This window comes from Panthera onca, chromosome F2 (genome assembly GCF_046562875.1).
Source record: "Panthera onca isolate mPanOnc1 chromosome F2, mPanOnc1 haplotype 2, whole genome shotgun sequence".
Lineage (NCBI taxonomy): Eukaryota > Metazoa > Chordata > Mammalia > Carnivora > Felidae > Panthera > Panthera onca.
Genome location: NC_138356.1, coordinates 8425315 through 8569493, shown reverse-complemented (window position 1 = coordinate 8569493; position 144179 = coordinate 8425315). Strand labels below are relative to the sequence as shown.

General features: G+C 41.6%; 2 protein-coding genes and 1 long non-coding RNA gene across 15 annotated transcripts; 1 reads left to right on the top strand and 2 right to left on the bottom strand.

Moving 5' to 3' along the window:
* Positions 1-3568: 3568 nt before the first annotated feature.
* Positions 3569-10419, bottom strand: LOC132664078 (uncharacterized). Of its 3 annotated transcripts, XR_013553393.2 has the most exons (6): positions 9569-10409; positions 8556-8606; positions 7364-7508; positions 5842-5990; positions 5311-5560; positions 3569-4635 (listed from the first exon to the last, which is right to left on the bottom strand). It is a non-coding gene; the product is annotated as an uncharacterized LOC132664078 (long non-coding RNA). The 3 variants fall into 3 exon arrangements; XR_009603422.3 differs by having other exon boundaries at positions 7364-8606; positions 9569-10419; XR_013553392.2 differs by lacking the exon at positions 5311-5560 and having other exon boundaries at positions 7364-8606; positions 9569-10418.
* A 26757-nt stretch (positions 10420-37176) lies between these two features.
* TGS1 (trimethylguanosine synthase 1) lies at positions 37177-80908 on the bottom strand. 3 transcript variants are annotated; one of them, XM_060610543.3, is made up of 13 exons: positions 80591-80903; positions 73096-73160; positions 70595-70755; positions 69206-70031; positions 66779-66896; positions 65225-65311; positions 62982-63156; positions 60515-60821; positions 58092-58244; positions 56334-56477; positions 52270-52486; positions 51240-51318; positions 37177-38784 (listed from the first exon to the last, which is right to left on the bottom strand). In XM_060610543.3, the coding sequence occupies exons 1-13, from the start codon at positions 80692-80694 to the stop codon at positions 38662-38664; spliced, it is 2559 nt and encodes an 852-aa protein (XP_060466526.3). In that variant the 5' UTR covers positions 80695-80903; the 3' UTR covers positions 37177-38661. The 3 variants fall into 3 exon arrangements, with proteins under 3 accessions (XP_060466526.3, XP_078297636.2, XP_060466527.3); XM_078441510.2 differs by having other exon boundaries at positions 38702-40086; positions 80591-80907; XM_060610544.3 differs by lacking the exon at positions 37177-38784 and adding an exon at positions 45173-50100 and having other exon boundaries at positions 80591-80908.
* A 196-nt stretch (positions 80909-81104) lies between these two features.
* TMEM68 (transmembrane protein 68) lies at positions 81105-142031 on the top strand. 9 transcript variants are annotated; one of them, XM_078441512.2, is made up of 9 exons: positions 81105-81206; positions 89868-89912; positions 91206-91408; positions 91500-91599; positions 101302-101469; positions 103780-103973; positions 108890-108950; positions 110614-110753; positions 122646-123989. In XM_078441512.2, exons 3-9 carry the CDS (start codon positions 91355-91357, stop codon positions 122760-122762), a joined length of 834 nt encoding a protein of 277 aa, XP_078297638.1. In that variant the 5' UTR covers positions 81105-81206; positions 89868-89912; positions 91206-91354; the 3' UTR covers positions 122763-123989. The 9 variants fall into 9 exon arrangements, 7 of the variants coding, with proteins under 7 accessions (XP_078297638.1, XP_060466533.1, XP_060466529.1 ...); XM_060610550.3 differs by lacking the exon at positions 122646-123989 and adding an exon at positions 140537-142026 and having other exon boundaries at positions 91206-91599; XM_060610546.3 differs by having other exon boundaries at positions 91206-91599.
* The last annotated feature ends 2148 nt before the right edge of the window (positions 142032-144179 follow it).

Here is a 144179-nt window from a genome sequence, read left to right as displayed (position 1 = left end):
GGCCTTGCTAACGTGAACAACGCTGAACCGGTTAAATGAACTAGCTGTAGGATTAATGATGGAGTGGACGTGAGAGCTGTAACCGTTATTGAGTCAGAGCACCAGGGAAGGTCAGGAAAGGGAATCCAGTAGCTGCCTTCCAATGGCCAGGAGTGTGCGGCAGGCTTCACGTGCTTTTGTTTTGTTTTGTTTTTTTTATATCATTTATCGTCAAATTGGCTAACCTACAGTATATACAGCGTGCTCTTGGTTTGGGGGGGTAGATTCCCATGATTCATCGCTTAAGTACAACACCCAGTGCTCATCCCAGCAAGTGCTCTCCTCGGTGCCCCTCACCCATGTTCCCCTCTCCCTCCTGCTTTTTTTTTTAAGTTTTTATTTATTTATTTTGACAAAGCGAGAGAACAGGAGGGGTAGAGGAGCAGAGAGAGAGAGAGGGAGAGAACGAGAATCCTAAGCAGGCTCCACACTGTGAGTGCAGAGCCCGACGACGTGAGGTTCGAACTCATGAACGGCGAGATCATGACCTGAGCTGAAATCAAGAGTCGGACGCCTTAACGGACTGAGCCCCCCGGGTGTCCCCACATGCGTATTTTTGTTTCATCTCATGATAAGAAAGTTGGGCGACAGAAAAGAGAAACCTTGTCTGATCTCAAACTAGTAACTTGATGGTTCCAGGATGGAACACAGGCTTTTTGACCTACCGTAATTATCTCGTTTTCATCGTGTGCTGAGCAGGACACTTGCTGGATGCTGCTTTATTTACTTCTCACAACAAGGATGTGCTGTTGCTGTTGTTAATCCCTAAGTTGCAGATGAGGAAAGTAAGGCTCGGAGAGGCTAGGTCACTTTCCCAGTATCACACAGCCAGTAACCGGCAGAAAGAATAATTATCAAAGTCGTGCATTACTTTTGTACGTGTATGTTAATATCTACAGTTAAATGTTTGATTAAGTTTAACTCATTGCGTGATCATCCTTGGGGTTAGACGGGTGATTATAACTTTTTGGTGTGAAATACAATGCTTCAGATATTTGAGGACGTTTGTGGAAACCAAATACGACTCAATCAATCAATGTTTATTAACTGTTATTCTCGCTAAAGAAACCACAAAGTTTGTTCTGTAAGTAAAACCTAAATAGTGATTCATCAACTTCTCAATTGTTCACCCTTTTGATACATATTAGCTGACTTTTTGTGCTATTCTGGTGATTATTTTCATTGGTGGCTCATCATCTGTTGTCTACCGGATCTGACGATCCTGTCACCATTCCGTCAGGAAGATTATGTAAAAACCAAAGTCGATGTGGGAACTCTGTATAAAATAGCATGTTGCTGAAACAAAATGAAGTGTCCTTTCCCTTTCAGAGAAGTCCCTTATTTCCCAATAAAACCAGACAACAATAGCACATGGCAAGAGTGGAAGTGAGGGTGGAAAAAGTACAAATGAGTAAAAAATCAATAGAGAAGGGATTTGTGCTCTAAAAGAAAAATCTGCCTTGCAGAGATGTTATCAAACATGATCGGCCTTCAATAGTGCCTTTACAATTCTCTCTTTCTTTTTTGTTTTTTCCTTTACAATTCTTTCTTTTTGTACACAGCTGCAGCTAGACTTATAACATGTTTTAGTATTTGGTTACAGTGTGATTGCCTTTGGGTCTCATGCAGGGCCAGAAGGAGGAGGAGGAGGAGGGGAAGGAGGAGAAGGAGGAGAAAGAGAAGGAGAAGGAGAAGGAGAAGGAGAAGAAGAAGAAGGGGAAAAGAAAAGAAAAGAAAAGAAAAGGAGAAAAACTTAGAAGCATTGGAAAAACTGCATGGTGCCTACAGGATGTCCTGTCACATTTATCTGGTTAGACAGATGCGTGACTCACTATAAAACTTGACACATCGGAAATGGTTTTATTGTGCCCAGTACTTCTCTCCTCGTAAATATTAACACATAGGTTGGAGGGTAACAAGGTATATTTGTCCTAATAGAAAAGTATCCACTCTAGTTGTTTTCAAGGCGAAAGAAATTGAATCTCAGACATGTAGATGGGGAGAGCCCAGAACGTGTAAGCAGCACCAGGCCAAGCCTTCTATCTGCACTCTCAAAAGCTCCAGAAGTTCTGCTCCCGTAAGTTGCTGGTAATAAATGGTCCGAGGCCGGTATCCCTGGATGGAATCTCTGTGTTTTACCATTGTTTTGCAAAGCTGGGATAGCACGCGCTCAACTAAAATACTTAAGTATTCTAAAATTGCAAAAATTCAGGGGCGCCACGGTGGCTCAGTCGGTTGAGCGACCGACTCCGGCTCAGGTCACGATCTCACAGCTCATGGGTTCGAGCCCCGCGTCGGGTTCCGTGCTGATAGCTCGGAGCCCAGAGCCTGCTTCGGATTCTGTGTCTCCCTCTCTCTCTCTGCCCCTCCCCTGCTCACACCCTCTCTCTCTCTCTCTCAAAATAAAAAAAAAAATTTTTTTAATTGCAAAAATTCACCGGTAATCGAATACAAGGTAGAACAAAGGCCATGTTTTCAATTCCATAATCTTTTAAAAAGCAAAACAAAATGAGGACACACAAAGGTGTCTTCTGAGTGTAGTTCTTGACACGGTCTTAGTTAGGTTGCCTCAAATGTCTCCTCAGCACGAAAACTTTTTGACTGGATGACCTGAAATGATCTTTCTCCTCTCCATATATATGTATTGCCAAATAACATCATTAAAAAAAAAATTAACGCAGAGAGAAAATTTCCCTTGGTCCCATTATTGGAAATACAAAAGGATAACACGTGACCCTAGCTTCTTCCGCTTTCATCCGTGTTCTGACAGTGGCCGGGCGCGTGTGCATGTGCGGGCAGGTCTGTGTGTCTACGGAGAGTGTGTGTTCAGGGGTGTGTGTGTGTGGGAACGGTATTGGCACGTGTGTAAGGGTGTGTGCACGCAGGGGAGCGTGTGCGTCAGGGTGGGTACACTGATGGGTGTTCAGGGTGTAATTATGTGTAAAGACATTTGTGTGCGTAGATGAGTGCGTGTGCTCAGGGCTGGGGGGGGGGGGCCGGGTAAGGGCACGTATGTAGGAGCATGATGTGAGGATGTTCGTGTGTGTTTGTGCAGGAATGCGGATATGCAGGCGTTCTGTGTACAGGGTGTTAGATGCACGTGTATAGCTTTGCATGCACACAGACATATGCGTGTGTGTGTGTGTGTGTGTGTGTGTGTGTGTGTGTGCATGTGAAGTGTCATGTCCGGGGAAGAAATTTTGAGACGTGGGTCAGCCACGAGGATCTGTGGGAAGTGTGGAAGAACAGAGGGGCTCGCTCCCACGACCCCGCGATCATGCCCCGAGCCGAAATCGAGAGTCAGACCCTCAACGGGCTGAGCCACCCAGGCGCGCCCCAAGCTCGGGAACCTCCGGACTCGCTAAACTTCGGGTCTTGGTGTTTTAAAATGAGCAGACTGCGACTTCAGTGGGGTCTCACCGAGCCCCAGCCTGTCGAGGATGTAGCGTAGCTTGGCTCGTGGGAAATTCTCCCCGGACGGTCTCAAAGGAGAAGGAGAAGAGGGAGAAGAGGAAGAAGAAATTTCAGGGAAATGCAAGGAATGCTTTATTTTGATACCGAAAGAGGAACTACTCTGCGTTTGACCTTTCAGACTCTTTTCTGCCGTGTCTAATTCAGAGCCCGGGGACGAGTGCCTTCGGACGGCGTGGAGGAGAGCTTAGTGGACAGCTCAGCTCTGAGCTGCTGGTGGAAGGGAAGAAGAACCAGGCCGGGGGTGGGGGGTGGGGGTCGAGTTCAGTGAACTTTCATGCACACGGGAAGGTGCTCGCCGGCCACCCTGGGGGAGTGTGTCCCCCAAGACCGCTTCTTACTGCGGTGGCCAGGGAGGCACGACTCCCCGGGATTTAGGGGGACGCAGAGCCGGGTCTGAAGACGGGATGCCCGTCCGGGGTGCACAATGGAATCAAAGGAAAAGCGTGATGCTCCGTGTAATCTGCCATCTTCATCTGAAGATACGGTTTATCTAAAGAAAACGGGTCGCATTTCCCCTAATTTTTGACTTCCGCTCTTCTGCACCAATTCCTTAACCCTATCACCAAGGCCCATCGCCAGAAATGATAAAGCTTGCCATCGATCGCTCTTTCTCTACTGCCCCTTTTCTCGCTTCTTCTCTCGGGCTGGCGGGTACCGTTGCGGGGGCTTTTGGCCACACTCTCTCGCTCTGATTCCCACAAGTATTCGGCACGAAGTTGTTTACTGTTGAGCGTTCTCCAGGCACTAGGCGCCCTGACGGGGGCAATTCTTCCATTTCACGGCACAGGAGAGGGCATGCCAGCAAGATCGTGAGTCTTGCCCCAAACAGCCCAGCTCTGCGGCCTGAGCCCAGGCACTGCACACTCCTCCTCGCCGAGCTGGTGCAGCGGAACCTGATGCAGAGAGAAGCTTTGTGCCAACCCCTCGTGGCAAAAAGAAACTACGGTCAAATCATACCCTTGTGTTACGTAGCGTAAAATGCACGCTCACGGATACTAGTTTGTAAAAAAAGTAAGATGGAAATAAGTAAAGGAGAAGTCTGTCTCCATTCGAAGCCAGTTTAGATGTTAAGAAAAAAAGGAAAAAAAGTGGACCTTTTGGCTTCATGTGGAACTGATGATCCTGTAAAACAAAGAGTGAAATTCGTCAGAAATCGAAATTTCTTGATATTGTTTTTGCTTAGCGTGAGGGTCAATCTTCAAAAATGTCTTTTTAACCAATTAAATTCTCAAAGGACATTTTTTAAAGGACATTACAAGTAAAGTTAAAATGAGAAACTGAGTGTAACTACAGATATTAGGGAGAAGAGAGTCCCCACGGGCTATCGAAAGGCCTAGAAGGGAAGGACGTCCTTCTTTGCCGTGAGCAGACTGGCTCATCCCAATTTAGACAGAGCCTGTCTACTGAAGAGGGGAACTATGCATTTTTTTTTGTTTGTTTCTTTTTAAAAGTCTTCATTACTGGGGCGTCTGGGTGGCTCCATTGGTTGAGTACCCAACTCTTGGTTTCAGCTCAGGTCATGATCCCAGGACCATGGGATTGAGCCCTGCCTCAGGCTTGGAGCCGCCTAAAATTTTCTCTCTGTCTTCCTCTGCCCCTCTTTCCTGCTCACTTGCTCTCTCTCTCTTAACATAAAAATAAAATAAAAATCTTCATTACTGTTTGTTGTGTTGATGCTTGAGTTCTCTAGATTTAGAACGTGTAGACCTTTGGCAAATAGCATGCTGATTTTTCTGGTAAATTAACTATTATAGGCTGAATTGTACCCCCCTCCCTCTCAGATTCAACCCTTAGTACCTCAGAGTGTGACTGTATTTGGAGATAGGGTCTTCAAAGACGTATTTAAGTGAAAACGAAGGCAGAGGTGTGGGCCCTCATCTGATGTGACAGGTGTCTTTTCAAGAAGAGGAGATCAGGACACAGACATGCACAGAGGGAAGTCCATGGGAGGACACAGGAGAAGGCGACCATCTTTTGGCCAAGGAGAGAGACCTTGGGAGAAACCAACCGTGCTGACACCTTGATCTCAGACTTCCAGCCTCTACAACTGTGAGAAAATAGATAGCTGCTGTAGAAACCACCCAGTCCGTGGCATTTTGTTATGGTAGCCCTAGCGTACTAATAAATCAACCAACCAAGGAACAACAACAACAACAAAAACCTTCTCAGGACCCCAAACCTATTGGCATCATCCACCCTATCCTATCCTTCTCCAAAGACAGAATCGTATGATAGAGAGATAGAGACAGAGAAATAAATGTGAACAAAACGTGTGTGTGTGTGTGTGTGTGTGTGCACAGATGTGTACATGTGCATACGGGTACATACCGATGCTTCCTCCTTCTGCTCCCCAAGAAGGCCCGGAGCGGCAACACCCCCATGGAAATGAACACATCCAGTGCCTGGGGCTTGACTTCTCAATACCATTATCCTCTCAAAAGATACAGGACTCCTGGGAGAAACGGTCAATTCTGGAGCTGGGGCAAGGAAAGCACAAGAAGAGGCTGGAAAGAATTGTAAAGGTACTATTGAAGGCCGATCATGTTTGATAACATCTCTGCAAGACAGATTTTTCTTTTAGAGCACAAATCCCTTCTCTATTGATTTTTTACTCATTTGTACTTTTTCCACCCTCACTAAGAAAGAAAGCAAGGAAGTACTTTAAAAAGTCCGAGGGCACGTCGGAAGGAAATTGAGGTCACTTTTTATTTTTTTTATTTAAAAAAAAATTCTTTTTAACGTTTATTTATTTTTGAGACAGGGAGAGACAGAGCATGAACGGGGGAGGGTCAGAGAGAGAGGGAGACACAGAATTGGAAGCAGGCTCCAGGCTCTGCGCGGTCAGCGCAGAGCCCGACGCGGGGCTCGAACTCCCGGACAGTGAGATCATGACCTGAGCCGAAGTCGGCCGCCCAACCGACTGAGCCACCCAGGTGCCCCTGAGGTCACTTTTTAAAAGCACACACTTGTTAGGGGCTCCTGGGTGGCTCAGTCGGTTAAGCGTCCGACTTTGGCTGAGGTTGATCTCACGGTTTGTGAGTTCAAGCCCCGAGTCAGGCTCTGTGCTGACAGCTCAGAGCCTGGAGCCTGCTTCCCTCTCTCTGCCCCTCCTCTGCTTACTCTCTCTCTCTCTCTCAAAAATAAACAAACATTAATAAAAATTTTTTTTAAAAAGCACACCCTTGTTAAATTTGGGTCAATCTGAATATAAAATAATGAGAGTAACAAATTATAATGGGTTCTAGGTAACAGATTGTAGCCTATTGAGTAACATAGAAAGGAAGAAGTTGTGATAATATGTAAATTGGACGTATGATGAGGAACAGGATATTTCTATAGTTTCAAAGTTTTTCCTCCACGAAAAGGTTATAAATTATAAAGGGAAAAAGGGTAACCGTCTAGTGGAAAAGCCTGGCAGACACAATTTCATCAAGTGACCAAAGTAAGGAAGCGAACTGATATCGTGACCCGAAGGCATACGCTGAGGACACAGCGTCTCTTCTGTGGCATTTCATCAAAGACTCAGCACTTGAGCCTAATCGTGCAAAGAAGCATCAGAGAGGCCCGATCGAGGGACTTCCTGCAAAATAACTGGCCTGTAATCTCAATAAGTGTTGAGGTCCTGAAGGTCAAGGAAAGGCCAAGGAGCTGTTCCGGCCCACATGATGCTAAAGAGGCCTGACGGCTACGCGTGATGTCTGATTCTTGTCTGGATCCTTTAGCTCTAGAGGACATTACTGGGATGACTGGCAAAACTGAAAAGGTGTCTGAAGACTGGATGGCAGTAACAGTATCAGTGTTAATTTCTAAAATTTAAGAGTTGTTTTGTAGTTATGTAGGAAGTACGCACGAAGTAGTCGCAGATGACCGTGGTTTAACAGGTTTTGTTATCATTTAGGTACGGGAACGAGAGACCGCCATTGAAGATCTATCTAGTTGGTTATAGTCTCCGGGCGCCGTGGCACCCCACACAGGCCCACAAGGGGAAGCAGTGTCTGTAAGGAAGCAGAGGGAGTGAAGGGAAAATGTAGACCAGAGCTTTTACTCTTGCTTCCATGGGAAGAACAGGCGAGGCAGGGCGAGCGGGCGTGGGATTGGCTGTTTTGAACTATCAGTAGGCTCTCGGGCAGAGAAGCTGTCCTTCTTGTCTGGTACCTGCTTTGGGGCGATCAGGTGTTTGGTGAAGATCATGGGTGCGGACTCTGGCTTGGTTGGTTTGCATTGAAAAGCATGCTCGATGCGGGTTGTTCGTTATCTTTAGGAACGGGCTACCCTGCTAGGGGCGGCCCCTCCAGGGGCAGCAAGACCCCAGCTGTCAGAGCATCAGAATACAGAAAATAAGAGACATGGTTATCAGAGTTGGGACGACAGATCGGCAACTTCGCATTAAGCGATGGAAGAAAAATGTCTTCATCTTGTACCTGCAACTTTCCTGTAAGTTTATGATGATTTTGAAATTAAAAAACAAAAGAGAATGATTTGCAGGCGTGTCTACCTTCACTGCACTGAACTTCTGGATGGCAAAAAGGGATGCCTTATATTTGCTTTGCATTCCCAAAGTGCCCAGAACGCTCCAGCACTTTGTGGGTGTGAAACAAGAGTCAACGTTTTAATGAGTGAAACAAAAAGGTCTTGCTGCTTTCCCTTTGTGTCGTTACCTTCTCTGATACTTCCCATTAAAGAATCTGTCCTCTTGGGGCCCCCGGGGTGGCTCAGCGGCTTGGGTATCTGACTCCCAATTTCCACTGGGTTTGGTTCATGGTCTCACGATTTCGTGAGTTCGAGTCCCGTGTGGGCTCTGTGCTGACAGCACAGAGCCTGCTTGACATTCTTCCTCTTTCTCTGCCCCTCTGCCACTCACACTCTGTCTCTCTCAAAATAAATAAACAAACTAAAAAAAAAAAAAAAAAAAGAATTTGTCCTCTCCATTTATGCGGAGGGCAGTTTGATGTTGCACATTGTGTGTTTTTCCGAAATCAAAGTCTGCTGCTTTTTCCAGATTCTCAAGCAAGTATGAGAAGTCCAGTGTGAAAGTCATGCACCTTAACTTTGTTACGCCCTCCTTCTTGTGCTGCTCGACAATTACTTAGACCCTAAAAAGGACAAAATCAGAGTTATTTTTACAGGTACTGACAACAGACTTCCATTATATTCCATACTGGACGAGTGGCCATATTTCCTCAAATGGGAGTTAGGGCTTGGCAAACAGAAAAATTTAAATTAGAACTTTCTGGAAAATCTGGTCATTGTATTTACATGAGATGGAGAAAAGTTTCCGGCATGAGTTACAGAACAGTGACTGTGGGGAGGGGAGTTGAGGGAAAGGGATGCTGTGATGTGCCAGGTTTGAGACTGAGAGAAGGTGACTGGGGGAGGGGCAGCCATCTTCCCTTTGCACTGACGTACCCTCTACTTGTCCTGAGGATGGCCATGGGCTCGGGGAGAATGGGGGGAAGGAGGAAGAGACCCTCCAAGATGCTGAGAAGGAAAAGGAAAGGAAGTCCTGTGGTTGTGGAGCCCCCTGATTGGGACCCCACTCCCTGGTCTATTATTGTTGAAAGATGGTGATGGGTTGGGACATATTAGTCAGAGGCCACCAGAGCTGATAGGGGACCATCGTGCCACCTCAAGAGACACTAGGGATTACAGAAACCAATGAACAGAGTGTCCTTGTATGTGGGGTGAGGGATATGAATAGACGATGTTCTCACTGTAGATACATTCGTGGGAGATAAAACCATAAAGAGATGTGCAGGAAGTCAAAGAGTTTGGGGGTGTGTGATTATTCAAAGGTGACACCAGATCGGGATTATTCAATAGGCAGACAATGTAGGTGCACAGAGCACTGGCAAAAGAGGGGCAGGGTCAAGAAGGATAGGAAAAAGGGGGGGTGAGAGGGAGGAAAGATACAAGGAACGGAGAGAAGAAAGAAGAAAGGAATGGAGGGAGAGAGGGAGAAAGGGAGAAATTACCCCAAATTTGACCATAGAGAAATCTAGAAAGAAGTGGTTTTGTTTCAGCATACATGTATTTTTGTATCGTATGGCTTACTTACCCATTGCTGTTGCTTTGCAAGACATATGAAGTGCACGCTGAACTTTCCGGGGCGAGGGACGTGTTGGAGACGAGAGCAGGTGAATGCCAGAGCCCTTCAGGGCCTGGCCAGTGATGGCCGAGGTCAGACGTCCCCCTGGTCTGGCCTGCCGAGGCCCAGTCTCTTTTTACGAAGACAACTCTGGCCTTTCAAGCATTGAAAACAAAACTTCACACTTGGGATAAAGGTTTGAGAAGATCTGCAGGCTTCGCTTTAAATTACAAGTTACTCGCTGCGTGTTGTAATTCTTGCCCCGTTAGCCTTGAACCAGCCTTCCCAGGGCACGTCTGCTCGCACACTGTTAACACGAGAGACACGCTTGTTCGGGAAAGGCCACAGTCCTCTGGTACCAAAAATAGACAGCAAAACAACACGTTTCCCAGTTTCCAAGACACGGGGACAACGGAGGCCTGGCAGAGGCCCAGCAGACGCCCCAGCGGCCCTCTGCCCCTTCCCTCGGAGTGTCCGTGATCCCTGGAGCTCGGAGCCCTTCCCTTGCGGTCAGCACGGGGGGTTCGGCGACCTCTGGCACGTCCACGGCCGTGCTCGAGTTCTGCCTCATTGGCTGCCTTCGCCACGTATGACCAACTGAGGCTTCCCCCCGGAACCTTAACAGATGGTCTGCTCTGTGTCGTGCTCCCGAAATAACACTTCTGGCCACTCGGAAAAGAGATGGCCAGTTATCAGGAGCCATCTGCAGTTGGGTGTTGCTGGCTATTTCCTCAGACGTCAGCCGCCAGGAACTGCCCCCAGACCGTGCTGCATTATCAGCGGCTGGTATAAATCTAGCATCCTACAGCCCTTTCCGATAACTCTACCGTTTCCATGAATCTATAGCTGTCTTTATACCGGGCCTCTAAATTTGAATGAAAAGTGAGAGCATTTAATCTGTTCATCAAATTTTTTGGCGTAAATAGAGCTGACCTCGGGAATGTTCTTGGGGTCCATCCAGTTCATTGTTCAGCCCCACGTAGATGTGTCCCCAGATTTTGTTATCTCTCTTTCATCCCTTAGCGGGTATATCGTAACCCCTAAAAGGCAGGGAACGTCTTATCCTACGGGTCAGTCATGGTAAGAGGATTATTCTTTATGGGCTTCGAAAGGACGTGTGTGAAGTCAGTGTTCTTCTTTTGTAGGCAGCAGAGGAATGTGAATTAGATAGAAATCTAGACAAGATTAAAACCAAGCTACCCGGCTGGTGGGGTCAGCACTTCCTTCCCGCAGCTCTATGGTGCTGGGCGGGCCACAGCCTCCATCTGGCAAAAAAAAAAGAAATAAAAATTAAAAAAATAAAGGTTATTCCATGAGATCTGTGAACCCTCCATGTAGATACGGCCAGATTCATAGACCATCTCAGGAAGGTGGGGCTCTTACCAGTTTCGCAATAAATGCTCATCCTGGATGTTGCATTTTCTTTGGGAAAGACCTGAGATGGATGAGGGGTTATGATGAGGGGGATCTATAATTCTCATGGTAGGGACTGAGATTATTGGATGGTGAAGCTGGCTGTAAGGGGCAGATACAATCCTCCTGGTTATCGGAGAGGGTCCTACCCCATCAGGATGGTCCGTTTGGTTGGCTGTGGATGAGGTGACTGTCCCAGACCGAAGACCAGAATCGAATGGGAGGAATATGGGAAGTGAGAGACACAGAGAACTTTTGTCCTGGACTGTTGTAAGGAACTAAGCAAGTCCCCTGGAGAAGGCTCCCCGCGAGGCAGGAGGTAAGGCCATTATTTGAGAAGCCACATCCTGTGGAAACAAAATAGTAGCCACAGGTATCAGTGTTCACGTTCTAATAGCCACCTTAAAGAAGGCAAAAAGAAGGTGGACTTCATTTTAACCATATATTTTATTTATCTCCCAACATCCAAAATCCTATCGTTAAACACGCAATTGATATAAAAAATACTAATATGTTTTGGATTCTTTTTTGGAACTGTTGGAAATCAGGTGTGTGTTTTCCACTTAGAGCTCTTACCGCCCACATGTCTAGTTGTCCTTGGTCGCGTGCACCCTGGACGGTGAGGCGCAACAGACTTGCAAAGAGCTGAGGCAGTGACTCCTGGGACCCTGAGCTTGTCCTCTGGGAGCGGAGGGTATATGATCACTACTATCTGAAACCCGTTTTTTGTTTGTTTGTTTGTTTGTTTGTTGGGACCATGACTGTAGTTATTCTCTATATGGCTCCTTCCTTGGTGGTCTCTCCCCTTTGCTTGATAAATGCCAGGCACGTGTTATCCTAAGTGGAATTCTGAAAACTCATGTGCTTGAGTCCCTGGTGGGAATACTTAGGATAACGTAAAGAGAAGTCAAGAGGAGTGGCTTTGGGCTGGGGACCACGGGTGAGGAGGGAATCCCAGAGAGAGACGTCCCGCTGTTCCTGTCCACTCGGACTTCTTCTGGCGTTTTCTGTAGCTGTGGCCAGGGTGGCGACAGACCCAGTGCCTTTCTAGGGCTCAGCTAAGTGGGGTCCGGAAATATATGAAGGTGGAGGGAAGAAAGAATGAAATAAACGGCGACGGATAGAAGATACAGGTACGACAACGTCAAGCTGTGGTTGGTAACTCGAAGGCTGTGGCAGCCGCAGGCTGGGACCGCCCTCCATGTGGCACCAATGAGACAGAGCGTGTCGGAAAAACTTTGGGAAGCAGAGAGAATAGATCGATAATGACAGTAGAAGATCCCCCTCCTGGGCCAGTGCAAGAAGGGGTAGCCCTTTTATCTACCGTTCAGCCTGAGTGGATCCGGGGTGACCTGGAAATTCAAACACAGGATTGTCATTACCAGTAATGGTACCAATCAGTTGGTGTTGGGCAAAACTTTTGACATTCTTCTGTAATCAAAAATAGCATCATAGGCAATTTGATGTATGAAAACAAAACAATGGGGGTGCCTGGGTGGCTCAGTCAGTTAAGCATCCGACTTCGGCTCAGGTCATGATCTCAGGGTCCATGAGTTCGAGCCCTGCGTGAAGTTCTGTGCTGACAGCTCAGAGCCCGGACCCTGCTTCAGGTTCTGTGTCTCCCTCTCTCTCTGCCCCCGCCCCGCTCACTCTCGCGCTCTCTCTCAAAAATAAATAAACATTGAAAAAACTTAAAAACCAAAACAAAACAATGACCAAATATAATCTGTTGAGAAAGAAAATCTTTCCCATCCGAACTTTATTGCAGCCCGGTATTTGAAAACACCTTGGGAACCGTGTGAACGGTCATTTAAAGTGCTCCCTGGGAGCGGGCATTAGGATTAGAGGGCTTCTTAGCAAACCAGCAATTTGGAGCTGAGGCTGCTTGCTGAGAAATTCCACTCCAGCAAAGAGTCCCCCCACCCCACCCCCTTGGGCTGCTGTTAGGTAAGGCGTGCATTCCTGAGAAGCCTGGGGTGGGGGGGCAGGGGGATGCAGGTTCCGATTCCCACGACTCCCATGATTCCCATGACATGCCCTGTCCTTTGCGAGAAAGTGCCCTGGCTGTGCCCAGTTCTCTCCCCTCCTGAGTTCACATTCCCGGGGAACAGCAGAGCCTTGTTGGGGGGGGGGGGGTCACAATGGGGAGTTTGCAGGGATACCGTGATACCCCATTGGAGTTTCCCTTTGAAATCCTTCTAAGGTCTGAGTCTGCAAATGAATCAGAGAGATCGCGTGGGGGTGGGGGGGCACAGAGAAGGCATTCAGAAGCCCACACTTGTCTTCGCTGGCCCCCACCCTCTCCCTGGACGCCTGAGTGGCAGTTGGAACCACTGTCTCTCCCCCCCGCCCCCACCACCACCCTGCCCTTAACTATCTCTCCACGGCTGCCCTGGATTCCTCTCCACTCAGCCTGACGCTGTGAGATTAACACAACAAACTGTGCCACTACCCCTTCCTTAAAGTACATTTCTGCATATTTCGGACATGTGTGCAGAGTTTACTGAACTGTCCAGACTTCCATGCCTCTCTGTGCAGAATATTCTGCGGGCAGATCATGGAGACAGACGCTGAACGGGAAGGCAGGGGGTGCCTTTTTTTTTTTTTTTACAACCCCCCTTCCCTTCTCCTTCTCACGTCACACGGATACCGTGCTCAGACCTCCTTCATTCCGCAGCCTTTCATGAGGCCGACTTGGTTGGAGGTGCTGTGCCTGTGGGCTCGCTCTACCTGGAGGGGAGCCAGCTCTTCAGCAAAATAAGGTCTCCCCGAGTTACAGGGTTCAAGGTGCATATTCGTGAAGGTAGAAATTAGGCCCCTGTGCTGCCCCGTTACAGATGCGCGCAGATGGCCGTGCGACATGCTTTTAGCGTGTGACTCTAGGTTAGGAAAACAAATGATGGGAGCGGAGTGGAGGCCTTTAGCTAGAAGCTGAAAAACAGTTTGGGACTTTTCTTTTTAGGAGGCTGGCAAGGCACTTAATATCAGACCCTGGAGACCGACGCTGGAAATCGGCAAGGCAACTTGACCGATAACCTCGATGGCTTCGTCCAGCAAAAAGGACAAGACTGCGGGAGGGGCGATGGACGTGATATTCTTTATGAGCACCTGGCCCTCCTGGAGCTGCCTGTCTGTTCAGCACTGCTTTTATTTTGCATCCCCCACGAACGGGGAGGGAGTGTGGCATTCGCTCCTCTCGGCGCCTTGGGCGGCTCTGAGGTCTGGCTCATTCCACGACCTGGGGCGGAGATCGATTTTTTTTTTTTTTAATTTTTTTAAACGTTCCTTTATTTTTGAGAGACAGAGCACGAGCGGGGGAGGGGCAGAGAGAGAGAGGGAGACACAGAATTCACAGTAGGTTCCAGGCTCTGAGCCGTCAGCACAGAGCCTGACGCGGGGCTCGAACCCATGAACCGCGAGATCACGACCTGAGCCCAAGTCGGACGCTCAACCGACGGAGCCACCCAGGCGCCCCGGAGAGATCTAGTTTTCATTCAGCTTCCCAAATAGTTCACTCATTTTTGGAGGAAAACCAACATCTCCTCTGTCAGTATATCCAGCCTTCCTTGATCCACGCGTTTGGCAACGATTAGCGGTCTGTTTACTGAGTTTGCGACTCAAGGGGGCAGGCAGGCTGGCATCCTCACGGGAGGGCTGGGCAGACCCAGAAGGGCCAGGGGCCTCGGGGCCCTGCGGCCTCCCCAGAGACAGAGCACCCTGAAATCCGGTGACACCTCCTGCCTGGAGTGACTTCTCAGGTCCGCAGAGAGCTCGACAGCTGTCAGCCAGCTGGTCACCCAGGAGGAAGCCCCGGGAATGGAGAAGTGAGAAGTTTCAGCATTGTAACTAAGGGCACGGCTCCTCTGACCGTGGCCGGAAAACCACGAATGGAAAAAGAAAAACTGCCCCGAGAAACATTTGAGGACCTGCAGTGAGTGCACAGTGCTGGGGCTTGATTTCCTCCCCCGAATTATAACAAGCGACCCGTCACTTTTCTTTGTCACTGCAGAGCCTCTCCCCTGCCCCTCGGAGGTTCCAGATCTGACAACGGGCCTGGTTGAGAAGGGCAAGACTTCCAGGTCGTCTCAAGTTCGGTTTCCAGGAGCGTCTCGGTGAGTTTAGTGACTGCGGTTTAGCCGAGGACAGGAGTGGGACCCCTCCCCTGTGTCCCCGAGCCCGGTCGCGTTTCCAGGCCGGCCCCTCTGGTTCTGTGTGACCTTCCGAGTTCTGTGACGGCTCTGAGCTCTCTTTCCTCCGTCTGCAAAGTCTAGCCAATGGTGGCACTCCTGTCCCAGGCCCTTGTGAAGACTATATGACATTAGGTCCAAGAAGATCATTTGGTAAAGCCTTAAGGCATTGTTTCAATCTTTGGTTAACAAGTAACCAACAGAATCTCTCACATAGAGATGTCAGTGTCTAACCCCAAACTAACTTTCCCCCTCTCTTTTCTCACTTCTTCTTTTTCATAGAATCGTTACACATTTTGTGATTAGATTAAGCCAGTAAACATCTAGTGAGTTCTACAAGGACACTGAGCTATACAGGTGTGGTTTGAAATGCTCCCAAGAACCTTACCATCTAGTGGGGACGAAACACACACACATATTAGAAGTTTTAAGTGGTACTCACGTCACATTACATAAAAATGTATAAAACATAAAGAATATTAAAATCGTATTAAAAACTCCCAAATGCACAATTAATTACTGTATTAGTTTGCTAGCTAGGGCTGTCATAGCCAAGTACTGCACACTGGGTGGCTTTTAGGGAACAGAAATTAATTTTCTCACGGGGCTGGAGGCTAGGAGTCCACGATCAAGGTCTTGGCAGTTTCTTCTGAGGCCTCTCTTCCCTGGCTTAGAGTTGGCCTTCTTCTCCCCGTGTCTTCACTTACTCTGTCATTTGTGCGTACCTGTGCCCTAATCTTTGCACAGAGGGACAGTAGTCATTTTGGATTAGGGCCCACCCTAATGACCCCATTTTTACTTAATTACCTCTTAAAAGACCCTATGTCCAAATGCGGTCAGTCTGAGGTGCTGAGGACTTGTAGTTCAATAGAAGACTTGTGGGGACATGGTTTGACTTTATAACAATAACCAAGTAAAGGGTGTAGACTAAGGATCCAGATGCTACCGGGGAAGTCTTGGTGAGTCACAAATGCACTTCCTACAGCGAGCCCAGATCCAAACATACAAATCCTTCTGTGCTTCTCTTGGTCATAGGCTGCCTGCAAATTAGTGCTACTTAAATGAATTGCCATCTTCTAGTTAAATAAATTCCGTAAAATTCCTAACATAGTGTTATCTCTATAGGATGTTGTCCCCCATATGCAAATCAAGGGAGCAAGTTCAAACAATCATTTGAATAAATGACTTTGCTTGTGAAAAGCAGTAACTAAGTTTATTGCAATTTAATTATTTTTCTCTCTCCCCTCACTCCCTCCCCTTATTCCTTTGGAATGGGGATGGTCCACACGCACGAAGACTTGAATATACGCAGGCCATAGTTGTGACGGAGGCAGGTAGTCAATACCGACGTGGGGCGGGAGATATTTTGGGGAAACTCGGTGGTGCAGAGTCGCTATATAGATGAGGTGGCCCTGAAACTGGGGACCTGAACGTACCTGTATATCAGTAGATTCAGTTTCATCGGATTGTCACATGGCTGCACAGAACCTCTTGGTTGAATTTTACATAGTATTTCTACAATAGTTCTACATAGTTCCGAATTGCGTTTTTCTACGTGTATGTACCACAATCTGTTTAAAAATTCAGGTCTTTTTTTTTTTTTTTTTTTTTTTTTAATCTATGTCTACACTGTTTTCAACTCTTTACTCAAAAGAGGACTGCAGGGAACATCTACATGATGAGTTTTATTTGCATTTAAATTCATACTCTTCTGTAGCCAGACTTTTTTTAGTATAGCAAAGTGTTATGCTCTCGGGACCTCTGTTTCTGCTGGTTAGTTATCAGGGTTCTACTCAGTGACTGAGGTGGGGTGGCTATTACACCCTTTTCTCCACACACACAGACACACACACACACACACACACACACACACACACACTCTTCACTGACGGGTTTCTTCCGTAGGGGGACCCACGGCAGAAGGAAGGAATGACCAAGTCAGAGGCAAATTCAACTCTGGAGTCTGGAGCCCTTGAGTAAGCCCCGGGAGACTGGTAAAGGAAAACCTTTGAAACTCTAGGTAGCATTGAATCCAGTCAACAATAAGGGCAGTCTTGCTATAGAAGTAAAAGAGAGAGTTAAGGGAATTATTTCAACAGCTGCTAAAATCTCGAATAATGTAGCCACATCCCCTAATTACATTTTCTACAGTATCCATTTCAGCTTAAAGCCTAGTCTAGAACAATTGTTTGGTTTTTTTTTTTTTCTTTTTGGATAGGTATGTCAGAGACAAGCACCGAATAGAGAGTGCATATTTGGCACCTGGTTTAGAGAATAAAGATTAAATACAATACTTTTCGACATGGTTTTCCCCTTTGTTTGAGTCAATTCCTAAATGTTAACAGATTAAACTCTGAAATTAATTTTTAGCTTCTAGCACTACTAGAAAATCAGAACCTCTCAGGTGAAAAGGTAAGTATTTCTGGTTATTGATTCCTTTATTTTTTTGTTAAGCTAAAATATAATGGGAACTTCCCAGCTAATAGTGGAGCTCTGTCCTTGGAGCACGAAAAGTTGTCATAAGCAACATGTAAACGAATGGGCCGTGTTCCAATAAAACTTTATTTATAGACAGTGAAATCTGAATTTCATTTCATTTTCACTTGCCATGAAATAAAATACTTTTCTCCTTAAAAAAAAAAACTCTTTATGAATGTAAAAACCATCCTTCTCTGACAAGCCTTACAAAAAAGGTGGGGGGCCAGATTCGGCCCGTGGACCACGGTTTGCCGAGCCCCGACCTAGAAGAACGGAGGAATTTCAAATATCCAACCACTGTCTTTTGATTAGTTACAGGAAGTTGAAGGAGGATTGGTTTCTGATAAGTAAGATAAGGTGTGCCAGCCAGGGAGTGAAGCTTTCTTGCTGTAAATATTTCTAGAGACTGGCGATAGCCCTAGCAAGTTCAGAACTGTTGTGTCCCTCCCAGGTTGTACTGTCTACTGCATGCTGGCTTTCAACAAGGGCCACAACATGTTTTGAATGAAAAAACACCTGCTTACGATGCTAACCAGACTCAAAGGCAGAAAGCGTAGCAAATGAAATCTTTCCATCCAAGCAGGCTTTTCCGGTAGTGAGACTAAAAAAGCAGCAGCACATACTGGTGAATCTGTTTTCACATTTGTAGTTGAGGGCATGACATGGTGACCCCACCTGGGAACGCGCTTCTACTCTGAGTGGCTATGCAGTAGAAGCTACCAGACCTCCCAAACAGGGAAGCTGTCTCCAGAATGTTTCCTGTAATGGACCCATAACTACCTTTAACCTTGAATCCCTCTTTTTGAAAATGGGATTTTAATCCCACGTTGAAGAGTTGCTTAGGAAGTAACAGAAATAATACCTTGTATTTTCTTAGTGCTTTCACAATCCTACAGCATCATTTTCATCAACATCCCATAAATAGTTCTATGTTTTGAGACCACATGGTTTCTGGAACAGTGATAAGTGTGCCAAACCCTACAACACCCATGAGAGACTCTCAAGCAAAGGAGCTTCAGCAAGACCCTGGGCTGTCCACACAGGAATGAATGACCCTAAGACCGTTGACCACTCGATTATACCATCTCTTCACTTATCCTCCTGATTATTTTGTGGACCGGGAATTGTTATTTCCATTTTGAGGAGCAAAGAGTCAGAGACACTGAATCACTTGCCCAAACTGGATCAAATCGCCATCTTATGACCTCAAGCCCAATACCTACGCTTCTTTACGATTAAAACAATACGATCAGGAAGGTGAGGGTTCAGGGTTTAAAAATGAGAAGACAAAAAACCCTAACATTCACGCTTCTAAGTTTACTCGTTTGCAAGAAGAAGAAGATTTAAATGTACAAACCTTAAGAAGGCAGTTTTTATGTAACAAAAAGAAAAGTCTCTCACTGGGGGGCTTGGATGGTTCAGTCGTTGAGCGTCTGACTCTTGATTTCGGCTCAGGTCATGATCCCAGGGTCGTGGGATCGAGCCCCACATCGGGCTCCGTGATGAGCGTGGAGCCCGCTTGAGATTATTTTTCTCTCTCTTTCTCTCCCTCTGTCCTCTCCCTCTCTCACTCTCTCTCTAAAAATTTTCTTACTAACATTCCGACAAACATTTTTGTTAAATTGAGCTATAACCGATGTACAACATGGTATCCGTTTTAGGTGTACAACATGATGATTTGATAGATGTACACATTGTGGTTACCATGAGCTGCATCACCACACGGATACAATCCTTTTTTCTTGTGATGAAACTTTTAAGATCTACTCTCTTAGCACCTTTTTACTTTAGTTATTTTGTTCTTTTTCAAAATTGAGAAATGATTAATATAACACATTACGTTAGTTTCAGGTGAACAACATGATGTTTGTAAAAATGGGGTTTTTTTCATGTTTATTTATTTTTGAGAGAGAGAAAGAGAGAGAGAGACAGAGTGTGAGCAGGGGAGGGTCAGAGACAGAGGGAGACACAGAACTGGAAGCGGGCTCCAGGCTCCGAGCTGTCGGCATAGAGCCCGACGCGGGGCTCGAACCCACAGACCGCTAGATCTTGACCTGAGCCGAAGTCAGACGCTCAACCGACTGAGCCACCCAGGCGCCCCCACGATTTGATATTTGTACATATTGTACAACCATCACCACGTTAAGTCTATTCACGTGTCACCACTGTTACAAACCTTTTTTCTTGTGATGAAAACCTTCAAGGTTTACTCACCGATTTTCAAATATGCAATATGCTATTGTTAATTATAGTCAACATGCTGTACATTAGTATATCTCTAGGACTTATTTATCTTACCACTGGAAGGTTGCACCTTTGACCACCTTCACCCATTTTGCCCACCCCCTGTCTCTGGCACAGTTTTCTGCATCTATGAGTTTATTTTTAGATCGCACACACAAATGAGCTCATACGGTTTTGTCTTTCTCTAATTTCACTTAGCATAATGCCTTCAAGGTATATCCATATTGGCAAAGATAGCAGGATGTCCTTCTATTTCGATCCCTTCTAGGATATATCTCACATTTGTCTGTTGATGGACGCTTTGATTGTTTGCATATCTTGGTTACTGTGAATAACACTGCAATGAACATGAGGGTGCAGATATCTTTTTGATATAGTGATCTAGTTTCCTTTTGATAAATACCCAGAAGTAGAATTGCTGGATCATATGTTAGTTCTATTCCAACATTTCTGAGCAACGTCCATATCATTTCCCAGAGTGGTTGCATCAATTGACGTTTCCACCAATGGTGCCCAAGTGTTCCCTTTACTCCAAATCCTCACCAACACTTGTTATTTCTGGACTCTTTGATAATATTCTAACAGGTGTGAGGTGATATCTCATTGTGGTTTTAATTTGCATTTCCCTGATGATTAGCGATGGTGACATAGTTTCATGTCCCTGCCGGCCATTGGACGTCTTTGGAATAATGTCTGTTCAGATTGTCTGCCCAGTTTTTAATTGGAGTTTTTGACTTGTAGGAGTTCTTTATATATTTGGATATTAACCACTTACCAGACATATGCTTTGCAAATATTTTCTCCCATTCTGCAGGCTGCTTTTCCATTTTGTTGGTTTCCCTTGCTGTGCAGAAGCTTTTTCGTTTGTTGTGGTCCCACTTATTTTTGATTTTGATCTGAGATCCAAAAAGTCATTGCCAAGACCTGTCAAGGAGCTTACCCCTATAAGTTTGCATCTGGTTTTATGTTTTCAGGCCTTATGTTTAAGTCTTTAATCCATTTTGAGTTGATTTTTGTGTCTGGTAGAAGAAAGTGGCCCAGTTTCATTTTTTTTTTTTTTTTTTTTTTGCATGTGGTTATCAAGTTTTCCCAATCAAGCTTTCCCATTGATTGAAAAGACTGCCCTTCTCCCATTACATATTTTTGGCTCCTTTGTCATAAGTTAATTGGCCACATATGTGTGGGTTTATTTCTGGGCTCTTACACGGTTCCATTAATCTAGGTATCTGTTTTTATGACAATACCATACAGTTTTGACTACTATGGCTTTGTAATATAGTTTGAAATCACCGACTCTGATGCCTCCAGCTTTGTTCTTCGTTTTCAAGATTTCTTTGGCTATCCAGGGTCTTTTGTGGTTCCATAAACATTTTAGGATTATTTGTTCTATTTCTGTGAAAAATTCCATTGAAATCTTGATAGAGATTGCAGCCAATCTGTACATTGTTTTGAAAAACATGGACATTTTAACAGTATTAATTCTTCCAATCCATGAGGATAGGTATCTTTCCATTTTTTGTGTGTCTTCATTTTCTTTCATCAAGGTCTTATAGTTGTCAGTGTACAGGTGTTTTACCTCCTTGCTTAATTTATTCCTAGGTATTTTATTCTTTTTGGTGCAATGATAAATAAAAGTGTTTTCTTGGTTTCTCTTTCTGATAGTTCGTTATTGGTGTATAGAAATCCAACTGTTTTTGCATATTGGTTTTTTATCTTGCAACTTTACTGAATTTATCAGTTCTAACAGGTTTTTGATAGAGTCTTTGGGGTTTTCTATATATGATACCATGATATCTGCAAATAGAGACAGTTTCATTTCTCCCTTTCTGACTCGGATGCTTCTTATTTCTTCTTCTTGTCTAATTGCTCTGCCTGGATTACCAGTACTATGTTGAATAAAAGTGTCAAGACTGGGTGTCCTTGTGTCCTTGATCTTACAGGAAAATCTTTCAGTTTTTCACTGTTGCATATGATGTTACCTGTGGACTTGTCATATATGGCCTTTATTATGTTGAGCTACGCTCCTTGTATATCTGGTTTGTTGAGAGGTTTTTTTTCATGACACCCATCTTTGATTCCTAATTTTTCCTTAAGAGCAATGACGAATACTAGTCTTTACTACAAGCCAGACACATAGAGCACTTTACAAAGTCATGTACATGAACTCATGTAATCTTCATGACCACTCTATGAAATAGGTGTCATTATTACCTCTGTTTTTCAGATGGAGAAACCAAGGCACAGAGAAAGAGGGTCCATTTCTAGACTCCTCTCTGTATCCTTATAGGTTTGGGGCATAGAGGGACCCCTGGTTTGGTAAGTCTCATTTGAGCAAAAGAGTACGAGAATTCTGGAGACGGAACCTGGGTTCAAATCCCAGCTACCTCATTTACTAGTTGTGTGAACTTGAACAAGTAACTTAGTCTTCCAGTACTTTAGTTTTTTGATCTGCAAAATGAGCAAAATACTATCTCATAGAGTTCTTTTTTGTTTGTTTTTTAGAAGATTTTTTTTTTTTAATTTTAGAGAGAGAGCCAAGGAGGGGCAGAGAGATAGAGAGGGGGGGAAGAGAATCTTAAGCAGGCTCTGTGCTCAACGCAAGCCCGAGGCAAAGCTCAATACCACAACCCTGAGATCATGACTTGAGCCAAAATCAAGAGTCAGACGCTTAACCGACTAAGCCACCCAGGCGCCCCTCTTGTGGAGTTCTTGTTCTGTATTAATGAGTTAATATACACCGAGGTTTTAGAGCAGTCTCTGCCCATGGTGAGCACTGCATTATTTCGTTGACCACAGAAGAGGTTGGCTCTGTGGAGCTGTTTCCCAGCCCTGATGATAACTTGTGCTGATGTCATCCATTTTCTCGAGTCTGCTCCCTGTAATGATGGAGGGCTGGGCTGTCAGATAGCTAATGAGGAAGTGAGGTAGATAAAGTTACATGAAAAATTATAATTATGTAAGTTACGGAATAAGTACTACATATTGATATATACACAATTATGTAATAAATATTACATATTGGTGTATACTATATATATATATTTTTTTCATTTCTTATTGTGGTAAAATATACATAAAACTTACCATTTAAAATGTGCAGTTCATTAAGTACATTCAAATTGTTGTGCAATCAACACCACTGTCCATCTCCAGAACGTTTTCATCATCTCCATCGTAAATACCGCACCCATTAAACAATAACTCTCCATTCCTCCCTTCCCCTAACCCCTACTGACCACCATTCTACTTCCTGTCTCTATGAATTTGACTGTTCAGGAGTGGAATCGTACAGTATTTTGTATTTCGATGGAGAGATCGAGCACCAAGAACTGTGTATATGAGTTAGACATGATCCATATGCTACACTTCCATTTGTTTCCTTTCTTCTTTTTCTTCCTCTTCTTCATTTTGAAAATAAACCATCTGGTGCGCCTGGGTGGCTCCGTGGGCTGAGCATCTGACTCTCGATTTTGGCTCAGGTCATGATCTCACAGTTGGTGAGTGTGAGCCCCGCACTGGGCTCCGTGCTAACAGTGCAAACCCTGCTTGGGATTTTCTCTCTTTCTCTCTGCCCCTCCCCCCCTTCTCGTGTGCATGCACACTCTCTCTGTCAAAAATAAATCAATAAACCAACATTTGTGGGGTGCCTCGGTGGCTCAGTCGGGTAAGGGTCCAACTCTTGGTTTCAACTCAGGTCATGATCTCACAGTTTCATGGGTTCAAGCCCCGTGTTGGGCTCTGTGACAGTGCAGAGCCTGCTAGGGACTCTCTCTGTCCCTCTCTCTCTGCCCCTTCGCCACTTGAGCTGTTTCTGTCTCTCTCAAATAAATAAATTAAAAAACCTTTCAAAATAAACATTTAAAAGAATAAAAATAAATAAAAATAAACCATCTTTCTTTGCTTTTTCATGTGGAGAGAAAGGTCTCCCAAACCTGGGGAGGAGGCACATAGACTTTAGGGCAGGAAATAGTGGCAGAGGAGAAGGACGAGCCTCATGAGAGAGGAAGAACAGGAAATCATTAAGACATAAAAAGTATCCCTATAAAAAGAGTAGTAACTTTCTTACTTTAGAGTCTGACCTTCCTGCTGATCGACGTGACTTACACCATGTGTCCACTTCTGATCCAATTGCTGTGACAGGACAGATGTGACTATACTGGTTTGCGTTGGCTACTCTCGGAACCACCCTTAGAGTAGAGGTTAGGGTCCAGGTACCCAAATCCTGTGGCAGGGAAATTCGGGATCCTTTAGGAATGACTGGTAGGTTGGTAACCATGAATAATATCCTCTGTGATAGTGCATGGCTTAGTAACACCAGATAACGTGGATTATACTTCATAAGGCAATTCAGGGAATATGAAGTCAGGGCTTAAATTAAGATACCCCAAGTTCAACTTACCCTTTTGGGATTCAAGTGCTGACTCGACAGCCTTGCTCCCTGACTATGATGTGACTCTGATAATTGAGTATTGGATCTGGTTTTAAAAGACTCGCATTATGGCTCCTGTTCTCAATAACAAATCTGCTCTTAGAACCGCGGTCTGGGCCCTGAGCTCTAGAGGCGCCGCATATCACCAACGCCAAAAGGCACACAGCGGACATCCACTGGTACTCTTGGCCTGGGCTCTGGAATGGTAGGTAGGGGCAGGCCATGGATTCATTGAAACTCTCTCTTGATCTCTGCTCATGAGCAAGACAGGGATGATCACAGCTGCCAAACATCATCCTGGGACGTCAGGAAGACCAGCCGAGATAGCCAGCTATTTGGAAGGACACGCTGATCTATGAAAGTATTACACACAGGTCAGATTTGCTACAACATACAGTTGTTGCTATATTCTCCGGAAGGATATGGAAAACGTATAAGGTTTTGTTTTCTTCCAAGTGCCTGAATATTTAGTTTGGATTCAGAGTTTTTGAATGATTTATGGCTCACTAACATGGGTGAGAGAGAAGCATTTTTAAAAACTTGTCGGGGGGTGCCTGAGTGGCTCAGTTGTTTAAGCATCCGACTTCAGTTCATGTCATGGTGTCCCAGTTCGTGAGTTCGAGCCCCACGTCGGGCTCTGTGCCAACACTTCAGAGCCTGGAGCCTGCTTCAGATTCTGTCTCCCTTGCTCTTTGTCCCTCCCCTGCTTGCACTCTGTCTCTCGCTCTCTCTCAAAAAGAAATAACCATCAAAAAATTAAAAAAAAAACCAACTCATCACACTGAGCCTTCCAAATTCAAAAACTAAAAAAATTTGAAAAAGGATTAAACTTAAAAAGTTTAATGTCAATTTTATAATCATTTAAAAAGCAGTAAATAATAGGAGTGCCTGGTTGGCTCAGTCAGTTAAGCGCCTGACTCGATTTCTGCTCAGATCATGATCTCACGGTTTTGTGGGTTCGGGCCCCACGTTGCATTTTGTGCTGACAGCGTGGAGCCTGCCTTGGATTCTCTCTCTCTCTCTCTCTCTCTCTCTCTCTCTCTGCCCCTCCCCCACTTGTGCTGTCTCTGTCTCTCTCAAAATAAATGAACTTGAAAAAAAAGCAGTAAATAATAAAATTTGATCTTTAAAACTCTCCTTTTATATACAACAGTAAAAAGTTGGGCAGAACTAGGCTAGAACGTAAACTCAAAATTGGCACTTTAATATCTGAAATATCTCTAATGTCTACTTAATAGACAAAATTGGCACATGGGGATGCAAAAATCTCTAATTATTTATTATTGTTTTCATCTATAGAACAGGAAAAGTGACTTTACCACTCAGAGTCTTGCTGGGTATGAGTTTTTCAGATATGGTGAAAATGTTTATGTAAAGACCTCCCTGGTCAAGATATTTGGGGCATATGTAGTATTTTGTAATGCTGGCTGGGAGGTGCCTTTCTCGTAGGCAGAAAGGAGAAGTCAATGGATTTGTGAGCATGAGTAGAGACAGGAAGTGTCCGTCAGTACTTGGGGCAGAAGTCAGAGATTCGAGAATTGTAGGTGCTCTTGATTTTGAAACTAACTGATCATGTGATTACGGGTCAATCTCAATTTCTATAAATGGAAAGATCAGATGATGCTACAAATCCTTGCCATATATCGAATGAAGTAATTTGTAAGAAGATCGATTTGCCATCTTCTTACGAAAGTAAAAGGACAGCGACAACCTAACTATTCCAGCTAAGGACACGGAAGGCTGTGAATTAATAAAGGGTTTTGGGGCAGCCTGGGTGGCTCAGCCACTTAAGCATCCAACTCTTGGTTTCGGTTCAGGTCATGATCTCATGGTTTTGTGGGTTTGGGCCCCGTGGAGGGCTCCACGCTGACAGTGCGGAGGCTGCTTGGGATTCTCTGTCTCCCTCGCTCTCTGCCCCTCCCCCACTCATGCTGTCTCTGTCTCTCTCCAAATAAATAAGTGAACTTAAAAAAAAATACAAAATAAATAAAGGGCTCTTTACATTTTAGCAGCGGTTCTCAGCTCAATGCTTCAACTCAAAGAAGTGGTCCAGACTCTGCCGAAGGACAGTGTGAGGGGTCTGCAGGTGCTCAGGGCAGATAGTCACAGGAACTCAGGGAAGGGACTGGTCCACACCGGGTGGCAAGAGGGGACTGGGAGGTGAGAGAGTGACAAAGTCTCTGAGCTCAGAGAGCTAGGCTGAATTGGTTTTAGTCAGATGACCACGCTGTGTTGGGGAAATGTCCTAGCTGAGGGAAGGGCTTTGCAGGAGCTGGAACTGAACAGTAGGGTCCGGGCTGGATGGTGAGATGAGTGCAGAGGGCGTGGTGTGACTGGGAGAGAAGCAGAAGTGGGCTGGGCTGGCGGCTAGGCCATGGGAAGGCGTTTGAGCATTATTATGGGGGCCACATGAGGGAGGGTTCAGGGATGATACTCAGGGTTTTCTTTTGGGCACAGAGAAGGATGGAATAGCCACTGAAGAGTTTCAAGTTGGGAGAGATACAATCAGATTTGGAATTTAGAGAGCTTTGCTTGCTGCAGAGTTAGAAGACAGATGGATGGGGGAACACCCTTGGAGTCAGAAACAACAGTTAGGAGGCCCCGGTAGAAATTGATGCTAGAGATGATGGTGGCCTAGACTAGGATACCATCAGTGAGAATCAGTAGGGAGGAGATGATTCACCGATTACGTAGAAATTTGAGATTCTTGCTTATAAGTTATGAATAAGAAATCAAAACTTTTCTGGTCAACCAAGTGGCTGTAGTAACCTTCATGGCTCGGTTACTGTGTTAGTATCTACTGCCATGTAATTCATTATCCCCAAACTCAGCAGGTTAAAACCATATACATATTTACCTTATAGTTTCCATGGGTCAGGAGTCCGAGTGTAGCTTAGCTGACTGTCCCTGATTCAAGGTGCCTCCTGAGAATGCATTGCAGGTGAGCCATTGGCTATGGCTGTGGTCTCATCTGAAGGCTCTGCTGGGAAGGGATGTGCTTCTAAGCTCACTCACGTACTTGGTGGCAGGCCTCAGGGGCTTGCCACAAGGGCCTCTCAACAGGGCAGCTGGTTTCTCTCAGGGTGAGAAAACTCCAAGAGTGAAAAACAGTGCCCAAATGGAAGCTACAGTCTTTTTGTAACCTAATCTTAGAATCAGATTCTTTCACTTCTGCCAAATTCTATTTGTTTGTCCCCTCCATACTAAAGGGGAGGGGACTTACACAAGGCAGGGATCACTGGGAGGCCATCTTAGAGGCTGCTTCCTAGTTAGCAACCGTACATTAAAGACATCTTTAGGTTGTCCATCGGTAAAGATTTTAGAAGTTACTACTGCAGGGTCACCTGGGTGGCTCATTCGGTTGAGCGCCCGACTCTTGATTTTGGCTCAGGTCATGATCTCACAGTTTGGGAGATTTGAGCCCCATGTTGGGCTCTGTGCTGACAGCATGGAAGGAGTCTGCTTGGGTTTCCGTCTCTCCCTTTCTCTCTCTCAAAATGGATAAATTTTTAAAACAGAAGGCGCTACAAAACTCCAAGGAGAAGTAATTATGAAGGTGCACGCCAGATTTTAATGTGTGTTACTAAGAAGCACTAATGATTATCTGATGACAGGGCAGAGATCTAACTCTCGTACCCTCCCTTGCAGCTTTTTATCTATCTTGCCTATGTCTCTTTACATGCTACACTGTTTGCCTGTTTTATTTTCACATGCCACGGTATAAAATCTCAAGACAGATGGTGCCTCAACATATAGTTATCTGGTAAAATGCAACTAGAAACCATTTCTCTCTAGAGAGAACCTTGGTACCAAATGGTGAGACTGTCACTAGAATCTGAGGAGAAAGTTTAAAATATTAAAAACTCTTTTGGTACAATTCAGTTTTGGGGAAGTGAGCCATGCCATTATCGCTTCAAACTGTGGTTTACGTTTTTCTCCAGGAGAAGGGCTGGGACCATTCCAGGGAACACTGTTTTTTCTAGCATGGGTATTAATTTTGTGGGCATAAATAAATTCATGCAGTGAGTCCATGTGGTGGGGCACAGAGACAAGAAGAAAGAGCCCATGTGTGCCGTGATCGCAAAGGGTAGAACTTGAAATACCTTTACAGCTCACTCTCAGTTCGCCAGAGTTTGTCCTGAGGTTAAGCCAGAACAGAGCAGGACAACCTAGATGCGTTGGCCCCTGCGAGGCTGAGCGGACAGGAATCCCAGGCTCCACTCTGACCAATGGAGAGGGGTAGCAAGACCTAAGATGGGGGCCTCAAAGTGCACTATTTGGTGTTGGAGAACATTGGAGAGATTCCTTTGAGCTATACACATTTTGAAAAAGCGGATTTATGTGTTTTCATGGTCTTAATAGTCACAATGTAAACAGCCAGTCTTCTTTAGGGAGTATTTGGGTTGTTTTCAAATTTTTCCCTATATGTCATGAATATCTTCATGTATATAATGAATATCTTCATGGATATAACGAATATCTTCATGGATATAACGAATATCTTCATAAATATAACGAATATCTTCATGGATATAACAAATATCTTCATAGATATAACGAGTATCTTCATGGATATAACGAGTATCTTCATGGATGTAATGAATATCTTCATGGATATATGCCTATTTTTCCCCTTGCTCAAGGATTTCCGCAGGGCAGGTCCTCAGGAGTCAGATAAATGACAGAGGGAGTATATCCAGACTGGACTGAGGGCTAAAGATGAAGAGGTCAGGATGGATCAAGACCATGTCTAGAGGCAACATGGAAACAAGTAGCCGTGAGGCCAGTCCAACCGTGTGGAAGGCCCAGGATGGGGAGCAGAATCCAGAGATAAGCTGGTAGGCCCCGGGGCCACAAGACAAGAAACTGCATATTTGGAATTAAAGGTACCTGTTGGAACTTAAATCCTCAAGTCATAGCCACAGGCTTGGGTTGGCAGCGAGTGTTCAAGGACTCTGGGCCATCTCAGATCCCATTCCGTTGCTTTTCCAAAAGGCAATAATGAACAGCTAGTGAATGAGTGAATTATTTATCGTAACAAGCTATCATTGAATGCTACTACTTTTAAATTGCTAACTGAAGAGATATAACCTGGTATTTAAGGATTGTTTCAACTGGTATTGTGAACTCCCAAAGTCTAGCAGTGCCTGGCATACTTATTTGTTTAATGAGTGATTAGGGAAAAGTATGTTTCTTGTGTCTGTATGCTATTTGCATTTCTTCATGGGAAATTAACATTTAGATGCATTTTTTTTCTATTTATTTACTAGAAATGTCATTTAAAGAAAATGAATTTGAATAAAGGGAGCACATGTCTTAAAGAAAGTAAAAACACTTCTCCCGTCCCTCGTTGTGGGGCAGGTTAAGAAGGGATTCCCCAGAATGGCAAATTCCCCAGAGTTCTTGTGGAGTCTGAGTTCTTCATCAATGCCCGGAGCGAGGCCGTCAGGCCTAAAAGAATTAAAGCGAATTCATCCAAGATCCATATCTAGTCTAGGCTCAGACACAAGTCACTGTAACAGTTACAACAAAAACCTTCAGCATATAGGTTTACTATTTGTAATCTCAGCTTATTATTGCCGATTATTTCAAGGGTTAAAAAAATCATGATTATACTTCATTTAATGATTAATTAGTCCTTAATTTAGGACTTCCTAAGCTTTTATTTGAAATACTGCAAAAGAATCTCACCTTTCCAGTTGGAAGGAGGAAGGCTTGTGCAGTATTTCATCCTGGGTTATAAAATGCAAATCTGGTAATTTTTTCCAGCTTCAATGACTATGTCTCCCTATCAGCTAAGGATGAAACCTGAATTCCTAAGCATCTGAGATTTCATTACAAGACACCAAAGCCTCAGAATGAAAGTGTTCTTTTTTATTCTCCAGAAATTTAGATCTGCACTATCTGAACGGAAGCCATCAGTGACCAGCCCCCTGTAGGTACCGAATACATGAAGTGTAGCTGGTACCAGTGAGATGTACTGTAAGTTTAAAATACTTACAGGGGCGCCTGGGTGGCTCGGTCGGTTAGGCGTCCGACTTCGGCTCAGGTCATGATCTCATGGTCTGTGAGTTCAAGCCCTGCGTCGGGCTCTGTGCTGACTGCTCAGAGCCTGGAGCCTGTTTCAGATTCTGTGTCTCCCTCTCTCTCTGCCCCTCCCCTGTTCACTCTCTGTCTCTGTCTCAAAAATAAACGTTAAAAAAAAAATTTTTGAAAAAAAAATACTTACAGTATTTTAACCAGGGGGTGCCTGTGTGGCTCATTCAGTTGAGCGACCAACTCTCGATTTTGGCTCAGGTCATGATCCCAGGGTGATGGGATCGAGCCTTTTGTGGGACTAGGTGCTGAGTGTGGAGTCTGCTTGAGATTCTCTCTCTCTCTCTGCCCCTCTCTCCTTCTCATGATCTCTCTCTCTCTAAATTAAAATAAAAAAAAAAACCACACTGGATACTGAAAACTTAGTAAGAGAAAGTAAAATATCTTATTAATATGGATTTATATCATTTACATGTTAAAACAATATTTTCAAAATTAGTTTCACCTGTTGTTTATTTCTACCTTTAAATGTGGCTACTAGAGAATGTAAAATTACGTTTGTTGCTTATATTTCTAAAAAAATTTTTTTTAATTTATTTTCGAAAGACAGAGAGAGAGAGAGAGAGAGAGAACTGGTGGGGGAGGGGAAGAGAGAGAGGGAGACACAGAATCCGAAGCAGGCTCCAGGCTCCGAACTGTCAGCCCAGAGCCCGACGCAGGGCTTGAACCCACAAACCGTGACATCATGACCTGAGCTGAAGCCGGACATTTAACCAACTGAGCCACCCAGGTACCCCTTCTCCTATTACGTTTCCATTGGACAGTGTTGATCTGGAGGATTCCCATTAATACTCTTCAGGATTTCCAAGAGGTGTCTTGCTTAATTACAGAATGCCTTCCCCATTCAAAGCTGGAGAAGTAAACCACTCTGCTCTTGCAGAAAGGAGAGTTTTATCCTACGAGGTCTCCAGGAACAGAATGTCTCCTAGGAAAAGTAAGGAATTGCCCACCGGGCTGACACTAACTTGCGTCTCTCATCCGAGCTCTATCTACCTCCTAAACCTGTCTCAGATCTGCCTCTGCCTTTGGTCCTCGGTGCCACACACACATCACTGATGTGGACGAGCGCCTCCTTCCACGCCTCTTGCTTCCCGGGCAGGCTAATTCCTGAGTCCGAGAGATCCCTCCAAGGGAAATCTTCAGCTGCGGTCCGTGGCCCCACAGGGACCAGGGGTGGAATTCAGGCAGTGTGTGAATGTGCGTGGCAAACAGAAAACGAAACAAGCTCGTAGCAGTACCTGTGCTCTGCCACCAACGGACATTTACACGGTTTCATGGAACATTCTAGTTGTTGTACCTTTCTTGAAACACCATTTACAGGGCTCACTACTTGGCAGCAGCTGGCAAACCCTCCAGTAGATTTTATTTAATGTGTTGATTTAAAAAAGCTAGCACTCGGGGCGCCCGGGTGGCTCAGTGGGTTAAGCGTCCGACTCCGGCTCAGGTCGTGATCTCGCGGTTTGTGAGTTCGAGCCCCGCGTCGGGCTCTGGGCTGGCAGCTCAGAGACTGGAGGCTGCTTCGGATTCTGTGTCTCCCTCTTTCTGCCCCTCCCCCGCTTGTTCTCTCTCTCTCTCTCTCTCTCTCTCTCTCTCTCTCAAAAATAATGAACACTAAAAAAAGAATTTAAAAAAGCCAGCACTGTGTTCAGGTTGCAGGCACAGGACTCTTCAGCTTCACCAGGAGTTTGACATTTACTGATGTCTAAGCAGATGGCATGCTTTTGCCTTTGTGCCTTCTAAATGCTGTTTCCTTTCTTGGAATGTCTTGTCCCAAGTTGTTAACCTGGAAAAATCCTACTCCTGTATCTCCTCCTGTGATAACTTACCATGATGTTCTAAGGGCAGCCTTTTCATGGTACACGGGACGCTGTGTCACGCTTCTTGGTTCCTTGAGGGGACGATGTGGGTCTTTATCTTCTTTACCATTCACCATCCATTCCACTGTTTCTCAAAGTGTGGTATCTAGCATTGTTTTAGGTAGTTAAATGGATGAACATCCTTTCTATTATTATATTAGTATACAAATACTAAAAGGGATAGTGAGTTTTCATTTTTGGCTGTATTTGAAATTGCTTTTCAAATACATTTTTTTTTTTTTTTTAACATTTATTTACTTTTGAGAGAGAGCGGGACAGAGCATGAGCGGGGGAGGGGAAGAGAGAGAGGCGGAGACACAGGCTCCAGGCTCCGAGCCGTCAGCATAGAGCCGGACGCGGGGCTCGAACTCACAGACCACGAGATCAGGACCTGAGCCGAAGTCAGACGCTTAACCGACTGAGCCACCCAGGCGCCCCTCAAATACATTTTAAGTTTTAAAAATTAGCTGAGTTAAAAAAAACTGCCGCTACACATTGACAACAGGTGTGGTGACATTATGAGGGTAACAGACAACCGCCTGAGGTCTGGGAAGCACTGGCCTGGCCGACGTCTTTCCTCTGCCTGGTTAGGCCATGATCTGGGGGTACATGAGGACTTGGGGAGCACTTCCTGTTGTCTCTTACACCCCTCTGCTACGGCCTCCAGAATTCATCGGGCAGCCTGAGATAATAACATTTGGAAAATGAGTGAGCTGTCCACAAAAAATGTTTTATGCTAGTTTTTCAATCATTTTATGACAGAAACCATTAAAAAAAAGTCAATGAAAGGAAATATAGGAAGTTAATGTACTAACTTTATATCAATAGACCAAAATCTAAGTGAAGATATTTTTCTTCTTTTTAAATTTTATTTAAATCTAAGTAGTTAACATATAGTGTTAAAATGGTTTCAGGAGTAGAATTTAGTGATTCATCACTTACATTAAAAACCCAGCACTCATCCCAACAAGTGCCCTCCTCAATGCCCATCACCCATTTTCCCCACCCCGCCAACCCTCCCCGCCACCCCCCACCAATTGGTTCTCTGTATTTAAGAGTCTCTTATGGTTTGCCTCCCTCTCTGTTTTCATCTTATTTTTCTTTCCCTTCCCCTATGCTTGTCTATTTTGTTCCTTAAATACCACAAATGTTGAAATCATTTGATATGTCTTTTCCTGACTTATTTCGCTTAGCATAATGCATTCTAGTTCCATCCGCATTGTTGCAAATGGCAAAATTTCATTCTTTTTGATCACTAGTATTCCATTGTAAATATACCACATCTTCTTTAATGAATGGATATTTCTGAAGAAATTATAAATTATTAAAAAAACTCACGAAAGTATTAAAAAATGGAAGAAAAATATGATTTTAAAAAATGAAAATATCTTGCTTAAAAAAGTATCAGGCTTAGTTTTCCCGGACTTCTAACCAAGGGTTCAATGAACCAATAATGCTAATGTTACTTAGCACACAGGAAAAAAAAAAAAAAAAAAAAAGGAAGCATTCCCAAAGCATTCTGCCAGCATAGTCTAATTCTGATACCAAAACCAGGCAAAATGCACAAAAACCAAATATAAACAAAGTAAACTTACTAAGTGAAATCCAGCAGTGAACTAAAACAATACATTATGATAAAGTAGGATTTAATGATACACGCCCATATTCTTGAATAATTTGACATTTTAAGAGTATTTTAGCACTTTATTAAATAAGAGCAAAAAAAAAAAACCCTCTAGGATACAGTAGTATCTTTAATTCTAAGGCAAGCTCTAACATTGAATAGAATGCTTCTAAGCTTTCACTGCAAAATAAAAAGCGAGGAGCAGGTGCCGTTATCATAACATTCCTGGCAATCCTAACCAATACAATAGGAAAAGAGTAAAGATTAAAAGGCACACATATTGGCAAAGAGAAACTCTTATGAGGGTGTCATGACTGCCGATTTAGAAAATCAAAGTGAATCAGTTGAAACGCTGCAACTGTTCCAAAGAGTTCAGTGAAGTGACTGGATGTAAGAAAGTAAGAGCGGTTACATGCAAACAATAGTGTAAGAACAAGAAATATCCTATTCAAAATCAAACCATAAGTGTGAAATACCAAGCAATAAACCTGGCAAAAGTACCAAGATTTATATGAGTATAAAGGCTTTACAGAAAGACACAGATCAGAAAGGGACATTTTAAGTCTTTGGATAGAAAGATTCAATGTTGTGACATCACTCTTTCTAAACTGAAAACTGTAAATCCTAATGGGGATTTAAAAACAGAACTGACAAGAGGCGCCTGGGTGGCTCGGTCGGTTGAGCGGCTGACTTCGGCTCAGGTCATGATCTCACGGTTTGTGAGTTTGAGCCCCGAGTCGGGCTCTGTGCTGACGGCTCGGACCCTGGAGCCTGCTTCGGACTCCGTGTCTCCCTCTCTCTCTGCCCCTCCTCCTCTCATGCTGTGTCTCTCTCTGTGTCAAAAATAAATAAACATTAAAAAAGAAATGAAAAAATTTTAAGTTCACCTAAAAAAGTAAAAATGCTCAGGAACAGCTGAGAAAAATTTGAAGGACTAATGATGAGGGATTTGCAATTATTAGCACATACAATGAGAACTACAGTAATCAAAAACGCGGCACAGGAATGGACAAGTGACCGATGGGACAAAAAGAATTCCAGACGTAGAATTACACACACACACACACACACACAGAGAACTCCAAATTAAAGGACAAAGGTTAGTTCATTTAATAGAAAATGGTGTAGTAACTAGCTAGTATTCATTTGGTGAAAAGATTAGATGCCTAACAGCACACGCACTTGCATAACAAATATATATGAAAAACTGTTCATCCCTCACTAGTTATCAGGACACGCAAATTAAAATAACTTTGACCAGTCTGGTAACAATAAGAATTGAAAACATGCGACGTTCTGGACAGTCGGGAAGAGTGGCCCTTTTCGTGCATAGTTGGTGAGAATACACATTTTTGAAGGGCAACCTAACATGACATACTAAATACAAAAATTAGCATGACTTTTAACCTAAGTTTCAGTTCTAGGACCCTACCCTACTTAGAAATCCACACTGCAGTAGCGTCTGTAATTGCAAAAGCGAGGAACAACCGAAATGTTCAGAGTAGGGTAATGGTTAAAGACCGTCTCAGATCTGTACTATGGGACTGTTTAAAAGTGACAGCACAGGGGCGCCTCGGTGGCTCAGTCGGTTAAGTGTTTGACTTCGGCTCAGGTCATGATCTCACGGTTCAGGAGTTCAAGCCCCGTGTTGGGCTCTGTGCTGACAGCTCAGAGCCTGGAGCCTGCTTTGGATTCTGTGTCTCCCTCTCTCTGTCCCTCCCCGCTCTCACTCTGTCTTTCTCTCAAAAATAAATACAAAAAAGAAAAAATGATAGCGCAAATGTTTACGTATTAAAATGGAGAAACTTGTACGGCTTATTAAACTCAAAATCAAATGTCAAAATATTATCCTATTATGTTCCATCCCACTGTGTGTGGACAGCTCTGGGAAATGTCTCGAACTACAACATACTAAGGTGCTGCCCACCATTGCCTTTGGGAAGGGGAATGGAAATGTGGGAGACGAGGTGCAGACAAAGCGCTCCAGGCAGGAGGCAAGGGTAGGGGGTGTCCCTTTTTGAGTTGTTCACTTTGTACTCAAATTGAAAATACATCCTTTTTTTTTTTTTTTATAAAAGCAACTTTGAAGAAGTCTTGTAATTTAACAAGAAGAAAAAGAGTTGGACTAGAACAAGGGCTGCTAGCCTCATTTCTGTTTTATCGGAAGCAACTCTAGAAGCTTTACTTTTATCTGTTTTCCATATTTGGCCTTTCGGTAAGATTTTATTCGAACACAGGAGCTGCACGATAAAGTTCTTTTGAACACTACCAATAGTCTACAAACGAGTCTATGTTATGTCTGCGTGTGATTAGTGGAGAGTATTTTAATCTCGGCTAGGCTTCCCGTTCTACTCGTATGTATGTTCAGGAAGATAAATTAGTTTTAATATTAACAATATACAAATAAGAAAACGTACTGTGGAAAAAAAGATACACATGAAAGGTTAAGGGACACAAACTAAAAAACACTTGGTGATTTCGGAAATCTGCTTTTACTCCTCTAACTCCTACCTCAGTGGCTGAGTACAGTCATGTTCTAGTTCTAGAGGCCCCGTGGTTATGACCAAGGGTGCCATTATTTAAAAAACGATGACAGACTTACGATACATACACTGATGTTCTGTGACGAGAAAGTAGAAAAACAAAGAATGTTGACAGATTTTGATGTTGCGAATCAATAAACAATTCATCCTTCATGACCGGCTCTATTGCCACAGGACAACTGGGAACACATTGTAAAGTTTCAAGAGACAAAAATTAGCATTGCTTCTCCATTCCCCGACAAAGTTGTTTTATTTAACAGTTATTCTCCCAGTACTTACTGGAAATTCCAGTTTATTTCAATTCCCCTAGCTCCATCCCAGCCAAAGCCATGTTTTGTCTAATGTTTAACATGTCCACATTATTAAAAGATAAAGGTCCCAGATCCCTGACAGAGTCCTACGGTCCTATCTTTTTACCTACTTGTTAAAATGACTAAACGCACTTTTTATTTATTTTTTAAATTTTTAAAAAATGTTTTATTTTTGAAAGAGACAGAGCGTGAGCAGGGGAGGGCAGAGAGAGAGGGAGACACAGAATCGGAAGCAGGCTCCAGGCACCGAGTGTGTCTGCACAGAGCCCAACGCGGGGCTCGAACCCATGAACCGTGAGATCATGACCAGAGCCGAAGCCGGATGCTCAACCAACTGAGCCACCCAGGCGCCCCCTAAATACACTTTTTAGATGAATAATTACGCAACACACATTCCTCCTTTCATTGCCATTTTAATAGAAAAAGAATATAAACCCCATTTTACAAAATATACTTATTATTTTTGCAATGGAAATTTAAAACACATTAATTTTATAAAATCAGAGAATGTTAAAAAGCAAATTCTAGACGGAGCAAAGACACAAACACAGTAAAATTCTAGAAAAAAAAAAAAAGCTTAGATCAATGTATGTATTTTCTGGGAATGGAAAAATGTCTTTTAAGAAAAATAAACCCAGAAGCAACAAAGAAAAAGACCGATAGGTCTGACTACATAAAAATTAAAAACTCATGTATGGCAAAAACAAAAACAAAATAGCTACAGAACAAGCAAAGGCCAATAACAAACTGGAAAAACATATCTGCAATACCTACTGAAGGCAAAGGGCTCTTTAATTTATGAAGAAGTCATGTATATTAATAAGAAAAAGATAACAATCCCTCCAAAACTGATAAAATATAGGAACAGTAAATTTAAAAGGGGAAAAACTATTAAGACCAAAATATATGAAAATATGCTCAAATCTCATTCATAATTAAGGAATACATACAAACAATAAGATACTATTTTTCTGACACATAAGATAACAAAACTAAAATGCTTGATGACGCCTGCAACAGTTGACAGTTGCAAAAAACTGAAAACCGTCCAGGTGTCCATCAACAGGGACCAGTTAAATTAATGCAACATGATGGAATATAGGATAGCCATGAAAAGGAATGAGGTAGAGCTCCATGTACGTAAGGATATGGGAAAGGTCTTCAAGATACAATAATGAAATGTACATAGTTTAAAAAAACATACGTTATGTAAAAAATGGAGGGGAGTACTGAACAGTGCATCAATGAGAGGGAAAAAAGTGTATTAAAGTATACTGCAATTCCTTTTCTGTCTTCCAAAGGAATTATAAAATACTGTTAGCTGTCGTTATCTTTAGATAAATGAATAATGGATAGGGGAAGGGGTAGGAGAGTTCTACTTTTCATTTTCTACCCTTCTGTACTGTTTATGTTTCTACCCTTAAAGGCTTAATATTATTTATCTCAGCAGGGGTCTAATGGGCAGACTACAGCTCATTCACTGTTTTTTTATATCGCTGTATTAGAAGAAACACGGTGATTGTTTCTTATACCCACTTACACACAAAGATGTTAAACCAAAACATGTGCGATTCAAAAATATATATAGACACACACACATACATATATACACACTGTCTGACATTAGGCACAGGGGAAAGCCTACCTTTTCCATTTCAGATACTGACTATCCTCATGTATACTGCACACAGTTAATATTACCCAAAGGTGTCCAAGTACCTCATTAATATTCATGAATCTACCGTAAGCTCCTGTGTCATACGGTGATGTAAGATCGTGGGTACAAGATATTAGTGAATGCAGAAAGAAATTCAAGGGTCTCATCTGAATAATGTTCTGACCACACATGATCCATTTGTCTGTCCTTATAGCACCTTCACAGTTACGATTCAGAGGCTGATCTTCGAATCAGGTCCCCAAAATAAGCAGTGATTGTCTTCAATTTATTATTAAGAAAGTTTTGTTCTATTTCCACTTGCCCTCCAGGCCCGGCTAAGGATGCCACCTAAAAAAAGGAATGGAAAAAAGTCACATATGACAGAAGCATGATTTCAAAATAAATCCTTCATTTAAATGCTTTATCAAATAATAAGACTCCGGCTTTTCAATTAAGTCTTTCAAATAACAAGGCATCTCAAATGTCCATCGTTACTTTCCAGGCAGGTATTAATGTAATATTTGGTGGCAGAAATACTTGTTTCAAACACATTTGATCATATGGGTAAGACCATGTGCTGTGTTTCTTGGGCAGAACCCAATCTCTCCAATGGCAGAAGCTAACGCCCTCAAGAGGGAGAGAAAATGAACGGACCCTTCCCAAGTATCAGGTTTATTTATTAAATAGAAACTTAAAAAAAGAACTCCCTTCCCTGACAGCTTTCGGTCCTGTTCACCTTACCTTCTTCGACTTGCCCTTTCACACATTCAACGATATTCATCGAGCACCTGCTCCCTAATGCTGGAATACACCAGACGGCAAGATAGAAATGATCCCAAGCTCCTGTCAGAGTTCTGGTCTCTGCTGTATGCTTTTTCCTTCTCTTGTGCTGTTATCCTGACCAGGACCACTTCCTCCACCTGTTGCTCTTGTGTATTTTTTTAAGTGTTTCTTTAATTTTGAGACAAAGCATGAGCAGGGGAGGGGCAGAGAGAGTGGGGGCCAGAGGATCCAAAGTATGCTCTGCACTGAGAGCAGTGAGCCTGATGAGGGGCTCAAACTCACGGTGAGATCGTGACTTGAGCTGAAGGTGTATGCTCCACTGACTGAGCCACCCAGGCGCCCCTCGTGTGTATATTTTTAAGACCCCCTACTTTCTGAGGTCTACGAGGAAACAGTGACCAACCTTTTTATTAGGAAGCTAAAAAAGCATCACCTCCTCTCTACCTCCACAGAGTTAACATCAAAAGGATGGTTCAAACTAGCAATGCTGTCCCCAAAGGTCTACAGATAAAATTTTGGTTCATTCCAACAACTTTTCATTCTCACGTCTATCAACTAGCAAATATATTACCTTCTAAACCCACGATTCCGTTACCAGAATCTTTATCAAGATAGCAGCGAGAACGATTAGGGGGAAGGGTATCGCAAGGGGAAAGTCCTGGGGGTCTGATAACTGAAGGCACTGATATTTGGGGATACCCAAAATATCAAGGGCAGGTTCCAACGAAAGGAGACCTGTAGTTTCCGTAATCCATTCTGTGATCCTAATCGGCAAAGCTGAGTATTTTGCAGGGCTGCAGCTGGTTTCGTTCGGCATGGAGGTTGAGAGAACTAACCTCAGCGGCATTACACGTGCTACACCAGCATCTGGCAGAAGGGAAGATTTTTTGTGCATCACCAATGAGTGTGTATTTTAAAGAAGCATTTCAACTTCCTCTTAGAAAAAAAGTTACAGCTACAGAAATAGGGAAGAAACCACAGGTCATTCTAAAAGAAGCTGTCCCACTAAAAAAGTTAATATCAACATCAATGCCCACCTGCAAAAAAACCAAACCAAACAAAAAAACAAACAGAACCCCCCCCCCCCCAAAAAAAAACAACAACAAAAATACCACACACCAAAGAGATGGCTGTGTTTTTATCAGTAGGAATAGCTGACAACTCAAGTCAAACACAGTATCTGTCATAATGATAAAAAGCACACGTGTATCCCACTATTCACTAATAAAGAGTACATTAAAGTAAAACTTTAGAAATTAAAAGTAGTCAACTAGTCTTTAAGTGGCAATTATAGGAATAATTGTTTCTTCTATTTTGGTATCTCTATGCCAGTCTGATTTTTCTTTATTCATTTCTTTTTTTTTTTTTTTTAAGTAGGCTCCACACCCAACAGGGGGCTTGAACTTACTTACAACCCTGAGACCAAGAGTCACACTCTCCACCGACTGAGCCAGCCAAGTGCCCCTGTCAGTCTGATTTTTCATAAGGGCAAAATGACAAATTTTGTCTTTAAACAATAAAAGGCATTCTCACTAGTATATCTAAAATATAATTATTTCATGGTAAGTTTTCCAGGAGTTAGACATAATTCAGGTGCAGTATTTCTCCTGTTCCTTTAAACCAGTGATTTGCTCAAGAGGAAGTGACAAATTGGCAAGCTGAAGTTTTCTCGAGGGAGGCGGGGGTTGGGGGTGGTGACTGGGGAGGAGAGAGGAGGACAAGGCAGGGGGAGAGGAGAGGGCAGGTTAAGAGAACTAGAGTTGAGACCACAGCAAAAGTCTACTAGGAGAGGTCTAGCAGAAAACCAAGAGCAAAGTCAGAGGCAGATCTGAATACCAGTTCCACCATCAATTTAGAAGGATCTGAAAAACAGCACTACCTATGTCCCTGAAAAGTGCGTTTTGTGAGCCATAAATAGAATTATATTAAAACAGATCTCTGAGGGGTTCCTGGGTGGTTTAGTCAGTTAGGTGTCTGACTTCGGCTCAGATCATGATCTGGAGGTTCGTGAGTTCGAGCCCCGCATTGGGCTTTCTGCTGTCAGCACAGAGCTCACTTCGGATCCTGTCCCCACCCCAGCACCCTCTCTGCCACTCCCCTGCCCGTGCTCTCTCTCAAAAATAAATAAACTTAAGAAAAACCCAACAAATCCCTGAGAAAGTGGGGTACTTTCTTTTCCCTTTCTCCCCACCTTTTAGAGGGTTGCCTGGACCTGAGTGCTCTGGATAGAAAAAAGAACGGAGATGCGCTCACCGCGTGAGAGTTTTCTCGGGTCTGTTGCAAAATGCTTAATGAATTATTTTATTCAAAAACTATTTACTGAATGCGTGGAGGTTTTTGTTCCAGGTAGTGGAGTGTAGCAAAAACACACACACAGAATCTCAACCTTCATGTAGGCTGGGAGAGGCAGATGACAGACAAAAAAACAAGCGTGCACTTTTCCTGATACTGAGGAAAAGGTGGGTCTATGTCAAAATATGAGAAAACTCGTATCTATTCAGTGTTTAGAAACTTAAAGTGTTACTTTCATATGTTCTAATTAAAACCAATTTCTAACTTTAGTGTTTTTGTACTTTTTCATGTTTTTAAAACCATATATATTTTATTTTTTTTAAACTTCTTTTAAATGTTTATTTAACTATTAGACACACTTAGACACACACACACACACACACACACACACACACACACACACACGCTGGGAAGGGGCAGAGAGAAAGGGAGAGAGAGAATTCCAAGCAGGCTCTGCACTGTCACCCCTCAGTTTGATGCAGGGGCTCAAATTCACACACCATGAGATCATGATCTGAGCCAAAAACAAGCGTGAGAGGCTTAACTGACTGAGCCACCCAGGCCCCCAACTATATAAAGGTTAGGATTCTGGAGCTGAAAAGACTATAAAGACTGTGTAGTTCAAACCAGTAATACTTTGTTTCAATCAAACTTAATGCCATTGATTTCCAGTTGTCTTTATTTTTCACTAGCAGGTTTAACTGAAAAAAGGCTATTTGATTCCTTCCTCTTTCTTAAAGTTTAATAAATTGAGAGAGAGAAAAGGAGGAAAGGAGAGAGGCAAGACAGGAACGGGAGAGTAAAGGGCAGGTAGGTAAATAGATAAAGGTTATTACCTCTGGATTACATAGTATGTTTCTGGCATATTACCCAAGGATACTAGACTTACCAAAAGAAATCCCAATTAGTTTGGACTGAACTAGAACTAAGGCTTGTAACCCTCATCAACTAGATGTTAAAATAGTTGTTCCTTGGGGACTGGGAAAGGAGAAACGGGTAAAGATCGTGGTAAAGGTGGTAACTTTAATAAAAACAAAAGATTTAAGAGTCAACTAAACATTCAAAAGTGCATTTCCTTCCTCCCTTCCTCTTTCTTTCTCTTTTTAAGTAAACTATGCCCAATGTGGGGCTTGAACTCACGACCTGGAGAGATCAAGAGTCTCATGCTCTACTGACTGAGTTGGTGAGGCACCCCTGCATTTGTTTTTCAAAAGCAAACTGATTTGAAGTAAATAGGTACGGCAGCTGAACAGATAAAAGAAAATAACCACTAAACTGGATCCTAATGGAAAAATATATAATCAATACTAAGGGCAGGGACTTTATTATAAGATGCACAAAAATCTGAGCACTGGAAATAAGTCTTTTTATTACACTGCAGAAGTGATTATATCTGCAATATGCAAAAACTTGCCTAGATGCAAATTACATCTGGTGAAAACGAGGAGTATTTTTTATGGGGCCTACAGATTTCCGCCATTTATTTGTTTATTTATTTGTATGTATGTATGTTTATTCATTTTTGAGAGACTGAGAAAGACAAGAGTGTGAGCAGGGGTGGGGCAGAGAGAGAGGGAGACACAGATTCCGAAGCAGGTTCCAGGCTCCGAGCTGTCAGCACAGAGGCCGATGTGGGGCTCGAACTCACGAACCGTGAGATCATGACCTGAGCCCCAAGTCGGACGCTTAACCGACTGAGCCACCCAGGCGCCCCCGCGTTTCTGCCAAGTAGCGACAGGAGCAGCAAGCCATCTGAAGTATTATTGGCCGTGACCGGAAACAAGTGCCTTATCTATGGTTCCTTTGCCCTTGTGTTTTGTGACAGCCAATTAATAACTGCACACAAATGAAAGTAAGCTGGATAAAATATTTCTGATGAACAGTTCTCTGGGAGATAAAAGGAAGTATTTTTTATCGGCAGAAAACCAGGGAATACTCACAACTGAAGTTGAGTTCCATTTATCTGCACATGATAAACAGGAAGGAGATTTCTATGCTGGAGTGAATGAATCTTAATTTTTTTTGCTAAAAGTTTTTCAGATAACTTAAAGATTACCTCAAGCTCTCACAACTATCATTTCTTGTTTTTTTTTTTCAAATATTTACTTGGTGATTAAAATAAATATGATTTTTAAAAGCCACCACTGTCAACAGGAGCACAGTGGCGACAGGTCAAAAAAAACTCTGCTGAGCACCAAAAGCTTTCCTACATTAGTTTCTCGGAAGAAGGCTACCAAAAATCAGTTCACTGAGCTTTGCTCCTTACCTGTTCTCAGAGCTGGATCCCAGAAACCAGAAGACCGCTCTTAAATCCAGCTAGTTACATACAGCACAACGGCCCAGAGAATCCAGAGGCCCCGGCTGCCTGCACAGGACTTGTCTGTAGCACCGTGTGGTATGCTTCTACTTTTTACCTACATCATTTACTGAAAAAATTTACCCAAAGGAGCAAAAGAAATGTAAGCTTCTGTCCAGGATCTTATCTGCCTTTCCAGATGCACTTATGGGGCCAGGTGCACGGCCCCTCTGGAGAATGAGAATATATGCAGCAGAAGAACGAACAACACTGCCCTTCTGGCCAGCAGCAAACTCCCCAGGGAAAAGCCAGCTACCGAAGCTGGTCGAACGTATCCTTAACCGCACTGTATGTACTAGGCAGTAGGTTTCACTAGGGATAGAAGTGGTCTAGACACCTGGTACCAGTTCCTAGAAGAGATAAGAGGATCCTCGTGGAGACAAAGCTCAGCAGCGAGTGCCTTTCAGTTTGCGGTGAAGTTCCAGCCCTCTTTTTTCTCACTAATCAGGAACGAAACAGAACTGACCCAGCCGAAGTTCTTGACAGCTCCCTTGCTTCTCTCGTACCAACTTCTGTTCACTGCTTCCAGTCTGAGGGTGGGCTAACTCACTGATAGCAGACGGACCTGTTCCTCTTGGTAGTGAACCCCTTGTCAGTGGGAGACGGCAAGGCCCTGCCACTGTGAGACAGAAGGAGCAGTCAAGTCACCGAACTCCTCCAGTCCGCGCATCGCCAACTTCAGGCTGGGAACCTGACTTGCCTGCTCTGGAGCCTCTGCGATAATCCAACGAAACGCGCAGGGAAGGCCTCGAGCTCTAAGGATGCCAACCAGCAAGAAACGTGTATTCAACAGGGACATAATTAGAAGCTGTTTGTGTGGTATACAAATGCAGGATGAGGGCACTTTTGAGCGCTCGGAGTCTTAGGGGCTGGCTACTTTCAGGTTCAACGGCTTTAGAGGTTACTATTCCTACACGTAGCAGATCCAGTCCAGTTCCTGGTCCTTCTTCTTTTTTTTTTTTTTTTTAACGTTTATTTATTTTTTTTGAGACAGAGAGAGACAGAGCGTGAACGGGGGAGGGTCAGAGAGAGAGGGAGACACAGAATCTGAAACAGGCTCCAGGCTCTGAGCAGTCAGCCCAGAGCCCGACGCGGGGCTCGAACTCACGGACCGTGAGATCGTGACCTGAGCCGAAGTCGGACGCTTAACCGACTGAGCCACCCAGGCGCCCCTCCTGGTCCTTCTTCTACTCTCTCCTGCTTCTGGTATCTACACCCAGACTACGGGCCCTCCACCTGTCGGGACGACTTCATCATACTGACCACGTGGATTCGGTTTTGGCTATACGACCGTGCTGCCATTATACCAGATTTCTACTACGGAAATTTCTTTTGGAAGAATCTGACACAAATTTCTTACCACAGAAACCGGCAAGGCCCTAATTTTTCATTTCTCATATAAACAGATACTATAACAGCTCGGAACTAATATCTGCAAAGAAATCGGTGGTAGATTTTCATTGCACTCAGCTAAAAACACTAAAAACGCCAATGAACTGAATTATATTTAAAATATTTAACATTATATTTAAAGTAATCTTTTTCCAAATAACATTACCTCAAGTTTCCATATTCAGCCTCACTGTTCTTCTATGTGGTTTTAGAAATGTCACCTGTAAGTCCTCCTTTCCTGCCTGCCCGCCCACCTGACACAAGAAGCTGCTGGAAGCGTGAGGACTGTTGTTAAGCAGGAGCTCTCCCCTTCCCGGACACCATGTACTGGCTCCTGCGGGAGCCTCAGGCACTCGGCCCACTGGGAAGAAGGGCTCTCCTGATTCAATCTCACAGCTTTTAGGCCTGGGGCTGCAACGTAAACAATCACAGGTTCAGTTTTACCTGTGGTACTAGGTCGGCTCACAAACCTGGTCCTGCTTCCTCGGGAAATAAAACAGTTGGGGACTGGCCTGCTTGTCATCACGGCGTGTGCGGGGGAGGTCACCGAAGGGCAGGGCACGTCTGCCGGCCCGGTGCCCGGACCGACACGAAACACGGCTGCCTCCCAGTTCATTTTTCAACACAATCCTCGGGGATGCTGCGCAACGCTGCCCTTTCTGTACCGGTACGCACAAACTATCAAGAAGAGTCCTTTAAAGAGAAGGCTAGACATTTCAGGAGACAAAGATAAGGAGGTGCTGTATCCCACCAGCCAGCAGCCGCCCCTCTCAGCACCCCAACGTCTGCCCAGCAGACGGCTTCCTCCACGTTGGAGCTGCCGCCCAAAGGGACTTCATACCGACCTTCCGCTCTGCTCAGACATCTCGATCCGTGTTGTGTACGTGCACTTTTTAAAACAGAAGTTTCCCGTATTTGGAATGTCTGGTGGAACCAAAGCTAGTATTGGCTGAACTCTGATTGTCAAAGGAAGATTATCATCCAGTAGATAAATACATACATCCTGGGCCCTCCGAACTGAATCTAATCAGTTCCAAAGTTTCAATTGTGACTTCCCTCCAAAGAGCCTGTCGCAAAAAGACTTTCTAAATTATTCAGTTCTTGAGTTGGACAGTGAGAGTGTGCATAACAAGGGAATACGTGTCCTGGAATAACACCCACACAGAAAAGGGGAGTAAGAGACTGAGGTAATAGGGGACCTAGAAAAATGTGTTACTAGACACAGAAAACAACCAGCCTCGTCTCCCATGTGGAAAGACTACAGGACAAGCTGTATCTGTGCTGAGTCCATTCTCACTTTAGTTACCCTAAATACAAACACCATGAGTACAAATCTCCCTGCATGGGAAATGAACTGTTCTTAATAGACATTTCTGTGGGAAAAATGCGGCCTGAGTTTCAAACAGCCAACTCATGAACTTGGGGAACCCAGCCCATGTGGAAGTTCAGGTTGCCGTGACATTCTAAATGTTCCTTAGCAAAAAAGTGGACTTCTCTGTAATGCCGCTTTCTCTCATTCTTGCAGAACTGTCTTGTCTCCCATTGTAAAAATACTATATATGGATAGATTTTTTTCATTTTAAGAAGTTGACTCCCTACTGTAATTTGATCCAAATTTAATACCAAACAATATAATAACACTTGAAATCTCATTTCCTTTTTGACTTTTATTATTTTTTAGTGTCGTTACTCCCTCTACAGGTAGAAAATGTGAATGAACTAATTCTGGCAGGTTTCTGAACTAAACCAAAAACACAAGTTAAAGAGAAAAAAATTAACTTCCTCCTTGGGAAAAATGTTAACTAGAAAAAACATACTCACTGTAACTTTTGCAATAAATAGTGAGTTTCCTATTGTCATTCAAGTACCCCAAGAAGCCCATCAAATATTTAATAGAAGGATCACATAACCACTTATGAGACTAGCAATATGGAGCATAATATTTATGTGAGCAAATAAGAATTATGGAATCGACAGGCTCAACTTTACTTGGGAGCACAGGATGCAGATGAGAGTCACGTGAGTAGGAGATACAGTTTAATATGAGATTTGATATAAAAAATGCATGAAGCAAGGGGACAGTGCTTTTTCTTGTAACGGTACAGCACACAGTGTTTGGGAGGTCTAATATTCAAACACTGTGGCTCATAAACAGATGACAGGTGACAAGATCTAATTTCACCTCCTTTAACCCACAGAGTAAGAGCTCCGGCTCGTTCAGATCATTTACCCTTCTGTTATCCCAGAGAATCTCAACTCCGACAGCATACTACAATCATTTGGGGACTCTTCAACTGGTAGTTTTAAAAAGCTACTTGCTAAAATCATAAACCTCTCAGAAGAAAACACAGGCAAGAGTTTCACGACATTAGATTTGGTAACAATTTCTTGACTATGACACCAAAAGCACCGGCAATACACAAGAAAAAGAGCCAAACTGAACTTCATCAAAATTACAAACTTTGTACAGCAAAGAACACTATCAAGACAGTAAAAAAGGCAACCCACAGGATGGGGAAAAATACGGGCAAAGTATATACTGAGAGGGGATTAATACCCAGAAGATACACACGTGAACAGATGGTCCTCAACATCAAGAGTCATTGGGGAAGTGCAAATCAAAACTCCAAGGAGATACCATTTCCTACCCATTAGGGCGGCTATTATCATAACAAAACAACAACCAACAGAAAAAACAAGTGCTGGTGAGAATGTGGAGACACTGAACTCCTGATGAATTGCTGGTAGGAATGTAAACTGGTTCAGCTGCCAGGGAGTAATTGTAGGGTGGGTCTTCAAAAAACTAAACAGAATTACTCTAGGATCCGGCAAGTTTGCTTCTGGGTATATACCCGAAAGAACTCAAAGCAGGAAAAGATACAGGGCCCCCACAGCAGCATTATTCACATCGGCCAAAAGGTGAAAGTAGCTCAAAATGTCCACTGATGAATGGACAAACGGTATGTGGTATGTCCACACAATGGAATACCGTTCGGCCTTAAGAAGGAAGGAAGTTCTGGCACATGCTGAAACGTGGATGACTTCAGGACATTATACTCCGTGAAACAGGCTAGATACCAAAGGACAAATACCGTATGACTCCACTTATTTGGGGTACCTAGATCAGTCAAATTCACGGACACAGAGAGGAGAATGGTGGTTGCCAGGGGCAGGCGGTGAGTCAGTGTTTCACAGTACAGAGTTGCAGTTTGGGAAGATGTAAAAGTTCTGAGGCGGACGGCGGGATGGTTGCACGACAGTGCGAATGTCTGACGTTTACAGATGGTTTATGGTAAGTTTTGTTGTGTGCATCTTACCACAATAAAAAACAAAAGCCACTCAGGCGACTCCAATTAGCAGCCGGAGCTGAGAGCCAGTGTTGCAAAGACCAAGGAAGTACGTCATGATCGCGAGAGTGTGCCCAACTGACACGAGAGTATGTCTGTTCAGAGTGTATGTTTCTGATGAGAGGACGAGAAAAACAGGTGATCGGGGAGGTGTGTTTATAAATTAAGTTCTATCATTTCACAAATACAGGAGCTTCTATTCTGTCCTCTAGGGAAAACATATCCTCTCTCCATACTGGTCCTCTTCAAGGTGTTAGGAGCATGTACCTTCTCCTCACAACAACTTTGCGATAAGTCACAGACGCAGGACGTTATCGAAGGTTTATGGGCTGGAGGTACCGTGTTAAACGCGGAACCCCCAGACTCGTCTACGCCTCGGAACCGTCGCCGGACAGCTGGTGAGCGGCAGGGCCGAGACTAAACCCGGTCCGTTTGATTTGCTCCCTCTCTCTGAGCCCATTAACTGAACGCTACCCACACATTCCCACTGCTGTGTCTTTGGCGCTCTGGCCACCTTCTGCTCTACTCCTACCATCGAAGCTTCTTGGACTCCGAAGTCCAGTTTACGTCCTACATCATCGGAGCGTTTCCTGAAGTCCTCCAACCAGAGAGCCAGCGCGTTCAATCTCCACCTTTCTCGTGAGAAGGTTGCACTGTCGTTATTTACGTCCCCGTGGCGAAAGCCCTGGGACGGTGCTGGGCTAGGAGGCCTGTTGGCTACCGCAAGCCAGCACTGGATGAAGACACTACAAAGGGAGGCCGTCAAACGAACGACACCTCCGGAGACCCGGGATGGTCTGAACGTGCGTGCGCAGGACGGAGGGCAGCGCCTCTGGCCTGAGGCGGGAGGCACGGGCCTGTGGGAAGCCGGCACAGGAAGAAGGGGAACAAGAACTCGCAAGTTCCGCTCCGGCTGCTCCCTCGGCCAATTGCCTCGTATTGGGTATACGCTGCCTCACTTCCAGAAACCGGGAACTCTGGTCGACGTTCAGTCGTTAGGGAAGTCTGAAAAGAAATCCCGCGTGACGAGCTGAGAGGAACAGGTGGCCACGAGTCCCCGACAGCCACCGTCTCACTCCTCCCTCTCCACACCCGCGAGCTGATGAATGACACTCGGGGATGAAAGAGCCCGTGAATCCGCTTCGGCCCAGCTCCTCCCCAAGAGCGAGGAGCTGCGTCCTGACGTGGTGTTTGGTGACAATGAATTGCGGTCTCGTGGTTCCCGGGCTGGCAACCCCATAGCTCACCTGACACTCTCGTCCCCTGAGGTTATCACCGGGGCTAACGTAGCGGTGAGCAGCGCTTGGCTGCCCGGGCTCCACCTCAGAATGACCTGGCAGCTTTACGAACCTGGTTAGATCAGTTTCTGAGGTGGGGCTTACATAGCCACAGTTTTTCTAAGGGTCCCCAGTGACCCTAGGGTACAGCCAGAGTCGACGCTAGTTTCTAGCCTGGCCTGTCTCCTCCACGTTACTTGAGAACAGTCAATGCACGCTAAGACATTTGAGGACCGCCAGTATTTCATGGAAGAGAAACAAAATGGATTCTAAATTATATGAAATGCAGAAAGGACAGACCAGATTAAGAATTTAAACTTATAATGACAGTAAGAGATATTATTACAGTATGAAAGAAAACAAAAACAGTACAGAAATTTTAAGTATAAAGAACACGATACTTGAACTAAAAAAACACAAGGAATACACTCTCAGGAATGAACTAGCTGGAAGCCCAGATCTCCCAGAAGAAAAAGGAAGAGAAAAAGCGCCAGAAAATAGAATTATAAAAGACTAACACACGCGTAAGTGATGTCCCAGGAAAAAAAACCAAGGTGGTGTGAAATTTAATTGAATAGGTAATGGGAGATAATTTCTCCAGAATCAGATGATAAGGCTGAGCACGACAGGGTCAGCTCTCAGAGTATTAAATAGGAGAGAAAGGAAAACTCCAGACCTAGTTATACTAGTAAAATCAAAACATGAAAGACAAAAGATTTTCAACAGAACGCTCACCACACAGTAAATACGTAGTAAGTGTTTATAAAAAGCAAATCAACAAAAACATGAAATAAAGCCACCATCAAATCCTCACAAGGCAGCTGTACCAAATCCAATTCTACCAGAGAAAAAATAACATTACTAAAATAAGTGTTTATGGTAAGAATGGAATGAGGACATTTAACTGTTAGTCTAGCTTCCCACACTCCAAGACTATGGTTAAAACTGCTTCTGGCCAAATTAAGGTTTCATCTGTCTATGTATTTCTATGTAGGGTCCTCTTCTGAGGAATACCTAAAAACTCGATTCTCAAGGTAGGCTTCAGTAAAGACAGATCTTGCCTAGTCTCGGTATGCACATTTGAAACACAACACACCCGGTCATCCTTCCAGAACATATTAAAAGCCCCGAGTATTCTATTTATGTATAGGTACGCCAGGAGCTGTGGAGACGAAGCGCATTAAACAGGCAAGGATTTAACTACCAAACACCTCCAGTTTTCTACTATTAGCAAAAAAGCCAGAGACTTCTCATAAATGTGTTCTCAAAGAAATGCCTTGTATCTTTTTTTCTGCCCGTTTTTCCTAATAGTTATGCCACAGGCTCAGGGAAGTTCTGCAGTAGTGGCTTACTTACCTGGTCAATATCAGCATTTCTTGGAAGGAAATAAACAATATTATTAGTGATCTTCTGGGAACGCCTGAAAATTTCAAAGGTGGACAGCAGTTAAGGAATGGTAACAAAAAGAGCAGTTCATTTCTGAGCAGAGATATGTTCTTGCATCATATCCCAAATATATTTTGATAGGTAACAATAAGACACACATTTAGATCCTCTAATGGAACCTAAAAGAGAATTAAGTAGGAGATTTTATAATTCAGATGGGTCAAAGATTAGCAGTTAAAACTGTTCATTTGATTATCCTTGTGGAAGGCAGCCAGGAGTCAGAAATACACTGTCTTTCTACCATTTCCTAATTACTGTGAGAGTAGAAAGAAGAGGAAAGCACAATACCATCTCTTTCCAGTAAAGAATAAAAGACAAGTAAATCTGGTCATTGTGGTTTACATCCTAAATTCTAATTAGCAGTTTAGAAACACGCTTCCTGTTAGAGTCAAAGAGGTGATTCCTCTGGGGAGGAGAGATAAAGAAAGGGACAAATAATAAATGTTACCATGAAAGAAAAATTTGCTTCGGTGTCTTGGAAAAGTGAGAGGAAACACTGGAAGAGACAAAGAGAATCAGCTCAAGCCAGTGTAAGTTGAAGAAAAGTTAAAGGATGGTCACCCAGACTCGTAAGGACCGGTCTTGAGGAATCTCCCAATGTCCAGGACCATAATTTCAAGCAATTAATACTTCCTACTTCTTGTTTTATAATGATATAATTGGACAGTAACCAAAGGAAATATAACTTCAAATTTGCCATTACTCTTGGCAATCAACCAGCACTTAATGTTTACATACTGGCTTTTTATGCAAAATAAACCGGAACCTATCAGGTGCTACTAGTGAGTATCCCCCGCCTTCACTAACCTCTCTCTCCCTGAAACACACACACACACACACACACACACACACACACACACACACACACACACTCATTCATATGCACGCCCTTCTCTCTACAACCACTGCTTGAGTAAACTGCCAGCCTTGCAAAGGATATCCATCTGGAGACATCATGGTCCTAATGTCAAAGGTCTCTGCAGTAGCGTAGTCTGGTCCTCCCCAAGGGGGGCTAAGAAACACAACATCAGCCTTTAAGTGAGAAGCCAGCAGGAGGAAATCTCCACAGATGAACTCTATCTTGTCTGCTATTCCATAAACTTCTGCATTATTGCGAGCAAGATCAATCTTAACAGGATCAATATCAATGGCAATCACTGAAAGTGGGAAAAGAAGAGATGAGTTAAATGACACCGACTGTTACATAGAACAGTTCATCTTCTGAGCAGTCTCCTTTCTTCTCTTTACAAGAACTTTTTTTAAAGACTAAGGGAGTTTTTGGTTCATATACTGGGGATAAAAACTTAATTAAAAAATTTAACCTAAAGTAGAAAGATTCACTTGTGTAGTACCAAGAAAATGGGACTAAATGGCCTGGCTTTCAAAGCTGTGTCACTCAGCCAGCTTTTCCAAAGCAAGTAGTGACAGTAGTCACACAGTATCTACTGAGAGGTAACGTGTTCAGCACTGTGACCTGAACGGCCTGAGCAGCAAACACTTGGAAAGGTCGCTGACTGCATGTCAAGCCTGTAACCACACTAGGATTTCAGAAAAGACCCATTTCCTAAAATGAGACACAGCCTCCAAAGACAAATTTGACAACTTCTACAGAAGAGCAAATTGAAACACATTTGACAAACCTATAGAGCCAACTTATGAACAAGAAATGTAAAAACATCTGCTGATAATGTTTAATGAGACATCTTAGGGGGGAGGGAACTGACAACGTTATGTTTTCACCGAGAGGGCTTTCATTTAATTTACTGCAATTTCATAATTAGCAATGCAAACATAAGTTGATTTGAGCTCACTCATGATGTCTTACAGCAAATAACTCAAGTGCACCTGTACGTGCACCAGTGTGCTCGTGGCAATATTTTATATTTGGAAGGTCTAAGTGGAACCCTAATGCATACACCATGGTTGTCATGGAAACACAGTTGTTTTCTATAAAATGCTGGTTTCAAAATTTGTTAACACTTTTGAGAAATAATGCACTGAATAATCACTTGAACAATGTATACGAGCTCCAATTACATGCTGAAAATTATGCATTTACAATGCTATTTTTCTGTTCTAAATAAGCTAACGTTCATAACAAAAAAGATGAAAATGTCCTTTTTAGCTGTTCAATCTGCTCCACTTGTAGTATAGAGACAGATGGAAAGATATGCCGACAACATCAAAAACTCAATGGGGAAAAATGATTTTCAACATCAAATATACTCAGTCAATTCTCGCGTTTTCATCTACATTCTCCTAGAGGCGGTTTTATTTTTAGGCTTAACAGAATGTAAGCACTCAATCCATTATGTACATGAAATGCCGACAAACGTTGGATGATATTATATAGAACTGCACTGTCCAATAATGGTAGCCACCAGCCATATGTGGCTATTACCTTTAAATTGATTAAAATGAAATAAAGAATTCAGATCCTCAGTCACCCTGCCACATTTTAAATGCTCAATAGCCACATGTGGCTAGTGGCTATCACACCTAGACAATGCAGATACAGAACATTGCCATCATCACAGAAAATTCTATTGAATAGCAAGGATACTGAAGTAGATAGAGAGGGAAAAAATCTTTAACGGCAAAATGTAAAACCTTGTGGATTCTCTAACACTCAGGTGAGTAGATGCATAGACCACAACCATCTGGGTGGAAGGAAGCAATGGCACAAAGGGATCATGTCAATCATACACAACGCTATTTTCTCATATGTGTATGGGCACATACACGTATGTGTGTGGATTCATATATATTCAGCTGAAGAATGATTATGTGCATATGTGTATATATATATCAACACACATAGAGATATGTAAGCACACAATCAATTATACTTCAAATGTTTTGAATCCCCTAGCATGGAGCAGTACCTATAACTAACATTAGAGCATCTGCGAGCTGTTGCTGCTTGTTTGGGAAACAGGTCACAGGACACCACTATGCTGAACAGGCTTGAGGGGTCCTAGGCTTTCCATTCCAGATGCTGCAAAGACAGAAGCCAGGTCACGACAGTACCAGAGAGGCATGGTATTCGCTCTCTGCTTCCCTTTCCTCCCAGAAGCTGGCTACCTGTAAGCGTGAGTGATTAAAAGACCCTAAGGCACCTTGATGAAAGCTGGATCTGGGAGAACATGCCAGAAATAGACTTCCTTTAGCGTGGGACCCACATTAGACATTTTCCTTTACCAAATGTGTACTAAGCTGCAGAAAGCCTTGGCTACGGACCTATATTCAAAGAAATACAAATCTACAATATGGACAGTTTCCATAGTATTTGAAAAAATATCCAGATCTATTTGCTGCTTTATCGGAGAGCGGATATTTTATTTTTTTAAACGTTTATTTATTTTTGAGAGAGAGAGAGAGAGAGAGAGAGAGAGAGAGACAGAGCATGAACGGGGGAGGGGCAGAGAGAGAGGGAGACACAGAATCGGAAGCAGGCTCCAGGCTCTGAGCCATCAGCCCAGAGCCCAACGCGGGGCTCAAACTCACGGACCGTGAGATCATGACCTGAACTGAAGTCAGACGCTTAACCGACTGAGCCACCCTGGCGCCCAGGAGGGCAGATATTTTAATTGTCATGTTATAATGCAATGTCAAAATGAAGACCAAGTTGACAACTTGAGACCAAGTTGACAATGATTTTGAAACATCATTTTCATGCAATATACACTGATTTGAGCTCACAGGAAGGGTTTATCTGGCAAGTGCAGAGAAGAAATTGCAGAGTAAATAATGAATTCAAGGAAAACAAGAAAATAATTCCTATTCCAGTAACTCTGAAAACAACTTTCATTCAGGCTATTGGGAGACCATATAAGGTGGGCAATGCCCTGCCCTGGAGCATGATTAAATAAGGGTCACAGTTCATCAGCATGGGTCTTAAAATCAATGTTAAGTTTTCCTTCATGATTTTTAGCTTCTATATTAGGCTTCCAGAATCATGCTTTCCTAGTCAACATTAAGAACTTCATATAAATTAATGAGACTTAACCTTAATTTACTGAGATGGAAACTACATGTATCATAGAAAGATGTCGGGGAAAAAAAAGCATCTTCAGAGTATGACTCAACAATTTATGTCTTTGATACTACGCTTTCAAAAGAATTTAGAAAGAACAGGGATATCAGGAAAAAACCTTGGCTTCACGACTCAGCTATGCCAATTTGGGCAGATTGTTCAATTTTATAAAGCTTTCTTTTCCCTGGGAAACAGCACACGTACTACCTACTTGACAAAGTTCTTGGCAGATATACAGTAATAGACATTTTCTTTTCCGGGATTCCAAAGTCAAACATGAGGAGGACCTAACACTTGAAAGATTTTTAGAGTCTTATGATGTTAAAGCTGAAAGGTACTACAGACGTTATCTCAATTTAAGGTCTCCTTTAAACTGAGGTTAAATGATGTCCAAAGTCACAGAGGAGGAAAAGCAGGTACTCCCTGTCCACTCTTCTTCTAAAGAATGCCTTCCCATTTCAGAATTGTTGGTTTTCTATAATGTTATTAATCTTGGCTTCACCAAGCTGTGTCTGTGTAATCCTGGGCAAATTATTTCATCTCTTTATTTTTCTGTTTATCTGTGAAACACAGATAGTAAAAGACACACCTCACAAGACTGCTGACTAATAAATGTATACATATTAAGCACTTATACTAGTACGTGATACAGGGTGTATGGCTTGATATATGCTGTTATTATTATTATTATTATTATGTATTTTTAAAAAATGTTCATTTACTTATTCTGTGCTGTTAGCACAGAGCCCAATGCGGGGCTCGATTTCATTGTGAGATCCTGACCTGAGCCGAACTAAAGAGTCACATGCTTAACTGACTGAGCCACCCAGGCGCCCTGCTATTATGATTTTGGATATTTGGGGTTATGTTACTAATTATATACAACATAGATAGGCTAAAGCAAAATGAAACTTTTTAACTCAAACAAATGGAAAATAAATCGCTTTCTTCCATTGCCGGCTAATTACCTCTCTTTCCTGTTAAGGCAAACTGAATGGTATTTCCTCCGACTCCACAAAATGCATCTACTACAATGTCACACTTGAAGGACTGGCTGACCCGGCCAGCAATGTGTTCAGCAATCTTCTCAGGGGTCACTGAAAACCAGCCCTCTGCAGAGGAAGAGCATCCCGATGAAGATGGTTCAATTTCAAGAAGCCAACCCGAGCACAAACATCACAGCAAACGTTACTATATATGCTATACCCGAACAAGATCTAGTTTCTCTTTTCAAGAACTTATAAATTGCTTCGTTTTTTTACAGAAAGTTCAGTAGAGCTTGTTATAAAAAGCAGTACTATTCCCATTCCCGATTTGCACAGAAGCAACCGTCTCAATTCTTGCCTGTTGCTTTTATAATGTACTTCTAATAACTGAATGCAACTTTCATTTTTCTGTTTGAAGTATTAATGACTATTAAGGAAAATGGAAAGTTGGCTCTATTCAACTGGCCAACTCCCCAAACCCCACTGAGTTTCCGGATTACTTTATTTCTAACAGGGAACTATTGAGCCGGATTTGTACTCGACACTTTGGAAAAATGTGTACATTTCAAAAGGGTCAGGAAAAGCAAGAAGCTGACAGCAAAAGGATGCAAAGCTGTAGGAATAGACCCCTCTTCATTTTCAGAAACGGGGTCCTATGCCCACTCCAGAAGAAAGAGGATACTGACTTCCTTTCCCAATAGAAAAAATTAACATTTTTTTTCAGAAATTTATTTCTCTGGAACAAAATCATGCACCAATTTTCCTGTTCTCTTTCCTTACCAAAACTTTAAATGGCTCCTCATTGTTGGAAGAATACAAATATAAATTCCTTTTATAGAATTAGAAAGCTTTTTTATCCAGCCTTATTTCTCCAAACTCCTATGTACTTTCTTCGATACATAACAAACACAACATTTTGTAAATTATTAGAAGAGGTTCACAGAACCCAAAATTCTAACCACAGATCAAGCCTCCTGATTTTGACAGTCAATAAAGACCAATGTTTAGGGAGCCCCGATATGAAAATAAGCATCAATTTGCAGAAATGAATGAAGGAAGGTGTTCCAGACATAGCAGGAACACTCACAGAAGAACTCCGCTTCCAGAGTTAATTCATTAAATTACACCTTCTGCACTAGGTATTTCTTCATCAGATGTTCTGCTTAATAGTCTATTGACTCTTTTTGCTATCCATCCTAAAATGCCACAAATCCAGATTAAACCTGAATGTGAAGTTTTAAAAATACATATATACTCAAACTAAGAGACACTGTAGAAAATAATTGGCCGCTTTTCTTTGGAAAATGTCAGAGTCAAGAAAGACAAAAAAGGCTGAGGGACTATTCCAGATGAAAGGAAAAGAAAACAACATGAAAACTAAATGCAAGACGTGGTCCTCAACTGGAAGAAAAAACGCCATAAAGGACATGATTAGGGTAACAGATGAAACTGCAGTCTGGACTGCAGAATAGAATAGTGCAGCAAGGTTAAATTTGTAATTTTATCACCATTACATAAAGTATCTTTGTTCTTAGAAAACACACATACAAGTATTAAGGGGTAGGAGCGATTGGATCAGAAACACACACACACAGAATGATAAAGCAAACGTGGCAAAATGTTACCAAGCAGTCAGATACGGGTAAAGGGCATTATGAAATTTTTACTATTCCTGCCATGTTTCTGTAACTTTGAAATTATTTCAAAATAGTGTCAAAAAAAACCCCACATATACTTTACCTCTGTCCAATTTAATCCCATCATCAAAACGGGAGAAGAGCCTGTATCTCTGGGCCCAGTACTTTGCCAGCTCAGGAACAGCAGCTATCTCGGGAGGCAGGCCAATTACCTTTTTGTTCCTGTTTTTCTTTGTCTTCTTCTTTTTACTTTCAGCTAAAATAAAAGAATATAAAAAATACAGATGCTCACTATGAAAAAAAGGAAATCGTAGATGAATTTATCTAAAAGTATAGCCACATTCAGTATTTACAATTTGGGAATGCACTCGAGAACATGCGTGCCACGGCACCCCTGGAGAAGCAGGAGGGCCTGATGCACATAGCACTGACTTTACATGACAGCTTCTATTTTGCTGTTTATAACCTGCCTGGGCTTGGTAAAGAAACCCAGGCTCACTAAGATCCAACTTTTAATTCCTCAAAAGGAATGAATGAATAGTATTTTATCTACTTACTTCTCAAGATTGTTAGGGGATGCGTACAGATACTACATAGGTATAAAAGTTATTACTTCTGTTAGATAAGGTACTACTTTAGTCGGTCAATTATAGAAATCCAAACATTGTTCTTCCCTTCTTTAAAATAAAACCTCCCAAGGACTGACTGAGTCCTAACTTGGTCAATCCTCTGAACACAGACATGACCTGAAGATCCTATGACCTAAAGGAAATTAAAATAGGTCATGGCTTTAATGTTAACAGAAAAGGATCTCATTCATTCAAAGATGGACTTTTTCTTTTTCTTCTTTTTTTTAAATGTTTTATTTATTTTTGAGAGAGCAAGAGACAGAGTGTGAGCAGGGGAGGAGAGGGAGACGCAGAATCTTAAGCAGGCTCCAGGCTCTGAGCTGTCAGCACAGAACACGATTGTGAGATCATGACCTGAGCCAAAGTGAGATGCTTAACTGACCGGGCCACCCAGGTGCCCGGCGACGGACTTTTGTCTTAAACAATTCTTATTAATTTGGTTATCTTGTCTCAGTTCTGAGATCAGAAATAGCAACTTAGAAAGAGCATTATCACAGCTAGACATAATGAGAAGAACTGATGATGACAAATAAAACTACTGCTTCAATGATTCTCAAGGACAGAACTATGTCTTAATACGTCATCCGGTCATTGCAAACAGCACAAGGTGTCATCAACGCTGACATTTTGAATGAACAATTCCTTATTGTGCAAGATCATCCTATACACGACAGAAGGTTAACCCCCAGGTCATTCTAACAGCCAACACCTTCCAAATGCCCCTGAGGTGGGTGGTAGGGGCCCAGGTGAGAACTACCAGCACTGTGACATGAGGTAATTAGGGAAGGAGGGAAGTGGTAGGGGGGAAATGGGACTGGGGGACCAGACAACCTGGTACTGAGTCCTAGCTATGCCACCTACTAGCTGTGTGATCTCAGGCAAATTCTTAATTCCATCTACCTCACTGGGCTATTTTATAGATTAAATGAAAATAAGGCACATGAAATCTGCAAGTACCATATGAACATCAGTTGTACATGACAATAAAATTTAAACTACTTTAGTATGCTTTTTAGAAAGGCAAAGGAGTATGTGATACAAAGAATACAGCTCTCTACACACATACACACACACACACAAATCAAGATTCAAATGAGGTATTTTCCTCAATATTAAAAAAAAAATTTATTTTAATCCTTATTTAGTTTTGAGAGAGAGAGAGAAAGAGCATGAGCAGGGGAGGGGCAGAGAGAGAGGGAGACAGAATCTGAAGCAGGCTCCCGGCTCTGAGCTGTCAGCATGGAGCCCGATGCTGGGCTCGAACTCACGAACCGCGAGATCACGAACTGAGCCGAAGTTGGACGCTTAACCGACTGAGCCAGCCAGGCGCCCCAAAATAAAAAAGAATTATTAAAAGGAACACCAGAGCAATACCAAATTTCAAGAGGGATAAAAGGGACTGCCAGTCACTTTTAGCCCAGGGAGCAGAGGGTAGTGGCAGAGACCAATCTTGGTGGAACAGAGACACTCAGTTTTCCCACATGCGCGCCCTTGTATCTCATGACGCTTGCTCAGCCAAGAGTGTAGTCTTCTGGTGCCAAACCATAGCCACTAGCACATTTACACTTACTGTGCACCCTCTCTACTTGAAAATGAGTGGCGGTGAGAGGCGCCTGGGTGGCTCAGTTAGTTGTCTGACTCTTGATTTCGGCTCAGGTCGTGATCCTAGGGTTGTGGGATCGAGCCCCACATTCTCTCTCTGCCCCTCCCCGTGTGTGCACACGTGCTCTACCCCCACCTCAAAATAAAATAAAATAAAATAAAATAAAATGAAATAAAATAAAATAAAATAAAATAAAGTAAAATAGCGGTGCATCCTTAGGTATAGACGGTTAACAAGTGACAGCTAGGGAAGCACATTATCCAAATTCATCAGTAAGTTGAAGCACAGTCTTACTTTCAGTGTTGACCTGTACAGAATCTGGTGTAATCTGAGTAACACAATCTTCCTGATGTGTAATAGCTGTTACTGTGCTGTCTCCTTCATTTTTTTCTGTTTCCAGTTCACCAGCTAAAGACACAGCGTGACGCTTTCCAGGTTCTTGATTGCTCGTCTCAAGTGGGTCATCGCCTTTTTTAACAGACATTTCTTGCTCCTCTGAATCACTGCTTGTGCACGTGTCTTGCACGTTGTCATGAGAAACTGACTCCTGTGATGCTTCCTCATCCATTGGTTCATTCACCCATTTTAGAAATTTTTCTACCTGAAATTGTCAGTCATCACAAGCACGAATTAATTCTAAATTGCACAGAATAGTCCCACCTGCTTTGACCATTTGGACTTCACTGAGAAGCTGAGTCATAATTATTAGCTCCAATAAGTACACTGTATCATACAAGCTAATTATGCAAAAAGTAATTCTGAGCTAACAGCACAATTTTCTTATCTGGACATACCATGACCTTATTAAAGATTTCTTGAGAAGGAAGAAAATATCAGCTTAAACACAAGGTGGTGACTTTCCTGTAATCAATTAGCACTAAGAGGATAAAGGTGAACTGTTCCAGTAGCTTTCCATAGAGGCTTCTGACAATATAACCATACTATGTGATATTGCCATTACACACGTACCTACTTATTATTGTCATTAATGTTATCTTTTCTAATCATACAGGCCTTTCTTCAATGGCTGAGGCTATAGTCTATGTTAAATTGTACTCAGCATCCAAGATAAACTCTAAAAAGATTTAGTGCCCATCTGAAGAAAAAGAACAATGCAAACTGCCCTTTAACGGAGTGAAGCCTGTAAAAGGATTCCTAAAAACTACGTTTCTTAGAAATGTTAATAAGGTCAGGTAACTTCCTTGCAAACTTCTGTAACGAGAATATTCTTTTAAACAAAAACTTTTTTAAGCTTATTTATTTATTTTGAGAGGGGGAGGGGCGGGGGGGTTGGAGAGAGAGAATCCCAAGCAGGTTCTGCACTGTCAGTGCAAAGCCCAATGTAGGGCTCAAACCCACAAACCATGAGATTATGTCCTAAGCTGAAATGAAGAGTCAGATGCTTAACCCACTGAGCCACCCAGATGCCCCTACAAGAATATTCTTCATAACAAGAGTTCATGACCCTCCTAAGAGTTAGGAAATTGGAAGATGAGCACAGACAAACCCAGAATCTTCAAGGGGACTGTGCCTATGTATCAGACAGATAACTAAGGACACAACAGCCATATTTCTTTTTTTCCTTGTCAATACATAGCAGGTATGTTTCTGCTTTGTCTACAGATGGATGTATAGGGGCAATCACATCCAACAAATAAAAAGTTCTATAGGACTGACTGACCTGAAGTGGGAAATGTGTTCCAGACATAACCAGGGCCACTAAAATATTAAAATATCACTAGCAACCAACCAATCTAAAATGAAAAGGAAAACATGAAGGCAGCAACATAAGTCTGTTGCATGTTTTGGAAGAATGCTGAAGCTAGGAAGGATAATGTACCTTAAGGGTAAAACAAAGTCATTACAGGATCTGAGATTTTGTTCTGTTGTCCAAAGGAGTTGCTGGAGAAGTGACTAATACAATGATACAAAGGTTTCACTCATGAGAAGGTGTCCTCCCTGCCTACCACCCCCCAACGGAAAAGTATCACTTATCAAACCAAGCAAAAACTATTCTAATTACTTTTGTTTTTCAGGTGCTGGCACAGCAGGTATAGCAGAGTCCAAGAGAGGGGACACGAATATTCTAGTGAACACTCCAGTTAACAGTGTAAATCACTAAATTTGCATGAGACCATTAGGATGAACTGGTTAGTGCAATGTTTAAATTGTTTGTTTTTTTTTAACATTTTTAAATTTATTTTTGATAGAGGGAGAGACAGAGCACAAGCGGGGGAGGAGCAGAGAGAGAGGGAGACACAGAATCCGAAGCAGGCTCCAGGCTCCGAGCTGTCAGCCCAGAGCCCGATGTGGGGCTCGAACTCACAAACCGCAAGATCATGACCTGAGCCGAAGTCGGACGCTTAACCAACTGAGCCACCCAGGCGCCCCTTAGTGCAATGTTTAATTGATCGCCTCTGGATGATCTCGTAATTAAGACTTACAATAAAAGCTGTACTAGAAATTGACTTCCAGGATCCTACTTAGCCTGAAGCAGATGAGAAAGTCTCACTGTTACTACATATACAAGGCAATTTTATCTATCTTCCCAGATACTTTATAGCTTTCAAAACATAACATTACTACCAACTTATTCTTTTTCAAATTTAGTTCACATGCTATATGCCTTTAGGAAGCAAGGGGAAGAGAATTTTAGGCACCTTTATATCTGCTAGAAGCAGGATTTCCATTTGAATACCATTTGAGTCAAGCTCACAAAATGAGATTCTTTCTGTAAATATAGAACAAAATTTATACAGACCTTAGTCAAAGCTTTGCTTTTCTTGAAAAATGTTTTATCTGACTCTTCAGTAAAGAAGATGTGTTTGTTTTTCATATTTATTTGTCTTCTCATGTCCAGGAACTTTGACTTATACTTCACATTCTTCTGCAAGTATCTGACCCGCCGATGACTGAAATTTGAAATTCCACCGTATCTGTGACCAAACCAAAGGAAGATGACTCAAACCTTAAGTTCTGTGAGTTTGTTTTCTTATATGAAAAGAGAATAAAACGGACAATTTTCACTATTTTTTGATTAGCAGCCACCATTTTAATTTCTTTTCTAAATTATAAAAACTATGAAATAAAGTTCAAATGCATAGGAGTTGTATGTTAATTTTAAGTAAATCTGAAACATCAGTTGGGAGTATCAACATACCTTATATATAGCAGAAAGCAGGTATTACATAGTAAAGTGTAATAAAGAAATCGCAGAAACATGTAACCCCGTTGCACATCAGGGAAATATAATCTTTTCTCACGGTGAGATGATACCAAAGCTCTTTCATACATACATACCTGGACTTCAATTATTTTAAAAGTGATCACTGACTTCTTAACCTAAATTAATCTGAGCTTACCCAAGAAGCAAACCCATATTAACAAAATAACTAGAAAATATCTGCTGATCTAACCATCTGAATTTTTCTAGTCTTAAAAGATAAAGATCTGCTACAAAGACTTCTATGACTATATCAAGCCTTATTTAAGTACTTCTCCCACAGACTATAAGAAACTTAAAGTGTAATATACAATTTAGCACTTACAAACTCCTGAAGTTTAGTGTTAAATATCAGGTGTTATCTTCTAGCCATATTATAAACTTTATAAAAAAGTCCATTTTATCCTTTTCTTCTTCTTCTTTTTAAAGAGTGGGAGCACACAAGCAGAAGAGGGGCAGAGCAAAAGACAGAATCTTAAGCAAGCTCCATGCCCAGCGTGAAGCCCAACGCAATCTCATGACCAGGAGATCGTGACCCGAGCCAAAATCAAGAGTCGGACACTTAACCAATTGAGCCACTCAGGTCCCCCTTATCCTTTTCTTCTAAGTAGAACTGGGAATCCTAAACAGAAGAATAGTTAAGTTAAATCCCAGGTCACAGAATAAATCTCCAGGGATGTATCCTAGCAAGAGCCACTCAAGTAATTTCTCAATAAAATTACATGTGGGTAGAAATAAATTCTGTCAGGAATTTAAACATGGCACTATCAAGAAGACATTTTATATTACTCATCTTTATGATCTTTAGCCTTAAATAATTATACCAACGGCAACTGCCTTCAAGTACCGTAAGGGAGAGATAATTGATAATTAAAAAAATATTTATAGTATCATGAGCATGTAATCCTTAACCGATTTGGATTCAATTTATAAGTCAACTTTGAGATCTATGTCCTTTCCTTGCTGACTTCATAACATGTAGGTATCAGCTAAAACTGCACAACTAACAAAGAAAGTCTCAACCCTTAGAAACATCAAAGACCTTAATCTTGGTTTAAATCACTGGTGCATGTTGACATAAATGGTAGGTCTTTAATGTGCCTTAAATACTCAGTTTGGTCTTCATGGTATGTGCAATAAGCCCTTCACTTTTCTTATATTTAATGCCTGGGCATTTAATACCAGAGAAAACTTACACCTTCTGTATATAAATGTTCATAGCAGTTTATTTGTAATGGCAAAATACCATACATAGTCCAAATGTCCTTTAATAGATGAATGGTTAAAGAAACTATGGTACATCCATACAATGGAATACTACTCAGCGGTATGAAGAAATGAACTATTGGTACACACAATAACTTGGGAAGAACCTCAAAGGAACATGCCTAAATCTTAGGAACAACCCAGAAGTACATACAGGGTAATCAATTAAACACACAAGGATTAGATAATTGTGTGAGCACTGATAAGTCAGGGTTGCTTAGAAGTCTCAAAACCTTGCCCTGTATCCTCTCCCTAGGAAATGGTATGATCCCAACCAAGTCACTGCTTTATCTATGAAATTGTAATAACGATATTGGATTGTATGACGTGCAACTGAGTAAACGATGTATGTGAATATAGCAAATGTGTGGTGATCTCTCCACAAGAGAGGTTGGTGTTTTAACTATACTATCTTAAATGCTATCAAATCTATAACTATCATTAGCTATCAGAGAACTTTAAGACAGCTGAAGTGTTACAATTTTGGGAAAACAACAGTATTTATACATAATTACTTTTGTCCTGAGCCATGCTTGAATCCCAGAAGGGAACCATTGTCATCAAAGTCTGAATCTGGGTTTTCATCGATGTCCAGCTCGTGGCTAAACAAACAAAAGGTAAAACAGTGATAAACCATTATATCTACAGGCCACCAGTTAATGAAAATATCAAAAGGTACACAGAGTCAATCTACACACACTTTCTAATCACAACAGTCAACCACAGCTCCAGCTCACAAATCCACGAAGACAGGAAAGAGTACTTTAATCAGATTTTCCAAATAAGATAACGTACCCAGCAGTATTTGGAACACAGCAAAAAGCACTCAGATCCTAAACTTTGTCAAGTAACTCTCTCTACTCTTGAACATGGCACGAATACAGATCTCTCCATTTGCCTTTGGAAAAACACCTGTAAAAACTACAGCCTTCAACTAAGCTCCTAGAATGTTACCTTTAGAAGTTTTCCTCAAAAACAAAGAAAACATTTGAGAAGTATTAATCCAACCAAAAAATTTAAAAAAAATATGAAGAATAAGGTTGTGATACAAGTGTGTTATCAAGTAACCCATGATCACTGATCTAATGGGGATACCTCCCAGTGACCCCTATGACGTACGTGACAGTACTAAGAGAAAATGGTGAGAAATAATTCTTACAAATTAAATTAAGCTCACTGAACATTTATGGTGGACCTACTACGTTCCAGAAATGTAAGAACACACAGAGTCTCTGCTTCTGGGCACTTAAGGAGGAATTAACAAGCACTGCAAACCATGTAGAAGGAACACAATGGAAGCATGCTTTTATGAAAGTACTAGGTTACTGGGCCCCCAAAGTTTGCATATTATTTTTTCTAGAAGCTGTATGTAACATAAAAGTCATATGTGGAACACTTCACATCCTGTCACAGAAATAAAATGTGTTTAGCTACCATCTAAGTTCTGCAACATCCGTCCTTTCCTTGTATCTTACAGAATTAGCATTTGACTGTATCCAACCTATGTTACTTGTCGCTTTAATTTTACATATCAATAGTATACTAGAAGAGCACTGCCTCCAGAAGAGTTGGTCTGGGCATCAGCCTTGGAACTGCCATTGTTTTGCTATGTAACTCTGGGCAAAAGCACTTACCCTCATTTTGTCTTAATATTCTCACGTACAGACTAAGAGCATTAGATACTTGAGGTCTTTTAGCATAAAATTCTGTGATACCATATACTTAGATTTTTGAAGAAAAAATCAGAACGTCCTTGAGAGAAACCATATCTACGGATACATTAAAAGCTGTCACCTACTGACACTACCATCAGATATATTACATGCTAGTTCTAGTCTTCCTAACGATCTCATTAAAAAAAGCATTGGTTCCATTTTATAGACAAGAAACTGTGGGATCTGACTGCTGGGATCTGACCGTGTTCCAAGGCTAGTACGTCTCATCTTTTCTCCTTTTCTCCAGGACTAACAGTAAGTACTGTAATACAACAAATGCTTTATAGCCACCCCCTCATGGACACAAGCGCTTCTGCTACCCCACTGTGGAGAGGGAGGTAATGTGTTACTTGCCTCCTCTTGAGTTTGCTTGGCTTACGTTCAGGTGGATCTTCTTCACTCTCGTCTCCATCAATACTGTTGGAGTGTGGTCTTTCTCTGATTGCGTTTGCTTCGGAAGAGTCCTGTGAATCTAAAGAGGCAGAGATGTTGCAGTGGAGTTCTCTCCTTGGTTTGACAATTCCTCTGCCTTTTGCAAAGGCGATCAAATACTTTACTGCCTTTCTTGCAATGAACTGTATGTGCATGTCAGGCACAGCGCCAGATCGAATCGACCTATTTTGTGTATCCACATGCAGAGTCTGAGCGTAAAATTGTAGCTATGCCTATCTATTAAAGTTTCTGTGATCTAACTACTTAGAAAGCAAATGAAAACTTTTTCCTCATAACTGTTCAAATCTACATAAATTAATCCACAGTTACTTTTGTGAAAGCTTTCTAATCACACACACTAACAGCTATCACATTTGACTGAATTTTAACTTACATGACTCTGAATACAGTGTTTTCAGAAAAATGATTTCTCCTTATTAAGAAGCAAATACATTGGTCTCTAATATAGCCCTTAAATTGACAACGGAAGTAACAGAAAGGTAAGCACCATCATTTAAAAAGAATGCTTTTAAACCTGTGGCTGCTCTGACTGAGGCACCTGTCTTTGTTCTGTATTTCTTCAGACTGGCACAAAGTGAGTAGGGGGAACTAGAAATGGAGAGTTGTCTGTAGTGTAGACAATGGGATACTCTGATTGTGTAGGCACAGACTATTTCAGGAGAATACGCAACCACAAACAATAGAAAACATATATGCTTACATAGAAAACATGCAACATATACCTTGTGTTGTGATCTCAAGGGAGGATCCAAAACAAATTAAAACCTCGAATTCTCAGATTGATCCTGATGGCACTCACCCCAGGACTAATTAAAGAAATGGCCAATTACACACATAATTAAGGGAAAAGGTGACAAAAATGGCCAATCTATGCATGCAAACTAGGAAATAGACCACAGAAGGCAGAGACTATGAGGTTTACTATGTTTGACAAAGGGAACAAACAGGAAGGGAGGATGGTCAAAGAAGTAACATGAAGTAGTAAGACAGTGGCCAATACATGGGCCAATATACAGATTTCTAGTTTTATGGTCAAAATCAGCACAGAAAGTAATCGAGAGAGCAGAGAGGAGTGTCAAAAGACTAACATAATCACATTAAAAAAAGGAGGAAAATAACACCAAAATAGAAAAGAATGATAATACTGAGGTAAGCTCCATTGGGAGAGCACAGAGAAAAAAGAGATAAAAAAGTAGGTAGGGTCCTTCAGGAACTCTCTCTAAAGGGAACTCTCAGCTAGATGAAAATCAGCAATCCAAGGAACAAAGCAAACCCAATTGTTAAATAAAAGGCCAAAACCTTTTGCTTCATATAGGAATGAGGCCGAGAAGAAAGTCCTCCATTACAAACCAGACTTGTCTGGCACCAAACATCAAGGATGCCAAACATAAAAATTTCTTCCCCTCTCATTTTCCTGGTGCCATCAGTTAGAATCCTTTTCCCTAGCAAGAGCATTCTTAATAACCACCTCTGACTTAACATACCTCTCACTGGCTTTCTTTCATCCTTTCTTTAGTTCTTTAGACATCAATTTGCATGACAGGTTTTGTTTTGTTATGTTTTCAATCACTTAGGCTGGAGTCAACTAAGTTCCTTATCCTGGACATTTAACGAGGATCCTGAGGTCAACTCTTCTAGATAAAAATTAATATCATGCCCTGTTGAGATTCCCTACAGAGCAAGACTTCATTGGTTCCAAAATAAATTTCCAGATATAACTTAGAGTACGATTTGCCTGATATCCATTGTGTACTCTGAACCATTCTCTAATATGCCTCCTATACATACATTTGCTTCACAGAAACTTGGAAGTTCCATGTCTATTCTAAATTTCTCAAGGGAGTTCCAAGGTGTTTTTTGTTTGTTTCGTTTCTGTGTTTTATTCATTTTTGAGAGCAAGAGAGACAGAGCACAAGTGGGGGAGGGAGAGGGAGACAGAGAGGGAGACACAGTATCCGAGACAGGCTCCAGGCTCTGAGCTGTCAGCACAGAGCCCTATGCGGGGCTCAAACTCACAGACTGTAAGATCATGACCTGAGCTGAAGTCGGACGCTTAACCGACCGAGGCCACCCAGGTGCCCCGAGGGAGTTTCAAGTTTTAATTGGCCACCAAGGTACAAGTGGAAAAAATGGTACTTTTGAGAACCCTTTGCAAACATTTTTCTGATTTATATGAAAGGGAAATAAACAACTTGTGATATATGGAGTAAATCATTTTACACTATAAAACGTAGTTGGCACTGTGTAAGTCTTGCATAAAGGATTAGTGTTATTTTGCTCAGTAGGTTCATTTTCCTGTTCAGTAGGATACATCTTGGCCAGTCTTACCCTGAGCTGGTTGGTTTGCGCTTCTGTTCCCAGACACGTTGCTGTCCTTGGCTCCTCCGTGACATGGTTCACTTTGGCCGGTGGCAGGGCATTCTCTGCTGCTGCCGACTTCACTTAGCAACTGACGTGCATCGTAACTTACTGAAGAATCTAACCGGCTCTGTTCCACTTCCTCTGAATTCAGACTTAAGTTACTAACTCCATCAAGTATTTCATTATGCTCTTTATCACCTGAACTAGAGCTTTCACTATCAATGGTAATAGATGAAGATGGAAAAGACGTTAAGTCTGCTTTTATGCAATTTTCATCTTTCTCGTCGTCAACTTCTATTTTAGGCCCACAAGCATCTGTATCACAGGTTTCTGGGGCATCAAAAGTCCAACCCTGAGCTTCCCAATACTGAAATTGTTCCAAATAATACCAATAGAGTTGACTATAATGTTGTTCCCATTCCTCCTTTGTATCAGGAATGTTCCAAGGTTCAGAACACAGTGTCTGACCTGGATGTTTCTCTTGCCAGCTTTGCCATAAGAGCCCTCCGCCATATTCATTCCAATACTTTTCCCACTTCTCCGTAATTTCTAGCTTTGGGCATAATGTATTTTCAACAGGAAGATTTTCAGTTTCAATGTCCTTTTTGGTTTGAAGTTCACATGTTTTGGTGTTCTCATACCGTTCAACTGAAGACGGATCATCTGAAGCCAAAATGTCATCTTCTTCATATTCTTGTCTCCAAGATTCTCTCATAATTTCATGTAAGTACTTCTTTTGCTGTTTTTTCTTTTTCTTTTTGACTTTAACTTTATTTCTAGTATTCATAGACACCTACATAAGATAAATAACTTGAATATCAAATGCACCTCATAAAGTATAAGAGAAAGTAGAATCCAAGTCTCTTTTACCATGAAATTAAATAATAGATCCTCAAACCCTCATCCTGGGCTTTAGTTACACACACAGATTAATTTTACTCTCTATGTTTACAGGAGGAGGAAAAAATCAAACATAGACATATATCAAAACTTGCAGTTTTGGTTAATTTATAAATATGTACGTTTAAAAAGAAGTGGGGTGCTCTAATGGATGAATGTGTTAGATTTGGGATAAAATAATTCCATGTGGTATTTTATGAAGAAAATGAAGAAACAAATAAAAGTAACTTACACTTTTGTAAAAATTCTTTTTTTAAAAAAAATATTTATTTACTTATTTAAAACACAAGTGGGAGAGGGGCAGAGAAAGAGACACAGAGGATCCCAAGAAGGCTCCACACCACTAGCACAGAGTCTGATGTAGGGCTTGAACTCACAAACTACAATATCATGACCTGAGCTGAAATCAAGAGTCAGACGCTTAACCGACTGAGGCACCCAGGCGCCCCTACTTACCTCAAAAGTCTTATGTGCAGATACACCACCAAACTGGAGTGGTAGTCCCATACTTCTCATGAGTTCAGCCTCAGAATCAAGTTCACTTTCATCTAAGCCTAAGCCTTTGCTGTCATGTAATTCTGCCGTGCCACCTTCCTCCTCTTCTGTTGCTTGGTCTCCTACAGACAGCATTTGTTAGCTTCATTTTAGAGAGAATGTAGATGTAAGTTTTATCATCCTCATTTCAAAGAGGAACCTGAGATCCAGAATCATGCAAGTGTTACCATTTTTAAGGAGTTAAAAAGACTAGTAAAAAACGGCCAACTGAGAATCAAGAGACAACTTCTAGTCTGGCTCTGCCTGCTACCAGCTGCCCATTCAAGTTACACGTACTGAGTACCTCGTCTGTGCTGGGCACAGAGCCCTCTGCACCGTGCAGAGTACTGAGGATACGAGGGGGGACATGGTGGAGTAATCACAGGGAAAACACGTTTTCGCCACAGGCAGTATTACTCAACTAGATCAGTGAAGTTAAAATGATGATTTGTGGAGTTACTTTAGGAGCTAGTAATAAGAGAGGTGAAAGGCATGTCTTTAGTCGCCTCGAGGGTACTTTATTTTTTATTTTTTATTTATTTATTTTTTTTGAGGGTACTTTAATCGCAACTGGGATTTATATTCTGTGACTCTGGGAGAGATGATTGAATGAAAGGGTTCTGCTATTGAAAGTCTGAAATCTACTGAGCTGGAAGATTCTTTCAAACTCCTGATTCTAGGTCTTACCAAAAAACCTGTTGTATTGTAACAAAGTAAGTTTTGCTTTATACTAATATGGTTAGATAAAAAAAGTGTATCACACCATTAACGGGACAAATGCCATTCAAATGCTCCATTAGCCATTTGAAATGTGAGATAAATGTCACTTTACACATTAGCATACTCAATTAGGGCTGAGCTGCACTCCAGCTAAATGACTGTAGGCAACAGAACGGTGAGTCTTACAAAGCAAAAATGGAGACTATAAAGAAATCTTTTGTGCACAAATCCTACTAAAACAAAGAGGGAAAAAAACATCTCTGCCTAAGTAATAAGGGGGATTCCACTTACCATTCCACTCAATGAACTTATGAAAGTCCAAGAGAGAGCAAATAGGAAAAACAAATGTGCTAAGTTTTATGTTCCTTTCATAGTATGTGTTTTATTCATTGATTGATTGATTGATTTATGAAAAAGAGAGAGAGAGAGAGAGATAGCATGCACACACAAGTAAGTGAGAGGAGTAGAGGGAGAGGAGAGAATCCCTAGCAGGCTCCACGACGACACGGGGCTCAATCTCACAACCATGAGATCATGAGCCACCCAGGTGCCCCATGGTATGTATATTTTACGTTTAGCAGGAGCTTGGGGTGTGAAGAAACCTTATTTGTACATTACATTGAAACACAAACCAAACGCTTTGTCCAGCAATCAACTGAAGAAACACTGACTCGTTCCATTATTGTGAGAGTTAAAGGACTTTTAAGGGTAACACGACACACTTTACTTGTGCTGACTTTAGCCTAGAACTCATGCTAGTTTTGCCCGTATCTAGAGAAACAAAAAAGATCTGTGTGGAAAGAACAAACGCGGTCTCAAAGGGAAGTCTGAGACAGAGCAAGATGGTTTTCGGAAACTAGATAAGGCTCAAAGTATACAACAAATTCTATTTGTTATTTGGGAAAGTGAACCCAGATGATGGGCTCCTCACTTCAGTCAGAAGACTATGGTCTTATCCTGACTTATCCTGACGCTTATCCTGAATACCTTATTTATACGATTGGTAAAGTATATAAACAAGGAGGTCATTAGACTGAGGCGGCTCTAAGGCCTTTGTCGTCAATGGAAGCAAACCAAAAACCTAAGCCAGAATCCAAGCGCTCAGATCGAAGAAAATAAAACTTAAGAACAACCAATCACAAATAGCCCGTAGGCTTCCCCAAACGAGCCCACTGCTTAAGCCATAGCCAATCAAGTAATTTCCTTGCTTTGCTTCTACACCGTCTCTATAAAAACCCCTCCTCTAACTCCTGTCGTGGAGTGGTGCTCCTATCCAGGGAGCCGGCACTGCCTGACTTGGAGAGGTGTCTGCTCGAATAAACTCTTGAAAATTTTAATACGCCTCTGTTTATCTTCCAACACAATAAAATTTTGCTGGGGGGAAAAATATGCTCTCTGCTTTTCAAAGCTGCAAATTTCAGGCTGCTCTTATCTAATGGCAACAACTCAGGAAGGAACGTTACATAGAGCAAAAGAGGCCACCTCAAGTCCATAGAGGAGCTAGCAGGAAAAGAAAAGATGTGCTTTGAAAAGGATTCTAGAACCATGTCATAATAAAAAATAAGGACTATAATTACTGGTTGTCATTTATAATATTTTATGCAACAAATCAACATGGTATTATAACAAATTATATTTAAAACCAATACAGTATTATAGTTACTTTGAGTGAAAAGAGACCATATGGTTTTATACTGTATTACCTGCATTGTCACCATTGCCTTTGACATAGTAGCCTTTTAATCCCAAATTGCACAATTTTCGATCTCTGCAAAGCAAATTAAACAGTCAAAAACGAAATAAATTATAAATCTGGGAAAAAAATTCAAGGCAGCATAGATTTAAAATGTTAAGGAACAGAAAAGCAATCTGCTAATATATCTTCCTCATCTGTAATACAGAGGAAAGAACACATATCTCACGAGGTTATTACGAGGATAGTCCATCTAAGACAGGGAATATATACCACATAGGAATCATTTATAATTACAACTACTAATTAGTATAATTAAAGGGTAGTTCTGGCATTGTGGGAAGAATTGATCTCATAATACATAAACAAGAAAGTGTTCTCTAAACTTGCTGTAAGAAGTGAGCATAAAAGTGGAAAGATCTAGGGGCGCTGGGTGGCTCAGTCTGTTAAGAGTCCAACTTCGGCTCAGGTCAGGATTTCATGGTTCGTGGGTGTGATCCCCACATCGGGTTCTGTGCTGCTAGCTTAGAGCCTGGAGACTGTTTAGGATTCTTGTGTGTCTCTCTCTCTGCCCTCCCCCCGCTCATGCTTGGTCTCTTGCTGTCTCTCAAAAATAAACATGTAAAAAAAAGGTGGAAAGATTTACCTTACACACACATAAATCCACATGTAGACCCTACTCCATTTGCAAATCAGCCAAGTTATCATTGCTTAGTAGACAAGATAGTCACAGTCCAAGCAAAGGTTGTTTTGGGGACTAACATACAATGAAGTTCTTATTTAGATATTTTATCAAACTGACACAGAAATCAAAACAAAACATTCAGTCTCAACAATTTTTAATTGAATAATTATTTAAGTAAGCTCGGTGCCTAATGTGGGGCTCAAACTCATGACCCCAAGACCAAGAGTTGCATGCTCCCCCGGCTGAGCCAGCCAATACCCTAGTCTCGACAATTTTTAACAACAGTGAATGATTCAACTTTTCTTTACATACCTACTTCAAGAGTTGTTTTCTATCTGCTAAGATCAGAGATTACTTAACACAAATAAACTTGACAGGACACTTTGAAAAAGGAGAAAATTGTGCCATTTTCTTCCTACCATTAAATTGAGCTGTAACAAACTCCATCAGAACTGCCAGAATAAAGCCATCTGCAAGTAATACCTGATACTATTTTTCCAGTGTAACCACAATGAATTCAACCAAATAAAATTTTTGTATACTTGATATATTTCACTATCCTCCTGTTTATTTTTTAATACTTTATAAAAGATAAAGTGATGACTCACAGTAGGACAGCAAACATGCCAGGGGATGCAGTGCAAATGTGCTCTGGCACAATGCCCACTGGCCCCCAAGAACACTGGACAATGGAGAGGGCTCTGGGGGTGGGGGAGAGCAGCAGCTACACAGAGGGCATCAACGGCGTGCCTGTCAGCACCCGAGGATACGGGGCACTAGGTGCCAGATGGAGGAAAAGGCTAGTAAGATTGCAAGATTGGTTACAGTGAGCAAATAAGTAAATGTACTGAGGATAACGATAGCCAAGATATTCCTACACACCTACATGTATTTATGTATGTATGTAAAATGCAGATACACCCTGCCTAATTCTATCTGCTGAGAGAGCATAGGGGAAATGAAAACCCAAGAGCAGGGAACACAACGAGCACCCAAGTCTTGGTTTCTGAACACTCCACTCCGCTAAAAGGAACCAAGGTACCTTCAGAAATGGCAGTTCCAGGTTGAAGCATGGACTATAAAAGATTATGCTTGGGTCACCTTCTGTGCCAGAAGGTTAGGAGGAGGTCTAACAATGCCAGGGACACATCAAAATGATATACAAGCCACCTCAGGAGGCCCCCACCAGCTAAAGCTGAGACAATATGAACATCAAAATAAATGACAGTAATAAAATATAACTTACCAATAAACGAACAATCCAGAGTTCACGTTAATGTAAATAAAGGAGTAAACAAATATGTGGAGAGAAGGGAAAGTGCTCCATACAGAATGCCAACTTATAAAAGTAGAACGATACAGGCAGAGAATCACTCTTTGGCAATCTTCAAGAGGTAGCAGATTCAGGCAACAACAGGGTATTGGTATAGCACTGGAGTACTTTCCTACAACATACTAATTAATGCAAAGGGAATCACTGTGACTTTATAGTGAAGAAAACTGGGAGACTCCAATGATTGGGCAATGGAGGTTAACGTCACCAGTGGTGGACTGGATCTCCAGAAAGTCATTGCTGAAGCGATGCAGGGCCAACCACAGGATCACTTCTGTGGCATTCCTGCCAAGAAGGCACGGCCCCATCTCTGTTCCTGTTGAAATGTCAGAGAGACCCAGGTTAAGTAAGGTCAGCCCACAGAAGGAAAAGGTAAGGTCTGCACTTCTTAAAATGTTGAGGCCACGAAAGGGAGGAAAAGGGTGAAGAATTTTTCCAAAGGAGATTGACAAGTCAAAAGTAAACATAAGAGGAACTATGTGGAATTCTGGATCAGAAAGAAAAGACAAACACTGCTGGGAAGGCTGGGGGAAATGTGAACCCTCGACAGTGGTTATGAAGGAGAATATACTTGTTTTAGGGAAACGCACAATGGAGTATTTAGGAAAGATGGGGAATCAAGTCGGCAGCTTGCTCTCAAATGGTTCAGAAAAGATGGTGTATGTGGGGCCTGGCCACGTGTCTCTGTGTCTGCAGAGGGAGAGATGGAACAAAGGCAGCTAACTATTAAGACCTGGTGAATCTGCGTAGAGGGGAATATGGTTCACGGACCCATTTTTTAAGTTTGAAATTATTTTAAAATGATTTACTATGTGGCCAACTAATCTTTGACAAACAAGGAAAGAATATCCAATGGAAAAAACAGTCTCTTCAGCAAATGGTGCTGGGAAAACTGGACGGCGACATGCAGAAGAATGAACCTGGACCACTTTCTTACACCAGACACAAAAATAAAACTTAAAATGGATGAAAGACCTGAACGTAAGACAGGCGGAAGCCAGCAAAATCCTAGAGGAGAAAACAGGCAGCAACCTCTTTGACCTCAGCTGCAGCAACTTCTTATTTGACATGTCTCCAGAGGCAAGGGAAACAAAAGAAAAATAAACTATTGGGACCTCATCAAGATACAAAGCTTCTGCACAGTGAAGGAAACCATCAGCAAAACTAAAAGGCAACCAACGGAATGGGAGAAGATATTTGCAAATGAAATATCACAAAAAGGGTTACTATCCAAAATCTATAAAGAACTTATCAAAATCAACACCCAAAAAACAATCCAGTGAAGAAATGGGCAAAACAGACACTTTTCCAAAGAAGACATCCAGGTGGCTAACAGACACATGAAAAAAATGCTCCACATCACTCATCATCAGGCAACTATCAATCAAAATGAGATACCACTTCACACCTGTCAGACTGGCTAAAATTAACAACTCGGGCAACAACAGATGTTGGTGAGGATGCGGAGAAAGAGGATCTCTCTTGCACTGCTGGTGGGAATGCAAACTGGCGCAGCCGCTCTGGAAAACAGTATGGAGATTCCTCAAAATATTAAAAACAGAACTACCCTGTGACCCAGCAATTGCACTACTAGGTATTTACCCGAAGGATATCCAAAGGAGTGCTATTTCGAAGGGACACATGCACCCCAATGTGTACAGCAGCACTAGTGACAATAACCAAAGTATGGAAAGAGCCCAAATGTCCATCGACGGATGAATGGATAAAGATGTGGTATATATGCACAATGGAATATTACTCGGCGATCAAAAAGAATGAAATCTTGCCATCTGCAACAACGTGGATGGAACCAGAGTGTATTATGCTAAGCGAAATAAGTCAAAGACTAATATCATGTGGCTTCAGTCACATGTGGACTTTAAACAGATGAACATAAGGGAAGCAAAAATAATATAAAAACAGAGAAGAAGACAAACCATAAGAGACTCTTAAATAGAACAAACTGAGGGATGCTGGAGGGGTGTTGGGTAGGGGGCGCTAAATGGAGGAGGGGCATTAAGGAGGACACTTGTGGGGATGAGCACTGGGTGTTATATATAAGTGATGAATCACTAAATTCTATTCTTGAAATCATCATTACACTATATATTAAATACCTTGGATTTAAATTAATAATAATAAAGTTTAAAAACAAGAAAAGCATAAACTTTCTAAGAATGAGTAGCATCAGATATATATAATAGGTAAATCTTAAAGAAAAAAATGATTTAAAAGAATTAAGTAATTCCTTTAAAAGAATTAAATAATTAATGTCTGTTGTTTTCATAACAAAAATCTACTACTCCATCATTTCAGCATTTTACTACATTCTACTCTAGACTATGTACATATTAACACAAAATTTTTACATAATTGTAATTATAGTGTAGATATTTTATATTCAGACATTTATTAACGTAAGCTATTTTTTCATGTTACTACTGAGCCATCATGATGATTATTTTTAAGAGCGCCATTACATGTAATTATGTCTTCTTCATATATATGGTGTATGAAAACCTGAATGTGCAGATGAAACAGATTACTTTAGAGCTCATAAAACAGTATGTTAATTTTTTTTAACGTTTATTTTATTATTTTTGAGAGAGACAAAGCATGAGCAGGGAGGGGCAGAGAGAGACACACACACACACACACAGATTCCTGAGCAGGCTCCAGGCTCTGAGCTGTCAGCACAGAGCCCAATGTGGGGCTCAAACTCACCAACTGCGAGATCATGACCTGAGCCAAAGTCAGACACTCAACTGACTGTGCCACCCAGGTGCCCTGACAGTATGTTAATATAATGTCCTCAGAAAATAAAAATTAGTTACAATATGAGGTTCTATTTTCTGCCTTCTAGGAGAGGTGTACAATAACCTTTAGTTTAGTTTAGTATGAGAGTCAACTCAATACTAAGAAGGTATTAGGCACCTATGCTAATGCTCGTTTTGTTTCTGCTCCAAAGTATGGTACTCTATTTTTCAGTTTAATAATCTATTCTAGAATTTTGCTAACAGTCAATCTATTTTAAGATGGTGAAACAGACCTTTTCTCTACCTGGAAAGTCAGAGTTACACTATTAAGCCTCTGAACTGCCAGCATGTCTCCAAGTCCCCAGGACTTCTCCTGGAAATAATTTCAAGGTATTTCCAAGTTGTTTTTGTTCTAAGGGGTTATAATTTGAGCATTAAGTGATCTAAAGGAAAAAGCCATTCTTTTCTCTTTACCTATTTTGAACTCAGAATGCGGCTTCTAAAAGCAACGTAGAGCTTCTAAGTTTTAATATGTATGAAATTATATGAAGTTTAAAAAATGAACATTTTGGTTCAAAAAGACTAAATTCAAAGTAATCGGTGATTTATATGGTAATTAAATTGTGTTTTATTCATTTATTTTTATTTTGAGAGAGAAAGAGAGAGAGTTCGTGTATACCAGGGGGAAGAAGTGTGTGTGTGTTGGGGGGTGGGGGTGGAGGGAAGGGAGAGAGAGAGAAAATATTAAGCAGTTTTCATGCTCCATGCCAGCCCATCGCCAGCCCATCGGGTTCCATCCCATGACCATGAGATCATGACTTGAGTTGAAATCGAGTTGGAAGCTCAACAGACTTGAGCCACCCAGGAGCCCCCTAAATTGTGTTCTAAATAAAGTTGCTTTAATTGAAATCTAGTAGCATATTGTTTTGTACGGGTATGGCATGACAGTTTTTCCTCAAATTTTTACATTTTTTTTAAAAACCTCTCTTTAATGTTTATTATTTATTTTTGAGACAGACAGAACACGAGCGGGGGAGGGGCAGAGAGAGAGGGAGACAGAGTCCAAAGCAGGCTCCAGGCTCTGAGCTGTCAGCACAGAGCCCGATGCGGGGCTTGAACTCACAAACTGTGAGATCACGACCTGAGCTGAAGTCGGGACCCTTAACTGACTGAGTCACGCTTAACTGACTGAGCTACCCAGGTGCCCCATCAACTTCGTGCATTTTATAACTCACATTCCCTTTCTTTCTTTCCTTTTTTTTTTTGTGGAAAGAAGGCTTCATGAAGATAGCCCCGAGACTCATCTGGCTGCAGGCTAAGAAGTAGGTATATAGACTTGGCTTTTCTTCTACTTTTTACAGAGTTCTGCTTGTCGCTCCCTCTCTCACTCAAACATACCCCAGTTTACTTCCACTCTCTAGACCTCTTTTCTTTAAAAAAAATTTTTTTTAACGTTTATTTATTTTTGAGACAGAGAGAGACAGAGCATGAACGGGGGAGGGGCAGAGAGAGAGGGAGACACAGAATCGGAAGCAGGCTCCAGGCTCCGAGCCATCAGCCCAGAGCCCGACGCGGGGCTCGAACTCGCGGACCGCGAGATCATGACCTGAGCTGAAGTCGGACGCTTAACCGACTGAGCCACCCAGGCGCCCCTCTCTAGACCTCTTTTCAAAAGCGACTTTTCTCAAAGAAATCTCTGTGATCTTTGGAGAAAGGTTAGGTTTTTGCTATGACAGCCCCCTGTACTCCTCTCCTATAGCACCTACGACTGTAATTCGCTAAATAATTATCTAACAGTTGTCTTACTATGGTGTAGCGACAGGCTGTGTCTTATACCCCAGGGCCTACCAGGGTACCTAATACAAAGAACCACAGAAAGCATTTGCACATGCATGCACGTATGCAAAGATGGCAATCTTTTAACAGTTAAACATCATGTTTAACTTCTTTTTGGATCAATTTTCCGATTACTCCACACAAACACAGTAACTGTAAGCATTTATTCAAACTTCAATTCCCCCACATTAAACTACATTAAAAGTACAGCACATGAAATTTACTTCCACAGGCTGAATCTAACAATAAGCCTGCGAAATCACTGGAAATCATTGTGAAAACATACCTGTTTTAGGGACGGAAAAAAGAAGCGTCTAACTCACACACCCGATATGCGAACAGTCATCCCTATAATCCGATTCCTTAGTTCCTTGTTTCCCACCCACTGGTTATCTTCCTTCCACGGAGGGCAATTTTTACCCCAAATATTTCCCAAAAATACAGCTGAAAACTGATGGAATTATAGTTAAATCTTTTATCTCGGGTAACTGGAAGCTCTTTGCGCATATGCACTTGAATAAATCTCAAGGTTTTCAAAAAATGTTAACCAACAAAAGGTACTCATCTTAAAGTCTTCACCTTGAGCTGTCACACCCCTGAAGGGGCGTTGACATTTCGCTTCCCCCGATTTTTAAACGTCCCCTCGGTTTATAAAAACGAAATCAATCAGCTGCCGCATCTTTTCACAGCAGCCGACAAAGTCGATTTCCCCCTTCCCTTAACGGTAATAGGCGACCTTCCGTGAACTCTGAGGACTTTTCTTTCCTGAAACCACCTTGCCCACGGGTCTTCGACTTGAGCCACGGCTTCGGGGATCAATCACACGTGGCTTGCGAGGCCTACATTTCTGGGCAAGAACCGGGCTAGAAATGAAGAGGGACGCGTTTTTACTTACTCCACAAATGCCCTGGAGCACAGGCAAAGGATCTTACAATCCTCCTCCAGGTCTTCAACGAAGAGAAACATTTCGGCCACGCGGCTCCACTTGTCGCAGCACATTTTCCCACTTCGGAGCAGGAAGCCCTGCGACCAGCGGCACGGGACCGGCCTTCCCGGCCTCTGCTTGGTTCCCGGACACCGAAAAGAGGTCTCGCCGGCGCGCCCGGTGGGGGGGGGGGGGGCGGGGGAACGTCAGGAGTTTACAAACTGGCCCGGGGGTGCTCGAGCCCGCAGCGAGCGGAGGGGCCGCCACCGGAAACGGCTCCTGGCGGCCCCGGAAGGGGCGGGGCGGCAGGCGGTGCTCGGCTCAACGCGGTCCGGGCTGCCGCGGGTGTTTGTCTTTTTCTTCACAGGTTGCTCGTGGGGCAGAACGCTGGCCGCTGAAATTTCTCCGCTTCCCTGGGTCGCTGAGCCACCGAAGGGCTCCCGCCGCTGCTCGAGGGTGAGGGCGAGCCGCCTCCGCCCCTCCCGCCAGAGGCGCGTCGGTCCTCCTCTTGTCCTCCGTTTCCGGCGCGCGGCTCCGCATCAGTCTCGCGGGGCTCTGAGCCGCCAGGACCGCGAGTCTCGTCTCGGTGAGGCAGTGCCGGAGTCCCCGGCGGTTCCCGCAGTACTCGGTGTAAGCTCGGGCACCGGAGTGGCGGGGAGGGGTGGCCCTGTCTGGGTCACAACGAGCCCTTTCACTCCGCCGCGCATCACTCCCCCCCCCCCCCCCAACCCCCGCGCTTAAAAACCTCGTTTCATCTCAACTTAGGCGGCGGGGCGAGGTGTCAGAACCTCACTACAGGCCTCTGGGGCTTGCCCGGCGACCTCTGGTTCCGGGATCCGAATCGAGCCTTCTGGGGGGATCACGGGCGTGTACGGGAGAGGCCGCAGGAATAAGTTGTTAAGAAGGCTTCCGGACGAGTCAGGCTTGGAATCCTGGTTTGATGCCCCTTTGCTGCCTCTGTGATCCGGACAAGCGAAGTAACCCTTCTGAGCCTCTTTGTGATCATCTGTAAAATAGGAACGGTGAATAGTAGTACCTAGTAGTACCTGCCGCCTCGGGCGGCTGGAAGGACTAAACGAAACTGTGTATCCGGTCGCTCGTGTGCTATTAATAGTTTGAGTGGGTACCTACTTTGTGCGCGCAGGCACTGCGTTGGTCCCTGGGGTTGGCAGCCTGTGGAACAGATTTCTGCCCTCAGGCTGCCGATGCGTAAGAAAAATGCGTGTGCACATAACCAGGACGCCGAAAACTGGAACACCACTGCTAGATTTGAAAAAGGAAGTTAGTATTTGGTGTGGTATTCGTTGAGACTGCCCAGGCAGCTTCCTTAAAGAAGCAAGTTCAGACTTGGGGGTGGTTGGAGCGTTTCAGGACTTGGTTGTGCTGTTAATGCTGAAATGGCATTGTTACTTCTTTAGCCTGTGTTAAAGCTGAGATAAAATCCGGATGTTTAACACAGTCCTTAATGTTTTGGTCGCATTTACTATTGGATAGAAATAGAAGATTAATTTTCGAATGAAATGTTTATTTCCACCTGGTGTCCGAGATAGGCTCATAAGAGTGCTGCCCAGTTACAGATACACCCGTATAGATGTGCAACATTTGGGGGGTGAGGATAGGTTAAGGAAAAAAAAGGTAGAACAGTAATTATCAGAATGCAAGATTCTAGCTAAAAGTTGAAGGACATGGGGTTTAAAAAACAAAAAAAAAAATCCCAAACCTTGGAAGGTAGTTCATATCAGAAGTTAGAGTTTGAAACTTGAAATCTAAAAGGTAATTGTTTTTATTTATTTTTAAATTTTTTAAATTTTCTTTAAATTTGTTTTTGAGACAGAGTATGAGCAGGGGAGGGTCAGAGAGAGAGGGAGACACAGAATCCGAAGCAGGCTCCAGGGTCTGAGCTGTCAGCACAGAGCCCGATGCGGGGCTCAAACTCATGGACTGTGAGATCATGACCTGAGCTGAAGTCGGACGCCTAACCGACTGAGCCACCCAGGCGCCCCTGGTTTTTACTTTTTTAATGTTTATTTTTGAGAGAGGGAGAGAGAAGAGAGCTCGCACGCGAGTGAGCTTGGGGAGGGGTTAGAGAGAGGGAGACAGAATCAAAGCAGGCTCCAGGCCTCTGGCTCTCAGCACAGAGCCTGATGCTGGGCTTGAACCTACAAACCGTGAGATCATGACCTGAGCTGAAGTCGGACACTTAAACCGACTGAGCCACCCAGGCGCCCCTAAAAGATATTGTTTTAAAGATAAAATTACTAGGTTTGCCAGATGTTTTAATGGAGATATTAGATACACTTCAGTTTTATTGATGGTTTGAAGTAGAATGCTTATTCGCTAGAACTGAGTCCTATCCCCCTGTTAAACAATTATTTAAAATGCAGAAAGGAAAAGGAAAATTAATTTTATTTCAGCGAGTATTTAGTTTAATTGGCATTTTCAATGTATCCTTAATGTGGCTTATATACTGAAAGTAAAAAATTGATCTGCTGCCATCCATGGTGCTAAAAGTACTGATAATGGATGTTTAAAAAATAGATCTATTTCTGGGTGCCTAGGTGGCTCAGTCAGTTAAGCGTCCGACTTCTGCTCAGGTCATGATCTCACACCTCATGAGTTCGAGCCCTGTGTTGGGTTCTGTGCTGACAGCTCAGAGCCTAGAGCCTGCTTCAGATTCTGTGTCTCCCTCTCTGTCTGTCCCTTCCCTTCTCATGCTCTGTCTCTCTCTCTCTGTCAAAAATAAAATAAAAATGTTAAAAATTTTTTTTTCTTTTTACTTTCTATAACTTACTTATTTTTTATAATTTACATCCAAGTTAGCACATGGTGCAACAATGATTTCAGGAGTAGATTCCTTAATGCCCCTTACCCATTTAGCCCTTCCCCCTCCCACAATCCCTCCAGCAACCCTGTTTGTTCTTTGTATTTAAGAATCTCTTATGTTTTGTCCCCCTCATTGTTTTTATATTATTTTTGCTTTCCTTGCTTTATGTTCATCTGTTTCGGATCTTAAAGTCCTCCTATAAGTGAAGTCATATATTTGTCTTTCTCTGACTAATTTCGCTCAGCATAATACCCTCTAGTTCCATCCACGTAGTTGCAAATGGCAAGATTTCTTCTTTTTGATCACTGAGTAATAAATACTCCATTGTATATATAGACCACATCTTCTTTATCCATTCATCCATCAGTGGACATTTGGGCTCTTTCCACACTTTGGCTATTGTTGATAGTGCTACTATAAGCATTGGGGTACATGTGCCCCTTCGAAACAGCATACCTGTATCCCTTGGATGAATACTTAGTAGTGGAATTGCTGGGTCGTAGGGTAGTTCTAGTTTTAACTTTTTGAGGAACCTCCATGCTGTTTTCCAGAGTGGCTGTACCAGTTTGCTTTCCCCCCCAAATTTTTTTAAACAGATTTATTAACTTAAGTTTTTACAGAAAACAAGAAATCCTCTGTTCTGATTTATTAGTTTTTGAAATGTTCTTATTTTAAAGTGTGTAAAGTCAATTACAATAAATGTTCTTCACTATCAATGTCAACATTACGATATTTTTTTAATATGTGATGCGAGGACTGTGTTTGATTGTAGATTTTTTTTTTTTTTTGGTTGGAGTAACCTGTTATTTTGGTAATTAAAATACTGTATCTCCCCCCAAACCACTTTTAACCATTATAGTTTTTAATTGGATCAAAACAAAGTGGTAAGGAGTCCAATTTAGCCCGTGGTAAATTGGAGGGGGACAAGGGCCAGGCAGAAGTAGTGTGAAGACAGAAATTGCAATCTTAATATTTTCAGCTTTCTGTTAGAGAGAGAGGGACAGAGATATTACAGAGAATGTAGTGAAAACCAGAGTAGGAAGTAGGAACTGGATTTTAATTTTGGTCCTTGGTTCTTCACTGAATTAATTTAGTAACTTTGGGCAAGTGAACTTGGCTTTCTCTTTTTAACTGGTTTCTGCAAAATTAAGAGGTTGCATTCTTTGACTTCTAAAGCCAATTTTCATATTATTGAAAGTAAGTATTTATCCACTCAAAGGCTTGTTATTCAGACTCCTCTGGTAGTTCTTTAGTGGCAGGTTTTAGGGCACTGTCTTGGTCCACATTTTTTGTCACGGATTTGAAGGAACACAGGTAAGGTCTATATTTAGCTGGTATTTGTTAGGTGCCTACTATGTGCCAGACATATTATTGTAAGTGCTTTACATATGTTTTCTCATATGGGTTTTTTAAATTTTTTTTAACATTTATTTATTTTTGAGAGAGAGAGAGAGAGCGAGAGCGAGCACAAGTGGGGGAGGGGCAGAGAGAGAAGGGGACACAGAATCCGAAGCAGGTTCCAGGCTCTGAGCTGTCAGCACAGGGCCCGAAGGCAGGGCTTGAACTCACAAACTGTGAGATCATGATCTGAGCTGAAGTCGGACGCTCAACTGACTGAGCCGCCCAGGCGCCCCATTCTCATATGATTTTTTAATATTTATTTATTTTTGAAGGAGGGAGAGATAGAGCGTGAGCAGGAGAGGGGCAGAGAGAGAGAGAGATACAGAATCCAAAACAGGTTCTGGGCTCCAAGCTGTCAGCACAGAGCCCGACATGGGGCTCGAACCCACGAGCTGTGAGATCATGACCTGAGCTGAAGTGGGACGCTTAACCAACTGAACCACACAGGCACCCTGATTTTCTCATATGATTTTGTTTACTGATGTATCTTCAAGTGTTTAGAATAGTGTGGAGCACGAACTACTTGCTTAGTAAGTATATGTTGAGTAAATGAATTAATAACCCAATGGCATAGTCTTCTCTGGGCCATCCCCTGTCTTAGACGCTGTATTTATCCCCTGTGGTCTAGTCAAGGACCGGTCCCAACATTATTCCTCTCCTGCATCATCTCTTTCTTACTCTCCCATTGACCCATTACCATTGGTATTAAAGCTTGCTGTTTTCTTTCATCTTAAAACAACAAACTTGACCCACATTCCCCTCTAGATACTCACCCTATTTTTCTGTTCCTTTTTGTGTCAGCATTTCTCTGCAGAGTTGTCCATATTTGCTGTTTCCAATTTGTTGCCCTTTTTTTTTTTTCATGAATTTACTCCACCTGACTTTCATCCTCACTGTATCAAAATATTTCTTAATTATCAGGGTTTGTCAATGTCTCTGTGTTGTAAAACGCAGTGATCAATGATTATTTCTTAGGCCTCTCAGTATCATTTGAAACAGCTGAATACTCTTTCCTTACTTTGACACACAGGGTGCCATTCCTGGAAGGAGAGTGTTGGTAACTCATGGTTTTCCCAACTTCTAAAATGTTGAGGGCTGCAAGGCTCAGTCCTGGGGACTCCTTTTCATTCTAGATTCCCCCCCCCCCCCCCAGGAGGAATATATGTCTGTATTCCTCTAGTCCTGATCTTCCTGCTGACCTGTATGTCCAGCTGCCTGTTAAAGGTCTTCACTTGGATGTCTACTAGAATCTTAACATGTTCTAAATTGAATTTCTGATGTCGAGACCACTCTCAAACCTGTTCTTCCTGTAACTCCGTCTTTTCTCAAGCTAGCTAATAACAGTGGTGATCATAGCAATATTAGGTCTGCCTAGGTCACACAGGAAGTGACAGAGTCTCCTGGAATACAAGCCCACATTGCCAAAACTGCAGTCCTCCCAGACTTCTCTCTTTCACTCACATTCTACAGACGTTCATCAGCAATTCCAGTGGCTTTATCTTTACGATAGATCCAGAAACTGATGGTCTCTTACAGACAGACCTTCACTCTGTTAGCCTTGTCTGAGCCATTTTCAGCATTTCACTTACTGCCTTAACTTCTCTTTTGCTCCCTATGCAGTGTATTCTCAACACAGTGGTCACTTAAAGCTGCAGTCAGGCTGTCTGTCTCTTCTGGTGCCCTCTCCAGCTCACTTAAGATGAAAGCTGGCCTAGAGAGTTCCACAGTGCTACCTCTCTGCCCATTTCTGACCCCTCTCCCTTCACTCTTCTCAGCCTGCTACCCTGCTGCTCCTCACCTTACCAAGTACACACCCTCTGCGTCTGCTTTTATTTTAGCCAGGAATTCTCCAAATTCCCACATCATTTGCTTCCTCACTTCCTCAGGTCTCCGCTCAAATGTACCTTTCAGGAGTCCTTCTTGGGCTATGATATTAAAACATCGCAACCCCCTCCTACCCTCTTGCCTGCTGTAGAGCTCCATATTCCGATTACCCCGCTGTAGATTTTTCTCCATAGCGTCATGACCTAGCGTCATCTAACGTAGTGTATCTATTACCATATCCCAGTTTTACAGATTTTAGCAAGTTGAGGCACAGGTGGGTTACTGTACCTGTTGCTCTCAATATCAAACTGGAGTCCGTCACAGGGAGTGACCGGAGTGGTGAGAGGTTATGACGCTAGGGTCTGAGGAGTGGTTGAAAGAACTGAGATTTTTTTTTTTTTATGTTTATTTATTTTTGAGAGAGAGCACGCGCAAGGGGGCCAAGGGGTGCAGAGAGACTGGGAGACAGAGACTCCCCAGCAGGCTGTGCACTGATGGCTCAGGGCCTTGATGCGGGGCTCCTTCTTAAGAACTGTGAGGTCATGACCTGAGCCCAAATCAAGAGTTGGACGCTTAAGCAACTGAGCCACCCAGGCGCCCCAAAAGAATTCAGGATTCTGACTAGAAAACGGGATTTCACAGCTTATCATAGCTGTGCCGTGTCTCACAGAAGAAGTTCTATGGTGTAGAACTAGGTCCGGCAGGGAAAAGTTACAGTCAGGTAAGTATATGGACGATCTTTTGTGGATTGATGGATGGTTTTGAAGATGGAATTGGACAACTTTTGAGTTTCCGGTTCTGAAAGGGCTTAAATCAAAATCGAGGATGACCATTTTGGAGGAGGCCCTTTCCTGCAGCACGGGGGCACAGTTCAGGGACTGTGCATGAAGATGTCCACATAAATTCTGTCCCTGGATGTGCGCCTGTGTGCTGTCCCTCTTCGTTGTATGTGTTTGTTAAGTATGTGTGATAACTGAAAATGTAATTGAGCATAAGAGGTATAGTTCTATTACCAATTTTGAGCGGGGGAGGTACTAAAGAAGGTTTTAAAATCACAAGATTTTATGATCCTGTTAAAATCGGAAATGAGACTAGTTTAGAGGGGGCAATTGTATTAAGCAGTAAGGGTCGGATCAAAATGATTGGTTTTTAGGCCTAGGAGAAGCTCCTTTTAACATATTTGAGAAGCCATCATAAACTTTAACTTATGAACATTTTTTAAAAGCTCTTTTTGTGGAGGTGTAATTCACCATAACGTGGACCATTTTGAAATGTACAACTTGATGGTTTTTGGCATATTCACAAGGTTGTACGGCCATTACTACTATCTAATTCCGGAACCTTTTCATTCTTCCCAAAAGACACTTCCATTTCCATTAGCAGTCACTTCTCATTGCCCTCTCCTCCAGCCCCTGGAAGCCACTTGCCTCTCTGTCTCTACTGATTAGCTTCTTCTGGGAATCTCATATAAATGGAATCATGTAAAAGGCGGCCTTTCGTGTCTGACTTTTTTTTACCTCGTATGTTTTTAAGGTTCATTCCTGTTGTAACATGAGCCAGTACCTCTTTCCTTTGTATGACTGAATGATATTCTATTGTTTGGGTGTAGTACATTTCGTTTATCCATTCATTAGTTGATGGGCATTTGTATTGTTTCCACTTTTTGGTCCTTAGGAGTAATTCTGCTATCAGCATTCATATACGAATTTTTGTGTGAATGTGTGTTTTCAGTTTTCTGGGATACGTACCTAGCAGTAGAATTGTTGGGTCATAAGGTAACTCTATGTGTAGCTTTTTGAGGAATCGCCAAACTGATTTATTTCCACACTGGCTGCATCGTTTTTATTCCCACCGACAACATATGAAGGTACTAATTTCTCCACATCGTCATCAACACTTACTTTCCATTTTCGTAGTTCTAGCCATGTTACTGGGGGAAAGCTCTAATTTTAAAAAGTAGTAAGTTTTGCTATGTTTATATTGCCTTCTAAATGACCACATCCTGATACATTATACGGGTTCAAGTCTTCAGATGGGTTGATGAGAATATGATGTAATTGAAGCCCACGTCGCTGTATGGTAACAAATGGCAGCTACATTTGTGGTGAGCCCAGCAAAACATTCAGAGTTTTTGAATCACTGTGTTGAACACCTGAAACTAACATAACATCGTGTGTCCAATATATTTCAGTGAAAAAAATAAAGCCCAGCTTGTGGGCTTAGCATGTGCCGTGTTTAGCTTCTCTTATCATCGCAGGCCCACATTTCTCACAATCAGTGCCATTGGTGACAAGGAAATTAGACTAAATCCTCCACCCCTGGAAGACCAAGTTAGGTCGCAGGGCCTGCCAATAAGTCAGGGAGCAAGATAATCTTGGCATAAAGACAACGAACGTATAACTGCTGTTGTGTATCTGTCTCTACCTCTTCCTCCACCCCTTTCTTTACTATGTCTTCTTGTCTCATCTACAAAGGGTTTGAGATGATTTTTGTAAAGACTATGTCGTATGCAGTGATGACAAAATGTCTCTAAGAATAGAATCAGAACCTAAGACAACAGGAATGAAAGAAGGAAATCTTGTGTAGAGAACATGATCATAAGAGCTAATGTAATTATATATTGAAAATCATATTTGACCATCAACTTATTATTTGGCAAAGTTACTAAAAAGAGACATGTTCAGTTATACATTTTGCTTTCATACTTTTTCTCCAAAGAAGCAAAAATTTTGTATAGCTCTGAATTTTTTTTAGTGCTTATTTGTTTTTGAGAGAGATAGAGAGACACGGTGTGAAGTAGGGGAGGGACAGAGAGAGAAGGAGACACAGAATCAGAAACAGGCTCCAGGCTCTGAGCTGTCAGCACAGAGCCCAACGTGGAGCTCAAACTCCCAAACCGTGAGATTGTGACCAGAGCCTAAGTCCGGTGCTTAACCTACTGAGCCATCCAGGCACTCCTAGCTCTGAATTTTAAAAGAAAGTCTTAGGTGGGGCTTTATATACTGGAAATAAGTGTATAGCGTTGTCCTCACTAAAGCATTGGTCACGAGAATGATTTAACTGTGATACACTAGTGTGGGGTTATAATATTTGTCACACATATGTGAATGTCTTTTGCTATTTTATGGAAATTCTAACTCTAGATATTAATGATTATATTTTTTAAGCATATTTTTCTTTGTATACTGTGTTTTCCAGAACATATACACTGAAGATTGGGACAAGATATTTGCCTAATTTCTGGTAAGTGACTGGTTTAGAGATAAGTGGCATAAAATAATTGTATGGCTATAGGTTCAGTCATTGAAGCCTTAAGAGAAATTTTAGTGACTACAAGATAAAAATGACACTGATAAATTTTTATTATTGCATAATGTCAAAAGAACAGAGAAATTTTTTGTAAACCTGCTTGTAAAGGACAGTACACACAAATGTATGTCATCATTTCCTAAAGAATTGGGTTACTTTTATTGACTCAAATATTGATGCTTTCTTTTGTGAAGAGCAGTTATGTCAACATAGCCCAATTTAAGATACAAACATTCAGTGTGATCCACTTAAGATGTAAGTGAAATTGTTAAGATCAATCCGAAATCTCATTCTTCATCAGGTTTATTTTCCTTCTCAATTATAGCTTGTGAGTTATTTCAAAAGCTAAACCTGACATGCTTCATGAGCATGCAAATGAAACCTTATAATTTTCACGTTTAAATCTGCAACAAAGTTAACCATGAACAATGTACTCCTTTTTGGTATTAAGAAATGATTCTGTAGGGGCACCTGGGTGACTCAGTTGGTTAAGCATCTGACTTCATCTCAGGTCATGATCTCACGGTTTGTAAGTTGGAGCCCCATGTGGGGCTCTGTGCTGACTGACAGCTCAGAGCCAGGATCCTGTCTGGGATTCTGTGTCTCCCTCTTTCTCTGCCACTCCCCTGGGGGCGGTCTCTTTCTTTCTCTCTCTCTCTTTCAAAAATAAACAAACATTAAAAAAAAAAAAAATGAAATAAGAGGCGCTTGGGTGGCTCAGTTTTTTAAGCATCCGACTTCAGCTCAGGTCATGATCTCACGGTTCATGGGTTTGAGCCCCATGTCAGGTTCTGTGCTAACAGCTCAGAGCCTAGAGCCTGCTTTGGATTCTTTGTCTCCCTGTCTCTCTGTCCCTCCCCTGCTTGCTCTCTGTTTCTCTCTCAAAATAAATTAACATTAAAAAATTAAAAAAAAAAAGGGGGGGTGCCTGGGTGGCTCAGTTGGTTGAGCGTCCGACTTTGGCTCAGGTCATGATCTCGTGGTCTGTGAGTTCGAGCCCCGTGTCGGGCTCTGTGCTGATAGCTCGGAGCCTGGAGCCTGTGTCTCCCTCTCCCTCTCCCTCTCCCTCTGCCCCTCCCCTGCTCATGCTCTGTCTCTCTCTCTCTTTCTGCCAAAAATAAACATTAAAAGAAAAATGTAAAAAAATGATTATAGTATTTATGTAGACTGAAACATTTAACTTTTCAGTTGTGAAGAGAATAACATTGGATTATTTTTCCCTTCTAGTGGCAAAATTAAAGACCTACCATGACAATGAAGAAAGAGACTGAATTTGTCATTTTCACCTAAAGAAAGATGATAGACAGAAATCAAACCTGCGGTATAGGACAGGATTCTGTGCCCTATATGACTTGTCTGATTCACATCCTCGAAGGATGGTTTGGTGTGGAGCAGTTGGAGGACTATTTGAATTTTGCAAACTATCTCTTGTGGGTTTTTACACCACTAATACTTTTAATACTTCCTTACTTTACTATCTTTCTTCTCTATCTTACTATTATTTTCTTACACATTTATAAGAGGAAGAATGTATTAAAAGAAGCCTACTCTCATAATTTATGGGACGGTGCAAGGAAGACGGTGGCGACTCTCTGGGACGGACACGCAGCAGTTTGGCACGGTAAGCAAGAGTCCCCTGCTGTCTGTGTTGCCGTTCACGTGTGTGGCACTGAAACTGTCTCACCGTTCGTGATACTGAAAAGTACAAGGGATATTTCCCTAGTTCCTTTCATCTGTCTGCATGCATTGTGCGTTTACATGTCTTTTTTTAAATGATTGTGTTTTTTTTGTTTTTTTGTTTTTTTTAATTTTAGTGTTTGTTTATTTTTGAGACAGAGAGGCAGAGTGCGAGCAGGGGAGGGTCAGAGAGAGGGAGACACAGAATCTGGAACCGGCTCCAGACTGAGCGGTCAGCACAGAGCCTGACGCGGGGCTCGAACCCATGAGCTGTGAGATCATGACCTGAGCTGAAGTCGGAGGCCCAACCGACTGAGCCACCCAGGAGCCCCTAAATGATTGTTTTCAAACACGTTACTTTTTCTTAAAGAACCATACAACAGTGTAGATAACGTAAAATATAAAAGTGCATATGTGAGACATCTAAGAGTAAGAAACTAATTAAAACGGTTTAGAAACCTATTTTGAAAATAGGTTTAATTATTTAAATGCTTTAATTATTTAGTGTTTAATTCCATCTTGTTCAAAGTAAGTTTGCACTTTCCTAGTCAAATTAGATTTTTTTTTGAAAAAGAATTATTAACTAATAATGTTAAATATAATTTGTATACCAAAATTTATCCATTTTATGTTTGCTTCATTTCAGAGGTTATTATGTCTCTTGAAGAAATGAGATAGCAATAAGTTTCTCTCCAGGATATTCATTCTTTTCTTCATCATTTGAGAGATTGTGATGTTTTACATTGAATGATTGGTGGTTCTTTGGCCGTCATGAGAATTGCCCTCCTGTGGCCTGTTATCAAGGACTTGGTGTTTTTCTCTACCAATTTTTATCTTATTCATCATTTTTGCTTAAGGACTATACAAAAATTCAGTAGGTGTTTAACAAAGATGTGCTTTCTATTTCATGTTAAGCATCAAAATCGTTTCACGGAAATACACAGAAGGAAGCACAGATTTTGAAATAGGTACTGGAGGAAATATATATCATGGAAGTATAAGGCTGCTGTTAGCACAGATTACCAGTAACACGCTTATTAGGCCATTGTGTCATCATTTTGATATGACCTACGTTCTTATAAGTCTTTTGAGCATTTAGTATGCCATACACTGTTGAATGTTTGATATACATTAATAATTTTAAAAGTTAGAATAGATAGAGTCTACATATTATCTCCATTTTGCGGTTTTCCTGTGAGGAAATTGAGGAGCAGGGAGGTTGTTATTTGCCCAAGACACGCTAGGAAGCTAGGAAGACGAGCCAGGGTACAATCTCTGATATCAGGCTCTAAAGCCTGTCCTCTTGGGATCTGTGCTCTGTGGAAAGTTTGTCCCAGGTTGGGGATTCAAGGTCACACGTCATGGTGAATACCTGAATAGCAGGTTTGCAACCAGGAGCCATATACCTTTGATGTACTGAATTCGGAATATTTACTCGTGAATACTAGTGCTCCTGCCGGTCGTTACAACTCTCATACACTCTAATGGTGGTTTTACATGAGACAAGATGATACTTCCGCTTTCCACGTGTGCCCGTCTGCAGAGACTGCGTCGGTGTCGGCCGCTGTCGCTTGTCTTTAAAACAGGCACACAGAACTTCTTTGGCATTGTTGACAATACTTACTGGGAATATGTATCCCCCTCTTACGTATACGCCCCCCCATTTCAGGATAATATATAGCGTGAGGAATTTGAATTTATTCATATTTCAGGAGACATGATTTAATTTAGGTAACTTTAAGCACTAAGCTCATTTTGTAATAGAATATATACTTCTGGGGTGTTTTTATTTTTCTGAGGTACTTTTAAAGATACATTTATGGCTCAGAGGAAGTAAAAGGCATAGTTCTTAGCCTCTTTTAATGTCTTTTTATGGTAACTTGGCACTGTATTTTATTAGGATAAGTGATACTCTTTTAAAAGTGAGTTTTCCTTATTCAATCATTAAAAACAAGGAAATTCTGCCATTTACAACAATATGGATGGACCTTGAAGACATTATGCTAAGTGGAATAAGTCAGACAGAGAAATATAAATACTGTGTTTATGGCACCAAGAATTGATAATTGATTTTCTCTATGCCCTTACCAGCACTTGTTATTTATTGTTTTTTTTGATAATCGCTATTGTAACAGATGTGAAGTGATACCTCAGTGTGAATACCCTGATGGTTAGTGATACTGAACATTTTTCAGGTACCTGTTGGCCACCTCTATATCTGGGAAAATGTCTATTTAGATCCTTTCTCTGTCCATTTTTTATGGTTGTCCATTTCTCCTCTTTTTTTTTTTTTTTGCTATTTTTGAGTTGTATGACTTCGTGGGTTGCATATTAATTGCTTATCAGATATATGGTTTTTGCAAATATCTTCTCCTATTCAGCAGGTTGCCTTTTCATTTTGTTGATGGTTTCTTTTGCTGTACAGAAGCTTTTAGTTTGATACAGCCCCACTTGTATATTTTTCTTTTTGTTGCCTTTGATTTTGGAATCTGGTTTAAAAAATCATTGCCAAGTCTGGTATCAGGGAGCTTACTTCCTAGGCAGTCTTCTAGGAATTCTGTGGTTTCAGGTCTTAACCTTCAAATCTTTAATCCATTTTGAATTAATTTTTGTACGTGGAAGATAGTACATTCTTTTCTTTATCAGTTTTATTCTTTTGAACGTGACCGTCCAGTTTCCCCAAACACTGTTTATTGAAGAGACTTCTTTCCCCATTGCATATTCTTGGCTCTTTTGTCAAAAATTGACCGTATATGTGTAGGTTCATTTCTGGGCTCTCTATTCTGTTCTACTGATCTGTGTGTCTGTTTTTATTTCAATATCATGCTGTTTTGATAACTATGACTGTTTAGTTTTTCAACAGTTTTTCAAACTGTTGCGTAGTTTGAAATCTGGGAACATGATGCCTCCAGCTTTGTTCTTTCTCATGATTGCATTGGCTCTTTGGGATCTTTTGTGGTTTCATACAATTGATTTAGGATTATTTGTTCTATTTCTGTGGAAAATGCCATTGAAATTTTGACAGGGATTACATTGAATCTGTAGACTGCTTTGGCAGGTATGGGCATTTTAACAATATTAATTCTTCTAATCCCTGAGTATGGGATATCATTCCATTTGTGTTTCAAGTTTCTTTCATTAATATCCTATAGTCTTCAGGGTATAGGTCTTTTTACCTCCTTGGTTAAATTTATTGATAGATATTTTATTCTTTTCCATGCAATTATAAATGAATTTGTGTTCTTATTTTCTCTTGTTGTTAGTGTACAGAAACACTAATTTCTGTAGATTTCTGTATATTGATTTTGATCCTGCAACTTTACTGAATTTATTAGTTCTAACAGTTTTTTGATGGAGTCTTTTTTAATTTAATTTTACTATTTGTTATTATTTTTTAATTTAAATCCAAATTAGTTAATATATAGTGTAATAATTCAGGAATAGGATTTAGTGATTAATCACTTAGGTATAACTCCCAGTGCTCATCCCAGCGAGTGTCCTCCTTAATGCCCCTTGCCTGTTTAGCCCACCCTTCCCACCCCCCACTCATCACCCCACCAGGAACCCTCAGTTTGTTCTCTGTATTTAAGAGTCTCTTATGGTTTGTCTTCCTCTCTGTTTTTATATTATTTTTGCTTCCCTTCCCTTCTGTTCACTTGTTTTGTGTCTTAAAACCCACGTATGAGTGAAGTCATAGACTTTCTCTGACTGACTTATTTCACTTAGCATAATACACTCTAGTTCCATCCACATTGTTGCATGTAGCAAGATTTCATCCTTTTTGATCGCTGAAAAATATTCCATTGCATGGTTTTGTGTGTGTGTGTGTGTGTGTGTGTGTGTATATATCTTTCATTGTGTGTGTCTATGTGTATATATATATGTTTCTTATGTATGTATATATATATATACATACAGACACACACAATGAAAGATATATATATCTTCATATATATGAATATATATGTATTCATATATACACATATAGACACACACAACTATCCATTCATCAGCCTATGGACGTTTGGGCTCTTTCTGTACTTTGGCTATTGTTGATAGTGTTGCTATAAACATTGGGGTGCATGTGCCCCTTCGAATCAGCACTCCTGTATCCTTTGGATGAATACCTCTGTATCCTTGGATAAATACCTAGTAGTGCAGTTGCTGGGTTGTAGGGTAGTTCTATTTTTAATTTTTTGAGGAACCTCTTTACTGTTTTCCAGAGTGGCTTCACCAGTTTGCATTCCCACCAGCAGAGCAGAAGCGTTCCTCTTTCTCTGCTTTTTGGTGGGGTCTTTAGGGTTTTTTGTATGTAATATGTCATCTGTAAATAGTGACAGTTTTATTCCTCCCTTTCCATTTTGGATGCCTTTTACTTCCTTTTTTTTTTTTTTTTTTTTTTAATTTTTTTTTTTTTCAACGTTTTTTATTTATTTTTGGGACAGAGAGAGACAGAGCATGAACGGGGGAGGGGCAGAGAGAGAGGGAGACACAGAATCGGAAACAGGCTCCAGGCTCCGAGCCATCAGCCCAGAGCCTGACGCGGGGCTCGAACTCACGGACCGCGAGATCGTGACCTGGCTGAAGTCGGACGCTTAACCGACTGCGCCACCCAGGCGCCCCGCCTTTTACTTCTTTTTCTTGCCTAATTGCTCTGGCTAGGACTTCCAGTACTATGTTGAATACAGGTGGTGAGAGTGGGCATCCTTGTCATGTTTCTGATCTTAGAGGAAAAACTTTCAGCTTTTTATCATTGAATGTGATGTTAGCTGTGAGCTTGTCCAAATGGCCTTTGTTATGTGGAGATACATTGCCTGTATACTCACTTTGTTGAGAGTTTTTATCTTAAATGGATATTGGACTTTGTCAGATGCTTTTTCTGCATCCATTGAGATGATCATATGATTTTTATTCTTCATTTTGTTACTGTTGTGTATCACGTTGATTGATTTGCAAATGTTGAACCATTTCTATATCCGTATAATAAATTCTACTTGATTGTGGTGTATGATCCTTTTAATCCATTGCTGAATTTGGTTTGCTAATGTTTTGTTGAGGGTTTTTACATCTGTGTTCATCAAGGGTATTGATCAGCCTATAATTTTCTTTTTTTAAAAAATGTTTATTTATTTTGAAAGAGCGTGCGAGCAGGGGAGGGGCAGAGAGAGAGAATCCCAAGCAGGCTGCACACTGTCAGGGCAGAGCCCAACGCGGGGCTTGAACCCATGAACCATAAGATCATGACCTGAGCCGAATCAAGGGTCAGATGCCTAACTGACAGAGTCATCCAGGCACCCCTATAATTTTTTTTCTTGTGATGCTCTTGTCTGGTTTTGGAATTAGGGTAAAACTGGCCTCATAAAATGAGTTTGGGAGAGTTCTCTCCTCTATTTCTTGGAAGAATTTGAGGATTGGTATCAGTTCCTCTTTGAATGTTTGGTAGGATTTACCAGTGAAGCCGTCTTCTGGACTTTTGTTTGTTGGGAGGTTTTTGATTACTGCTTCAGTCTCCTTACTTGTAATTGGTCTGTTCAGATTTTCTATTTCTTCATGATTCAGTCTTGGAAGGTTGTATGTTTCTCAGAATTTATTCACTTCATGTAGGTTGTCCAGTTTCTTGGCATGTATTGTTCTTAGGAATCTCTTACCCTTTGTCTTTCTGTGGTATCAGTAGTAAGGTCCCCTCTTTGATTTCTGATTTCGTTTTTTGAGTGCTGTCTTTTTCTTGGTGAGTCTAGCTAAAGGCTTGTCAATTTTGTTTATCTGTTCAAAGAAACTGCTCTTGGTTTCATTGATATTTTATATTGTCTTTTTATTTTCTCTCTAATCTTTGGCATTCCCTTCCTTTTACTACCTTTGTTCTTTTTATAGTTTCTTGAGGTGTAGTTACGTTGTTTATCTGAGATTTTTCTTGTTTTCTTGAGATAGGCATTTATCATTATGAACTTCCCTCTTAGAACTGCTTTTGCTGTATCCCGCAAGTTTCATTATGGTTTATTTCCATTTTCGTCTATCTCAAGGTATTTTTAAATCTCTCTCTCTTTTTTCTAATGTTTATTTTTTTTTGAGAGAGACAGAGTGTGAGTGGGGGAGGGCCAGAGAGAGAGGGAGTCACAGAATCGGAAGCAGGCTCCAGGCTGTGAGCTGTCAGCACGGAGCCTGATGCGGGGCTCGAACCACGAGCCGTGAGAACATGACCAGAGCCAAAGTCAGATGCTTAACCGACTGAGCCTACCCAGGCGCCCCGAATCTCTTTTGCTTTCTTTTGCTTTCTTCATTTCTTCATTGTTCAGTGGACTTTTTCTTTTTGCTGGGACCAGCTGAGGCTGAGGTCAGTAATGACACCTGACAGCAGTGAGATGGGAAGGAGGAACAGATCTTATGACTAGAACCATGATCACATTTCATCGGCTCCTCAGAGTGTTAAGTTCCAAGTCTTGTGATAAACTATGCAGGGTATTTTCCTTTGAAGCATTGGTGGAGCTTACTGAAATCTGTTGTATCCCCCACCTCCGCCAAGAGGACAGGGTTGCCATGAGAGATGTGCTGGTGGTTGGTAGCAGTCTAAAGGGCAGTAGACGGGTTCATGTCTTTAGCGTCGGAGGAGAAAACAAGTATACTCAGGAAGCCAACCTTGAACGGAAGCACGTTAGAAGGAAGCCTCCAGAGATCGTCCCCCTCCCCATTTCCACCAGCCTTTCATCCTGTCATTTACTCGCTCCTCCTTACAGTGACTTTGTGGGGTTTATAGTGTGGCAGGAAGGAAAGACGAGAGGTGGCGCGGGTCTTTAATTTCACTTGTACTGCAGGAGATTTCTGCAGTCTCTGCAACATATCAAAAAATGTGTTTGTGAATGAAATCAAAGTTTGCAACGTGGTTAAGTTACCCGTTTGTATGTAACAGTTTAAACGGATGTTTTATTTTGCACTGAATCAAGAGTTTAAGAGTTTTCTTACTTTTATCAATGAATTATTTTCGTATATGTGCTGCCGAAGCAAGCGCTCAATGAATTGTTTTATGACTCACTGTTAAATTTTACTCTAGATTGTGTTATCTCAGGGAAGCTATAACTTAATTGACGTCTCCTACCTTGGCCCTCTTCACTACTCCCCTTGATCTGCTCATTACCCCTTTTACAACCTGCTTGTAACAAGATGAATCTCCTCCTCTAGAACTACTCTGTATTAAGCTTACACAGAAGGGTCCAGACTGTGTTTTAAAAGCCAGTGGATTCAAGAAAGTGTACTTGATGTTTTAGAGATGTGTAACTCCTTGGGTAGCCTTGATTAACAACCAAAGATAGTCTTAAGTTTTAATATGTCTGTTAGATTGGAACCCAAAGATTCTTTTTTATCTTATAAATTTTATGATTCTAAGATCTTACATGGTTTTTCCATAGAGAGCAATAATGATTGTTGCTTTTATTCATAGACTTTTTAAAAATTAATACTCCAAGTATTATACAAAGAACTTATTTTCCTAAATCATTTGACTAGAAGTGCCTACGTTACCCTCTCTTTAATGCTTTTAGTGCATATTTCCTACAAACAAGGAAGTTCTTCTATTTAACATTAATAAAACCATTCAAATCAGGAAATTAACATGGAAATATTACTGATCTTTAGATCTCATTCAAATATTTTGCTTTCCATTTGATTCATTGTTTTTTGTAACTTCATTCTATCTGCTGAAATTTCTAATCTGATTGTGTATGTGTTCCTTTTTCCACTAAATCCTTTAACATATTAACCATGGTTAATTTAAACTTACCATCCGATGATTTAAACTTTTGGGTCTGGTTCTCTTGATTAAACAATCTCTTGACAGTGGATTTTTTTTCTTGCTGCTTTGTATGTTTTGTAATTTCTTTTTTTATTGAATTCTGGGCATTGCTTGTAAAAGAAAGTAGAAAATGAGGTAAATAGTATTTATAACTGAAAATTGACCTTTTTCTGTCAGGCCGTTAGTGAGTGGGGTGGTGTTTATTCAGCCTACCCTATAGGTGGACTGGAGTTGTGTTTTGTTGTAGCTGTAGGTACTTTCCGTTCAGCACAGAATGCAAACTCCTGCGGTTGCCTTGTGCACAGTGGTGTTTCCCAGCACCCCTCCCGCGTCCTCAGTCTAGTACGTCTGCCACAGCTGGGCACATCGTTGCCTTTATAACTGCACGTGAGGCCGGCGGTGGGGTGGGGATGGCAGGGGCACTCCTCGGTTTTCCTGGTCTGGCTGGGACCGCACTCAGGCCCGGTCCCTGAATGCCTGAGGCCCAGGTGGGAGGCTTTCTCAGCGTCCTTTTTCCTCTTCCCAGTGGCAGGCAAACTCTGCCCTCCCTAGGTGGGAGTTTGGGGTTGGCAGCAAGTTTCTTGCCCTTCCTTCCAGGGGGAGTCGATCTCTCCTTGATGTCATCTCAGAACCCGGGCCTACTGTCTACCTCCCAGGGGCAGATGCATTGGCTTCTGCGCTCCCCTAGCAGTAGTGGACTTTTCCCTGAGAGTGCGATGGCGGGGTGAGGCAAGGGTGAGAGGAGGGGACTGAGCTCTGTCCTTTCCAGCATCAGGTGCCCTTTCCCTGGAAGGGGTGGAAGAGTTTCTTGCACTTCTCCCAGTGTCAGGTGTCGATTTTCCAAGAGAAGCTTCCAAGAAGCAAGTGGGGTTTTGTTCTCGATGCCATTTACAAGGGCTCTTTTCGGTCTCTTGCCTACTGTGCCCCCACTTTTTCTTGTAAGCACCCACTGAGGCCTCTGGAGGACTGTTGCTGAGTGAGTGTGGACTCTTGCTTATGTCTGGGCTTCCCAGGGATTCTGCACTCAATGGCCACCAGCACTTGGCCTTTAAATTTGTTAACATCTCAGTTACTTTGTTCTTGCTTACTTTTAGGGCACCAGTGTCTTCTCCATACTTAAGTTTAAACTTCCCTCTCATTAGAGGCGCTTATCACCCATTGGAGCTCTCGGTTCAGCTGATGGAGAGAGCGACCTCAGCTTTCTGACACACCGCTTATTCTTGCTTTTAGGGCGGGAATGAGGTTCTCTTACAGCTAGACTTTATTCTAGTTTTCTCCTTTTCTGTTTTTGTAGCCACCTTCTCCAGCAGTGAGAAACCTGGCTCACGTTATCCTTAATGTGTAGGCTCATTAGACCAGTCCTCCTGTATTTAATCAAGCTCTCATCACTGCCATCATCCCGTGCTACTCAAGGGTACCATCTGACCCCACTTGGGCTGACACCCCATACTAGGTCCCTGAAGTATCTGAATGCTATCCTCTACCCCTGTGTTTGTCCCCACTCCTGGCTTCCCTCCCTTTCCCACCCAGGCCCTAGCACCCTGTTCTAGGCTGTTGCCCTCTGGGGGTGTACTCCCAACTCTGCTTGGGCTCTGGTTCCCCACTCTGGACCACCTCATGGGGATGCCCTCCTCAACCTGCCTGAGCTGGGACATGCCTTGCTGCTCCCCCCCCCCCCCCGCCCCAACTTCACTGTGGCCCACCTAATCGCTGTGGGACCAATTTACGTGAAGAGGGAAAGAGAAAGAGGAAGGCTCATGTACTTCAACGACAAAAGACCGAGTTCCTGAGTTAGTAACCATCCTTTAGTGTAAATAGACTAATAAATATATTTTAAGCATCTGCATTTTGTCTTTCTAACAGGTTATGAAGTTCACGGGATGGAAAAAATACCAGAAGAAGGACCAGCACTTATAATTTTTTATCATGGAGCTATTCCCATAGATTTTTACTACTTCATGGCTAAAATTTTTATCCATAAAGGCAGGACTTGCCGAGTAGTAGCCGATCACTTTGTCTTTAAAATCCCAGGTAAACTTTGACTGTGGATAGTGGTATTAACGTGATCAAATTATGTTAAAGTCTGTGTCCTTGAGCTCTCTAGGATCATTTGGAAAAGCTTTTGCCTTTTTAGGGTAACACGCTTAGAACTCTAATTTGGGAGTATCTAATTATCCGATTTATGTGATATATCTAAATATAAAAACATGGTCAAAAATGTCACCTAATGTTTTTCTTTATTAACAGCTATTTTGTTATTATTTGTCTAAGTTAAATCCTGAACTTCCACTTAAAAAAATAAATTGTAACTTTTACCAAGGAATTAATTTATATTTTGCCATAGAAAGTAGTTGATTTTTCATATGATGAATTTTTCCATGAGATACTGATTTTTGGAGTTTAACTTCACAGTAATTAGAGTTTGATTACTGTTGGTATTCCAGCAAATCAAACTTACTTAAAACATCAGTGAGGGTATATTTTGTCTTCATGTAATAACATTGCTTCAGAAATCCTATCCTTAAGAGTCTGTGTGTCTTTTTCGTACTTGACTTGCCTGCTAGACTTACAGCTCTTAAAGTTAAGGACTATATTCTTCTTACTCTGTTCATAAAGGCTTATGCTTTTTAAAAATATTAATGAACCAAATGATTTCAAACTGTTTTTAAAAAGCCATTCTAAAATAAACTCCTTGGTAGTAAGTCTTATTTTCTTTTGTCACTGAATCACCAGAAATGAGCCAACAAAGTTTATCATTTGTTCTCTGGCATAATAAAAGCAAAAGCCACCCATCAACCAGAAAGACAAACACCAAGCAGTGAATTAAGTAACAGGGCCTTTCATAGGCACGGTTAATCTTTTGGGTGTCCTTGTGTACTAAAAAGCCATTTGTACTCTGCTTAAACTAAATTGTCCAGGAAAGGTTTTTCTTTAGAAAGTAATTGTGATCACTTTATAATAAATTTGAAAACTAGAGAAAAGGAGAGCATCATTATAATCTTACCACCCTAACATAACCAGTTATTGTTTTGATTTATTGTACTTCATTTTTCATTTGCATAATTTTGCATGTTATGCAATCACTTTTGTGTTCTTCTTTATAAAATTGTGATGTTAGCATTAACATTGTACCATGCTTTATAAAGAATCGTTTTAATGTAGGGCTAAAATACTTACTTGACTAGTTTTCTCTTAGAGAACATTAGCTTGCTTGCATTGTTTTTCTTTTTATATGTAATGTGCATATTTTTATTTAGCATTTGGCTTGAAATTTCCCCTTTATGATCTTGTAATTTATGAAACCCATTATGAAAATGTATCTAATTAAATCAGTGAGCTTTTAATATAATGGGGGTGAATAGTCTTTCAATCTTAATAATATGTATAATCTTGCTTTAGAACCTTAAACCTGTGAGAAGTTTGGTTAGTCTGCACAGTCTTCACTACCCAGTTTTCAGTTCTCAAGAATAATGTATACGCTAACATCAGCCCTCCAGAGTTCCAGTGTAGGATTTGGTTAAAATATTTAGTTACTAACAGGATTATTTCTTTCATCCATAAATAGTTGCGCTTTGAAAAACTGTATAATAGTAAGACCTGGAATTGGCTGTTACTGAATTAAATACTCACTTTATTAAAAACTCTTAAAAAAACCAAACCTCTTAATGATTTTGCTATTATTGATTTTAAAAATTTAATTGTGAGAGTAACATCATCTAACTTCGAATTTCAGTTGATTTGATTATGGCTTGCCAATTTTGGTAGGGCTAAGCATAGTCAGATTTACATTCTCCTGAGTGATTCTCTTTCTTATAGGGCTAAAGGAAGATTAGATTTGTGATTGCTGATGGGATATCATTTCTGACTGCTCTAGTAAATATTATAGACAGTGTTTGGCCCTGAGATGCAGTGGAAGGGGCTTTGGAGTAGACATACCTGGACCGGAATCTCTGCCCTGCCATTTGCTAGATGTGTCACGTTGAGCAAGAGACTCATTGAGCCAACTTTCTTTGTCTGTAAAATGGGCGCCAGAATCCCTGTTTTCCATGGTTTTTGTGAGTTTTAATTAAGAGTTTGAATATGTCCAGTAGCCCGAATAGCAGGTGATCCGTGAGGAGGTGCTCAGTAGGAGGTGATGAGTAAGTCATAGTAGCCGTTACTTTACCAGCAATATTAATTGTACGTAAACCCTAAGAGTTCTTGTTGATCTAAAAAGAAGTAAAAAAAGGAATTTACTAATTTAAGTGTAGATATTAAGTTCTGTGGGTTGCAAATGTTTTTGTTTTGAAGAATTGGACAAGAAGTACTTAAGACATATCTTCATGCTAATGTTTCTTACAGGGTTTAGTTTATTACTTGATGTATTTTGTGCTCTACATGGACCAAGAGAAAAATGTGTTGAAATTCTGAGGAGTGGTCACTTGTTAGCTATTTCACCAGGTGGAGTTCGAGAAGCCCTAATTAGTGATGAAACCTACAACATCATTTGGGGTAATCGTAAAGGCTTCGCTCAGGTTGCAATTGATGCAAAAGTGGTGAGTTGTATAAAACCAATTATTAAAGTAAAGCTAGGTTGAATTTAAAATAAATGCTTACATAGTGAGCCAGAGTATATAAGAATTTAGATCCTTTCATTGCACTACTTAAAAATCAGCGTACGCGTAACTCTTTGTAAGGTAGCAGTGGAGAAGTTGTGCATGGGATGTCACCTCCACATCAGTCTGGAAATTTGGCAGATAGCCACCAAAGTTTTATTTCGCATTTCAAAAGCTGACTTTTAATCAGATTTGTAAAATTTTTTGTGTTCCTTCAGTCATACCTTGTTCAAAAGTGTCATCAGTTCAGTTCTATGTATTTTAGTCCTTTGGTATGATTGAATTGGCATATTTTCAGTGACGGTCGTTGGTTGGTTTCACTGCAATTCTTTTATCTGTGACCAATTTATCTACTCATAGGAATGCGTAGCTCCTGTTATTTTTTTATCAGCAAATGTGGTCAGCTCTCTGATTGTATTGAAGATGAGAAACAAATATTACTGTAACTTAGATCTTTTAAAAAGATTTTGATGAAAGAACTAGTCAATAAAATTAAGTGTTCCTCTGAGATCCACTGTAATTATTCTGTTTAGTAGACTGGAGAATGTGAATGCCATTTTGTCCTTTTCTTTTGCTTTGGAAAGTATTTCTCAACTTTTTGGTTTCCATATTGTACTTTATCCTGTGAAACACTTACTGATCACTTGTGGAATGTTCCTGTGTTTTCTGTTTTCATTTTAGATTGTCTGTCGGGAAAAGAAATGGTAGTGCCTTTGACCAGGATGGTGTTCTTTTTCTGGGCCAGTTAGTTAGAGGCTGCTGACAGTACTTCCCTGCGTCAGTGTTTTTCGTGTGCCCATTGCTGCTACATAGAGACCGGTGTGCACACTTTTAACTTGCCTGTTCAGCTCGCAGATACAGGCTCTTGATTAAAAACGAAGAGATTACAGATGACTCATTCTGACCCAAGACGGATATTTGAGGAAGAACGGGATTTTTCTTTTTTTTTTTTAACTGCAGAATTAAAATCCATTGAGTTTTAGTTTGTCCTGTACACATGTACATGTAACTACCAGAAGTTACTGCTGTGGCGCACTACTAATGTGATCCCAGGATAAGAGTTACTGCACTTGCCCAAGTGTTTAATAATAGACAACATACACATTTAAACACTATTGTCCTACTGTAGATTATAAGCTCCCTGAGAACGAGACCATCTACAGTGATTGGCATTTGGTAGTCATTGAATTGAATTGAATTGATTTTTTAAATACAACGTTAAGCACTACTAGAAAGGGACGTTTGAAGTTGAACTTTATGTTAATAGTATTACTGATACAGAAAATTAATTTATAGCACATTTTATTTCCCAAAGAGGCCTTTTTTTGAAAGCCATATAGCTTTTTTTTTCCTTAAGTTTATTTATTATTGGAGAGAGAGAGAGAGAGAGCACGAGTGAGGGAGGAGCAGAGAGAAAGGGAGAGAGAGAGGATCCTAAGCACGAAAGGCTTGAACTCTCACGTACTGTGAGATCACGACCTGAGTGGAAACCAAGAGTCAGATGCTTAACTGACTGAGCCACCCAGGCACCCCTGTTTCTCAAAGAGTCTTAAGCACTGATGTATAAAACAAAATTTTAGAATATATGTATAATGTAAAACAAAAGGATATATGCACCATTGTACAAAAATTAATGGTAATGAATGTAATATCTGTTAAAGCAATGATAAAAGCTAAAAACCTAACCAAAGATAGTTTAGTTTTCAGTTTATATTTTGAAAGAATTATTTCTTATAAAGTTTTAAGATAAAAATGACAAAAATAGATTTGGAATTAAATTGATCATGAGATTCTAATTTCTCATCCTTAACTTCACAGATTTAAGGAACATTGCCTGGACGAAGGCCTGAAAGAAAGAAATTACAGAGAGAAAGGAACTATTTTTTTCAATCTTTGGTAGCGTTTCTAGATAATTAAGTAAGATAATCCAGATCATTTAATTAAAGTTCCTGTATAAAACTTGGGAAAATTTTATAAACTGCCTTTTTTAAGTTTAAAAACAAAAATCTTTAACATTGTTGACTTACAAAATTGCATTAAATGTTTGGTAAATACTGTATCACCCCAACCTTTTGTAGTGCTTCTAAAGGCTTCACGTTGGTACTCCTGTATAGTCAGTAGGTGACGTATGTCATTATTCCAGTGTTGCAGATGAGGGAACTCAGGCACAGAGAGATGAAGGGACGGAGGGGTCGGGTCATACAGCAAGGCAGAAGCAAAGCAGAGCTTACACTGCGGGACTCCTGCCTGCATTTCACCGTGAGTCTGCTGACCTGGAGGTTAGGGGGACCCTCCGGATACGTGACGGAGCTCTTTCAATCATATATGGATCTAGTTGTGAATGCTACAAGTATCCCATCTGGAAAACCCCTTCACAGTCCTCACAGAACTATCATAAAGTTCCAGTAAAAATTTAAGACTGTTGCAGGAATAACTGCATTTAAATTGTGACATTATAACAAATTGAAGTGAAAAAAATCTAGATTGTCAGTGCAAGTGTACAAAATATTGGTAAAAATATTTAAGGTTTATCTGAAAGTTACAGGCTTTTTAATATGATCTAAATCACTCATTTTGTGAAATTCCTGAGAATTATCACTTTGAGAGGAATGTTTAGGTGACTTCATATCTAAATAGGTTGGGAAAATATTAGCCCATTTATTCAAGTTAGAAAACAAATAACTGATGTAAAAGAAAATAACAGTTGTTTTAATAAAATTGTTAATATGTATTATCTCAATGCACAAAATAACCTTTGTGATAGGATAATTATTGTTATTTCCATTTTGGTGATTTGTCCAGTGGTGCTCGTTTACTTTTAGTGGCAAAGTTTAGACTCTCAGACCATATTCACCTGATTCCCCAAGACTAGTTTTAACAAAATACACATTCTCTTTCTCTTGCACACACTTACACAGAGATACATGTATACTGCAAACAGTTTCATCGTAGGTTACTTATGCAAGTCCCTCATATACAAAGGGTGCATGAGGAAAGGGAGGAATAATTGTACTACAGTATCTGGTTGTAATAAAGTAATGCTTATGGTCTTAAGGCTGTAAGCTTGAATGCAAATCTAAGCGACCATATGCCCAGACTATAGCCTGGAATACTGAGCCTGCTAGGGTAAGCATTTTCCTGTTTAGGAAGTTCTAGAAATATCTAGCTTCTGGAGAGTAAGCTTTTTAAACGATGATATGTAACCTCAAGAGTCTTCATAAAGTGCACGCTTCAGCATAAACTTAGGGGTTCCTGCCACTCAGTAGACATAAATCCAGCAATACTGGTCAGAGAAGACAAAGGGTGTGTGTATATGTGAGCTGAAAGGTTTCTGTTCCTCTTTGGGCATTTTATGTTCTCAACTCTAAAGACATTTTATAACTCTTTAGAACGTTAGACTGTCAGCCAATTACTTTATTTCACAAAACTAGGGGTGGTTTCCTTGATCATAATCTGAATTTTTTACCTAAGAGTCCGTGTACTTTGTTTTATGTTTTAGCTTTGTGGATTAACGCCATGAAACTTTAAATTCTTCCACCGGAGTGCTTTTCTTTTCCTGACTTCTTTTTTTCCTAACTGGTTTAAGATTACTGCTGCCTGTTTCTGACATTTTGTATTCAGAGAATACAAACTAATCCATTACAGGCATTGTGTCTGTTCTGTGTACTCATTCCTTCTGTGATTCCTTCATTGCACTTCGTTTTAGCACCTAGTCTAGTCCAGGCACTGTTCCGGGTGCTGGGGACGCAGATGTGGGCAGAACAACGTCTCCGCTCTTAGGGGTCTTCCTTCCGCTGTGGGGAGAGATACAGTAAATAAATGGTCAGTGGTTCTATGTGAGCTAGTAAGTCGTAGGAAGAAAGCTGTGCCTTTAGTCCCTTTCCTTCAGTCCACCATAGTTTACTGTTCCCCACAGCTGAGTAAGAATGGCTTTGTAAAATGTCAGCTTATTTAAATATCTCAAGCCCTGCTCACCGAGGCAGGGAACTCTGTATTCGGCACAGACTGATGGTAGACTGGAAGTAAAGTGATACTCAGCTTTTTTTTCTTTCTGAAACATCGTTTAATTCGTTGGATTTTGTGTGCATATTAAGGTGTTTCTATTCAATTTTTTCTGTCTACTTCAGTTTCACCATGGTAGAACCTCCTTACGTGATCCTTTGCTATTTCATCATTGTTTTAGGACATTTAGTTAAGGTCTCCGTTTAAAAAACCATGCTTAATCAGTGATATTCATAGGATAATAAAAACCATGAACTTGTGAGCAGAAATGCTCTAAAATTAATGATAAAAGGAATTGTTTTCTGTATATGCTTTTCCTTTTTTTTTTTTTTGCAGTGAGTCTTATACTTTTCATTGATGTTGAACATTTTTAGATTTCATAAGCTCACACAAAAAAGTGTTTCAGTAATTCTGCGACAGCATCTTGCCAAAACCTGTCATTTAAATTCATATGTATTTCCCCATACAGGGACCTCTGCCTTGTAACTTTTCTCCAGTCAGCATACTCTTCAGTGGACCGCTAAGATCAATTTACCATATTCATTTTATTCCGTGAAATTAATGATTTTGGTAATCCTCATTTTGAGTTTCAAGGGTTTATGTGGAACGATAGGAAAGTTGGCAAATGAAATATTATATATCGCCACTAGAGGGTAGTAGTTCCAATTTTTATTTTTACAAATGATCAAGTTAAATTTAGTCTTATAAATCACACTAGTGATAAAAGTATACCTTTATTTTTAAAATACCTCATTTTCATAATCTTAAACAGGCCCCCAAAAGTTTGCATTACTGACTCAATGGTGATATTGAATGGATCAATATATTTACTTTTTAATTCAAATTCTCTCTAGCCCATTATTCCTATGTTTACACAAAATATTCGAGAAGGATTTAGATCACTTGGAGGAACAAGTAAGTTCTGATTCATATGGTTTTTCTAATTTTAATGTAATATTTAGATTATAGTAGTTTAAATATTTGGACTTTTGAACCCTATAAGAGATCCTTTTGAGTTATTACTTTAGATAATGAATTTATTATTTAGATGTTTTTCTATTTAAAGTCTAAACGATAACTCATTCTAAGTAATGGCAGTTCTTAGATGTTAGATTTTTGTTGAGAATCTCATCTACATACTGAAGCTTATTTGTTGTGGGCTTAAAATTACAGTGAGTTATCTAATTTCCTGGGTTGAACCACGTTGTTGAGGTTTAGAACAAATGTACCCATGACTCAGACTGCCTTCCTGACTCACTGCTGCATGAGTTTCAGCTTTAAAAATGGATGACAATATGATATTGAATTAAGATTAACGACACAAGGATGTATCATCTGCTTTGGTTCATATCTGTTACTTCTTATTTTTTGCTTTTTACAATATTTTGAACCATGATATGTTTATATTATAAAGTTCTTTTTGCCTAACTTTAATTTATGGGTAACAAAATAAGCTTTGAGTGTAGTTAGAGGAGAGATAACATTTAGATGTGCTTTTTCTTTGCAGTTTCTCTGTTGTTTTCTTTTTATTTTGAGATTTTCATAGTTTGTTTTTATATCCTGTGGTTTATATATTATATTCGATTGATTATATTTTGTATCCCTAGCAATATATTGTTCCTATCCCCATGCAGATCTCCTCTTGAAGAACTTTAAATTTCTGTTGTCTGTTTTATGTCTGATGTTGGTATATCGTTGATATTCTATTACATTTTTTAGGTATTACTCCCCCCCCCCCTTTTTTTCAAATGTAAAGTGGAAAGTGATGTGATATTTAACTGTTGTGGATTATTTCTTACAGTAGAATTATTTCTTCTAATTTTCTCCCAGGTCATTTCTTCAGAATTTAAGTTGCATACCAAAAATTATTCTAATTTTGTTTCTTTAATTATAAAGTGGTTTAAAAATTACTGTTGCTGCTTTTTGACTTTCTTTTTTACTTAGTTCATCAGTTTATTTTACATTATTGCCACTTGCAATCCTGCTAAATTTTGTTGGTCACTAACATTAGTAATTCTTTGCTGCTCTGCAGTTTTCTTAATTTACAATATTTTTTTCTTTACCTGGTTTATTGGTGCATTGTAGTTTCACGTTTACGTGAATTTATCTTACCCTTTTCTTTTTTTTTCTTTTATTCATACAAGCCTGTTTTTGTGAGTCTCTAGACGTTTTAGCTTCTAGCTTTGGGTTATAGTCTTTACCCTTTGTTTTGTAATAATAGTAATTGATTTGCCTTTTTAAAATTCTCTTATTTTTGAAAGCTCATTTAAAAAAAAAAATGAACAAACCTATTTTGGGGGGCATTTTTAGGTTCCCAGAAAAATTGAGCAGAAAATGCAGAGTACTGACACAGCTTCTCACCACCCCCCAGTTGCCCTTATTGTTAACATCTTACATTAGTATGCTCCATTAGTTACAAGTGATGAAAAGCTCATCTTAAAAAAACGTATATTGTACTAATTGCCCGGGGGTGATATTGTTTGCCACCTTCCTCTAAGTCTTACATATTAATTTGAAAGTTACAATTATGTGCCCAGAATATTTAACCCATGAAAATAATTTGTTTACTTTAAAACAGGGTTATTTAGATGGCTTTATGAAAAATTCCGCTATCCATTTGCTCCGATGTATGGAGGTTTTCCTGTGAAATTACGCACCTATTTAGGGGAGCCTATTCCTTATGATCCAAAGATAACAGCAGAAGAATTAGCTGAAAAGGTAAATTATTGTTTCTTTCTTAATCTTTGAACAGAGTTTTCCTTTTAAGTACTGTATTAAAAATGACTTCACTACTTTATCCTCCAAACGTGGTCTAGACCAGTTGTGATTTCCTCCCCGCAGGGGACGTTTGGCAGGATCTGGAGACTGTTTTTATTGTCATGACAGGCAGGACCCGGGAGGTGGTGGTGCTACTGGCATTTAGTGGGTAGAGGCCAGGGATGCTGGTAAACATCGTACGATGCCTAAGTAAGCCCCCCACCGCAGAGCTACTCAGTTTAAAATGTCAAACGTGCCGAAGTCGGGGCTCTTGGCTCTTGGTAAGTAAAAGGTTTCATAAGTGATGTTCAGAAGGACAAAGATTTGACCTCCATGAAAAGAAAAGTATTGTTCTTGCTTGATGGAAGTATCTTGGGAGGAGAATGGAAGAGTGTTGAAGGGTGTGGGTGATGAAATCCGATTGCTCCCAGCTCCACAGCTTGCCGTGTGACCTCAGGGAGTCCACAGCTCGCTCCGTTAGTGTGCAGAACCGGGAAGAGAATAGTACCCTCTCATAGTTGTCCCTGAGCATTACATGAGGTTACGCAAGGTCGTTGTTGAGAACAGTGAGTGGCAGATAGTAAGCGCTTCACGAATGCTGGATAGTAACGCTGTTAACACCAGTGAGTCCTGTTGTCCTAGGAACTTACAGTCTAGTGAGGGAGCTAAATAACTAAATGGGGGCTTATATGGTGACGTGTTACCACGGTGGTGTGCTTACGGCAAGGTCTTTTAACCTGGGCACTGTGGGCGTTTTGCTGTGGGTGCTGTCCTGTGCACTGTGGGATGTTTACCGCCACCATCTCTGGCCTCTATTCACTAGATGCCAGTAGCACTCCCCATCCTCACCCCTCACTCGTTGTGATCATAGAAAATGCCTCTAGACCTTTCCGTATGATCCCCAACGGGGCAAAATCCGATCTGATTGAGAACTTCTGTCTTAGGACATCATGGAAGCACAAAGGGAAGCTATCTAACTTGGATTAGGGATGCCTCCTGGAGAGAGGTGATGCTTGAATTCGGCTTTGAAAGACAAGGAATTAGCTGGACAGAGGGTACTGAGGTAGAGGAAACAATGTATAAAGGGATGGTGTTATGAAATAGCATAAAATCTTTGGGGAGTTGAGAGTGGTCTTGTATAGCTACAGGGATATCATAGGCGATGGGGCTAGAAACACAGGAATGGTCTGGACTAGGATGGCCTATAATTGATTTTGTTTCCTGAAAGCAGGTGGGGGGGTGCTCTTGAACATAGATGAATGGTATAATAGGTTTGCGTTTGGCAAGATCACTGGAAGCGATACGGAGGCTGAATTTGAGCGAGACCAGTAGAAGCTCAGAGGGGAAAAAGACTGCTTTGTGAAGGAAAAAATAGGAAAAGCTTCCTGGAGTGAGGGCATTTGTGGTGGGTCTTGAAAGAAGGGCGTGGCTTGGTCCTGTGGACTTGGGGCTGGAGGAAGAGTATGAACAAAGATGCGGTGGTTGGAGAGTTGACCATATACCACCAGTGTTAGTTAGAACGGCAAGGTTGGAAAAGACTGCCTAACAAATTCTCCAGGGATTTTGCAAACGCATTAAAGTCTCCAAGAAGCTCTGCAATGAAGTCTATTTAACTGTTTCAAAGGGCATTTCCCAGTCTTAGATGACCAAAACCTCCTTGTTTTTCCTGGATTAGCAGCTGTGGAATAAACTTGGGGAATCAGTAGCTTGGTGGGTAGGGTTTGGTTGAGATGCTGCTGGATAAGTAAGTAGCTACATTTTTAGGCCCTTAACTATCAGACTAGGGAATTTGTCTACCAGATAACATTTCAGTGAGGAAAGGTCTCTGCTTGGGAGTGGCTCATATCAGTTTCATTCACATTTACGAGGCCCAAACAAGCAGATGTATAATCCGTTTCTCTACAATGGTTGGCGAAGATGACTGTAGCGATTGTGATCACTTAGATACATATGATTATAAGTGCACTCTTTAAGAGCAGGGCTCATGCTGTTGAATTCTTGGGTCTCCAGTTCCCAGCACCATGTTAGGTATTTAATTAGATCTCAGTAAATGTTTGATGAATGAGTGAATCACTTAGTGGTCTCTTTAGCTACTTGAAGAAGAGCAAGGGACAGATTTGAGAGATTTTACAGAGATAGAACGTACCAGACTTGAAAACTGATTCTATAGCTACCTGTAGGATATGTCCATATGTATTATATGCATAGGTGTTTAAAAATACTTGATGATGAAAATTGAGAAGTAATCCGCGTCCGCGTGAGACAGTTACTGAAGTCATGAGCTTCATTCACAAAGCAGGTTAGAGACAGAAGACTGAGGACAGACGGGAGGACAGGGAAGAACACACGAGGGGCATGCTGAGGACGACAGCCAAAGCTGTGGAGACGTGGAGAAAAGACAATTTGTGTGAGAGAAGCCAGCCGGCGAGGATGTTTACACAATAGGAATGACTGGTAATATTCATTCCTGCAAAGAGATCAGGAAGGATGAGGATGAGAAAAGCCCACTCAGCTTGCAGTTACATCTTCAGAAAGTATGAAACTACGTGAAAGCCATAAATTGAATGGCTTCTGTTGAATCACCTGGAAAATGGTGTGAGTGTGTTTTGATTATGACTTTTATACCAGCCGTAGGTATGTGTAGTGTGATTTCTTTCAAGTTTTTTAATTTTTTTTTTTTAACGTTTATTTATTTTTGAGACACAGAGAGACACAGCATGAACAGGGGAGGGGCAGAGAGAGAGGGAGACACAGAATCTGAAACAGGCTCCAGGCTCTGAGCTGTCAGCACAGAGCCCGACGCAGGGCTCGAACTCACGGACTGTGAGATCGTGACCTGAGCCGAAGTCGGACGCTTAACTGACTGAGCCACCCAGGCGCCCCTCTTTCAAGTTTTTTAAATTATAGTCAAAACCACAACGTTTATTAGCCGTTTTTAAGTGTATGCTTTATCAGTGCCAAATATATTCACGTGTGCGGCCAATCTCCAGTCTCTGTACCCCCTGAAAACCTGCTGCCCATTCTTTCTTTTTTCTTTTTCATACATATCCGTCAGCTTTTTCTTCTGGTTCCTTCACGGGCCACGCGAGATTCTTGTTTTTCCCCCAGGTTTGTCGGGATACAAGCGACCAATAACATTGTAAAAGTTTAATGTGCAGCGTGAAGATGCGATACATGTGTATATTGCGAAATGATGGCCACGGTAAGGTTGGGTGCTCCCAGCACCTAATTGCCATTTTGTGTGCCCGTGGTGACAGTATTTAAGGCCTTTTCATTAGCAACTTTCTGATATATAATACGGTATTCTTAACTGTAGTCACTGTGCTGTACCTTAGATCCTCAGAACTTGCTCATCGTGTAACCGGAAGTTTGTACCCTTGACCAACATCTCCCTCTTCCTCCACGCCCTGGTAACGCCCCTATTCTGCTCTGCGTTTCCACGAATTCACCTCTTTTAGATTCCACATATGCGTGGAATCATACACCACGCAGAGCTTCTTCCTCCCCGCTGCCCCTGGCGACCACCATTCTGCCTTCTATGACTATGAGTTTGACCGCGGTAGAAAAGGGGAGTCATACAACGTTTGTCTTCTTGTGACTGGCTTGTTTCACTTAGCATAATCTCTTCAAGGTTCATCCATACTACAGCACGTGACAGAATTTCCTTCTGGTTTTTAAAGCTGAATAACACTCCGTTGTGTGTATGTACCACATGTCGTATCTTCATTCGTTCACCGATGCACGTTAGGGTTGCTTCCATTTCCTCTGCTGTTGTGAATAGTGCCGTGGTGGATATGGGTATACAGATATGTCTTCGAGACCCTGCTTTGAATTCTCTTGGATATATACTCAGAAGTCAGATTGCTGGATCCAAGGTAGAAAGAAAAAACTCCAGCTTCTCCCTCCCGGAGGGAAAAACCTAGTTCTTCCATACTGTGTCTTTCTTTCACTTGCACATCTCCTTTACTTTTACACAGAACATGACTTGCGACACTTCTGGTCACCAAATGTGTGGAGGGAGGCTTTGCTCCCACCAAGCAATTTTCTGACACCAGTTAGACATCCTGTCGCTTAACTCATTTCGGACACTGTCGACCTGGAAATAGTATAGATCCCACCGGTTAAGGAATCAGTCCCACAAGACTGCTCCCACCCCACTCCAGATGCGAATCACGAGTAGTGGGTCCCCAGGTAACCTGCAACTTCTGTTCAGTTTGGCTACAAATTGGAGGTTCCCAGGACCCCTCCCAGGTTCAATTATTTTGATGTATTGGTTCACAGAACCCAGGAATACACTTACTTACTTTACCGGTTTATTAAAGGATGTGATAAAGGATACAGATGACCAGCCAGATAAAGAGATACGTAGGGCAAGGAATGGGAGGGCCTCAACTGCAGGGCCCCTGTGGAGTTAGGGCGTGCCACCCTTCCTGGTGTGGATGTGTTCACCCGCCTGGAATGGAAGCTCCCTGAACTCTGTACTGTTGGGATTCTATGGAGGCTTCCTCACATAGGCGCGATCGATTGTTAACTCCGTTTCCAGCTCCTCTCCCCTCTCTGGGGCATGATGGAGTAGAGCTGAAAATTCCAAGCTTCTAATCATAGTTTGGTCTTTCTGGTGACCTGCCCTTATTCAGAAGACATCCAGGAATCCAGTAGAACAAAAGACACTTTTATCACCCAGGAAATTATAAGGATTTCAGGAGCACTGTGTGCTGACTGGAGTCAGAGACCAACTATTAGAACGAAAGATGTTCAGTGCCCTTACCGCTTAGGACATAGTAAGAGTTTTAGGAGCTCTGTGCCAGGAACCAGGGGTAGAGACCAATATATATTTTCTATTATCTTGCAGTGCAATCGTTCTTTTTTAATTTTGGGGGGGGGACCCTCATCCATACAGTTTTCTGTAGTTGGCCATGCCATTTTACATCCCTACCAATAGGGCACAAGGGTTCCAGGTTCTCTGCATCCTCACCAACACTTGTTACTTTCTGTTTTTTGTTTCGTTTGTGATAGCAGCCAACCTAATGGGTGTGAGGTAATATGTCATTATAGTTTTGGTACGCATTTCCCTGACTAGTGGTGTTGAGCACCTTTTCATATGCCTTGGAGAAATGTGTGTTCAAGGTGTTGGCTCATTTTTAAAGTCATGTTATTTGGATTTTTTTTGTTGTGGAATTGTAGAAGTTCTTTATTCTGGATGTCCTCTTTACTATATATATGATTGGCAAATATTTTCCCTCATCCTGTAGGTTCCTTTTCACCCGGTTGATTGTTCCTTTTTATGTACAGAAGTTTTTGAGTTTGATGGAGCCCTGTTTGTCTATTTTTGCTTTTGTTGCCTGTGCTTTTGGTGTCATATTCAAGAAATGGTTGCCAAGTCCAGTGTTATGAAGCTTTCCGTCCTATATTTTCTCCTAGAAGGTTTATAGTTTTAAGTCTTATGTTTAGGTCTTTAATCCATTTCGAGATAATTTTTGCTTATGATGTAAGGCAAGGTTCAACTTTATTCCTTCTACTGTGGGTGTCTAGATTCCCCACCACTGTTTGTTGAAGAGACTGCCTTCCCCCCAATGTATGGTCTTCGCACCCTTGTCGAGGATCATTTGCCATACGTGCAAATGTTTATTTCTGTGTTGTCTGTTTTATTCCATTGGTCTATATGTTTGCCTTTATACCAGTACCACACTGTTTTGATTACTGTAGCTTTGTAGTATGTTCTGAAATGGGGAAGTATGAAGCCTACAACTTTGTTCTTCTTTTGGCTGCTTAGGGTCCTTTGAAATTGCAAATGAATGCTGCTGGGATTTTCATAGGGTTTGCCTTGAATCTGTAGATCACCTTGGATAATATGGACATCTTAACAATATTAAATCTTTTAATCCATGAACACAGGAGGTCTTTCTATGTATTTGCCTCTTTAATTTCTTTCAGCAGTGTTTTATAATTTTCAATGTATAAGACTTTCTCTTCCTCAGTTAAGTTTATTTCTAAGTATTTTACTCTTTTTGATGCGTTTATAAACAGGATTGGTTTTTTTTTTCAGATTGTTCATTGTTAGTGTATACAATTTTTGTGTTGTGTGTGGATTTTATATCCTGCAATTTTGCTGAATTTGTTTATTAGTTGTGTTTGTGAAGTCTTTAGGGTTTCCTGTATATAAAATCATGTCATCTGTGAACAGAGGTAATTTTACTTTTCCTTCTATGCATAAGTCTGATTTCATCCTATAGAGCAGGACTTATTACTGCCTTTTACACATAAGAAAACTGGATAATTTAGTTAGTTTTGCTAGGGTGTGTTGTGCTAACAACCAGCCAATCTCAGAGGCTAAGACAGGAAAGCTTACTTCTTGTTTATGTTATATTTCCCCTGAGATCCCTGTCCTCCTTCTCCTGGATTCAGGAGGATTCAGGTGGGATGTTGCCATGGTAAAAAGAAAATGTCAGGCACCGAGGTGGCTCAGTCGGTTAAGCATCTGACTCTTGATTTCAGCTCAAATCCAGGTCTGATGGTTTTGTGAGATTGAGGCCAGCCTCATGGCTCCATGCTGACAGAGTGGACCCTGCTCGGGATTCTCTCTCTCTCTCTACCCCTCCCCCCTCTCTCTCAATAAACAAACTTAAAAAAAAATGTCAGGAGTGAAAATTTTTAAAGCTTCTGTTTGTAGGTGGCTCACTTACTCCCACTGATATTTTATTTTATTTCTATTTTATTTATTTTTAAATGTTTATTTAGTTTTGAGAGCGAGAGAGTGAGCAGGGGAAGGGCAGAGAGAGAGGCAGACAGAGGATCTGAAGCAGGTTCTGCGATGACAGCAGAGAGCCTGATGCGGGGCCCACACTCACAAACCGCAAGATCATGACCCGAGACAAAATCAAGAGTCAGACACTTAACCGACCGAGCCACCCAGCTGCCCACTGACGTTTTATTGGCCAGTGCTGTCACATGGCCACCGTGGACTTCACGGGGACAGGATCTGTATTCCTCCCATAGGAAGATCCAAAAGAGAGAGGCCTGGTAGGCAGAGAGAGTGACTAACTATAATCTGCTCTACCATATTGGGACTCAGCCAGACCAGACACTTAGAAAAGAATGTACAGTTGAAACAACGATAATGTTACATTAGATGAGACCGTTCAAATCAAGCAGCTGACATGTAGGAAGTTTCACAAAGGTTAACAGTAAAGAAACATTATGCGCCCTTGTCTTTGCTTATGTGTCTCTGAACTTCATTCTTAGAAAACTTACCTCTGGGGCGCCTGGGTGGCTCAGTCGGTTAAGTGTCCGACTTCAGCTCAGGTCATGATCTCACAGTTCGTGGGTTCGAGCCCCGCGTTGGGCTCTGTGCTGACAGCTTAGAGCCTGGAGCCTGCTTCGGATTCTGCGTCTCCTTCTCTCTCTGCCCCTCCCCTTTCTCTCAAAAATAAATAAACGTTAAAAAAAAAATTAAACAATCAAAACACAGAAAACTTACCTTCAGTTACGCTGCTGGCTCATTAAATATACTCAGCACTTATCACCCTCCTTCATCCTGAAGACAAAGCTCCGTGACACTGGCTTTTAGAGTCCGCACATGCTGTCCGTGCAACATGACTCTTGTCTCATCCCGCGGCGATGCCTTACTGATGAGGCTCCGGGAGCCTGACGCCAGGGTGAGGCCTTACCCAGTGACATCGCTTCTGCCCACGTGCACTTTATCGTTAACACATTTCTGTGCTGCCCCCGACCTATGTGTTCTCCTGTAGGATATGTGAATTCTGTTTTGTTCTTTTACAACTTTTTCCTCCCTATGTCTTAAGATTTAAGTGGCTCAGAGCCAGTTAGGAACCCCTTTTACAAATACCATGTATTTTTAGGCACAAAGTAGAAGGTAACAGAAAAAGAGCAGAAAAAGCCTGGTGTGGAAGATTAGGGACCTGGGTTATGATCGTCACCCGTGTTACTCACCACCAGTCCTACCACTAGGCAGCAGCATCACTTTAGAGAAATACGTTCTTCCCCAGACCCCGATTTCCTTATTTGTAGAGCAGAGAAATTGAACTAAATGCTCTTCGGCATTTCTTTTAGGTCTCAAATTAAGTGAACCCTGTTCCCTTGTTTTCCTCAGTTAAGGAAAGTATATTCTGACAGTTAAACTCCAGTGCCTTGATTTTTCATATGAGAGCAGGATTTACTCACATTCGTGTCACTGGTAGGGTTAGGTATTTTATATAGTAAAACAGATAAATATAGTAAAAACTTACCAGTTTAAGTAAGGAAGAAAAGGCCTTTCTGAATCATCGAAATACCTCAGTTGTCCTCTCCAGTTGCTTTATGCGCTTTATTTTCAGTGCCTAAAGTAACAAGTAGTCTACCAAAGCATCGTGGAATTTCTTGGGGGAATTTACTTAAGTACATAGTTGCTGTATTCATATTTTGGATTGTAAGTTGTCATTATTGAACTAAAGTATACTGGAAATAAAGAACACTTAAAATTTTCCTTTTGTAATACATTGTCATGATTTTCCAGTCTTCATTGTTAATAATATAAGCATAAACTATAGGATAATCATCCCTGAATTATCACAAATTCAAAATTACTAGCAGCCAAATTAATGTAGAAATGAAACCTCATTTAAAAAATGGGTGATAGATTGTTCCGGCATTTGATTGCGGAGAACCATTTTGTAAGCACTATCTAAATCTAAATTAAAATATACTATGCTAATGCTGAAGAGGGCACTTGGGATATTTCCCGAAAGTTCTCTCAGTCTTAATCTCTCTATTGTTCTGTTTCTGTGTTTACAGTGTCTGTTTCTGTCTGTCTCTTTAACTCTCTCTCTCTAGTCTCATGCGCACATACACACACACATAGAAATATGGGTTTATTTATATATACACGCATATATCGTATACATGTGTCATAGAGGTGTAAAGAAGACGGAGAGAAGTGGATAATGTGAGTGGTATTTGGGAGGTAAAATAAATGGATGTGCTGATGGATGGATTGGCTATTGTGAGTGAGAAGCAAGAATTGTTAAGGATGGCTTCTAGGTTTGGGCTTACTTGGCTAGGTTGATGGTAGCGTCTTTGCTGAAACAGGGAAGGAACTAAGGAAAGGACAAAGTATGAGGTGCCTTTAAAACACTCAAGACCATTCCTGTCTGAAGCTGAGCGGGCTGGAGGTAAATGTTTAGGAGTCATCAGCAAATGAAAGGTAATTAAATTGTGGAAAGGGGAAAGATGACTGAACCTTTGAAGAATAAGTCAGTGGCAGATTTGGGGATTATAAATCTGCAAGGAAGATTGAAAAGGAGCAGCCTGAAAGTTAGAAGAAAACCTAGGTTTTCCTCCAGTATGAGAATTCCAGAAGCAAGATCAGGGGAGATTGAGAGGTCAAGTGAGATTAAAAGAATGTCCCTGACTGGAGCACCGTGGTGGCTCAGTCAGCTAAGCATCCGACTCTTTTTGGGCTCCGGCCGTGATCTCACCTGAGTCGGGCTCCGCACTGACAGTGCAGAGCCTGCTTGGGATTCTCGCGCTCTCCCTCTCTCTCTCTGCCCCTCCCCCCCCACTGGCACGCACACTCACACTCTCTTGAAATAAATAAATAAACTTAAAAAAAAAAATGTCATCGGGTTTGGTGACAGAAGAGTATCATTGGTGATTTTGCAAGCGTTGTATTTTCTTAATGCATTGCCCCGATATTTCTCCACCCCAAAGCCTTCCTTGACGCTTCAGTTCATATTAAACAAAGTCTATACTTTCTCACTTGGTGTTTGACAGCCTCATGATTTAATTGAATTATAATTTTAGAGCCTTCTACCACCCAGCTTCAGAACACATACCTGAAAGTCCAGCCAAGCTCCCTAACCCACCTGTCCTTAGCCAGTTGTTTTCCTGTGGTCTTTTGCTTCCTGCTCTTGTCTCCACTGTCACTGAAATCTCACTGGTCCTTGGAGACCCAGGCCAGACAGTACCTTGTTCGTGTGTCCTTCCCCGTCACTGCCCACCAAATAAATGGGCTGTCGTCTGAACTTCTAGATACTTTCTTTTCACATCTCAGGTGGTAGATACAGCTTACAAGTGATCTTCATTGTTTTTTTTTTTTTTAATCTTTTTTTTAAAATGTTTTATTTTTGAGAAACAGAGAGAGACAGAGTGTGAGTGGGGCAGGTCAGACAGAGAGGGAGACACAGAATTCGAAGCAGGCTCCAGGATCTGAGCTGTCAGCACAGAACCCGAGGAGGGGCTTGAACCCACCAACTGTGAGCTCATGACCTGAGCCGAAGTCGGACACTTAACTGACTGAGCCACCCAGGCGCTCCCAAATGATCTAAGGTTTTTATTACTTTGTACTTGACCCACTACTAAGTTGCAAGCTTGAGATTAGAGACTTGTTTCACTAATGTTATAGCTTCCAAAGCATCTACTGTTTTCTAAATAAATGAATAAATTTTAAAGAACATACTTCACAAGAGACAGCCTTTATCACTTACTTTTAGTCACTGCCAAGTACCTGAAGACATGGTTGAAATTGCATTTAACCCTTATAATAAGTGTATGAAACAGTTCTCCTTTTACAGATATGCAAACTTGTGGTTCAGAGAAGCATATTTTTAAAATACATCTTTGGGGGGACGCCTGGGTGGCTCTGTCAGTTAAGCGTCCAACTTCGGCTCAGGTCATGATCTCACGGTTCGTGGGTTCGAGGCCCACATCAGGCTCTGTGCTGACAGCTCAGAGCCTGGAGCCTGCTTCGGATTCTGTATCTCCCTCTCTCTCTGCCCCTCCCCCACTCGCGCTCTGTCTTCTTCTGTCTCAAAAATAAACAGACATTAAAAAAATTTTTTTAAATACATCTTTGGGCTAGAGCTTCTTAATTATATTTAAAGGAGATGAAGCTGAGACTCTTAACTCTAGAGAACAAACTGATGGTTACCAGAAGGGAGCCGGGTTGGGGGGGAACAGGTGAAACTGGTGATGGGGATTAAGGAGGGCGCTTGTGATGATGAACAGCAGCGTGTAATGTATGGAAGTGATGAGTCACTATATTGTACACCTGAAACTAATATTCCGCTGTATGTTAACTGGAATTAAAAAAAACCCCTTTTTTACAAAAATAAAAGGGATGAGGGTCCAAGATTTATAAAAAGAAGGCTTATTAAAAGCTTGCCATCTAAAATAATGTACGTGTGTACATGCATGCATGATGTGCACACAGATTTTTTTTAGATAGCCACAAAGTGATATAAAAGAAAAGATTATTGAAATTTGTCATGAATTTAATGGGAAGCAAATCGTTTTAGGAGACACCTTGTTATATCCTAATTGGCTTTTCCATTGCTGTGACTTAAAGTCCTCTTAAACTGTCTAGAAATTGAGGCAGTGAACTAAAAGTGTATCAGCTCATTCATTGTTCTCACTTTTTCCTCTTGCTTTGCCTGATGTAATTGTGTGTATGTGATGAAAGAAACGTGCACACAAATTTATTCATGGGTAGGAAGGAGTAAAACTTCCTTCCCCATCTGCCCACTAGAAAAATGTCCTACGACTTTTGTCATTCCTCTTAGTGTTTATTGTATGCAAAGCATTGCTGTGCTCAGTGTTGGAGAAAGACGAAGCTGTGTCTTAAGGAGCTTACAGGGTGGTGTAGAAAATAGCCGTGTAACATTAACTGTGCTTCCAGCCTGGCAAGCGTGAGAACCACACGACGGGTGTGCTGAGAAGGAAAGCATTAATTTTGGGGAGAGAGGGATGCTCAATTAGGGAGGGCTTTTTGCAAGTAGTAGTATATTAAAATCTTTACAAAATGAATGATCTATTTTGAGAACTAAAAGAATAATGGCTTTTCTTTTGTTTTCTTAATAGACAAAGAATGCTGTTCAAGCTTTGATTGATAAGCACCAAAGAATACCAGGAAACATTATGAGTGCTTTGTTAGAACGTTTTCATAAAAAACAAAAGATCAACTCGAAGACGATTTAATACGTTTATATTAGTATGTTTGTGTCTCTAGTACTGTCTTCTAAATTTTGTAGGTTCTATAATTAGTATTTTTTAAAAAGAATGTTAATAAGCATCTTTTGCTGAACTTGTTTGTTTAAAATTGTATCGATTTTGCTTTTGCAATCAATTGTGTCAAAATTAAGCAGTAACTCATTACCTGCCTAATAATTCACAGAATGGTGTTTCTTTTTATAAATTCCTGATAATGTATGATAACTGTATAGATTTTAAAAACTAGGTTTATTAATAACAGCAATTTAGGCTAAACACACATTCCCAAATAACGCATCTAATTTCTGTATCTGTTGCATTGGGCTAATTTTGCAAGATGGCGGAATTCAGTACGGACACTTTAAATTGGAGAAGAAATACTCCTTTATCTGCCCTTCATTCCTTTCCCGACCTTGGGCAAATCACGTAATGTTCTTGTGCCTCAGCAATTCGCTTTTTAAAAACATAATAATGCTATGTTGAGGAGTGTTGTTTTAAATTCTTTATATTTGCTGTGACTGAGAACTGTAGAACTGAAATTATAAATGAATTAAACAATACCAAGAATTTTTAGAAGCTTATGTATATATTTGGTCCATAGGATCTTTAAATAATTTCTTTAGGTGTGATGTCAAGTTGCCAAGCACAATGGAAGAGGTATACCGTTTTTCAAATTGAATAAAAAAGAAATCCGGAGAAGTAAAATTTCTGATAATTATTCTTTTTTAGTATTATTTTTTAACAAGAATCTGTAGACAGACGATAGAGGGTGTACCGTGCTGTAACGTGGCGTTTAATAGTGGCAGGTGGGAATCACGGTTGTGTTCCGCGTTCCATGTAAGGGGCTGAGTCTGTAAAACCAGAGCAAGAAAGCTCCACTCTTACTCGGTACCATGGCTTATTGAGTGTGATTTTGCAGTCAGTCACGTGGTGTATTATTGTTCCATAAGAGTATACTTGAATGATGAATTTATGTGAACACAAAGCTTTCTGAAAAATTAATGGCTTTCAATTTGTTGTCTCCTTGAAATCTGAATTTTAGAAGTATTTACACAGAAGAGTACCAGAAATCAAATGCAGTATCTCCCGCTCCCTTTTTTAGATACTAAATTACCTGGATTTTTGTATAGGTTTTTGTATAACAAGTATATATGTATGATATGTGTGATGTATATAAAAGTAAGCAACATAAAATAAAAGTAAAGCTGAAGTACAGTTCATTTTCTTGTGAAATTACATACGCGACATTTTCTTATTTTAAAGTAATTTTTTTGTTTTACTGTTCATACGTTTTTCACCCACAATCCTATGTTGACAATCATCTATGTCAGCCACAATGAGTAAACCTTACTTTCTAGTGTAAGAAATATATTTTAATTTCGGTTCCAATGAAAAGAGTCAGTTAATGATTATTTGCAGCTTTTTTTCCCTCTGGCAGTGAGCAGTGTTTGTTTGAAAATCGATAAGTATTTCCAGAATGAATGAATAAATGATTATAAAACAAATGAGAATAATGTTTCGGGGCCACCATTGGGTTTTAAAAATGGAGGAAAGAACGATATTCATTGCTAATGTAGCAAAAGCTATTATTGTTTATACTGTTTAAGTTTTACTACTTCAAGCCATGTTCTCTACCCGGAATCTGTCCTGTCTTGCTCAGGACAAGATCTTTATCTTTGCTGTTTGAATTTAGATGCCATTTAGAAGAATGAGGGGATAGGAGTAAATACAGAAACACAAATAATAATGGAAAGGGGGTGTTGTTCACTCTTTGTGAAGGGAGTTTTTCATAAGCCTGATGAAAGCTAGGGACTCTCCAGAAGCAGGAACATGGCATAATTCTATGGGAGATTTTTCATATCCTTTTTAAAAAAACTTAAACTTAGAAACAATATCAAATACTATTGCAGAAAAGTTGCAATAGTAGCACATAGTACTCCCACATACTCTTCACCCAGATTGGCCAATTGTTACGTTACATTGGTTTTATTCTCTTCACCCACCCCTCCTCCTATCTCTCTCCCCCATCCCATGTATATATTGTATAGATATTATATATATTATATATCTATATAGGTAGATGTTTTCTTTCTTTCAATTTTTTTCTTCTCGATTATAAGTCTGTCCATTTATAGCATCATAGAGCAATGACTGGAAATTTATCATTGATATCTAGTATTACCTGATCTGAAGACCGGATTCACATTTCACCAGTTGTCTCCATATTCTTTATATCAGTTTCTCTTCTGGATGCATGGTTCATAGCAGGATCACGTATTGCATTTAGTTTTACTATCTCTTGAGTCGCCTTTAGTCTGGAATGATTCCCCAGCCCTCCTTGGTCTCTGGCGATACTGACATTTTTGGAGAAGACAGACTGTTTGCTTTGTAGATACCCTTTACTCTGTTTTTCTCTGATATTTTTGTCATGATTTGAATCAGGCTATGCATTATTCCAGAAATACTACATAAATGATGCTGTGCTTTTTCAAGTGTTTCACATCACGAGGCACATAATGTCAGTTTGGTTCATTAGCGATGGTAGTAACTTTGATCACTTGGTTAAAATGGCACCCGCCAGGTTTCTTCCCTGTAAAATTTTCCTTTGTATCAAGTTTATGGAGAGATACTTTGAGACCATGTAAATAGATGTGTCTCATCAAACTTTCACCCACCGATTTTGGCATTCTTGAATTGACTCTTTCCTGAAATAAGTACTACTGTGAGGTTTTCAAAAGTGTGATCTTCTAACTATTATTCTACATTTGTTAGTTGGCATTTCACTCTTATAATAGAATTTTCCAGTTTCTGCTCTCCCCACAGACTTGATATTATCACTGTGGACTCTGAGATTCGTATTCTGTTTAAAGGATTCTACATATACTTCTAAGTGATTTAAATATGAGACCCTCTGAAGTTTATAGCATTAGGAACCTTTGAAATAATAGATGTTTACAAGGGTAAGAGATATGTTTTTGTATTTGTATATGATTACTGTTTTTAAAATATATTTTTGTTACCTTTTTTGGAAAAATGTATGTAACAAAATTTGTCATTTTAGCCCATTTTAAGTGTACAATTCATTCACCTTAAACACATTTACGATATTGTGGAACCATCACTACTGTTCCATTTCCGGAACGATTTCATCATCCCACACGGAAACCCTGTATCCATTAAATAATAACTCTCCATTCCCTGCTTTGCTCAGCCCTTGGTAACATCTGTTCTTTCTGTCTCTCTGAATTTGCCTAATCTAGGTAGCTTATATACGTGGAATCACAATATTTACCCGTTTGTGTCTGGCTTATTTTACTTAGCAAAATCAGTTGAGGTCTTTTCTGCCACCAGATGACGTAGTTCCAATGCCAGTTCTTTCGTCTCTGGCATCAGCTGGATTTCCTACAACTCCATTCAATTCTGACACTATTGGAGTTAACATAGACCCTCCAAGGTAAGGGCTCGGTCTCCTAAGACTGGCCCCACTTCAGATGCCAGCAGCAAATAGGGCCTCCAGGCTACCCCCACTTCTGCCTGGTCTACTACAAATTTGGAGGTTTCCATGACCTCCTCCCCTTCCATTCCCCCTCCCCAGGTTGGGTTAATTAGTAGAACAACTCATAGAACTTAGGAAAATGCCATACTTATTATTTTATTATAAAGGATACAATTCAGGAACCACCGAATGGGAGATGGCAAGGTATGGGAGTGGCGGGAGGGGGGGGCGGGGTTGTCAGAGCCTCCATGTTCTCCCTGGGTGCCCCCCTTTATAGCATATGATCTGTTCACCAGCCTGGAAGCTCCCCCAAGCCTCATCATGGCATCATTCATTGACTTGTTGGCCACTGGTTGGCCTCTCACCTCCCTAGAGGTTGGGGACGGGACTGAAAGTTCTAAGCCTCTAATCATATAGTTTTTCTGGTAACTAGCCTCATCCTGAAGCTATCTAGCCTTCCCTCATCATACCCAACTAGGAGTCAGCATAAAACAGTTACTCTATCACTCAGAAAATTACCAGGATTTTAGGAACTCAGTGCCACGAGGTAGGAACAAAGACCAAATTGTGTGTGTGTGTGTGTGTGTGTGTGTGTGTGTGTGTGCAAAATCTATCTATGTATATATAATAAATGTGTAAATATATATTTACACATATATATTACTATGCCACAGTGTTTTCAAGGTTCATATAGATGTGTCAAGATTTCATTCCTTTTTATGGCCCAAAAATATTCTATTGTATGTATATAGCACATTTTTTGCAAAGTGTTGTTTCTACCCTTTGGCTACTGTGAACAATGTTGCTATGAACATTGCTGTACAAGTAAGTTTCTGTTTGGTTCCCTGCTTTCAGTTCTTTTTTATATATACCTAGGAGTGGAGTTGCTGGATCATATTGTAATTCTATGTTTCACTTTTTGAGGAGCCACCAAACTGATTACCACAGAGGCTACCATTTTAAATTCCCAATAGCAATGCACCAGGATGCCTTTTTCTCCATATTCTCGCCAACACTTGTTGTTTTCAGTTTTTTCACTTATTTTCAGTAAGTGGTATCTTACTGGGGTTTTGATTTGCATTTCCCTAATGACATGATTTTGAACATTTGTTCATGTGCTTATTGGCCATTTGCGTTTCTTTGGAGAAATGTCTATTCAAGTCCTGTTGTTTTTAGAGTTCTTTATATTCTGGATATTAATCCCTTATCAGTTACATGATTTGCAAATATTTGATCCCATTCTCTGTGTTGTGTCTTTACTCTCTTGATACTATCCTTTGTTGAACAAAAGTTTTTAATTTTGTTGAGATCTAATTTATTTTTTCTTTCGTTGCTTGTGCTTTTGGTGTCGTGTCCAAGAAGTCACTGCCAAATCCAATATGAAGCTTTCCCCCTATTTTTTCTTGTAAGAGTTTTATAATTTTAGTTTTTAAGTTTAGATCTTTGATCCATTTTAAATTAGTTTTTGTGTCCGGTATAAACGTTATACTTTTGCATGTGGAAGTCCGGTTTCCCTGAACCGTTGGTTGAAAAGACTGTCCTTTCCATTGTGTGGTCTTGGCACCCTTCTCAAAAATCAAATGGTCATATATGCAAGCATTTATTTCCGGACTCTCTGTTCTGTGCCATTGTTCTGTATGTCTGTCCATTTGCCATACCACTGTTTTGGTTACTGCAACTTTGTGGTAAGTTTTGAAATCTACAAGTATGAGCTCTCTTAGTTCTTCTTTTTAAAGATTGTTTTCATTATTTGGAGTCCCTTGAGATTCCATATGAACTTTAGGATGGGTTTTCCTATTTATGAACAAAAACTTGGGATTTTGGTAAAGATTGTATTCAATCTGTAGATTGCTTTGGATAGTATTGTCATCTTCACAGTATTAGAACAGGAGATATTTTCCATTTATTTATATGATCTTAGATTTCTCTGAGCAATGTTTTATAATTTTGCATTTTGTTCTGTTTTAAACAGTTGCTTTCATAATTTACTTTTCAATTAGTCATTGTTAATGTATAGAAATACAAGTGACTTGTGTGTTAATTTTGTTTCATCTTTGCTGAATTCATACATATTTTTTAAATGTTTTGTTTATTTTTGAGAGAGAGCACAAGCAGGGGAGAGACAGAGAGAGGGGAACAGAGGATCCAAAAGAGGCTCTGCGCTGACAGCAGCGAGCCTGATGCGGGGCTCAGACTCACAAACGGTGAGATCACGACCTGAGCCAAAGTCCAGTGCTCAGCCGAGCCACCTAGGCACCCCGTGCTGAATTCATATATTATCTCTAACAGGGTTTTTTTTTGGTGGAATCTTAGAGTTTCCTGTATATAAATTCATGTCATCTGCAAACAGATGATTTTACATCCTCCTTCCCAATTTGACTTTCATTTATTTCTTTTTCTTGCCTAATTGCTCTGGTTAGAACTTTTGACAATATGCTGACTAGATGTGGTGAAAGTATGCATTTTTGTCTTTATATGATTATTTTTCTTGTTCAAAGATGAAAGAATAGATGTGGATCTTCATATCTCTTCCATGTTGTGTGTTGACTTCTAAACATCGGGCTGGTTTGTGGTATGAGGGTTATTTTGAATTCTAGGTGGCTTTATGGTATTGTTTTAGATCATAATTCAACATCTATGAAACATTTTTTTTTTTCTGTCTTGGTCATCCCATTTAATTTCCACCACTTGTCCTGTTCTTACCTCTTCTTTAATATGTGCCATCATCCAGCAGTATTGAAAGCCAAGTACATCATGATTCACTCAAAATCTTGAAACCCTACATTTAACATTATTTCCCTATTTCAGTCTGTTGTTTTATAGGTAAAAGAACGCATTCATCAACTGGTAGGCAAAATCAAATTCCCAGCAGGAACTCTCACTTTTAAAGGCAGGCTGGGGGCACCTGGGTGGCTCAGTCAGTTAAGCGTCCAACTCTTGATGTCAGTTCAGGTCATGATCTCAAGGTTGTGGGATCAAGCTCCACATTGGGCTCCGCGCTGGGCGGAGCAAATATGTTTACAGCTCAGCCATACAGTGTACCATGTTGAAATGCAACATCTGGGGTTGATACCATGGTCCCAATATGACCAGAAGTGAGTACGATAAGACTATTTCTTCTTTTAACCTCGTCACTCTCAACAATGAGTTCCAGATTCACCATCTGATCCTTTTGGCTCATACTGAATTTATGATCAATACAAAATCACAGCTTTTTTTTTTTCACAAGAACTGTTTTAAAGCCACAGATCGTGCGCAAAAGGAGGGTGAGATGAAAATGTCCTTCTCTGAACGAGACATTGTTGACCGTCTACCCGGGATCCATTATTTCCTTCCTTTCTTCTTCCGAAAAGAATCCTGACTTTGTTCAGGTATCCTTCCCTCCTCCAGGAAGTTTGTGCATCTCAGGGGATGCTGTCTCCACTTGCAATTCCAAGGATGGCCCAGTTTGTCTAAGAATAATCTCATGTCCTTGATCTGCTAATAATTTTGACCTGGGAGATGGAAGTAGGAGTGAGCCCAGGGCCTTTGGGGAAATTCTTTTTCGTTTTTCTGGGTGAGCTCCCGGAAGTGACCTTTTCTCTCTTTGTTTGGATTTATTGCACATGGATGTGAGTCCTGGATCTGCTGTGAGCTTGTGACTTTCAGCCTGTGAAGAAGCCAACTTCACTGGAGGCCAAGTAGAAAGAGTTGCCGTTAGATTAAGTCAACCCCAAAGCCATTCTACCTCTGAACTTCTACTTACGTGAACCAATTACTCTCTCTCGTGTGTAAATCTGCTTAAATTGAATTTTGTATTACTCGCAACTTACATATCCTGGCGGATATGGGGATCAAATGATATAGCGTGTGATTTGTTATAGGCTAGCTTCTTCTCTAACAATGGGGAGTAGCATGGTGTGATGGTCACATGTAAGGGCTGTGTGTTTCAAGTTCCTCAGTACCTTGGGCCTTCCTCCTCCCAGTTAGATGACCTTGCAGGGAATTATTTACCCTCCCAAACCAAAGTTCACCTCTGTGAAAAGCAAGAGTAATACAAGCTCCTGTCTCACAGGTTCGCTGAGAGGATTAGTGGAAATCATTTCTGTAAGGCGTTTAGTACTTTGTGGCATCTAGTTGCACGATTATAAAGCACAAAGTGTAAGTAAGGCCTGGCTCATGATAGCTGCTTGGTACTCAGTAAATATCTGCCATTATTATTTACTTTCCTGGTATGTATGTGTGTATATGTACCGTTTAACTGTTGGACCTTTGTTAAATGCTTCATATGTATGCCTGTTAAATATTATATTCTCTATTTTACCCTATCATTCCAAGTTGTAACGATCTCTCTGACTCTATCGGCAACATACTGACCTCTCGCTTTCTTTCGTTAGGCCTTTTAACTCTCCCCCTAAGTGTTGTCTAAATACGGGAAAACAGTATCTCAGAGAAGTGAACTAACTTGCCAGCAGACTGCTGATCTGTCTACCGAAGGCCTTGACTTTTCCTCAGCTACCGTTGCCGCCTCCGGCCTCAGCCCTGCCTGTGGTCCAGGAGGGCTAGAGGCGATCTTGCTCCGGGCTGTGGAGACCCAGCATCAGGCCGAGGCTCGTGGGTCCTGCGGTTCATCGCCATCCTCCTACAGGACAGACGTGCTTTTCCTCCGGCTGCTAAAGACAGAGCTGGGTGTCTCCCTTGGCATTGCCCTCTGCTGAAAGGGCTGCAGCGTCACCCGAGGGCACACCCCTCCCCAACGGTAGCTCACCGCCAGTGACTAATCCAGTGGGGGGAGTAACATAGGCCTCGTCCCTGTCTCAATTCAGCCTGTCTCTAAAGGGCCGCCCCAGCTCCAGACCTCCCCCGTGGAGTTGGCCCTCACGGTCCAGAGACCGTAGCCCTCTGCGTGCTAACATCCATCTCAGAAACCAACTGCCCAGCTTCTCTGGCTCTGTGCATATACTCTAGTTCCAGCTCTGACCAGGTTCCTCAGACCCTAGTTCTGATCATGGACATCTCAACCCTGATATATATATGTATTTTTATGTGTGTGTCAGTTCTTATCTTCCACCCCTGGCACCTGTGGGTCTTATGCCCACCCATCCGCTGGAGCCCTGAATGTTGCCTGCCTCTATAGGTTCCTGGATTTAATATGTGGCTCTCCCAGATCTCTTGTTACATTAACTTTCTGCAAAAAAGAATCAAAATCAAGGTTGTATGACTTGTTTTTAGCAAGTTAACACTGGTGTTAGCCGTTTATCTCTTTTTTTTTTTCTAAGTGCTTACGAGCCACCTGCTTCATCAACAGAGCTAGAATTATCTTAAGCAGGGTGTCTGTGAGTTAAAACGATGCACGTCGCTTTCAGTATCGGCATTTTCTTTCTTTATGGGGCCAGTGTTCTCAGAATCCACCTCTGCCCCTTCTTGAAAATTAAGACATTCGTTCAAGGTCCCCCGGAAAATTTTGGTCTCTGTACTGCTGTCTAAAAGTCCTTGGCTGTTCGTAATTATAAATTCTAATTCATCTGGCCCTGGAGATTTGAAAAATCAAAAGCAATTAGAAATTACCATGTTTTGACCAACGTATTTTAAGCATCAATTCTTTTAAAGAAAGCTTATTTATACTTCTCTAGTTTTAAGGTATTTTTTTTTTAGTTTTAATTTTTTTTTTTTTAATTTGTGAGAGAGAGAGAGAGCACGAGCAGGGAAGGGGCAGAGAGAGAGAGAGGGAGACGAAGAATCTGATGCAGGCTCCAGGCTCTGAGCTGTCAGCATGGAGCCTGATGTGGGGCTCGATCTCACAAGCCACAAGATCATGACCTGAGCCCAAGTTGGCATGCAAGCAGCTGAGCCACCCAGGCACCCCTAAGGTATTTTCTGATGAAGAAAACCAAATCTAAGTTAAAAGTGAGTGGTTTTGCTGTGCTATTAAATGTTTTTATTACCTAACATTCTGTTAGGAAACAGTTTAATACTCACTTCCTGGTTACCTGCCATTTACTAAACCCTTTACAGACATGACTTCATTCTACAATTCCTATGAGGTAGAAATCATGATCCCTTATTACAAAATATATGAAATGGTCCCGTTTCTACCGAGAAATAGAAACGTAGGCCCCCAGAGATGAAGAAACTTGCCCGTGGTCATGTCACGGTTGGGAACAGAGGGGAGAATCCCGCCCCCGCTCTCCCTGTCTGTCTCAGAGCCTGCCCCTTTCCTCTTCCACATACTGCTCCTCACTGGGCCCCAGCCCCACACATGGGTCTGTCCTTCTCTTCGTGCTATTTAAAAGGCTCTCTCATTGTCTGTGATGGTTAATTGTGTGTGTGTCAACTTGACTGGGCCTCAAGTTGCCCAGATATTTGGCAACGTTATTCTGGGTGTGTCTGGACGAGATTCATGTTGGAAATGGTAGATCGAGTAGAGCAGATGGCCTTCCCTAATGTGAGTGGGTCTTACCCAATTTGTTGGAGGCCTGAATAGGAAGAATGAAAGGTGAGGGAAGCAAGAATTAGCTCTGTCTGCCTGTTTTTGTGCTGGGCCGAAGGTCTTCTGCAATAGGACTGAAACTTAACACCACACACTGGCTTTCCTGGTTCTCCAGCTGGCCGATGGCAGATCATGGGGTCTCCCACCCTCCATAATCGTCAGAACCAATTTCTAATAATAAATCTCCTTTTGTACACCTACATCTCCTGTTGGTTCTGTCTCTCTGGAGAACCCTAATATATTATTCTCATTTGCTGCTTCTGCCTGTAATGCCAGTCTAGAGTTTCGGGTCCTGCCATTTTGGAACTTGTACTCGGACATTTGCCATTTCTTCCACCTTTCATAAATATCTATTAAAACTTGAGATTTGATGTGTGCGTTCTATTTCTTTTTCTTTATTTTTATTTTTAACATTTATTTATTTTTGAGAGAGAAAGAGAGCATGAGCAGGGGTAGGGGCAGAGAGAGAGAGGGAGACACAGAATCCGAAGCGGGCTCCAGGCTCGAAGCTCTCAGCATGGAGCCCGATGCGGGGCTCGAACTCATGAACTGTGAGGTCATGACCTGAGCTGAAGTCGGACGCCCAACCCACTGCTGGGTGCCCCTTGTGCCTTCTATTTCTTCATGCATCGCATTGATATTGTGAGGACTTACATTTTTGGTCCCTGCTACTTCTGAAGTCATCTTCCTTTTTTAGAATCTCCAGATACAGAAATGTGGCTATTTTTATACGAAGTCAAGAGTGTCTGTGTTCAGAATTCCTTTGCTTAGCTTTTAAGGCATCATGGCCTTTTACCTTTCTAACCAGTTCTGTTGTCACAACTGAGTTAGGACAAGTTTTCATATTCTTCTCTCTACTGAATGTGGGACGTGCTTAACTTCAAGGCAAGTCAAGATTTATGAACTGCGTTTTGTTTGTTTCTTCTTGGTCAAATGAGATCCTCTGCAAAGGAGATCAAAAAACTTTTGAGATCCTCAAAGTTTTCATATTTTGCTGATTCGTGTCCATTTTGGAAGGGAGGTTTTTTGTTGTTCTCTTCCTTTCCTTGCAGCTGCCTGCTCTATAAAATCTCCTCCTTTATTCTCTATTACTTTTGAGCCCTTTGTTTTTTTTTTAATACTGCAAAGTATAACTTTTTGTTTAAAAAAAAAAGCTGTAAATGCACAGGAGAAGTATAAAGTCAGGAGCAAATTTTTGACACCACATTTCCTTCAACTTGTCAAAATGACGTGTTTGTGCTCTCCTTCGTATTTAGCTCTTTTAGCGTGAGGGGCAGGAACCATTTCTTTTAAGAAATGTATCCGCTATTAGCATATCTCACACAGACCATTCAAATAAAGATGGTTGATTGATGGTATTAGGTGAAAATGAAAGGTACCCTCTTCCTCAATGATCTGTCTGAGGTAAAACAAGGCCCACCTTGATGAGTGTTTGAGTGACGTTCCTGGTTACCTCGTGCCCTAGTGCCCAGTTCCAGAATGATGATTTGTCACACTATTTTTAGTTCTTGTTTTTGTTTTAATTATTTAAAAATGTATCTGCAGTTCACTCTTTCTGATGTATACAGTTCTGTGGGCTTTGAAGGCATCAGTATGTACCGACTGTGAAAATCGAGATGTAGAACTATTGCGTCATCCACCCCCGAATTGCCCCGTGTGTCTTTCTGGAGTCACCCTTCTCCAACTTGCCATCCCTGAAGATTTGCCTTTTCCAGAAAGTCATATCAGTGGAATCATACACAATACATAGCATTTGGGGTTTGTCTTCGTTCACTTACCATAATAAGTGGATTCACCCATGGCATTAGATGTGTTGCCAGTTGGTTCCTTTTTCTTGCTGAGCATTATTCCATTGTATGGACGTACCATAATGTGTTTCACCATTCCTGAGCAAAGGGACATTGGGGTTTTTTCAGCTTCTGGCTATTGCAGATAAAGCTGCTATAAATATTTTTGTGCAAGTCTTACATGAACATAGGTTTTCATTTTCCTTGGATAAATACCTAGGAAGGGGATTGCTGCATGTCTTGGTTTCCTGGGATTTCTGTAACAGATAACCACAAACGTGGTGGCTTAAAACAACAGAAATTGATTCTCTCACAGTTCTAAAGGCCAGAAGTCCAAAGTCAAGGTGTCAGCAAAGCCACACAAGGGAAGAGTCGGTTCCTTGCCTCTTCTGGTTTTTGATGGTTGCCAGCTTCCTTGGCTTGTGGCCACATGGCTCTAATCTCCATCGCTATCTTCAAGATGCACGTCTTCTTTGCATGATTGTCTTCCAGAGTGTTGGCCTTTAACTCCAGGTGACGAGAAACACATTTAGTCTGCAGACAGCTCTCCTCTGAGGCTTATTGATGGAGTTGAAGATGTATGGGGAATCTAGGTGTCATACCAGGCACATTTTTTTTTTCTTTTTATGAGTGTTTCTTGAGTCTTGCTACTTCCTTCTGGGCTCTCTCTCTCTCTCTCTCTCTCTCTCCCTCTCTCTCTCTCTCCCTCTCTTTGTTCTGAACCACTCAGGGTTCTTGCTTGCAAACAACAGAAACCAATTCTGGTTAACTTAAGCAAAAGAACAATTTTAGTAAGGATATCCGATACTTTGCGTGATCAGTGGAACATCTCCATTTCTGGCCTTCAAAAACACGCAGTCACCGATGGAACCTACTTATGACGCTTTTGCACCTGGGATCCTGCTCTGTGTCCCAGGCGTCTTGTCTCTGCCACTCATGTCAGGAATAACCTCTGCCTCATCACTTTTACGTTCCCTCTCAAGATTCAAAATCCTAGGTGGAAGCATCTAATTGGCTAAGTCAGGACCCAACGACCATGCCTTAGCCATGAAGGAGTTGGGAAGAAATTACAACTCTCTCTTCACGTTAGCCGCCCTCCTGGGAGCATTCTATGCCCAACAAATTTGGTTTTCTTCAAAATGAGAAATGTGTTTAGCTTCTAGGTAGCCAAAACAAAACGAAAATCACAAACGTTTGCTGCAGATACCACACAGTTCCCTTTAGTAATTTTTTTTTTAGGTTCGCTGGGGATGACTATATTTCACCTACTTCTAGTCCCACAGAGGATGAGTGTGTCTTATTTTTAACCTCTACTGCTCTTGTTTTGGAGCCCAGGAGGACGCATAAAGCTTGACCTCCCAGCATTATCTTGACCAAATTTTCTCACACTGCCCAGGTATGTTAGCTAATGCCTATCGCTCGGTGAGCCCTTGTTCCTTTTGTTTACTGTATCAGAAATGTCATAACCAAAATTACTTCATAATTTTTAAACACACACACACACACACACACACTGGGCCAGTGGCAAAGATATCTTTTAAGCATACCCAGTTAGCATGTGACTCTGTAACAGGTTTGAAACTGTGCCCTCCCTCGTAGACCCACTCGACCACCTCTTTCTTGCCTCTTTGGCTGGCCCACTGCCTGAACCCTGTTGCTCTCCCACTTTTGGGCCTCGTTAAAACTTTACACAGAAGAGTATGGTATCTGCGTTTCTGAGCGGCCTCCAGTGGGCTGGGTGATGCTACCTGGGCACGTGGGAGAGGTATCTGCCCTTGAAGTGAATACCAGCAAGGTGGGCGGGGGGGGGCGGCAAGTGATGAGTGGAAGTTGGACATGATCATTCTCCTCCTTTCTCTCTGCCGTGAACTACTCTGAGATACAGTTCCTCTTAACAACTCTTCTGGAAAATCCTATGTGGTGAATGAATATACTGCAGAGCAACCTGCTGGTTTTTTGTTGTCACTGAGTGAAAACCAGCTCGAGCGGCAATGCTAACATATCCCAATACTCTGTGTCACAATTCTTGCTTCTTGCACCTCGTTTTACTTTACCATCACTGTCCTGGCCTTGCTAACCATTAGCATCTTAATCCTTGCCTCTGGCTCTGCCTTCTAGAGGATCTGGGCTAAAGACATGGGGTTTAAGACAACAGCTCTCAGTGGACTTACCCTGTCCACAGCTACCGAACGTGACTGATGTAAGGCTCATTTCCATATCCATCCCATTCCGAAAATCCAGGGAAGAAGGAGAGTTTTTCTCTTACTCCTAACAGAGATTCTAAATGATTCCAATCTTCCAGAGCATAATAGTTTTGATGCCGTAAATTTATGTTTTTATGTTCATTTATTTCTTTTGAGAGAAACAGTGAGCAGGAACAGGTGAGGGGCAGAAAGAGAGAGAGAGAGGAGAGAGAACCCTAAGCAGGCTCTGCACTGTCTGTGCAGAGCCCGACGTGGGACTGGAACTCACGAACCACAAGATCGTGACCTGAGCTGACATCAGAAGTTGGACACTTAACGGACTGAGCCACCCAGGTGCCCCTGATGGCTATAAATTTATAAATCTGAGCTGCCATGATTTATAAAGCTATGCTTCTGTACAGAAAGGTCAGGAGCAGGGCGAAAGTTGGGGTTTTAGTAATATCAAGCAGATCAAGAACAGTATCAATGACGGTGACCTGGCAGTCCAAGGTGGGCACCAGCAGTGGAGTCCAAGAAGGCTTGTGCTTTTCCAGTCCCCCTCACATTCCTATTGAGAAACGGAAGCATGTTAGCAGAGTCACAAGGACTAACCAAAAAAAAAAAAAAAAAAAAAAGACACCTTCTGTACAATAACCATCTTGAGTCACCTCTCCTCGCATGAACAATGGTTCTGCATTCTGTTAATGATTTATTATTCCAGCATTTCTTGGTTTATTTCAAAAGCCTAACCTAAAGTACCGAATGAGGAATAATGGATCTCTAGAGAATTCATTTAACTCATTTAACAACAACATTTTACAACAGAATTCATAGGCGCTCCTCACTGAAAGAAATCCATTTTTACAAAACGGAGCCTACTGTCGTTCTCCCAGACTTCCATTCCTCTCCTCTCCTCTTGGACTTTCAACCACTGTCACATAAATTAATTAAAGACGAAGCCAGCTTTCCCCGCCCTCTCGTTGTCTCCTGAGTTTGATCTTAGCTGCATAGATAGAATATAAACCTCTTCAGGACTGTGACTCTTTCTAGTTTCTTTGTGTCCTTCGGGGCATAGGGCAATGCTTGGCCACATAATAGATGCTTCACATCTACCTGTTAATTAAAAACGTGCACAGTGAGTAAATGAGCAATCAATCACTACAGAATTTGAAACCTCGGTATATGGGTTTTAGGATGCGTTTGTCTGCATGTGACAGAACTTCCAGACGTTGGGAATTTATCTCTCTTTCGCTCAAAGGAGATCCACGTCCTGGACCCTTCCGTCATGATCTCCTGCTGCCGCTGAGTCAACTCATGGTCCGTGACGTGGCTCAAGATCCAGGCTCGTCTTGCAGTCCAGGCCACGGAGGGGAGGGCGGGCAGGAGATGGCTTCGTGTAAACTAAGGCACATAACCTGGTGCAGCTCTGACCTGGGTTCAACTGAGCCAGGCGGGAATCAAAGTCCAGTTCTCAAGTCAGGACCCAGATGCTTGGAGGCAGTCAACGTTAACGATCAATAGCCACTGAGAGATGCGGGGTGAGTGACGAGGCAGCCATCAGAGGAAGGGGAGCCAGGGAAAGAAAGACCTAACAAAGCAGGCCCTGGAAAGGAGGCCCTGCCCTCGGAGCTGGGGATACCCGATAGGAGGCCAGGCCATGTTAGGCCACTTTTCAAGAATCAGGAAATACACACACAGCAACAGACGGTTTAGAGTCCGGCCCCTCCTTTCTGAGATGATTTTTCACCTTATAGTGGAGGTGTAACAGCCAAATAGAAGTCTCTAGGGAAACTTTTTTTTATTTTTGGTTGGAACAGTTTTTCCTGTTTAAATCCTATTTGATAGATTTCTGAACTACAAAAGTAAAGCGTGTTCTTTGTAATGACTGAATTCGTCCAAAGGCATATAAAGAAATTAAAAGGATCCCCCTCATGCCTCCCCCTCTGTGAGCCTCTGAGGTGTGTGTTGTCAGCCTCCTCTTGTGCAGTGAACACCTTCCCCTCCTTCCTCATAGATGCCCAGACATATTCAAATGGATGTATACTAGATGGGAATATTGTCCTTTGGGGTGTGTGTGTGTGTGTGTGTGTGTGTGTGTGTGTGTGTTTGCAAAAATAAAATCCAATTATACACGTGGTCTTGAAACCTGCGGGGCGCCTGGGTGGCTCAGTCGGTTAAGCGTCCGACTTCGGCTCAGGTCACGATCTCGCGGTCCGTGAGTTCGAGCCCCGCGTCAGGCTCTGGGCTGATGGCTCAGAGCCTGGAGCCTGTTTCCGATTCTGTGTCTCCCTCTCTCTCTGCCCCTCCCCCGTTCATGCTCTGTCTCTCTCTGTCTCAAAAATAAAAAAATAAAAAAATAAAAAAAAAAAGAAACCTGCTTTAAAAAGAAAAAAACAGGGGCTCCTGGGGGGCTGTCGGTTAAGCGTCCAACTTCAGCTCAGGTGACGATCTCGCAGTTTGTGAGTTCGAGCCCCACGTCGGGCTCTGTGCTGATAGCTCAGAGACTGGAGCCTGCTTCGGATTCTGTGTCTCCGTCTCTCTCTGCCCCTCACCACTCACTCTCTCTCCTCCCTCTCTCAAAAATAAATAAACATTTTTTAAAAACCTTAAAAAAAAAGCAAAAACATACCTTGAACACCACTCCAAATGAACAGATATAGACCTAACTCATCCTTTCTGATAGAAGCATAATATTCCACAACAAATATACCCTTTACGTTGTTAAACCATCTTTTTACTGCTGGATATTCGGGAACCCATGTGATAATCGCCTATCTATGTTAGAATATCTCCACATCTAAGTTAGTGTTGCAGAACCTGGGAAACATCAACATTCTTCACGTCTCCCTTAGTTGGGGTGCATAGTGGCGTCCAGAATTCCATTGAGGACCTGAGGTGAGAAGATTACCACCAAGCCTTCCGAGGGTAAGTATTCATTATGTGACCGTGCAAGACTGTTTAGAAATTTTGAACCGTAAGAACCTCACCAAATCCCGGAAGCGGGATGGCTGGAGTGAGTCTGTCTCCCCAGGGAACGAAGCATTAAGTTAATTAAGATGACAACTGTGGGCTTGGGGTCTGCGTGGAGCTCTGTGTGTCAGTCGGGAGGAGGAAAGGCATCTAAAAGCGATAACCTCCAGGATTGAGGTGAAGCAGAGGCAGTAAAAATTGCTAGTCTTATCGTTTATAACCAGCTAACGAGACCTGTCAAGCACCATCATAGCGTTAAGCTCTTCGTCACGGATCCCCCGCAGCGTGGCCTGGGCTCCAGGCATGTCAACCTCCCCTAATGAGACTCATTCATAACTGGCCCCCTTCAGTTCAGTGAGCACCGCATTACCCAGCAGCTGGACCTTCTCTTGTGCCAGGCCCCCTCCCAAGGCCTTGGGGAATCTTCCCCAGCAACCTGACAAGGCTCGCAAGGCGTAATTTTAAATGTGGTACATCCGTGAGGGTCCTGATTTAATAGCAGCAGCCAACAGCTGTTGAACACTCCTCACAAGCCAGGTGCCATTCAGAGAGCTTGAAAATCCGTTCGCCACCTGGTAAAGTCGGCCCATTAGGGGAACGGTGTCAATATACCAGGAAAGCATCATGGTATCACTTTAATTCTGGCGTAACAGGTGTCTCTTAGAAGCAAGTGCCTTCAAGGACTTGCCTCTTGCAAGCGAAGGCCTTGACTCTGGGCCGCAAAGCCTGGTTCCCTGGGTGGACTCTTCTGTCCTAGATGCCACTGCCGGGAGCTGGGCCCCAGCCTGCCAACCAGTTGTCCGAGTGTGTGTATCAAGCAGGGGGTATCCACCATTGATAAAGTCTGTGCCTTTCAGATGGCTGGACATCCGAGGATCCCCACCTTACGCCAATGATTTTGCAAAACCAGCCAAAACATCTCTTCACCGTGAAGGACCCTGATCAAGAAGTGGAAGTCGTAGTTACCTGAAATCATTTTCTTCGAAACGTAGTCCGGTAACCCAAGTCCTGTATCATTCTAATTTATGAAAAATGGGAGACAACTAAATGTATTCATATTCAACTGATAAGAAATTGAACTGTTCTGTGAAAACTACGGGCAAATACGCACGAAAATGGAAGACTAGAGAAAGCCACGCTGAGGTGTTAAGATGAGGTGCCTCTGCATTTAGATAAAGTCCTGTGTTGTTGACAGGGATCTGTCTCCACCCACCACTTGTTTGTAGCCATACAAGGTTTTTTGTTTCTTTTAGTTTCTCTGCACCTTGCCGCCCCCCCCCCCCCTTCTCCTCTGCTTAACTGTACAATGCGCTCAATTCTTCTTGCTTTCCTTGGACGACTCTTGTCCAGCTAAAATGGCACATCCGTTTTGGTCTTCTCTGTCCCCTTGCAAGTTGGGCTGCCATAGATTTCCTTTGTCACATTTGCAGTTTCTTAATGTATATGATCTGCCAGAAGCATTAGAGCACTGTGGTTAAGCGCTTGGGTTCCAGAGGCAACCAAACTGGCTTTGAATGTTGCCTCTTTCGCTTCTTGTCTGTGCTAGCTTGGGCAACTCACGTGACCTCTCTGAGAAAAAAACAAAAACAAAAACAACCCCAGAAAACACACAAACAGAAAACCCAGATGTAACTCACTTGGCACAGTCCTGGTATATACAACTGGATACATGTCATGTATTGTTAGTCAGCAATAGTTTGTATCATTGACCACTGTGTCCTTGGTTCCTTCCAGAACACTTGCCATGTGATACATAGTTACTGAATAAACCACAAAGTGTATGAAAAGCTAAAAACATTTTCTTGTGATGAAGTCGCTAGACTTTGTAGAATAGAAGGGGTTTAATTGATGTATAAAAATGCGCCGATGTATTTAAATCCCAAGCAACAAGTCCTACTAGCTAGGAAATTAGAATCTGTTCAAAAATGTTTTTCTCTACTGGTAAATCAAAAGAATTTGATTCCCCTAAAGATCAGCTTTCAGGACAACACGATGCCTAGAATGTAGACATAACAAAGAGATCCCTTCTGTAAAATGTATTGTATTGAGTTTTCTGCAAATTGAATCTAGGAATTGTTCATTTTTATTGATCACTGCCAGCATGAGACGCTACAATGAGGTCTCTTAAGTGTTCCATGACAGAATTAAATGGATTTTGTGAAATCTGTGTGCAATAACTTTTGGAAATGAACAGTTGTATTTCATGTGTGTTTAAGACTGAAAAAGACTAATTGGCCTTGCATGTAGGCAGGCATGGTATTGATTAAGTTTCTTGAGATTTGGGGTTATAAAGCACTATAATAGGCTAGACGGGGACGTTGCGAATCCCAGAGAGTGTCTTGGGTTTTTTTTTGTTTTTTTTTTTTTTAAATAAAAGAAGAAAAAAAGGTAGTACTACATACAAGAACATTGTCCATCCATTTTCTTCTGGAAAAACTAATTTATTTTCCCTTGCCCATCCAAGTCGCATTATTTGAGTATGTACTCTCTCATTTCCCTTTCCTATGCACTAACCTTGAAGATGTTAGTTTTTACAAAAAAGGGGGTTAGAGGATTCTTTTTATACACCTCGTGTTGCTGTGCCTGCTACCACTTTCGTACCCTTATTTGTCCGTTTTAACCAAACAAAAAGAGCCTCTTTTTGGTCCGTATCTTCTGCTCACAGCATCATTCATGTGTCTTTCCTGCTGCTGCTTACCGACCTCCAGATTTACAGTTTCCTCCCCTAAAACCTAACCCCTATGGTGACCCTTGGTCCCCTACCTGATGGATGAATTGTCTACTATTCTTTTTTTTTTTAAGTTTATTTATTATTTTTGAGAGAGAGAAAGAGAGCAAGCAGGGGAGGGGCAGAGACAGGAGAGGGAGAATCCCAAGCAGGCTCCATCCAGGCTCTGACCTGTCAGCACAGAGCCCAACATAGGGCTCAATCTCACGAACTGTGAAATCATGACCTGAGCTGAAATCAAGAGTCAGACGCTCAACTGGCTGAGCCATCCAGGTGCCCCAGTCATCTGACATTCTAAGTTGCAGCTGGCCTTGACCCTGGATGTCCACTGTTCATCCTGAAATAGCCATTCCTGTGTCTTCCTTGCTGAAGACCCCCACTTTGGTTTGGTGGCCACCCTTCCACACATGGAACCCACAGATTTGCTGAATAGTCCAGGGAACCCCTTTCCCCTTGACAGAGATTTGTTTGGGGGTTTGCATGTGACCCAGTTTGGGCCAAAGACCCAGGAGGGTAACTATGTTGGGCTCCTCTGATTAAAAATGATAAATATGTGAAAAGATAGCTCCTTATCTCCATTGCCTATTGCTGTTTCTGGAACCACAGCCACTCTTGCCAGGCCTAGGGGAGCTAAACAGGCTAAGGATGGCAGGATGAAAAATGTCAAGAGACAAAAACAAATTTAAAAATGCTAGATTGCCTAAGCCAGGGGCCATTCTACCTCCCGGTGAAAGAAAAATGTTCCTTGTTGTGAGCCAGTTGACGTGGGAATTTCCTTTTTCATTGTGATGGTTTTTATCTTGATATTTCGTCGTCATTAAATTTAGGCTGTGCGTTTTTGGCAGGAGCACGGCTGAAATGAAGTTCTGTTGTGTTCTTCTCGGTGCAGCTGTCAGTAGGCACAGAGGGTCCATTACTCCCAATAATGGTGAAATGAACCTGATCACTTGGTTAAGGTGCTGTCTGCCTGGTTTTTCCACTCTAAAGTCACTGTTTTCCTTCTAAATTCCTAGAAGGGAGGTATTTTTGATACTCTAAATTTCCTGTTCTTCCACAGTCACACCCACTAGTGTGAGTATCCATTGATGCCTAAATCATTTATTACCACGATGGTTGCCAAATAGTGTATCCATGACTTTTTTTAAGTTTTTAAACAAAAATTGTGGCAAAGTATATAGAAAATGTACCATTTTAACCTTTCTGGAGTCTATAATTCAGTGGCATTAAGCACATTTATTTACATTGTTGGGCAACCACCCCCATTACCCACTATACCACTCAAATCTCAAAGTTCTTCACTTTTCTACCTTCTGCTGTCAGCTTCTTTCTGTTTAGGCATTTCCCCATCTAGCCCATCATTCAACATCTCTACCTATGTCTCCAACCTGCTGAACATCAAAAGCTCCATGTAAATTGGGGTTATAGTCTCTAACATCATTAAGACCCTAAGCATTGCCTGAAGATCTTTTATATAAGTTCTTAGTGGCTAACCCAAGATGATCCCGAACTTTCCCTAATTTCTTAGCCCCGCTACGATGCTCTCAGCCTCCTAACTCGTGAGCTCCATGAACTTTACTGAGAAAATAAAAATCATAACCCTCATTCTAGAACCTCAGCTCTCCACCCACCACCCACCAACATCTCCCATCTCTGCTCAGACAGCTTTCTCTCCTCATAGTCCGGTAAAGGAGGGTCCATTCCTTCTGTCAAGGAGAACCCACCACCATTTGTCCCTGAGGATAAGGATGAATCCTACCTGCTCTCTGCTCTGG

Bases quoted from the DNA above. Each gene is read 5' to 3' on its own strand.
- TGS1 (XM_060610543.3), bottom strand. From the start codon at position 80,694: ATGTGCTGCGACAAGTGGAGCCGCGTGGCCGAAATGTTTCTCTTCGTT. The intron at 66,897-69,205 runs GTAAGACTGGCC...CTGCCTCTTTAG, and splicing joins CGCAAACCAACCAGCTCAGG to ATTCACAGGACTCTTCCGAA. The intron at 65,312-66,778 runs GCAAGTAACACA...TTGTTTGTTTAG, and splicing joins CCAAGCAAACTCAAGAGGAG to CCACGAGCTGGACATCGATG.
- TMEM68 (XM_060610546.3), top strand. From the start codon at position 91,275: ATGATAGACAGAAATCAAACCTGCGGTATAGGACAGGATTCTGTGCCC. The intron at 108,951-110,613 runs GTAAGTTCTGAT...ACTTTAAAACAG, and splicing joins TAGATCACTTGGAGGAACAA to GGTTATTTAGATGGCTTTAT. The intron at 110,754-122,645 runs GTAAATTATTGT...TTTTCTTAATAG, and splicing joins CAGAAGAATTAGCTGAAAAG to ACAAAGAATGCTGTTCAAGC.